The 144,179-nt window shown below is 37.7% G+C and overlaps 1 protein-coding gene across 1 annotated transcript; it reads left to right on the top strand.

Moving 5' to 3' along the window:
* Positions 1-12,928: 12,928 nt before the first annotated feature.
* Positions 12,929-73,644, top strand: HNMT (histamine N-methyltransferase). Its single transcript, XM_053597825.1, has 7 exons — positions 12,929-13,066; positions 13,265-13,411; positions 20,216-20,268; positions 63,013-63,120; positions 64,164-64,294; positions 66,689-66,782; positions 72,826-73,644. Exons 2-7 carry the CDS (start codon positions 13,275-13,277, stop codon positions 73,179-73,181), a joined length of 879 nt encoding a protein of 292 aa, XP_053453800.1. The 5' UTR covers positions 12,929-13,066; positions 13,265-13,274; the 3' UTR covers positions 73,182-73,644.
* The last annotated feature ends 70,535 nt before the right edge of the window (positions 73,645-144,179 follow it).

The raw sequence follows: 144,179 nt of genomic DNA on the forward strand, positions 1-144,179 counted from the left end.
GATGAGTCCAAATGCTCATAAATGAAATTTTTAAAAATTACGGAATACTTAAACAATGGAATAAGTTGCATCAATAAAACAGAATGAACTGTTGATGCACAAAAATATGAGTGGACTTCAAAAATATTTGTCAAGCTAAAGAAGACAGGCACAAGAGTCTGAGATTAGCTTGGGCAATGCAACAGGACTCTGTTTTCTAAAAAAAATCAACAAAATTAGTCAGGCATGGAGGCTGGTGCCTGTAGTCCCAGCTACTAGGGAGGTTGAAGTGGCAGGATTGCTTGAACAGAGGAGTTTGGGGGTGAAATAAGGTAGGCTCTATCCTATGGGATAGAATGAGACATCATCTCTAAAATTAAAAGGAAGACAAGTAAAGGGTATATTTTGCATGGCTCTTTTCTATAAAGTTCAAAAATAGGCAGAACTAACCTGTAGGAATAAAAGTCAAAATTGTGGTTATCTGGAGGGGGGTTGGGAAGAGTATTATTGATATGTAGGTATTAGTTAATATTCTAGGAGGCTGGAAATATTCTGTATCTTAATCTGAGTGATAGTTATGAGAACATATGCATATATAAAACTTCTACCACCTATACACGAGATGTGTGTCCTTTACTATACGTAAATTATGCTTTGATTTTTTTTTTTAAAGTTATCTTTGGGTCTCATGGATCCCTTCCAGTGCTGAGTCATGCACAGACAAGTCTTCCCAGATAGAATGTTCTAGCCCAGCATATAAGCCCAGCATGAACACATGCTTCTTATCAAATATCAGTGAAATTTTCTTACCATTACTTCTCTTTTTATAAAGCTCCTCTTACATAACCTTTCCCTTCACCTGATAGATTGTCCCTTAGGGTAGTCCCTGACGTCTGCATGCTCTGTAACATGGACTTAGGTGGACCTTGCTTGATCGATTGTATTATTTTTTTGTTGTTGTTTTTGATAATTGAGCAGCTCCTATTAGTTTGCCAGGTGATAAATAATAACGACCTTTACGTCTGGAAGCAGATCTAGTACTTTCCAGGTTACTATTGGACTATTAAATTATTGGACTATTAAATTTACTATCCTTAAACATTTCACACAGGCTTCATGTCTTTAGAACATCATTGATTACATTGTTCTATAGCTTTTAACATTATTTGTCTACCCAAACCACCCTCTTCCTTCTCAACCAATTATCCCCAAAATATTTTTTCTTCATCATTTGATTTAGTTTGTCAAATATCAAATGTCTTTGTTTGGTTGTGTATTTTGGAACTTTTTCTTCTGTTTTAAGTTAATTAAAACAAAACCAATATTAACTCCACATTAGTAAAGTGCAATTGAAATAATTATGTCATTAAAAATAATAAGCATACACGAGTGAGAGCAAGATGGTGGCTGAGTAACAGGTTCCTTGCAACTGGGCACCGTGAGTCTGGGGAGACAAGACTCCAGGCATCTCTGGCCGGTGGCATCTGCCTATAATCATCCCTGTGAGGACACAGGGAGTCAGCAAGAGACTTCTGGACCTCAAGAGGAGGAAAAAAACTGTGGAAAACTGGCAAGTGGTTGCGTGTGTTCAATCTGTCTAATCCCGCCGGCAGCTGTAAGTACAGCAGCAGTGAAACTGCAAACTGGAAAGGCCTTACCTGTGAGCTGTTTTGGTATTTTTGGACTTGGCACTCAGTTCAACTACCTTGGAAAGAGCTTGGGTAGGAGTGTGGAGAACTTTGGGCATCGTCTAGGGCCCCAGACTGAGCCCCTGAGACAGATGGAGCTAATAGTGTTTGGCTATGGACCGCAGTGAGCCATTGTGAGAGAACTGCCCCCGGCAAGCTCTGCTCTCAGGGTTGCAGAGCAAGGATCAGGCAGGAGCTGAGCCCTCAATCTAGTGACTGAGCAGCCTAAAGGCTGGAACTGAGCCGCCTTATAGCCTTAATGCTCAGGGGCAGAGGGAGACTGATTTTGGTACACTGGGTAAGTGGATAGCCACTTCAACAGTGATCCCAGCAACAAGCACTTTCCTGGGAAAGCTACTTCTTAGCCAAGTTTAGAAGTTTAAAGTGCCTTTTAAGAGGGCTGAAGAGAGATTTAGGGTCTCCACCCTGTGGGGTTTGAGAAATTAGTGGAGGCCTCCAGTTGTATCAGCATTGTGATTAACATCTCATACCCCAGAAGATCACCTATTGCCCAGACAATACTCAACAAGATATATATACTGCTTTATTTTGGGGAGTTTTTTTGTTTGTATGTTTTTTGGGATTTTGTGTTGTTGTTGTTGTTTTGTTTTTTAATTTCAACTTTTTCCCTATAGATTTTTCTTTTCTTTCTCCATTTTCTAGTTTAAATACAATATCCCATTGCTGCCTTTTTCAATAATTAGAACTTCATTTTTGCTAGTGTTTCTACCCCTATTATTTGGTTTTTCTCCCAATTTTATCCCATAAAGTTTTCTGTTTGCTTGTTTTGGTTTGATTTATAGCATTTTTGTCTTTCTTCTGTACTTGGTGGAAGTGGGGTACTGTGTCCGATCAGGCTAGCAAAGAGCTGCTGACCTCAAGGGAACTACATAAGCCGGCACACCCAGAGGTTGGATTTTTTTAAGGTTGTGTCAAAGTACCCTACTGTTAGTACACCTATATTGCTCTGTCTCCCTCTTTCTGTGCCTCTCAGTTTTGTCAATATTCCCTTTTACCCACCCACTCTCCTTTCTCTATTTTCTTTTCTTTCTTTCTTCCTTTTTCTTTCTTTTATCGCTTCTTGATCTTCAACCTTCTCATTCTTCTGGTCCTGTACCAAAAGGACTCATCAAAACCCTAGTCCATAGGCATGGCAACTTAAAGAGCAAGAGGAAGTGAAAGGAAAATTAGGGCAAGGAAACACATAAAAGAAATCACTCATGAGGAAGAATCAGCAGAAAACTCCTGGCAACATGAAGAACCAGTCCAGAGCAACTCCTCCAAGGGACCATGAGGTAGCTACTGCAGAGGATTCCACCTATAAAGAAATGTTAGTAATGACAGAAAGGGAATTTAGAATACACATGATGAAAACAATGAAGGAAATGATGGAAATAATGAAGGAAACTGCTAATAAAATGGAAAATAACCAAAAGGAAATCCAAAAACAGAATTAAATAAGAGATGAATGATTTGAAGAATATAGAAAAGATATAACAAAGCTGAAGGAACTGAAGTAGTCAATTGGGGAACTTAAAGATGCAATAGAAAGTATCAGCAACAGGATAGACTATGCAGAAGAAAGAATTTCAGAGGTAGAGGACAAAGTTCTTGAGATAACTCAGATAGTTAAAGAGGCAGAAAAGAAGAGAGAGAAAGCAGAACGTTCACTGACAGACTTATGGGAGTTTATAAAGTGTTCCAACATAGGAGTTATAGGAATCCCAGAAGGGGAAGAAGAATGCCCCAGAGAAATGAAAGCCATTCTAGAGAATATTATAAATGAAAATTTCTCAAATATTACCAAAGATTCTGCCACACTCCTTTCAGAGGGCTATCAGACTCCAGGTTGCCTCAACTCTAACTGAACTTCTCCAAGACACATTGTGATGAACCCGTCCAAAATCAAGACAAAAGAAAAGATTCTTCAAGCTGCCATGAGTAAGCACCAGTTGACCTACAGGGGAAAATCCATCAGAGTGACTGCAGACTTTTCTAATGAAACTTTCCAAGCAAGAAGACAATGGTCATCTACCTTTAATCTACTTAAACAGAACAATTTCCAGCCCAGAATTCTATATTCTGGTAAGCTTTAAAATTGGCGGAGAAATCAATTCATTTACAGATATACAAACATTGAGGAAATTCGCCACAACAAGATCAGCTCTACAGGAAATACTTCAAGCGGTTCCACACACTGACATCACAATAGATCAGCAGCAAAGTAAGAACTCACAAATTAAAGGAAAGAACCTAACTACCACACTGATGCAAAAGATAAAACTAAGCAATGGACTCTCACAAAATAAGATGAATAGAATACTACCACACTTATCAATTATCTCAATAAATGTTAATGGCTTGAATTCCCCACTGAAGAGACATACATTGGCTGATTAGATTAAAAAGCATAAGTCATCCGTTTGCTGTCTGCAGGAAACACACCTGGCTTCAAAAGACAAATTAAAACTCCGAGTCAAGGGTTGGAAGACAGTTTTTCAGGCAAATGGATTTCAGAGGAAAACAAGAGTTGCAATCTTATTTTCAGATACATGTGTATTTAAAGCAACTAAAGTCAAAAAAGACAAAGATGATCACTTTATATTGGTCAAGGGAAAAATACAACAAGAAGACATTTCAATTCTAAATATTTATGCACCCAATATAAATGTTCCCAGATTCTTGAAACAGACCTTACTCTGTTAATGAAATTAATGAAACAAGGAGTTGGTTTTTTGAAAAAATAAATAAAATAGATAAACCTCTGGCCAGAATAGCTAGAAAAAGAAAAGTAAAATCTTTAGTAACCTCAATCAGAAATGACAAAGGAGAAATAACAACTGATCCCACAGAGATACAAGAAATCATCTCTGAATACTACCAGAAACTCTATGCCAAGAAATTTGACAATGTGAAGGAAATAGATCAATATTTGGAGTCACACCCTCTCCCTTGACTTAGCCAGGAAGAAATAGAGCTCCTGAACAGACCACTTTCAAGCACTGAGATTAAAGAAACAATAAAAACCTTCCAACAAAAAAATGCCCTGGTCCAGAGGGCTTCATACCAGAATTCTATCAAACCTTCAAGGAAGAGCTTATTTCTGTACTGCAGAAATTATTCCAAAAAATTGAGGAGGAAGGGATCTTCCACAACACGTTGTATGAAGCAATCATCACCCTGATACCAAAACCAGGAAAAGACACAACCAAAAAGGAGAATTTCAGACCAATTTCACTCATAAATTTAGATACAAAAGTTTTCAACAAAATCCTAGCCAATAGATTATAGCTTCTCATCAAAAAAGTCATACATCATGATCAAGTAGGTTTCATCCCAGGGATGCAAGGCTGGTTTAACATGCGCAAGTCCATAAATGTTATCCACCATATTAACAGAGGCATAAATAAAGACCATATGATCCTCTCAATAGATGTAGAAAAATCATTTGATAAAATCCAGCATCCTTTTCTAATTGGAACACTGAAGAGTATAGGCATAGATAACACATTTCTGAAACTGATTGAAGCTATCTATGACAAATCCACAGCTAATATTTTACTGAATGGAGTAAAACTGAAAGCTTTTTCTCTTAGAACTGGAACCAGACAAGGTTTTCTTCTGTCACATTTACTATTCAACATAGTCGTGGAAGTTCTAGCCAATACAATTAGGCAAGACAAGGAAATAAAGGGCATCCAAATGGGAGCAGAGGAGGTTAAACTCTCCCTCTTTGTTGACGACATGATCTTATACTTAGAGAATCCCAAAGACTCAACCACAAGACTTCTGGAAGTTATCAAAAAAATACGGTAATGTCCCAGGATATAAAATTAATGACCACAAGTCAGTAGCCTTTGTATATGCCAATAACAGTCAAGATGAGAAGCTCATTAAGGACACAACTCCCTTCACCATAGTTTCAAAGAAAATGAAATACCTAGGAATATGCCTAACAAAGGAGGTGAAGGACCTCTATAAAGAAAATTATGTAACCTCAGGAAAGGAAATAGCAGAGGATATTAACAAATGGAAGAACATACCATGCTCATGGATGGGAAGAACCAACATTGTTAAAATGTCTATACTTCCCAAACAATCTACCTATTCAATGGCATTCCTATTAAAATACCAACATCATACTTTCAAGATTTGGAAAAAATGACTCTGTGTTTTGTATGGAATGAGAAAAAACCCCATATAGCTAAGGCAGTTCTTAGTAATAAAAATAAAGCTGGAGGCATCACCGTACCAGATTTTAGGCTGTACTACAAAGCCATAGTGGTCAAATTTTGTGCATGGTACTGGCACAAAAATTGAGACATAGACACTTGGAATTGAATAGAAAACCAGGAAATGAAACTAACATCTTACAGCTACCTAATCTTTGATAAACCAAACAAGAACATACCTTGGGGCAACGACTCCCTAGTCAATAAATGGTGTTAGGAGAACTGGATATCCACATGTAAAAGACTAAAACTGGACCCACACCTTTCCCCATTCACAAAAATTGATTCAATATGAATAAAGGACTTAAATTTAAGGCATGAAACAATAAAAATCCTCAAGGAAAGCATAGGAAAAAACACTGGAAGATATTGGCCTAGGGAAAGACTTCATGAAGAAGACTGCCACGGCAATTGCAGCAATAAAAATAAACAAATGGGACTTCATTAAACTGAAAAGTTACTGTACAGCTAAGGAGATAACAACCAAAGCAAATAGACAACCTACACAATGGGAAAGGATATTTGCATATTTTGAATCAGACAAAAGCTTGATAACTAGGATCTATAGAGAACTCAAATTAATCCACATGAAAAAAGCCAACAATTTCATATATCAACCGACAAGAGACATGAATAGAACCTTCTCTAAAGAAGACAGATGAATGGCTAACAAACATAGGAAAAAATGTTCATCATCCCTATCTAGTAAAGAAATGCAAATCAAAACCACCCCGAGATACCATCTAACCCCAATGAGAATGGCCCACATCACAAAATCTCAAAACTGCGGAAGCTGGCGTGGATGTGGAGAGAAGGGAACACTTTTACACTGCTGTGGGACTGCAAACTAGTACAACCTTTTTGGAAGGAAGTATGGAGACATCTCAAAGCACTCAAGCTAGACCTCCCATTTTATCCTGCAATCCCATTACTGGGCATCTACCCAGAAGGAAAAAAATCCTTTTATCATAAGGACACTTGCACTAGACTGTTTATTGCAGTTTAATTTACAATTGACAAAATGTGTAAACAGCCTAAATGCCCACCAACCCAGGAATGGATTAACAAACTGTGGTATAGTTACACCATGGAATACTATTCAGCCATTAAAAAATGGAGACTTTACATCCTTTGTATTAACCTGGAAGGAAGTGGAAGACATTATTCTTAGTAAAGCATCACAAGAATGGAGAAACATGAATCCTATGTACTCAATTTTGATATGAAGACAATTAATGACAATTAAGGTCACTGTGGGGTTGGGGGAAGGGGAGAGCAGAGAGAGAAAGAAGGAGGGAGAGGTGGAGAAAGGAAGAGCAGAGAGAGGGAAGGAGGGAGGGCGTGGGGTCTCATTGTGTGTCACACCTTTTGGGGGCAAGACAGGATTGCAAGAGGGACTTTACCTAACAAATGCAATCAGTGTAACCTGGTTTATTGTACCCTCAATGAATCCCCAACAATAAAAAAAAATAATAATAAACATAATTATTAACTATGTGACCTTAAGCTGCTTACATAGGTAAAATTTGGCTAATATTCTGTATGAGGTCAATGAACTCTAAAGATACAGAACTCTATAAATATCTACATATATGTATCTATATAACTACTTTTAGTTTCACAAGTCTACAAAAATTTATCTTTTTCAAAGATGAAGACATTTAATTAGAACTTCAAGGATCCTTAAAAATCATCAAGCCTACCATTTTTTTTTACATCTTTAAATATGGAAAAAAGAGGAAAATTATTATTATTTGTTTTGAGACAGAGTCTCACTATGTCATCCTCAGTAGGTAGGGTGCTGTGGCATCATAGCTCACAGCAACCTCCAACTCTTGGGCTTACATGATTCTCTTGCCTCAGCTTCCCAAGTAGCTGGGCCTAGAGGTGTCCGCCATAATGCCTGGCTAAAAAAGAGTAAATTTAGGGAAGTTACCTCTTACCTTTACCTAGTAAGAGGCTAAGCTTGTATAGTACTGTGTTTTCTTGCTTCTTGACTTATTTCTACACTTACAAAAAATTTAGCCAAATGTCATATGGAAAGCAAGATTCCTGAGGTCTACCATATTTGCCTGAAATTGCCAGTTTAATCAAGCTCTAAAATTTTCTGTGCTATGATTTCAAACCTACCTTTGAGACCATGGTTGGGTCAACCTGCTGGCTAATTTTCAAATAAACCAGCATATTCGGTGAGGCAATCAATTTGTATAAAATATCTTCTTCCTCTTTTCTTTTTAAGTGAAAAGAAAATGAAACTCTTTGAATGATTTGAGTAAGAAATTTAAAAAATATTGCCATTATCATATGCATAAGTGTTCTGGTATTTAGAAGGTGAGGCATATAACTAAGGACAAGAAGCCAGACAATAAAAACAGTGTTCAGAATACTAAAGACCATGGTGAATGGAGATATCTGAAGAATGCTACAACAAAATGAGCCTTGAAGATTTCACTATTGTTTTTTCTTCTCTTTTGTTCATTTGTTTACTTTTTGGGTTAGTACATGCAGTGCAAGTAGAATAAACAAGGGACAACCTTTGTGTTTTGACCTAGCACAGAGGGTATTCTACTAGCAGATGATTGGAAGAATACAGAATTGCTCCCCTTCTTTGTTCAGTGTTCTCGAAAATAGAAATAATGGTAAATAATACTTACATTGAACAGGTATTGGTGAGAGGTAGTAAGATGGAATTTTTAAAACAATGACCATTGAAATCAAACGTGAATTGGCATCCAGGCTTTTATTTAGTTTTTTTTTTTTAATGAGCTATGTGATTCTGTACAATATATCTTCTCTGAGTCTTACTTGATGATACCAAAAATTTCATCCCCAGGCTCGATGCTTGTAGCTCAGCACTTGTAGCTTACTGGCTACAGCACAGGCCACATACACTGGGGCTGGTGGGTTCAAACCTGGCTGGGCTTGCAGAACAATAATGACAACTACAACCAAAAAATATCTGGGTGTTGTGGCAGGCACCTGTAGTCCCACCTACTTGGGAGGCTGGGGCAAGAGAATCGCTTAAGCCCAAGAGTTTGAGGTTGCTGTGAGCTGTAACATCATAGCACTCTGCCAAGGGCGACATAATGAAACTGTCTCAAAAAAATAAAATTATCCCGAGAGGGTAGAAGTATTAAATGAAATAACATATATAAGGCACTTTGACATAGTAACAGCTTAATAAAAGGTAGGTAAAGCCAGGTATGTTGTCTCACACCTATAATCCTGGTACTTTGGGAGGCTGAGGCAGGGGGGATTGCTAGAGTTTGGTCGTTCAAGACCAGCCTGAGCAAAAGATAGACCCCAGTCTCTAACAAAGAATAGAAAAACCAGTCAGGCATGTGGCAGGCACCTGTAGTCCTAGCTACTCAGGAGCCTGAGGCAAGAGAAACTCTTGAGCCCAAGAGTTTGAGGTTGCTGTGAGCTAGGCTGACCTCACGGCACAGAGTGAGATACTGTCTCAAAAAAAATGTCTCGGTAGCAGGGGATGGAAGCCCATAATAGGTAAGAAAATAAACAGGAATTTTAAATTAGGCAATCATTTAAGGTCTAGAAGAACTATGCCCAGTGTACTGAAAGGATCTGTAAAAGAAATAATGTTGTCATTGCCAGCAACCTTTGAGAAATCAAGGCAAATGATGAATGTCCTAGATTATTGCTTCAATTTTCAAAAAAAAAAAAAAAAAGGAGAAAGAAGGATTCTCAAGATTTAGTAATTTCAATTGGCAAGTTACATGTTTTAATTCCCAGAGAAATTCCAGATGCTTTACGGATTATGAAACAGACATTCTATATGCAACTTTAAAAGGAGGTTGTGATTGCTGATACCAGCATTTAATCAAACAAGTCATTATGAAAGCAACAAGATTTTATCTCTCTCTCTTCTTTTTGTAGAGGAGCTGTAAGACTAAAAGGAGAAGTACCATAGACATAACTTTGGTATATCGGCCTCTCCAGAGGGCATGCAAACCTTTAATATACTGCCTTGCATTATGAATATCTACAGGAAATTACTAAATATAGCACTTTCTAAATTATTTGACCATGACATCCATTATTTTCAGAGCACCTAGTAAAATCTGAAACAACTTTGGTTGGGCAAAACATTAGGAAATACTACTCAAAGTGTAAAGAGTAAAGGTGAAAACAGCCTTTGAAATACTGTGTTCATTTTCAAAGAAATTATTTTTAAAAGAACACAAGCAAACTGAGTTTTTCCAAAGGACGGGGACAATGTAATGAATTATATTAAGCCATATTATCAAGGAAATTATTAGGAGATGTGGAAGAAGTGAGGTTGTCCTCAGAATCAATTTCATGTTTTTCAATGGGTATTATATGGAGAAAGAATTGGACTTGCTCTGTTTAGTGTAATCAGCCAGAAACAGAGTACTAACTCAGAGTCATAGGGAAGCAAATTTTTCCTAATATAAAGATTTTTTGTGAGAGAACCAGTCTTGGGGTTTCACAGCCTGAATTCTGTAACAGCCTTGCTACTTCTTAGCCAGGCATCCTTGAACAAATCACTCAACCTCTCAGAAACTCAGTTTTCTCATCTGTAATATAGGGAAGCTCATGAATGTACTATAAAGAATAAATCCTACTCTTTTGAATTTGAAAAGATCCACGCAATTCCTGGCACATAATAAGTCTTCAGTAAGTGGAATTATTAGTGCTATTAGTGACACATACAGCTGCCCAATAATAACATGGACAGAGAACTTCTCAGGGCAGAGAATCTCAATAGTTCAAGTGCATTCTTAATCATTTAAAAATTTTTGAAAGCCTATTGTGGGCAACACATCAGGGAGAGTAGCAGTGACTCTGTTCCCGTATTTATGTGCTAACAATCACATAAGGAAGAGAAAGGGAAGTAAGGCAAACAGATTAGCTACAGTAACACAAGGTGGAATGCTTGCAAGTGTCAGAAATTAAGAGCACAAGCATTAATTATTTTGAAGAATAGAAGGCTTTGTGAAAATGGGAGCATATGAAGAATGGGAAAACTTTCAGTGGGTGAGGTAAGATGGGAGGCAGCACATTGCAGGAGAAGGTCTATGATGAGGAGAGGCCAAAGGCAGGAAAACATGAGGGTATATGCAGATAAGCAATGCAGTTTGAAGGGACTACAACTACAAGCCTAAAGGAAAACAGAACAGAATTCTAGGTAATTATTGGGGGCCACAGAATGGGTTTACACTTAACTCTGGGGTCAGTGGGTAACATTATGAGTGAGAGGAGTACTTTAAAAAAATGAATTTGGTAGTGGCAAAAAAATTGGTTAGGATCTGCAATTCCTAAAGCAGGGAGCAAGTAAGAAAAATAGTGCAATAGGTGAAAAATGAAGAGAGGGCAGTGCCTGTGGCTCAATGAGTAGGGTGCCAGCCCCATATATGGAGGGTGGCGGGTTTGAACCAGGCTAAACTGCAACAACAAAAAAAGAAAAGAAAAGAAAGAAAGAATCGAGAATCTCAAGTCAGCTGAAAGCTCTGGGAATGCAGAGGAAACCCCCAATGAGTTAGATGAAGAGCAGACTCTAAGAAAAGATCTGGCAACAAGCAAGGAACGCTATGGTCTTAAAAGACTGAATTTCAGTTAAGGAGGTTTTAGCAGGAACATTTTATGGTAAGGTCCAAAGTATTTATATTCAGCATAATAGTACAGAACAGACCCTGCTAAACATTTGTTTAATAGGCGAATTTATGAATGAATAAATGATGAAGAAGAATGGAAGATGGTAACAGAAGAAGTAAAAGGTAAAAGATTGCAAGAGTCAATTTCAGGAAGGGGAAAGCTGGTTGGATAGAGATGGGAGTTTAGAAGTAGCCAAAGAGACCTTATTCCAAGTAGGTCCATGGGCCAGATCCAGCACATCACCTGTTTTTGCACAGCCCATGAGCTGACAATAACTTTTATATTTTTAAATGGTTGAAAATAAACCAAAGAAGAGTAATATTTTGTGCCATGTAAAAATGAAACTCAAATTTCAGTGTTTATAAATAGAGCAACAACTTTTTTTTTGTTGTTTTATTTTTGTAGAAGTGACAGGCTAATGGGTAAATATGAAGGTGTGCCTTTATCCAAATTTACTTTAAGTTCACTTCCTAAATGCTATCTATGTCCTTCTCACTACAGTCCTGTGAAATAAAATTTATTCTTCCCATTTTACTCGTGAATAAATGAAAGATTGTGTTCCAACCAACATCACACAGTCCATCAGGGGTAGAGTGACCCATATTAATCTGCCTTTCCAGGCTTTCCATTTTCCTCTAGGAGAAAAACACTGACTCTGAAAACAGTGAGACCCAGACATGCTCATAAGAAGTTGGGAAGTGTTTTGAATGCTTAGAGGGCAGTTTTGGAACTCAATCAGAAAAAAGGGAACAGTTAAGTAGAGATTTACATGAGTTAAATCGATGAATCCTCAGAAGTCCTCCATGAGAGCGACACTATTAATAACAACCCTGGATTGGATAAAGGATGGCCTTCTTAAAGACCATACCCTAGGAAAAAGCACAGTGGGTAGATACTCTCAAGCTTAGGTCCTCTGGAGGGTAAGACCACTAGGCTTCCAAAGGCTCAGCTAACTAAGGGCAAATAGCTGTGATTCCATGTTCAGGACACTTAGGGAAGGATTCCCATCCATTAGGATTTTACTCTGGTGTCCCTTTCTCACTTCTCTAATCGCCCCCACCTGCCCCCCACCCAGCTTCCAACTTCTCACTAAAAGTTCACATGCTCCTCCTTGATAGCTTATTCAGAAGAGACTTGAGTTACAACAAATCAATCAGCATTTGAAGAAAGGGAGCAGATAAGTTTAAAGTTCAAGTGTTGAGGGATGTAAAAGCACAAAACTCTCCTGTAAAAAGCTCAGCGGCAGGAGTCAGAGAGTTTAGCAGCTGTGGATTCTGAAAGTGGTTTATCCCTTTGCTTGTGACCTTAAACCGCCACTTTCCCACTTGGAACTCACTTTACCTTAAACAGCCACTTTCCCACTTGGAACTGGCTTTGGTAGCTGCCCCACAAAACAGGAAGTGATTTGAATGCAGTTTGTTTTCATGACTTTCTGAACTTAAGGAGTAAAACAAGTTTTAGCAGTGGATCTACTGCCTTGCTTTAGTACCTCCATTTCTTATCAAATAACTGTGTAGGGGTTAAAGTACCAAGGTAAAGTTCTGAACAAATACTGACTTAGTAATCAGCTCTGTGCACCAGTCTTTGGTGCCAGTTAAATTCAAAGCAAGCTTAGCTGCTTTTTTTTTTTTTTAAAATCTTGGATAGAAACTGGTGGGGGTGGGGAGAGAAAGAGGGAACTGGGAAGAGGAGGGGGAAGTTAAGCCTTGCTTCCCTCCCTGTCTTCTTCAGAAAACCAAATATGGCATCTTCCATGAGGAGCTTGTTTTCTGACCACGGCAGATACGTGGAAGCTTTTCGGAGGTTTCTCGACAGTTCCACGGAACACCAGTGCATGCAGGAATTCATGGATAAGAAGCTGCCAGGAATAATAGCAAGGTAACAAAAAGGGACCAGGGACGTTTTTGTCAAAAGGACAAGCCTGAGACTCGCCCTGCGTCAGTGGTAGATGAGCAGGCTGAGCTGGCAGGCTAGGCGTGGGGGATGAGGGTGAGGTACTGATGGCAGCGCCCCCTCAGCCCCTCCTCCTGCCGGTCCTGCCTTTCCCCTGCAGAGCTTTGCTTCTACGTTTGCTCAGATTTGTGCTGTATTTCCTTCCAGCTGCACAGAGATAAGCCTTAACCATTTGAAGGAACAAATCCATGTTCATTTGGGAAAAGATAAGATACTAATCTTTGAACTCAGATTTTTCAGCCCTCTTCCAACTTTTACATCTCAAAAAAGTCCCATAGGGGAGTCTGGTATGCTTTTCATTAGAATCAAACATAAATAATTGGCAAATACTATTTGCCTCTGAGGATTGAGTGAGTGCCTCTCAGTTCTCATAACAGCCATCCGAACTGATTTTCTTTATCCTTTATTACAAGTTATCACTCTCCCCTCCCTCTGCAAAAATTGTCTTTTTTTCAACTTAATATTAGTAGTCTGTCCCTTAGAAAAGAGCATTTTCCCATTATCAGTGAAACTCTAGTTCCTATACTTCTTGCAGACTCCTTTTTTTTTTTGATGATTAATGTGTTCAATTTGTGCCAGTGCTGATAAGCATTATGAGAGTAACAGATTCCACATGTTAAAGATAATCAAATCACCTATCTGGGGGTAAATTGGTGTAACTCATTCTGTTTCAGGAAATAGTGATGGAAAACTGGGGAGAAATAACTGACTGTGGATCCAATTTGAAAGCAACAAAGGAAACTGATACTTTATCTTTTGCTGGAGTTCTCTACTACAGGCCTGAAATTCTTTCACTAGAGCAGTACCATTGCCTGACCAGAGCAGGTGTTGTTAAATGGATATGAAATTTGATTTCCCTTTATATTTTACATGGCTTAGATTTTAAATGTTAGTTTCTAAAAAGGGGGTGGGGGTAATTACACCAGGTGGTCATAAAGTTCATGTGCAATTTATTTACATTATTTAATTATTAATTATTACATTATTTAAATTATGGCCACCATATGCGATATGTAATAGGATAAAGACGCAAAAAATCAAAGCAAATAGTGAACACAGACAACCCCTTATCTAGGAACTAATTTTAGTTTTCTTTTTGGGATCTTTTTGCTTATTTCTAAAATTAAAGGTGATGATTTAATTTCTGAGTTTTATTCCAGTAATAAAAGTGTGTATTTTTATCTGTAGCTTATCCAGATCCTTGGTTTTCTGTAGCCATAGAGTTTGGTTTGAAGAGATACCATGGATGGATATAACATAATGAATGATGGATGGTCCTTCCCTGTCTTCAGAATTTATACAATCTAATCAGAAATACCCAATGCAAAAATATGTGAAAGAGTGAAGAATTTTCAAAGGCATACTAAGATTGCATTGTAATGGTAACATACAGTTAGGAATGAGCAGAATCAAAGTACCGTTTATTAAGAAAGTAATTTTTTCCTAAAGCTGATGTGAGGAAAGAGATTTAGCTGAAGGGCCTTGAAAATGGTTGCTTAATGTTTTCTAGAGTTAGGCAGCACCAAAAAGCCATTCAGATCCTCCTTGGATGTGTGAGGGCAGGGTTTGCCAAGTAGGTGACTCACTGTAGTAATTGAGTTGTTAATTGGGTGTGGACTCATCTTACATAATTTCCCATTTTTGTTAAAGCAAGACATGCTCAAATTTTAAAATGTCTAATTATTCTAAAAAGCCTGTAACTATTAACACCACCACCAAAAACAGTAGTCCCTTGTCCCATCTACTCCATCCCTGATTCATACTCTCCAGAAGCAACAATTTTTAATACTTAGAAATCTTTTAGTTGTTTCTTATAGAACTTTCTTTCATAATTCTTAACAGCATGCTATTCGTCTATTTCTTCATTGTACTATATTATGTCAACACTTTTGCTTAAATAATTTGAGTGTTTATATCATTTTGCCTATGTATATATCGTTTATTATTGAACAATATATTATACTATAATTACATTAATTACACCTCTTTTCATGTATAACTTTTTATTTTCCCTGGAGTTGACTATTGCCTTCTTTCTTTTAGTTTTCTATGTACCTATTACAATATTAATATGTTAATCTCCTCTCATTATAGTCAAACCTATCAAGGAATCTGTTATCTTTTCTGAAACCCTTCGTTCTTTCCACTCTGGGAAGATTTGATTTTGGTTTGCTATATAATTGCTGTACAATTTGTTTCATTTCTGGAAATTCTCTTTCCCTCTCTCTAGTTGTTGATTCCCTGATTCTGGATATCATGCTTTGTTTTTTCTTCTTATTTTCCTCAGTCCTTTTTTTTCCCCCTCCGGTTAATTCTTTGAGGTTTAAAGGTGAATGGAGGCTAATTTTTTTTGAGAGTTTGTATGTTTAAAAATGCCTTTACTCTATGCTTATTCTTGTTAGACAGTTTGGATATAGAGCTATATGCTGAAATGATTTTGTATCACAAATTAAAGGTACTTTCCATGTCTTTTAGCTACTAGTGTTGTTTTAAGAAATCAAGTGCTATTCAAATTTCTTATCTTTGGCATGTGAATTTTACATTGTATTTGCTTTGTTTTGTTTTCATCTCTTATATTCTGAAATTTTAAGACATCAAGTTATGGGGTGAATCTTTTCACCCATTTTTGTGGGTACTTCCTCAACCATTTCCATTGAGATTTAGATCTTTCAGCTCTGGGAAACTTTGATATTATTTTTTCTTCCTGGAACTGGTCAAACACTGGACCTGCTGGATTGATTTCCTAGTTTTCTTTTCTTTTCTTTTTCTCTTCTTCTTTTTTTTTAAGACAGAGTTTCACTTTGTTGCCCTTAGTGTTACCATGGTGTCATAGCTCACAGCAACCTCAAACTCTTGGGCTCAAGTGATTCTCTTGCCTCAGCCTCCCAAGTAGTTGGGACTACAGGCATCTGCCACAACACCTGGCTATTTTTAGAGATGGGGTTTTGCTCCTGTGAACTGAGGTAATCCACCTGCCTCGGCCTCCCAAGTGCTAGGATTACAGGTGTGAGCTATTGCACCCAGCCCCTAGTTTTCTTATATTTCCAGTTCACTACAAGTTTATCTTTTAGCCCATCTATTAATTTTTAGCTATTATATTTTTAATTTCTAAGAATGTTCCTTTTTTATTGTATCATTTTTTCATTTCCAAATATAATACCTTCTCTTACCTATTACAAGATATTCCCCTGTTCTCAGCAAGTGTCCTCTGAGTTCCTTTTTTCTGTTTCTTTTAGCCTTTGTTTCCTCCTGTTACAGGAGGTCCAACTCCCTTGATTAGCCTGGCTGTCCATCCAATCAAATAATCAGGCACTCAAAGGGATGGGTTTGTTGAGTAAATGGCTGACTGTATAAACTTAGCTTTTTCCTTGGAGAGCCTCAGCTGTCAATGTATGTGAGCTTATCGCTAAGACGATTTGTTTCTCCAGAGAGGAATTCTTCAATCCCCTGTGTGGGGATGTACAATGGGGCAAGGGGTGGCAAGGAGGGTTACAGAATATAGCTATAAATAGTAAAGTTCATTATTGTCATTACATGTACATTACATGACCATTTACATGACCATTAAATGACTCTGACCTGGAAAACAATACATTTTTAAAATAATTATTAGTTATCATTATAATATATGAAATGGGGTTAATGATGGTATCTGACTCATAGGGAAGTTATAAAAAATCAGAGTTAATTCATGTAAATCACTTAGCTGTGACTAGAATCGTAATAATTGCTATTATATGTTGAATGCTTGTCACCTGCAGATATATTTCTAAGATTTACATGCATTAACTCATTAAATCCTCAAAACTTCCTCGTGAGTTAGATACAGTTATTCATAATCCTATCAAGTGGAGTGACCCATCCTATATGTGGGTCACTGTGAAAGTTCTGAGACAGACTTTGTTAGGGTCCATTATTTCACTTCCAAGAAACACAGTGGACAGTATCCTTTCTGATCCAGGCATATGAGTTTCAATTTGCCTGGCTTATTGATGTTGCCAGGAGGGCTTCATTTATTGCAATCTACATGGATTTTGTGTTTCTTAATTTTTGTGTATCTCAGAAGTTTCGTAATGACTGACATATTTCACAGAGAGGTTGAATAACTTGTTCAGGGTAACAGGTCAGTAAGCTGGGAGTTCAGCCTGGATCCTCTGCGCCGTAGCAGTGTTCCTATGCCATCCACAGATGTAAGCTTTTTTTTTTTATATGGACTGTCACTTTGTTACCCTTGGCAGAGTGCCATGGAGTCTAGCTCACAGCAACCTCAAACTCTTGGGCTCAAGTGATTCTCTTGTCTCAGCCTCCCGAGTAGCCGGGTGTACAGGAGCCTGCCACAACACTTGGCATTTTTAGAAACAGGGTCTCACTCTTGCTCAGGCTGGTCTCAAAACTGGGAGCTGTCAGGCAATCCACCCCGCTCGACCTCCCAGAGTGCTAGGATTACAGGCATGAGCCACTGCGCCCAGCCACAGATGTAAGCATTTTTAAGGATGAACAAAAGATATAGTTAGGAATGGATGTATTAAGACTCAGAGTTATGAGTTGGAAGACAGCTAGAACTGAGGAAGGCAACTTGCTTCTAGGTGCCCTTGACTCCAGCCTTTCTACCTTCTTTTTTTTTTTTTTTTTTTTTTTTTTTATCGTTGGGGATTCATTGAGGGTACAATAAGCCAGTTACACTGATTACAATTGTTAGGTAAAGTCCCTCTTGCAATCATGTCTTGCCCCCATAAAGTGTGACACACACTAAGGCCCCACCCCCCTCCCTCCATCCCTCTTTCTGCTTCCCCCCCATGACCTTAATTGTCATTAATTGTCCTCATATCAAGATTGAGTACATAGGATTCATGCTTCTCCATTCTTGTGATGCTTTACTAAGAATAATGTCTTCCACTTCCATCCAGGTTAATACGAAGGATATAAAGTCTCCATTTTTTTTAATGGCTGAATAGTATTCCATGGTATACATATACCACAGCTTGTTAATCCATTCCTGGGTTGGTGGGCATTTAGGCTGTTTCCACATTCTACCTTCTTTCATCAACCTTGGTTTGCATCCTGTAACTCCGTGCAGCCTTTTTCATTACAGTTGAAACACAGGCTTGTTGACCATCTCACAATTCAAACAAGCACCGTCCTTTCAGTTCACCTTTTCCCTCTAGCAGTCATCTCTTTTCCTTCTCTTTCTTTCATCCTGTTTCAAATCTCTGGATCTGCTTTCTTTTTTTGAGTCTGCTTTTAATCCCATTGTCATTTGACTGCAGTCCTCAACTTTCTTTTAAAACTACTATTATCAAAGACATTCATATTGCCAAATTCAATGGAGATTTTTCTTTTTTTTATTTTTTAGTAGTATGCTCTGTTGCCTTTGCCATGACTGATGGCTTTCTCAGGCTGTAATTCTCTTAGCAGCCCTCTGAGCTTTGTTGCCTTTCTTTTCTGTCTCCTTTGTGTATTCCTCGTGGTCCAGTGACCTTTAAAAGTTGGCATTACATCATAACCCACTACTCTTCCAACTCTTTGCAATATCTTTCAGTGACAGAATCCACTCTCCTGGTTTTGACCATTACTTTATGATGACGATTCTCCCCAGAGAATACATAGTTGGCCCCAAGAGAATAGATCATCTCTCTTCTAACCAGCTTAAATCTTGCATATCCAAATATCTGCTCAATTCAGATTTATTTGAGGAAAAAAAACCTAACAAAATGTAATCTTGCTTTAAACTATATACTTCAGCTTCCTTTTGGCATCACTCTTTGCCCAGTCATCCACACTGGGCAAATGTGGTAGTCACACACACATACTTTTTTTTTCTGATCCTTTCAGATCAACCTAAAAGAAGGTCCTACTGAGCTATCTCCAAATACATCTATTCCACTCTATTTCTAACACCAGAGCATAATTTGAGGCTTTATTATCTCACATTTCAACTTAAGTGCAAAGTAGTAGTGTCTTATCCATTTTTATAACTTCAATGCTTAGCATAGGCACATAATAAATGTTTAATAAGCATTTCTTCATTAAAAGGAGGTAAAAAGAAGAATAGAGAGAAGGCTGACATCATAGAAATAGTCTAAACCTCCTTAGCCTTTCCCCCACCCACAGTGAATAGCTTATTATATCACCAGACTCAAAGGTCCACTTTTTCTGTTCTTGTTTTCCAAACAAATACCACCTATGAGATGTTCATAGTATTGTCTCTAAGTCTCCCAACTTAAGAATGCTAATGAATAGGGGCAGCGCCTGTGGCTCAGTCGGTAAGGCGCGGGCCCCATATACTGAGGGTGGCAGGTTCAAACCCGGCCCCAGCTGAACTGCAATCAAAAAATAGCTGGGTGTTGTGGTGGGCGCCTGTAGTCCCAGCTACTTGGGAGGCTGAGGCAAGAGAATCGTTTAAGCCCAGGGGTTGGAGGTTGCTGTGAGCTGTGTGATGCCATGGCACTCTACCAAGGGCCATAAAGTGAGACTCTGTCTCTACAAAAAAAAAAAAAAAAAAAAAAAGAATGCTAATGAATGAATCCTTCATTTTTTGTAATATACTCTAAAGATACCAATATAACTACTGATAGGACTAGGATCTTTTATGTTGGTCTAGTTTTTGTTCATTGGATTTTTAGCCTGTTCTTTTCAACTAGACTAGATGATAAGATTTTACAAAGCACTTAACACAGTTTTATTAAACTATGTGTGTTTTTTGTTTGTTTGTTTGTTTGTTTTTTACAGGATTGGAGACACAAAACAAGAAATTAAGATTCTAAGCATAGGTGGAGGTGCAGGTATGAATAACACATTTCAAAAATTTATATTTCATTCCCAACATCATGCTCTGTGAGGGAAATATTGTTCATTCTCTAGGAAAGCTATTTTCCTTTGCTTTTGGAAGAGATCAGCTTATCAAAACTACAAGTACCACTTCAACCAAGGTTAAGGCCCCTATAGATTTATAGGATTTAGGACATTAGCCTTAATTACTATCTGTAATGTGAATAAGGGATGTGATTTTCTTATTCTTTTGATAAATGAAAAAACAAATAGGATAATTTTAAGGATAACTTTTATCCAAAAATGATTTAAATGTCCGCAGAAAAGGAAAATCTCATAAGAAGCTCTTTAAGCTTGTTCCTCTTAAAGTGTGGTCCATAGACTGGTTACTGGTTTGCAAACAGTTGTTGGTCCATATGGAGATTAGAAACATAGACTGAAATGTTAATTGATGGCTGGCTCCCTTCCTTGGGAAAGTCCCACTGTGGGGGAAAAATACTTGCTTAATGACACAGTTAATTCACTCTTACTCTAGTCAACCCATTCTTTCAGAGGAACAGGCCTAACTGGAGTACCTCTGACTGAGTTCCAACACTGCCTTCTACTCATTCAGAACACTCCTAAGTCTCCACTTAGATGGTTTTAATGATCACATTGTGCTCAGAGCCTGTGCTTTTATTGTAGGAGAAAATGAAAGGTCTAGAAAGACAGATGGACGTGGGTGTTATTTCTGACTCTGCTGTGAATGTACTAAGTGACCTTGGCTAAAATACAAGCTGCAGTTTGCTCATCAGTAAAATGGGAACATTAGAAATTCAACTTTATTGGCGATGCCTGTGGCTCAAGGAGTAGGGCGCCAGTCCCATATGCCGGAGGTGGCCGGTTCAAACCCAGCCCTGGACAAAAATCACACAAAAAAAAAAAAAAAGAAAGAAAAAAAAGAAATTCAACTTTATGGATTTTATCTCATATAAGATAGATTACATTTATAAAATATTTAAAACATCATTATTGTTCCTAGAAAGTGAAAACTCTTTCCTTCTGTAAAAATGAAACAAAAGGTTTCATCTCAAGACATTGCCTCATGTCAAACTCTTGAATAATGTTTGTTTTTAAAGTTGCTATTCATCTGGAATTTTGAGTTAATACATTAATATATAAAGTGTGTTAATATATTACTTATATACATATGTCTTTAGTTACTGTTTCCTTTTGTGTGAGTAACAGAGGCTTACTAATGATTAACATTTGGTATCAAGTGGATGTATCACCACTTGTTACTTAATGCTAAGAGGTGATCCCTCGAATCTGTTAAGTGTTCCAGTGCCCCATGAATGAGCTGAATTGTCTTCATTAACACAAAGATAACCAAGAGCCTTCTAATGAAGTGGGATGACTAGTTTTTAATATCATTATCTGTTTATTTTTCATAAAATATACTGTGATATTGTATAATAAGGACTAATCCTTAAAATTCTTTTACTTTCTCATCATTTTTCACCGAGAAAATAAAAACCAACACAGACAAATAATAAGGGGTATTGTCATAAACAATACTATAGAAAGAGTTTAAGCTAAAATATTGGATTATTGATTACAGATACTTTAAGCTCTCCAAATTATAATAGTAGTAAATTGCCCGGATTCATTGTCCTGTTAATTCATTTAACAGAATGTCATTTCCAGTGTGTTTTGCATATGAGTTTCAGGCAACCAACAAGCAATGATGCTATCATTTGATAGTGTCACTTGTGCTTGGACAAGAAGAGAAGCCCTACAAGGAAAAGTAATTAAAAACAATCTCTATCATAACCGAGTTAATTGACCTTTTACTATAAAGTTAATTGAATTTCTAATGCAAATTTATACAGATGCATATAAGCTATCTAGAGGAAGGAACATTTGGCCTGGATGATGATTCCTTACATAAAGGTGCACCCAGAAGCTAATATAGAGAACTTATCAAAATAAAAGGAGAAATACTTGGAATTCTTCTAACTGAGCCCTAACATCATATTAATAACAAGTTCTGCCTTCGGGAGAATATGTGCCCTTTAAGGTCACTATTCATAAGAAATCAATGAGAAACATAAGAACTCTAAGAGAAATTCAAGCTATGGATACTTAGTTTTTACTACCCAAGTAAGTTACATGAAATCAAAAGCAGTGCACTTAAAACTCCCTTGGTAAAGGTGTCCTTGTCATGAAAGAATAGTGCGTTGAGGGGAAAGGACACCATACTTCAGTTAGTCTGAGTGCTCACATAGCCACTGGGAGGTGGTCATCTGGAAGGCTGTCATTGCCTAACCAAACCCCCTGCAGAAGAACAAGACTACATAACCATACAGCAATGGGCTGCTTATCCTCGAGTTACAGCAAGGCCTCCTCACATGCTCTGTGACTCACAGTGTGCCTGAGAGTTTTCCCTTGTTTTGTGGCTATCCTTTCAAATCAGTCATTGAACTCTAATCCTTGGCAAGTGAGGTCATTGGTCCTGTCCAGTCACTTGCACAGGACTCCCATAACACACCTCACAGGGTTCCACTTTGGTCTCAGTTTACCAGCCTGTCGGATTTTACTCCCTAGATCTTCTCTTCTTGGTTGCCAAGATACTTGAAGGTGATTTTCTGCATATCTTTGATTCAAATATTCTCTCTGCATTTGTAATAATGCTAACACTTCTCCCACCACAATCGAAAAATATACCGCAAACAAACAAAACAAATAAAAAGCCTCTTTGCTGCTTTTATACTACTTAATGCTCAAGTTCTTTTGGAGTCTATTTGAGTTTCTTTGTAGGAATCAGCAGGAAGAAGGTGCGTAAACATCCTGTCTGTTGGTCTCTCCTCTTTGGAGTCTGGTGTTTGTGTGGAGAGAGTTTCTATAGTGTAAGAGAGAATGTAAGGTGTTTGAAAAGGTGCTTGGCAGTTTGGTTTGGAAGCCAAGCAATTATTAGGGCTCTGAGCAATTCAAAAGAGAGGAATTTGATGGCACACTCTTTGGGGGTAATCTTTAAGTGATCTATCACATCAATAAAGTACAACTGATTAGCAGCACTGTTATCCAGAGGTTATACATTCTAATGTTAGGAAAATATATGGGGTAAATGTTGTATGAACTCAGTAGACAGAAAGAGAGGAAATCCAGATGAAAACAAATCATGAACAGAAATAGAGACCACAAAGAGCACAAAATGGAAGTATAAATTATGTGTGTACATGCGTGCACATGCATTTGTGTGCTTTAATAAAATACAGTGAGTAGCCAGAATTGCTTTATTCAGGGTCTTGAAGTATTCACATCATGTTAATTCAGCAATGGTTTTTAGATTTTGAGAGTAATTCATTATGCTATAAATCTCATAGAATATACTTGTAGGTCCACCTCCGACGTTGATGCTTCCTAAAATTAAACCACTCAGTGGAACTTCATTATTATTCTGCTTTTAATGAGTATTGTCTTTTAGCTAGATGGTACATGGAAAAAAACGAAAGGCATATTCCTTTGGTAAGAGAGAATGCTATTAATTTACAGTGCATATGTTTATGTCTGGAAAAGTGTTCCAGAAAGTAGAAATGGGAAATGTATTCTCTTTGCTTTGTGTTCTGCTTAAAGGAGAATCATTTTATTTGTCTCACTTTATTTGTTTAGTTATAATGTTGAAATTCCAGAAAGTTTTTTTTTTGCAGTTTTTGGCTGGGGCTGGGTTTGAACCTACCACATCTGGCATATGAGGCTGGTGCCCTTATCCTTTGAGCCACAGGCACCACCCAAAATGCCAGAAGGTTTTATAAAGCTTTGACAGAACCATAACTTAAATAATATTTAATTCGGCTTTCTACTTTATTTTCATTAACCTATTATATACCATCTCAATTGCTATACTATACATAAAATAATCATATATGTGTTTGTAGGTTTTTCTTTTTTTTTTTGAGACAGTCTTACTTTTGTCACCCTCAGTAGAATGCTATGGCATCATAGCTCACAGCAACCTCCCTCTTGCCTCAGCCTCCCAAGTACCTGGGACTACAGGTGCCCACCACCACGCTTGGCTATTTTTAGAGATGAGGTCTTGCTCTGGCTCAGGGTGGTTTTGAACCTGCAAGCTCAGGCAATTCACCTGCCTCGGCCTCCCAGAGTGCTAGGGTTATAGGTATGAGCCACTGCTCCTGGCCTTGTAGGTAATTTTTAAGCCACCTGAGCAACTCACATATAAAATATACGTGTTATTGACTCTCTCATAATATTTTCTTTTTTGGTAATTTTTTTGATGTATGTTGAAAGCAGTTAGACAGTTTTTATTCTGCAACATAAAAGACGTCATGTTCCTACAGAGGCTAAAAAATATAGTAGACTGTTGGTGCAGCTGAAAACTAATACAACCTTTTTGGAAGGAAATATGGAGAATCCTCAAAGAACTCAAATTAGACTTCCCATTTGATCCAGCAATCCCATTACTAGTCAGAAGAAAAAAATATCCTTTTATCATAAGGACATTTGCACTGGATTGTTTATTGTAGCTCAATTTACACTTTACAATTGCAACCTCAATGTCCACCAACCCAGGAATGGATTAACAAGCTGTGGTATACATATACCATGGATTCAGCCATGGTATATTCTTGTTTCTTGGAGAAATAAGAATCCAGGAAGCCAACAGGCAATCTAATACATACCCACATAAGAGAAAAACTCAAATCAATTCAAGGTGGGGGTGGGGGAACAAGGGAGTGGGGAGGGGGAAAAGAGACAAGAGTCGGGGGTTACTGGTGTAGGACACAGCTCTTGGGAGTGGGACACAATTATAAGATGGACTTTACCTAACAAATGCAAACAGTGTAACCTAATTCTTTGTAGCCTCAATGAACCTCAAACAATAAAAACAAAATAGGAGAAAATTTAGAGATCTGCAGTACCCTCACTTTACAAAAGAAAATCTGAGTACCTTTAAGGCAGAAAAAGCCAAGGTCTTTTGACTTTAGTCCTGTCCAGCAAATTGTACTAAACAGACATAGAAGTTAATTATTAACATGGCAAAGGCAAGATTAGGAATTTAGCAATGATCAGCTATTGAAGATCAAACCATATCAGATTATTAATCTTGTCTCTTCTCATAAATTACACGTTACAAAGCAGTTTAATGCTTTGAGCTACATAGACAGCAGTAGAATGAATATAATTAGAGTAGGAACTGGAAGAGCCAGTGTGTCAGGTTTAGAAACCAGGACATGGCAGGAAGGAAAGGTTCATGTTTTCAAATGATGTGAAGTAAGCCAACAGTACAGATTAACAAATTAAGAATATTTGAGAAAATATAAGGAATTTAAAGATTTTGGTTTTTTGCCTGGAAAAAAAAAAGAAAAAAGAATTTGAATGTTCTTATTGCCATTTTCAGATATTTTCTGTTAAACTTACTATAGTATATTTGACTCCAAAAGGCCAATGGTTGAAGCTCTAGAGTGATTTCCTGGCTCAGTGTTAGAACTTCTTAATGATCAAAGCTGTCCAAAAATAGAAAAAAATTTCCATTTCTTGGGAGATAAAGAGTTATCTGTTATTTTAGGATTGTTAGCATAGGCTGGAAAAATACTTCCCAGACACATTCCAGAAGGGACATAGGCACTGATTTCTTAGCTGTTTGGGCCACTAAATGTGCTTTCAGTCCTGAAAGTTTATGGTTGTACGAACAGCCTTCTAGAAAGAGGTAGGGATGTCTCCAGGGTGGTGTGACTGTCTCCATATTGGCTGATATTGAGAGGGTGGAATTCTAATGGGGTTTTTAGACATGTAGACAATTTTTAGAATAGACTGTCATTGCTTATAACTTAAAATGACTAAGAACTAGTTTACTTACCTGCAGCGTGACAGTAGTTACTTTGTTATTGTAATAGAAAGTGGTAGACTCTCATGATATACTAATCTACTAGATTTAGAACTATTTTAGAGAATCATAGTTTGGGGCCTTATATTGTTAAAGGCATTTATGATTACTGATAAAAAAAAAACATCCTTTATATATAATTTTACCAAAATAGTTTACTCCATTGTATTGTATTTAAAACTTTCAGTGAACATAGAAGTATTGTTCAAGACAATATACATTATAGATTTGAGAGAATGGGACATAATGCTATAGTATTAGAGTCACTGTCATTAAAAGCAGAGTAAACAAGATAGTTTTGGCTAATTCTATAAGGCTTGAAACAGAAAAACAAAGGATAATGAGCAGAGAGAAGACAAAACTATTATTTGCAGATTAAATGACTAAATACTTAGAAAAGCAAATAAATTCAGTTATAAAGCCTTGCTAATAAGGCTTTATTCTAATTCTTATTAATAAGAATGTAGCAATGGCCTAATACAGGTGAAATAACTAAAAATCAATATGGTAGGTCCTCCTTCTTTGTGGTTTTTGTTAACATTTGGGTGTTTTCCTTCCCAGTTTTGATTATTTACAATCTACTTGAAAATCAATGATGCATGTTTATCCATAGTATTGCAGAAGGACAAGTTTGTATAATATCTTGCCAGTTCTTGGGCGAGTTTGATGCACAGTGCCTCAATTGGTGAATAGGGTTCCACTTGACATTCGCATTGAAAATGACTTTGCAATGTAACGTACACAATCATGCAACTCTGGTGTGAGGAATCTATTATCACTTTCATTTAGCATGTCACGAGGGTTTGGAGTTACAGGGATTAGGTCCAATCTCCAGGCTCTTCTTTAGCTTTGTCTCTGTTAACAAAAACACATTGAGAGAAAGGATGAAAAAAAGAATTTGGTTACTTTAGTTAATTATTTAATTCAATGTATAAAAAGCTTATTTGAAAAAAAGTTTAAATTCATTGAGAGCAATTCAAAAAGATTTAAAGGCGGATAACACACAATACTGATGAGGTTACAGTGATATGGAAACTTTCATGTACAAAAGGAAAAGATATGAAATACAATTTTCCTGAAAGTAATTTGCTGTATATATCAAGAACAGTTCTGATTTCTGTGTAACACACACTGGCCTAACCCTGCTGGTTGTTAAAATATTGAAATCCTGAGCACGTAGCCCTTCCTCTGTTGGTCCCCCCTCCATGTTCCCACCCCCCGACCCCTCCTCCAGGTGTTGCTTTGGTGCTTCCTTCTGGACACCCCACTCACCACAGCCACCTCCCAAGGCTGCATAAATTGGACTGGTTTTTCCCACTAAGGGGGGCTGCTAAGACTGTCCTGTGCTTTCTGAGCAGCTGCCTCTCTTGTCCTTAGGATTGTTTTATTGCTGTTTCTCATGATAGAACAAGAGTCTCATTCTAACCATTAATTCTAGGTCTGGGACATGAAAAAATTAAGAATTTTACATAAAAGTTCATGCTTCATTTAAGTTCCTCATAATAGTAAAAGAAAACTAATCACACAGAGTTAGCAAGTTATTGTGGCAGCCAGAGGACCCTATAATGGTTGACCACTGAGGGTGACAGTGTGAGAGAAGACTCAGATTTGGTTATCTCGCGTGGAATAACAGATGAGGGCCTGGAGAGGCTAGCAGGTGCTGCCCTCATAAGGCTTCCCAAAGATCCTTTCATTCAGCAAAATCACAAAATGTGTTGAAAAGCTGATAATAGAAATAGGGGAACTAAAACAATGGTTGCCTTAAACAATCATTAGCAGGGAAATAGAAAGGGAAAAAGCAGGGAAAAAATCATGAAGGTTACATCATGTTATTCTAAATTTAAAGAAAAGGTGTAACCTTTAATGTTCTTCACTCACTTCAGTGATTCCCATCTATACCTTGGCATGGTTCAGTCAACAGTAATCCTTAGTTGCAACTCTCCTTCCTTACCCCCTGATGATTTTATGAGTGCTTTGGGGAAGGTGGGGTGGAGAGGCCTGGACTGGTCAAACAGGTTCTCAGGAATGTTAGCCCTGAGCTGTAGGGTGCTAAGCATTTCATTTAAACCACCAAGCTATTATTGGGGTCTGAGGGACCTGGACTTTACCCCATAGCTTCAGCTATAATATATCCTTAGCTAAGACCTACAAGTTATGTATATACTCAAATGTATATGCACACATTACACCATATATTATACCGTGTTATATAATATATATGATATACCATAGATACTATATACGTAATATATAACATAGTATATGATATAGTTAATGCCTACTTAACTATATAAAATATATTTCCATATATTAATGCATACATATAATAGAAATATTTTATATTAATATAAATAATAAAAGGTGAATAATTAAAACAATTATTTTGTATGTTCATTTAAGAGAATATAGTATGACACTGCAAGTAACATGTTCAAAATGAGCTTTGGTATATTCATAGTTTAACTCTCAAGGATCTCACCTGGATAGACTAAAAAGATATTATTCGCTTGAAGAAATTAAAAAAAAAAACACACCAAAATATTAACTCTTACTTTCTCTAGCAGTGAGATATTTACTTTATTTTCTACTTTATATCTTTCTGTGAGGACTAGACCCCTTGGCTTCTATTTTACCTCCTTCAGCTAAATGGCCCTGACAGATGTTTTCCTGACATTTTCCTCAGAAGATTTTGATTCAGCTGCAACAGTACTATCCCCATACAGATATGTAAGCACAATCCTAGCTATGTTGGTGATTCACAAAGCTTTTCTTTAGAGGCCATAGATTTTCCTGCACCTGGGTCCAAGTATATGTTAGCTATGAGGAGGGTGGAGATGAAGTTGATCAAGAGAATGATGATTATCAAGAGAATGCTGAGGTACTTGATGTTTCCCGTTGATTATTTCCTGCTTCTGGCTCCATAAGGACAGCAGGTTCTCAGACTCTTTCTTCATGCTAGGGGATAAATGCCCAATAATTTTGTTCAGCAAGATTTGTGTTTTAACCACTATTAATGCCTCAGGCTAATAGCAGGAAGCTTAGGTGAGAGATTGTAAAGTTATTTGTGAAGGAGAGAGAAAGAGACCTGATATTGATGAAATTACAACCCTGTAATTATCTTTGCCAGTTTAAGTAGTTTCCTTTTGTAACTCCTGTCTGTGCATAACAGTAGCAGGAGAAAACAATTCATTAAGAATAACTGAATATAACTAACTCTAGAAACATTACAATATTGTATGTATAGAATTCATTGCTCTTTCTATGTACAGATAGTCTCCAACTTACAATGGTTTGCCTAATGATTTTTTCAACTTTGCAATAGTCAGATGGTAGAAATTGTACTTTGAATTTTGAATTTGACTTTTGATCTTTTCCTGGCTAGAGGTATTCTTACGAGACTTTCTCCTAGTGCTGTGCAGCCGCAGTGAGCCACTGCTCCCAGTCAGCGTGATCTCCAGAGGAAACAGCTGACCCTCTGCGGGGTGCTATCTTCTTGCCAGCTTTTTTTGGATTCTTTGTTTTGTGTTTTTGCATCGCACCAGTTCTACAAAATGCCCATTTTTGATTTTAAAATGTTCAAGTCACAATAGGCTTATCAGGACGTACCCTTACCATAAATCAAGGACCACTCATATGTGTGCAAATATAATTCAAGTATCTACATAAATTTAAAATTTATAAATCAAAATTAAGGCAAAATTCTGTCTTTTCTGAGTTGTCTGTTGAATACCTCTACACTGCAGTGTTTGGCACCCTTTGAGAGAGTCTAAAATTTTATTTTATAGAATATTTGGGTTATATGACTTTTCTTAGGCTTTTTGCAGTTGCAAAGCCTTTGGGCAGTAGATTTCCTGGGCCAAGGGCCAGAAGACACACTAAAGCAAATGACAATGCCCTTTTGACTCAAAGTTTATATTTATAATTCTCTTCCTGAGACCTGATACCTGTTCTAATATTTTACACTCATACTCCTATACAGACAAATTGCTTCAAAACTGAAGCACCAGGGTGAGGGTAGAGGTACAGAGACAAGAAAAGAAAAAAGAAAGGATCTTGTCAAGAATCTTCTACCTTTCGTGCTGCTGCTCACAATCAGATTGTTCTTGCTCTAGCTGAAAAGCCATAGCTGAAATTATTTTTCAACACCAAGCACGGCATTATCTTGGCAATCTTTCTTCCCAGAATCAATTTTTTTTTTTTGCCTGATATTCTAGTAGAGGCAACAAAGATGATAGTAATCTTAATGCAACATGTAACAGAATAAAATTTTTCCTACTGATAATCTAAAGAATTCACATATGTTTTCACATGACAAGTGAAGCCAGAAGAGGCTGAATTCAAAAGGCAGGAGATATGACCACAGTCTTTAATCCTTCACTTTGCTGAGGTGCAGATTTTGCCATTTGGGGTGGCCCCAGGGTCCTCAAGCTGAGATTTGTGTTTTGTTTTATGTAGAATCCATCAGAAGAACAAGCTGGATGCCATGAATACATGATGAGGGCTCTTTCAAGTTTTGATTTTATTATGGAGCTGCCCATTTAGAAAAGCAAATCTTCATTCCCTTTTTTCCTAGTCTCGCTGGGGCTTTTTAAAAATGTCACCTTTTCCATGAAGTTTACATGACCACTCAACTGAAAACTGCCAAGCCCCCACGCCATGGCTTTCTCTCTTTTTTTGTTGCTTTGGTTTTCTTCTTGGGATTGACTTATCACCATCCACAAAAGTTGGATGTTTTTCCCTGTTTTATTGGATGCTATTTCTCCAGTGATTAGAAATTGGCGCTGAGTAGGTGCTCAAAATATTGGTTTGATTAATGTATAATGTCTTCAATTTATTAAGTACTATGTATCATAAACTGTGGGAGATTATTTTCAGATAATGTCTCTAACCCTGTAACATGGACCATATTCTCTATAATTTAAAGAAGTGAGAGATTAACACATTTGCACAAGATAATTCTGATGTATACTGCATTTGAATTCAGTTTTGTCTCCCTACAGTCTCTTAATTTTTCCTTTCCACCTTTAATTGAATGACCTTGGATTTTAAACAAAAACATAACATTCCTTTGCTATTTTATTAAATGTATCCTTGAAGTATGGAAATGGATGAAAATTGTCTGGAAATTGAGACATCTTTCTTTTTATAATTTTTATAAGTTCTACTATTAGAGATCTTAATTATATGTCCATTAAATATAACCATGATGCATTTAAAATATGGCTTATAGGCCAGCAGGACAGTTTAACCTAAAAAATATCTGGCTTTAAAATTAAGTAAAACACTCAACAGAGCACAGAAAGGACATGTGATAATTCATTCTGTAGTGGTGGCAGATTTGAAGGACAGGGTCATATAAAATATACAGATTTTCAGAGAAGAAGATTTTTAAAAATTCAGTTTTCATTTAACTTCCAAAACCAAAAAGCCAGCATATTCTATGTGGTAGAAAATAACACAGGGGTGAAAGAACAGGAAAAAAAATCCATGATTTAGCCACAAGACCACTTTTGATTAAACTAAAATTCATTAACTTTTGAAGTAATCTGGGGCTAGACAGCTTCCAAAAAGTCACTGATCTATATTCAAGATTTTAGAAAGGAAACCATAGAGAGGCAGTAAAGCATTGTTGAAGGCCTATTATTTCCCAGGCACATTGCTAGGGACTTCACATGTGTCATCACAATTTATTCTCATCGCAGCTCTGTAGTGGCTTCATATAAAAATGAAGGAACTAAGGGTCAGGTATTTTCAGGCACCGATGGCTTGAAATGCATGTTGTCAGGTAAGAGATCTGGAACTAACTGCAGGTCCAGGTCAGATTTTCCTAAAACCCATGGGTTTCCTCTCATACCATAAAAAACCTCAACCATAAATATCATGCAGAACCTGCTTAATTGCTCTTAATAATGTTAGAGGAAATTCTGGAGTTTAAAATAAGTGACCCAGAACAGGAGGTAACAGGTGGAACACAGATAAGCCCAAGGGTTATATTCTCCTGCCCCCCTCCCTGGGCTCTCTCTCCCCCTTCCTCACTGGAGTCAATAACTCTGCCTTTGTACTTTCACTTTTGCCCTACAGAATTCCATCATGATATTGTAATAATTTATTGCACTCAAGTAGTATTAATATCTCCTTCCCATTACCAATTTCTACATTTTTTTTCTCCTTCTTGTATATTTTGTATGATACACAATGTAGCAGAGGAAAAAAAAATTCCCTCAACCCTCATGAGTTCTCAGTTGGGATGGACCTCTTTAACAAGAAGCAGGTAAACAAGAGGAGAAAAGCCATGTTTACGAACATGTGCAATGTTTATCCTTTGGGGGAAACCCTGATGAAAAGTGGCTGGAAACACTGGCTTAGAACTCTGGCTTTTGAAGCACCTTCAACAAAGGACAAATACATTTGTGGGGAAATGACAAAAGAATGTGGTTTAAGGCTTTCAGGGGTGGGAAACCATGGGAAGGTTTCTTTTCTTTAATTATTAAATCATAGCTGTGTATATTAATGCAATCATGGGGCACCATACACTGGTTTTATATACCATTTGACATATTTTCAATTTTCATCATACTGGTTAACATAGCCTTCCTGACATTTTCTTAGTTATTGTGTTAAGACATTTATATTCTACATTTAGTAAGTTTCATATGAACCCTTGTAAGATGAACTGTAGGTGTAATCCCACCAATCACCCTCCCTCCGCATGGGAAGGGTTTTTTTTGCAGATTCCTCTGATACTGTCTCAGGGTCAGTTAGAGTCCAGAGTTTCTCCTTTAAGGGTGAATTTATATCCTGCCTTTGGACAGTAAAGCAGGAGGATAGAGAGAGCTTTTTCTCCATTTGTTGCTGCTTAATTGCCTTTAGATGAAAATTAATTTTCATTTCAAAGCGTATATATTGGAGTGAACTATTCTAGTTTTCTTTGATATATCTAATATTGTTCATTTTCATGCATTGGTCACTGAGTAATATACTCTGAAGATTTGCCTGTCCTGCTGAGTATGTGTCTAATCTGCGGATCCTGGCTATTACAGAATATACTGAGTTGGCTGTTGTATATCTACCATAGTTTTTCTCTCTTCTAGGGTTTGCCTTGAACCCTTTTCAATCTCAAGTAATGATAAATATCATGGTGCAGTATCTCTTTATAGTCCTGTGTGAGAATCTCTTTAGTTTGTGTATTTGCCTAAGTTCAGAACTCTAGAATCACAAGTTATGAACATATTTAATTTGAATAGGTCTTACCATAGTGGATGCTCCAGTCCAGACTCTCAGCCATCTGCATGAAATTTCCTCTATCTGAATATCCCTGATGGCACTTAGGGAGCTATTATAAGTCCAATAAACATAAAGTGCTATTGAATTGTCATTTACTTTTCACCTCTCTGATTGCTATTGAGTTTAAACAATGTCAATGTGCCTGTTAACTTCAAAAAAATTATCTCTATAAGACCAACACTTTGGGCATTTCCTGACATACAATGGATACTTAGTAGACGCATGATTGAAAGAGAAACATTATAGCATGCAAAATTCCTAAACTAGTCTCAGGCTTTGATCAAATAATCTTTAGTACTTTCTTTGGTTATCTCAAAACCTGAATAATAAGTAAATTACATTTTTTGAAGTAATTAATTATGTCAATTAATAATAAATCAGTTGTCCTGATTTATATAGTTGAATATTATTCATAAGTGTGATGTAGGAAAATTCTACACAGATCTATAAAAATGAATTTTAAGAACAGTTACCCTAATTGATACAGAGTGCAAGTAATGTTTTCCCACTTCATAGATGGGGAAATGAGGTCAGGAGAGGTTTAAATATACTATTATACAGAAATCTGGTAGCACTATAAGGAAAAATAGAAAGTATTGGGCCATTTGGCTACAGCTGGCATGACTTCATTATGTTCATTATGTGATTAATAAAAGATTTGATGTCCCAGCAATCATGTCAATGAAGTTCTATCCTTTGTATCACAATAGTGACAAGCAAGGGTTATCATTTTATAATGACCAGTTGAAGATAGAAGAAACATGACATGTGAGACTCTCACCTTCTCACTGTCTGACTAAAATGTACACAGACAAAATATGTGTATTCTAGGGGCAGTGCCATAGGAACAAAAAAAAGCATGGATTAGGAATTTGCAAAACCACCCCAATTCCATCCCTTGACTGCCTTGGGATCTCAGATGGCAAATACATGTGTCCATCAGTAATGCAAGTGTAAGTGTTAAGTTCAATTTAAAGACGCCTAAGAACAGGATTTTACTCAATGTGTCAGCTAAGCTGGCTAGGCGTAGGGTGGTCATGGCAGAGATTTTGCTAGTGATTTCCTTCCAATCTATTTTCATACCCTACCCTTTAAATGTGCTTTTGTTGTTGTTGTTGTCTTAGCAGAGTACCAAGAAAACCTTTTTCCAAGTTGTGAATTCCCTCTTTCCTGCATTCTTTTTTGATTTTCAGTCATCCAAATAACTATTTTCCTAGCATAAGTCTGTCTGGCCATGCGTTCATGCATCCATCTAGCCAGCTGTCTACATACCTAAAAATACAAATGTATTTTTAATCAATAAGAGTTTCATTTTTACTAGCAAATTTACCTAAAAGAGAAAGTCTCCAACTCAGAAGACCAGTTCTTTGAGTTACCAGACAAAGATCATATATGATCACATCTTCGATGTACTAACTAACTATAATGCAGCCACGCCTTATAAAATCAAAACAGCCTGGTACTGGCACAAAAACAGAGAGGTAGATGTATGGAACAGAATAGAGAACCAAGAGATTACCCCAGCTACTTATTATCATTTGATCTTTGATAAGCCTAAACATTCAGTGGGGGAAAGACTCCCTATTTTTCAAATGTTACTGGGTGAATTGGCTGGCAACCTGTAAAAGACCGAAAGTGGACACACACCTTTCACCATTAACAAAAATGGATTCTCACTGGAAAAAAGATTTAAACTTAAGACATGAAAGTGTAAAAATACTAGAGGAGAGTGCAGGGAAAACACTTGAAGAAATCAGCCTGGGAGAATATTTTATGAGGAGGACCACCTGGGCAATTGAAGCAATACCAAAAATACACTACTGGAACCTGATCAAACTAAAAACTTCTGCACAGCCAAGAACACAGTAAGTAAAGCAAGCAGACAGCCCTCAGAATGGGAGAAGATATTTGCAAGTTATGTCTTTGACAAAGGTTTGATAACCAGAATCCACAGAGAACTCAAACATATCAGCAAGAAAAGAACAAGTGTTCCCATCTCATGGTGGTAAAGGGACTTGAAGAGAAACTTCTCTGAAGAAGACAAGTGCATGGCCTATAGTCACATGAAAAAATGCTCATCATCAGCCGGGTGTTGTGGCAGGCACCTGTAGTCCCAGCTACTTGGGAGGCTGAGGCAAGAGAATCTCTTGAGCCCAGGAGTTGGAGGTTGCTGTGAGCTGTGATGCCACAGCACTCTACCAAGGGCGACAGCTTAAGGCTCTGTCTCAAAAAAAAAAAATAAAAAGTAAAAAACAAGGTTATATAAGCAAATGTATTGGAAAATCAGGTTTGGATTATGCCATTTCTAAAATCAACTAATATAGAATCCTCAGTAATATATTTTGAATTGAATTTTGTCTGAGAACTAATTGTTACTTAAATTAACACCTACATCAACCAGAAAAAAAAAAAAATGCTCATCATCCTTAATTGTCAGAGAAGTACAAATCAAAAGCACTTTGAGATACCATCTAACTCCAGCAAGATTAGCTCACATCTTCTATAGCATATCCCAAAGCTATAGATGTGCACTGCTGGTGGGAATGCAAACTAATACGTTCCTATTGGAAAGAAGTTTGGACATTACTTAGGGATCTAAAAATAGACCTGCCATTCAATCCTGCAATTCCTCTACTAGGTATATATACAGAAGACCAAAAATCAGTTTGTAACAAAGACATTTGCACCAGAATATTTATTGCAGCCCAATTCATAATTTCGAAGTCATGGAAGAAGCCCAAGTGCCAATAGACCCACAAATGGATTAATAAATTGTGGTATATGTACCACATATTCCACCATATATGTGGAATATTATGCAGCCTTAAAAAATATGGAGACTTTATCTCTTTTATGTTTACATGGATGGAGCTGGAACATAATCTTCTTAGTAAAGTATCTCAAGAATGGAAGAAAAATTATCAGATGTACTCAGCTCTACTATGAAACCAATATATAATCACCCATACTTCCTTATGAAAGCTATAACCTAACTACAGCTCAAGATGAAGGGGCAAGAGGAGGAGAGGGGAAAGGAGGGTAATTGGTGGGACCATACCTATGGTGTATTTTACAAGGGTACATGTGAAATCTACTAAGTGTGGAGTGTAAATGTCTTAACACAACAATTAAGAAAGTGTGGTGAAGGCTATGTTAACCAGTTTGTTGTAAGCATTTCAAATTATATATAAAACCACCACATTGTAACCTATAAATATATTATTGTACACAGCTATGATTTAATAAAAAATACCATGTACTCCATAAATGCATTATTATACACAGATATGATTTAATAAAAAGTAAAATAATTTAATAAACTTTCACAGAATCATTTTAAATTATAAATCAGAAATAAAAGGGGAATTAAAAGTAACCTGTAATGCCATGACCCTGAGATAACCACTGACTGTAATTTGGTGCATATCTTTCTAAACACTACATAGTAAAATAAAGTGCTCCATAGCCCTTTGGTTTATGCTGACACATACTTGCCTTTGCCTAATTCAGCTCAAATTTCACTCATTGATCCACTGAGAAAATCCATTATATCATTATAGCATGCACAAACTGAAAAATCATTAATTTGCTTCAAGAATAAAAAAGAAAAAGAAAAGTATCATATATTAGAACAGAGTTGTTTCATCATTATTATTTCTCCATTTGTCAAAGGAAATGTTGCAGATTTTGTTCCTTTGGGGAAAATATTTAATATGTCACTTCTTAATAAGATTTTAGTTAACCCAAACAGCTGTTTGTGCGGACCTCCAGAAGAGCTGACCTGTGATGTGCGATTGGCACACTCCCGGACCTCTGGAAGAGCTGTGCCATGACCTGCGATCGGCGCCCTCCAGGACCCTGGTAAGAGCAGCGCCAGGACCATCATGGACCTCTGGAAGAGCTGTCCAATGTCCTGCTATCGACACTCTCCTAGACCTCCATAAGAGCTGCACCTGCCCAGACCCCAGAAAGAGCTGCACCAGGACCTACTATCCCACCCACTGGGCCTCCCCACGCCCTGAACAGGAACTCTGGGAGCCACACAACCCGCATCCTCCCTCCTGTACCCTCCCTGATACCACACTGGCCCGTTCATCTGGCCAGCGACTCTAAGAGCCGCATGCCCTCCAGAGCCCTCCCTCCCTCTGCACGGAGCCCATCTCCTAGCCAGAGACTGCTAGAGCTTTGAACCCTCTGTGCCAAAGTCACTGGCACCAGGCACTCCCAGAACCATGTGCACCACACACTGCCCTGTTGCTGGATCCAGGGGTGTCACACTCTGGAGCTCCTCCCACAATCAGAACTCCCTGGCTAGGGCAGCCCCAGAAGAGCTACACAGGGTCACTCCCTACAAAGATCCAGCAACAATAGAGTGATTCCCCCTGGGGTCTAATCTCAGAGAGACACCACCCTAACTCTGACAACAGCCAGAGACAACAGTCAAAAAAAATCATGAGACAAAATCAAAGGAAAAACTCTGGCAATATGAATAACCAGAGTAGATCAACTCCCTCAAGGAACAATGGGGCAGACACACCACAAGATCCCATGCACAAATAGCTAAGATGTCAGAAATCGAATTCAGAATCTGGATACCAAATAAGATCGAATTAGAATTCCAAGCAGTAACCCAAAAGATGTCTCAAGAATTCAACGAATTCAAAGACCAAATGAACAAAGATTTTGACACATTGAGGCAAGAAGTTGCAGCCCTCAAAGATCTGACAAACAGAGTAGAATCCCTTGGTAACAGAATGGAGCAAGTAGAAGAAAGGACTTCTGACATTGAAGACAGAGCTTTCGAATCCTCCCAAACTCTCAGAGAGGAAGAGAAATTGAGGGCAAAAACAGATCACTTTCTCAGAGAGCTCTGGGATAATTAGAAGAAAACCAATATTCATCTTATAGGGATCCCTGAAAGTGATGAAATGGCTTCACAAGGCACAGAGTCTCTTCTCCATGAGATTATGAAAGAGAAATTTCCAGATATGCCAAGAGATTCTGAATTTCAGATAGATGACAGGTTCAGAACTCCAGCATGACTCAACCCAAATAAGACATCCCCCAGACACATCATAATCAATTTCACTAAAGTTAATATGAAGAAGAAAATTCTGAAAGCAGCCAGATGAAAGAAAACCATTACCTACAAGGGGAAGAATATTAGAATAACTGCAGATCTCTCTGCTGAAACCTTTTAAGCTAGAAAAGGATGGTCATTGACTTTTAATCTCCTAAAACAAAATAACTTTCAACCCAGGATCCTGTACCCAACTAAACTGAGTTTCACTTATGATGGAGAAATTAAATACTTTAATGACATTCACATGTTGATGAAATTTGCCACAACTAAACCAGCTCTCCAGGATATTATCAGACCTATCCTCCATAAAGACCAGCATAATCCTCCACCACAAAAGTAAACCCACCCAGAAACTTTTGATCAAATGCCAACATCTACAGTCGCGAAAGGATTAAAAATGTACACCAGACTTTCAAAAGACTTATCAATATTCTCAATTAATGTGAGTGGTTTAAATTGTCCTCTAAAGAGGCACAGGTTGGCTGACTGGATACAAAAACTCAAGCCAGGGGTCTGTTGCATACAAGAATCTCATCTTACATTAAAAGACAAATATAGACTCAAGGTTAAGGATGGTCATCTATACTCCAGGCAAATGGAAAGCAGAAAAAAGCAGGCATTGCAATCCTATTTGCAGATGCAACAGGCTTTAAACCAACCAAAATAAGGAAGGATAGGATGGACACTTCATATTTGTTAAAGGTAATATTCAATATGGTGATATTTCAATTATTAATATTTATGCACCCAACCAAAATGCACCTCAATGTTTAAGAGAAACTCTAACAGACATGAGCAACTTGATTTCCTCCAGTTCCATAGTAGTTGAAGAATTTAACACCCCTTTAGCAGTGTTGGATAGATCCTTCAAAAAAAAGCTAAGCAAAGAAATCTTAGATTTAAACATAACCAGTTAACATCTGGACTTAACAGACATCTACAGAACATTTCACCCCCCAAAAACTGAATACACATTCTTCTCATCAGCCCATAGAACATACTCCAAATTGACCACATCCTGGGCCACAAATCTAACCTCAGCAAACATAAAAAAAAAAAATAGAAATTATTCCTTGCATCTTCTTACCACCATGGAATAAAAGATGAACTCAATAGCAACAGGAATCTGCATATACATACAAGAACATGGAAGCTAAATAACCTTATGCTGAAGGATAGATGGGTTATAGAAGAGATTAAGAAGGAAATCACCCAATTTCTGGAACAAAACAACAATGAAAACATGAATTATCAGAACCTCTGGGATACTGCAAAGGCAGTCCTGAGAGGGAAATTTATAGCACTGGAAGCTTTCCTTAAGAAAACAAAAAGAGAGGAAATTAATAACTTAATGGGACATCTCAAACAACTGGAGAAGGAAGAACATTCCAACCCCAAACCCAGCAGAAGAAAAGAAATAACCAAAATCAGAGCAGAATTAAATGAAATTGAAAACAAAAGAATTATACAACAGATCAATAAATCCAAAAGTTGGTTTTCTGAAAAGATAAAATAGATAAACTTTTGGCCAACCTAACTAGGAAAAAAAGAGAAAAAATATCTAATTTCATCAATCAGAAATGGTAAAGATGAAATAACAACAGACCCCACAGAAATTCAAAAAAACTTTAACAAATACTACAAGAAACTCTACTCTCAGAAATATGAAAATCTGAAAGAAATCAACCAATACTTGGAAGTACGCCACCTAGCAAGACTTAGCCAGAATGAATTGGAAATATTGAACAGGCCTATCTCAAGTTCTGAAATAGCATCAACTATACAAAATCTCCCTGAAAAGAAAAGCCCAGGACCAGGTGGTTTTACATCAGAATTCTACCAAACCTTTAAAGAAGAACTAGTACCTATATTACTAAACTTCTTCCAAAATATAGAAAAAGAAGGAATACTACCCAACACATTCTATGAAGCAAACATCACCTTGATCCCTAAACCAGGGAAAGACCCAACAAGAAAAGAAAATTATAGACCAATATCACTAATGAATAGTGATGCAAAAATACTCAATAAAATCCTAACAAACAGAATCCAACAACACATCAAAAAAATTATATACCATGACCAAGTGGGATTTATCCCAGGGTCTGAGGGCTGGTTCAATATACGTCAATCTATAAATGTAATTCATCACATAAAGAAACTAAAAAATAAAGACCATATGATTCTTTCAATTGATGCAGAAAAAGCTTTTGATAATATCCAGCATCCCTTCATGATCAGAACAATTAAGAAAATTGGTATAGAAGGGACATTTCTTAAACTGATAGAGGCCATCTACAGCAAACCCACAGCCAATATCGCATTGAATGGAGTTAAATTGAAATCATTTCCACTTAGATCAAGAACCAGGCAAGGTTGCCCATTGTCTCCATTGCTCTATAACATTGTAATGGAAGTTTAAGCCATTGCAATAAGGGAACAAAAGGCAATCAAGTGTATCCACATAGGGTAAGAAGAGATCAAACTTTCACTCTTAGCAGATGACATGATCATATACCTGGAATACACTAGGGATCTACTAGAAAACTTTTAGAAGTGAACAAGGAATACAGCAATGTCTCAGGCTACAAAATCAACACCCATATATCTGTAGGCTTTATATATACCAACAATAGCCAAGCGGAAAAAAGTCAAGGACTCTATTCCTTTCACAGAAGTGCCAAAGATGAAATATTTGGGAGTTTATCTAACAAAGGATGTGAAAGATGTCTATAAAGCGAACTATGAAACTTTAAGAAAAGTAATAGCTGAAGATGTTAACAAATGGAAAAACATACTATGCTCATGGCTGGGAAGAATTAACATCGTTAAAATGTCTATACTACGCAAAGCAATATATAATTTTAATGCAATTCCTATTAAAGCTCCATTGTCATATTTTAAAGATCTTGAAAAAATAATACTTCGTTTTATATGGAATCAGAAAAAAACTCGAATGGCCAAGACATTACTCAGAAATAAAATCACAGCAGGAGGAATCACGCTACCAGACCTGACACTGTACTACAAATTGATAGTGATCAAAACAGCATTGTACTGGCACAAAAACAGAGAAGTAGAATAGGGAACCAAGAAATGAATCCAGCTACTTACCATTATTTGATCTTTGACAAGCCAATTAAAAACATTCAGTGGGGAAAAGATTCCCTATTTAACAAATGGTGCTGGGTAAACTGGCGGGCGATCTGTAAAAGACTGAAACTGAACCCACACCTTTCACCATTAACTAAGATAGACTCTCACTGGATAAAAGATTTAAACTTAAGACATGAAACTATAAGAACACTTGAAGAAAGTGCATGGAAAACTCTTGAAGGAATCAGCCTGGGTGAATATTTTATGAGGAGGACTCCCCAGGCAACTGAAGTAGTATCAAATACCACTGGGACCTGATCAAACTAAAAAGCTTCTGCACAGCCAAGAACATAGTAAGTAAAGCAAGCAGATAGCCCTCAGAATGGGAGAAAATATTTGCAGGTTATACCTCAGATAAAGGTTTAATAACCAGAATCCACAGAGAACTCAAATGTATTAGCAAGAAAAGAATATGTGATCCCATCTCAGGGTGGGCAAATGACTTGAAGAGAAACTTCTCTAAAGAAGACAGACGCACGATTTACAGACACATGAAAAAAAGCTCATCATCCTTAATTAACAGAGGAAGGCAAATCAAAACTACTTTCACATATCACCTAACCCCAGTAAGAGTAGCCCACATAACAAAATCCTAAAACCAGAGATGTTGGCATGGATGTGGAGAAAAGGGCACACTTCTACATTGCTGGTGATAATGCACACTAATACGTTCCTTTTGGAAGGATGTTTGTAGAATGCTTAGAGATCTAAAAATAGACCTGCCATTCGATCCTATCATTCCTTTACTAGGTATGTACCCAGAAGATCAAAAATCACAATATAACAAAGACATCTGTACCAGAATGTTTATTGCAGCCCAATTCATAATTGCTAAGTCATGGAAGAAGCCCAAGTGCCCATTGACCAACAAATGGACTAGCAAATTGTGGTACATGTATACTATGGACTATTATGCATCCTTAAAGAAAGATGGAGACTTTACCTCTTTCATGCTTACATGGATAGAGCTGGAACATATTCTTCCTAGCAAAGTATCTCAAGAATGGAAGAAAAAGTATCCAATGTACTCAGCCCTACTATGAAGCTAATTTATAGCTTTCATATGAAGGCTGTAACCCAACTATAGCCAAGAATATGCAGAAAGGGCCAAGGGAGGGAAGGGAGAGGGGAAGTCAGGGTGGAGGGAGGATAATGGGTGGAGCCACACCTACTGTTGCATCTTAGAATGGGTACAGACGAAACTTACTAAATGCAGAATACAAATGTCTACATACAATAACTAAGAAAATGCCATGAAGGCTACGTTGAACAATTTGATGAGAATATTTCAGATTGTATATGAAACCAGCACATTGTACCCCTTGATTGCACAAATGTACACAGCTATAATTTAAAAAAGACAACTGTAAAATTCTTAGTTTAGTTTAGTAGCAAGATGCATAGTTTTAAATTTGTTAAATGTTTCCTAAAGTCTCATTTTTTGCTTAATGATGTCTGAGCAATTGATTTTTAAATAGAAAAGGAAACATTAGAAATTTAAAATGGTTGAAACATGTTTTAGTGCATGTTTTATTTTTCCTATTGTGATGTTTCAGAGGTTAAAGGCTCGGGAAATAGAGGCTGAATATGTCTTTGTGATAAGGTGAGAACCAAGTCTTACATAATGCTAGTTACTGATCCCTTTGGCTCTAAAGTAATGTTTTTCAAGTGTGTTACGAAGAAAGTGTAGTGTAATGAGTTTATTCTCAATAGTGGAAATGTTTTCAGTTACCTTATTATTTGCCAGAATGTTAATAAATAGAATTCTTTCCTTGTGAATGACAAAACAAACAAAAAAAGAATTGATAAACCTATGTTGACACAATGTAATTACCCAAAGTACATAGTTTACTTTAGGTTTCACTCTTGGTGTTGTATAATTTATGTGTTTGCACACATGTGTAAAGACATATCCATTATTATGGTATCACACAGAGAGGTTTCACTGTCCTCAAATCCTCTGTGTCCTGCCTGTTTGCTCCCCCACCCCCCAACTCCTGGCAACCACTGATCTTTTTACTGTCTCCACAGTTTTGTCTTTTCCAAGCATGTCATATAGTTAGAATTATACTGTATGTAGCTTTTTCAGATTAGATTCTTTCACTTAGTAATATGAGATCAGACAGTTAAACCATTGAATTAATTTTAGAAAAAGTGCTATGCACCTCATTGCTGAATATCAGTCACATTTGAAGTACTCCCTGTGGGAAACCATGCACTGATGGAGCAGTGCCTACTCCACCCTTCAAAGCACTTTTTCTAGGATGAGTTTGTAAACCTAATTGTCTGACATATACCAACAGCTCTTATGACCGTTCCAGAGAAAGAGTTCCCAAATTGCTTTGAAGGGTAGACTAGGTGCTGGCATTGGTGCATAGCTTTCCAAGGAGAGTACTTCAAAGGTGACCATAATGCTATTCATGGCACTTTTTCTAGGATGAGTTTGCAAACTTAATTATCCAACTTTGTATACATTTATATTTCCTCCATGATTTTTCATGGCTTGAGAGCTTAGTTCTTTTTAGCACTGAATAATCCATTTTCTGGATTTACCACAGTTTGTTGTTACTTATCTCTTCACCTACTGAAGGACACCTTGGTTGCTCCCACATCTTGGCAATTATGAACAAAGCTAATAAATATCCATGTATAGATTTTTGTGTGGAGATAAGTTTTCTTCTCCTTTGGGTAGATACCAAGAAGCTTGACAGCTGGATCACATGGTGAGAGGATGCTTAGTTTTGTAAGAAACTGCCATTCTGTCCTTCACAGTGGACTGAACATTTAGAATTCTCATCAGAAATGAATGAGAATTCTTTTTGCTCTACATCAGGCGTCCTCAAACTGCGGCCTGCGGGCCACATGAAGTGGTGTGAATTGTATTTGTTCCCGTTTTGTTTCTTACTTCAAAATAAGATATATGCAGTGTGCATAGGAATTTGTTCATAGTTTTTTCTTTTTTTTTTTAAACTATAGTCCGGCCCTCCAAGGGTCTGAGGGACAAAGAATTGACCCCCTTTTTAAAAGTTTGAGGACGCCTGCTCTACATTTTCATTAGAATTCCATATTGTCAAAGTTCTGGGTTTCGGCATTCTAGGTATGTAGTGCCTTCTCATTTTAGTTTGCATTTCCTTGACATCAGATGATGTGGATCATCTTTTCAGCTTTTATTTGCCATACATGTATATTTTTTGGTGAGATGTTAAGGTCTCTGGCCCATTTTAAAATCTGGTGGTTTGTTTTCTTTTCTTTCTTTCTTTTTTCTTTTCTTTTCTTTTTTTTTTTTTGCGTTTTTTGGCCGGGGGCTGGGTTTGAACCTGCCACCTTTGGCATATGGGGCCGGTGTCCTACCCCTTTGAGCCACAGGCACTACCCAGTTTGTTTTCTTAATGTTGGATTTTAAAGATTCTTCTGTATACTTTGAATAACAGTTTTTTCTCAGATTTTCCCCCCACAACTATTTCCTTTGATAATATCTTCTCATTCTCCTCACATTCTCTTTTGCAGAGCAGGTTTTAATTTTAATGAAGTCCAGCTCATCATTTCTTTCTTTTATGGATCATGCTTTTGGTGTTGTGCTTAAATGGCATCACTACAGCCAAGGGCATCTAGATTTGCTCCTATGTTATGCTCTTAAAGTTTTATAGTTTTGTGGGTTTTTTTTTTGAGACAGAGTTTCACTCTGTCGTCCTGGGTAGAGTGCCATGGCATCATATCTCACAGCAATCTCAACCTCCTGGACTCAAGTGATCCTCTTGCCTCAACCTCCTGGGTAGCTGGGACTGTACTCACCTGTCACAATTTGTGGCTAGTTTTTCTATTTTTGGTAGAGACAGGGCCTTACTCTTCCTCAGGCTGGTCTTGAACTCCTGAGCTAAGACAATCCACCCACCTCAGCTGTGCAGAGTGGTAGGATTACAGGCATGAGCCACAGTACCTGGCGAGTTTTGTGCTTTTTAATTAGGTCTGTGATTTATTTTGAGTTAATTTTTGTGAAAGGTATAATACTTGTGTCTAGATTCAGTTTTTTGCGGGTGGATGTCTAGTTGTTCTAGCATGCTGAAAAGATTACCTTTAGTCCATTGTCTTGCCTTTGCTTCTTTTTTTTTATTTTTTTTTTATTAAATCATAACTGTATACAATGATATGATTATGGGGCATCATACACTCACTTCATAAGCCATTTGACACATTTTTATCACAGTGGTTAACATAGCCTTTCCGGCGTTATCTCAGTTACTGTGCCAAAACATTTACATTCTACATTTACCAAGTTTCGCAAATACCCCTGTAATATGCACCACAGGTGTGATCCCTCCGATTCCCCTCCCTCTACCCACCCCCCCCTTTCCCACTTCCCCCTATTGTTAAGTTGTAGCTGGGTTATAGCTTTCATGTGAGAGTCCCAAATTAGTTTCATAGTAGGGCTGTGTACATTGGGTATTTTTTCTTCCATTCTTGGGATACTTTACTAAGAAGAATATGTTCCAGCTCCATCCATGTAAACATGAAAGAGGTAAAGTCTCCATCTTTCTTTAAGGCTGCATAGTATTCCATGGTATACATATACCACAATTTATTAATCCATTCGTGGATCGATGGGCACTTGGGCTTTTTCCATGACTTAGCTATTATGAATTGGGCTGCAATAAACATTCTGGTACAAATATCTTTGTTATGTTGTGATTTTTGGTCTTCTGGGTATATGCCCAGCAGAGGGATTACAGGATTGAATGGCAGATCTATTTTTAGATCTCTGAGTGTTCTCCATATATCTTTCCAAAAGGAATGTATTAATTTGCATTCCCACCAGCAGTGCAGAAGTGTTCCCTTTTCTCCGCATCCACGCCAACATCTCTGGTCTTGAGATTTTGTGATATAGGCTAGTCTCATTGGAGTTAGATGATATCTCAAAGTAGTTTTGATTTGCATTTCTCTGATGATTAAAGATGATGAGCATTTTTTCATATGTCTGAAGGCCGTGCGCCTGTCTTCTTCAGAGAAGTTTCTCTTCAAATCCCTTGCCCAGCCTGCGATGGGATCCCTTGTTTTTTTCTTGCTGATGCGTTTGAGTTCTCTGTGGATTCTGGTTATTAAACCTTTGTCAGAGATATACCCTGCAAATATCTTCTCCCATTCTGAGGGCTGTCTGCTTACTTTGCTTACTGTGTTCTTAGCTGTGCAGAAGCTTTTTAGTTTGATCAAGTCCCAGTAGTGTATTTTTGAAGCTGCTTCAATTGCCCGGGGGGTTCTCCTCATGAAATACTCACCCAGACCAATTTCTTCAAGGGTTTTCCCTGCATTCTCCTCTAGTATTTTTATAGTTTCATGTCTTAAGTTTAAATCTTTAATCTAATGAGAGTCTATCTTAGTTAATGGTGAAAGGTGTGGGTCCAATTTCAGTCTTCTACAGGTTGCCAGCCAGTTCACCCAGCACCATTTGTTAAATAGGGAATCTTTTCCCCACTGAATGTTTTTAATTGGCTTGTCAAAAATCAAATAGCGGTAAGTAGCTGGATTCATCTCTTGGTTCTCTATTCTGTTCCAGATATCTACTTCTCTGTTTTTGTGCCAATACCATGCTGTTTTGATCACTATTGATTTGTAGTAAAGTCTGAGGTCTGGTAGTGTGATTCCTCCTGTTTTGTTTTTATTTCTGAGTAATGTCTTGGCTATTCGAGGTTTTTTTCTGATTCCATATAAAACGAAGTAATGTTTTTTCAAGATCTTTAAAATATGACAGTGGAGCTTTAATAGGGAGTGCGTTGAAATTATATATTGCTTTGGGTAGTATGGACATTTTGATAATGTTGATTCTTCCTAGCCATGAGCATGGTATGTTTTTCCATTTGTTAACATTTTCAGCTATTTCTTTTCTTAGAGTTTCATAGTTCTCTTTATAGAGATCTTTCACGTCTTTTGTTAGGTAAATTCCCAAATATTTCATCTTCTTTGGCACTACTGTGAATGGGATAGAGTCCTTAACTGCTTTTTCAATTTGACTGTTGTTGGTGTATATAAAGGCTACGGATTTATGAATGTTGATTTTGTAACCTGAGACGCTGCTGTATTCCTTGATCACTTCTAGGAGTTTTGTAGTAGAGTCCCTAGTGTTTTCCAGATACACAATCATATCATCTGCGAAGAGCGAGAGTTTGATCTCTTCTGACCCTATATGGATACCCTTGATGGCCTTTTCTTCCCTAATTGCGGTGGCTAAAACTTCCATTACAATGTTGAAAAGCAATGGAGACAATGGGCAGCCTTGTCTGGTTCCTGATCTGAGTGGAAATGATTCCAATTTAACTCCATTCAGTATGATATTGGCTGTGGGTTTGCTGTAGATAGCCTCTATCAGTTTAAGAAAAGTCCCTTCTAGACCAATTTTCTTGAGTGTTCTGATCATGAAGGGATGCTGGATATTATCAAAAGCTTTTTCTGCATCAATTGAGAGAATCATATGGTCTTTGTTTTTTAATTTGTTTATGTGCTGAATTACATTTATAGATTTACGTATATTGAACCAGCCTTGAGACCCTGGGATAAAACCAACTTGGTCATGATGTATAATTTGTTTGATGTGTTGCTGGATTCTGTTTGTTAGGATCTTGTTGAATATTTTTGCATCTATATTCATTAGTGATATTGGTCTATAATTTTCTTTTCTTGTTGGGTCTTTTCCTGGTTTGGGGATCAGGGTGATGTTTGCTTCATAGAACGTGTTGGGTAGTCTTCCTTCTTTTTCTACATTTTGGAACAGGTTGAGTAATATAGGTACTAATTCCTCTTTAAAGGTTTGGTAGAATTCTGACGTGAAACCATCTGGTCCCAGGCTTTTCTTTTTAGGGAGGTTTTGTATAGTTGATGCTATTTCTGAACTTGATATGGGTCTGTTCAACATTTCCACTTGATTCTGGTTAAGTCTTGGAAGGTGGCGTGCTTCCAAGTATCGGTCTATTTCCTTCAGATTTTCATATTTCTGAGAATAAAGTTTCTTGTAATATTCATTAAGGATTTTTTGGATTTCTGATGAGTCTGTGGTTATTTCGTCTTTGTAGTTTCTGATTGATGATATTAGAGATTTTACTCTTTTTTTCCTGATTAGGTTGGCCAGAGGTTTATCTATTTTATTGACCTTTTCAAAAAACCAGCTTTTTGATTTATTGATCTGTTGTATTATTCTTTTGTTTTCAATTTCATTTAATTCTGCTCTAATTTTGGTTATTTCTTTTCTTCTACTGGGTTTGGGGTTGGAATGTTCTTCCTTTTCCAGTTGCGTGAGATGTCCCATTAAGTTGTTAACTTCCTCTCTTTCCGTTCTCTTGAGGAAGGCTTGCAGTGCTATAAATTTCCCTCTTAGAACTGCCTTTGCAGTGTCCCAGAGGTTCTGATAGCTTGTGTCTTCATTGTCATTTTGTTCCAAAAAATTGGTGATTTCTTTCTTAATCTCATCTCTGACCCAGCTATCATTCAGCATAAGGTTATTTAACTTCCATGTTTTTGTATGGGTATGCAGATTCCTGTTGTTACTCAATTCAAGTTTTATTCCATGATGGTCCGATAAGATGCATGGAATAATTTCTATTCCTTTAAATTTACTGAGGTTAGACTTGTGACCTAAAATGTGATCAATTTTGGAGTAAGTTCCGTGGGCTGATGAGAAGTATGTGTATTCAGTTTTGTTGGGATGAAATGTTCTGTAGATGTCTGCTAAATCTAAATATTGGATGGTTAGGTTTAAATCTAAGGTTTCTTTGCTCAGCTTCTTTCTGGAGGATCGATCCAACACTGCCAAGGGAGTGTTGAAATCTCCAACGATTATGGAGCTGGAGGAAATCAAGTTGCTCATGTCTGTTAGAGTTTCTCTTATAAATTGAGGTGCATTCTGGTTGGGTGCATAGATATTAATAATTGAGATCTCGTCATATTGAGTATTACCCTTAACAAATATGAAGTGACCATTCTTGTCCTTCCTTACTTTTGATGGTTTAAAGCCTACTGTATCTGCAAATAAAATTGCAACACCTGCTTTTTTCTGATTACCATTTGCCTGAAATATGGATGACCATCCTTTCACCCTGAGTCTGTATTTGTCTTTTAAGTTGAGATGTGACTCTTGTATGCAACAAATATCTGGCTTGAGTTTTTGTATCCAGTCAGCTAACCTATGCCTCTTTAGAGGACAGTTTAAGCCATTCACATTGATGGAGAGTATTGATAAGTCTGGTGGAATTTTGGGTATCGAGTTTTTCAAAGGTCCAGTGGACATTTTTAATCCTTTCGCCAGTGTGGAAGTTGGAGTTTGATCCAAAGTTTCTGAGTGAGTTTACTTTTGTGGTATAGGATTGGGTTGGTCATTGTGGAGGATAGGTCTGAGAACATCCTGAAGAGCTGGTTTACTTATGGCAAATTTTTTCAACATATGAATGTCATTGAAGTATTTAATTTCTCCATCATAGATGAAACTCAGTTTAGCTGGATACAAGATCCTGGGTTGAAAGTTTTTTTGCTTTAGGAGATTAAAAGTTGATGACCAGCCTCTTCTTGCTTGAAAAGTTTCAGCAGAGAGATCTGCAGTTATTCTAATATTCTTACCTTTGTACGTTATAGTTTTCTTTCGCCGGGATGCTTTGAGAATCTTCTCTTTCATGTTAACTTTAGTGAAGCTAATTATGATATGTCTGGGAGATGGCTTATTGGGGTTGAATCGTGCTGGGGTTCTGAAGCTGTCTGCTATCTGAATTTCAGATTCTCTAGGCATGTCTGGAAAATTTTCTTTCATAATTTCATGTAGAAGGGCCTCTGTGCCCTTGGCAGCCACTTCATCGTTCTCCGAAATTCCTATAACCCTTATGTTGTGTTTTTTCGAATTATCTGAGAGTTCTCTGAGTGAGTGATCCGTTTTTGCTCTCCATTTCTCTTCCTCTTTGAGAGATTGGGAGCGTTCGAAGACTTTATCTTCAATGTCAGAAATCCTTTCTTCTGCTTGCTCCATTCTGTTACTGAGGGATTCTACTGTATTTTTCATATCTTTGAGGACTGTAAGTTCTTGTTTCAGTGTGTCTAAGTCTTTGGTGGTTTTGTCTTTAAATTCGTTAAATTCTTGAGACAATTTTTGAATTTCTCCTCGAATTCCTAATTCCATTTTATTAATCTTGTCTGCAAACCAAATTCTGAATTCGACTTCTGACATCTCAGCCAGTTGTTTATGAATGGGATCTTCAATCACATCTGCCGTATCTTTTCTTGGGGGGGTTGATCTATTCTGGTTATTCATGTTACCAGAGTTTTTCCGCTGATTCCGCCCCATGGTTTACTCCCTTTGGTTTTTCCCCTGGGGTTTTATCGAGGGCCCGTACAGTGTTGTGGCCTGAGAAACTGGGGCCCTGTCTGGTGTGGTGGAGCAAAGTGGTTCTGTCTTGTTTTCAGCTGGTTTCTGTTTGATCCTATTGCAACTTCTACTCTGGCTTGAAGTCTCAGCTGTGTGGAAAAATCAGCAATTAAGTCACCCCGCCTGCCCACCTCTGGCCCCAGTTGGAAAAGGAGAATCAAACCTTCCTACAATCGCACACCCAGGGCACCGCCTGAAAAGTCCTCAGTCTATTAGCCCAGTTCAAAAGGTCTGAATCAACTGTCTCAATCGGCACTTGTCTCGGGTGGAAGGGTTCAAGAGGTCTCTGGGAACTGGATCACAGGGGCCTGGTGACTCCTCTGACACAGCTCACCCCAGTGCAGCGTGGAGTCAGGAGGAGCCACCCAGCAAACAGAGCTGTCTGGGAAGGTTGACGTCTCCTTCCCCACTTTGCCCCTCCGTCGGACCCAGTCACTGGTATCTCTGCAGATGGCTAACCCAGTTGCCTGCAGTGAACAGACACTCCAGATGTTTGCACCTGTCTGAATCGCAAGGAAGTCTGCCAGGCCCCCGCAGACTGCCGCTATCTAGCAGGAGGAGATGGGGCCTGACATCTTTGAGTGTTTGATGCAGGTGATGGGAAGGAAGTGTTCACTCAGGCTTAGCCCCGTCCCTGATGGATGCTGCTAACAGAACAGAACAGAACAGACAACTTTGTGAGGTTCTGTCTCTGTTCCTGTCGTCGCCTACAGAAGACGGGCTGTTTTGAGTTCAAACGTCTTTGCTGTTGGAGAATTGCGTCTGAACACCTCTCTGGGTCGGCCCCGCCCTGGAAGCTTCCCGGGTTTGTGAGCTGAGTGGCCGGTGGCCTCCTCCAGTTGCCCAGGGAGACAGGGGGTGTGGTCTCAGAATATCCAGAAGTGAGCGTTCTGCCGTTAAAGAAAAAACGGCTGTTGATCTACCTCCAGGGAACTGCTGCTCTGGTGTGGGCACTCAGGCGACCCTTTTCTCCTCTGTCCCGCGCCCCAGAGTCAGCACTGAGCGGCCGCAGTTTGTGCTGGGTCCACACCCCTTAAGAGATCCCCCAAGAATCAGAACTCTTGGGGGATGGGCCCCCAGACCCCGATTGGGAGTGGGGCGGGGGGAAGCTAGAGTTTCATTCAGTTTCACGCAATACTACGGTCCGGGGAGGGCTCCTGCACTGCACCGCAGGGAAGTGCCGCCAAGGCTTGATTTCCCCTCAGCAGAGTGCCCTCTCCTCGCTCATGTATCCCAGAGTCAGCGCTGACCTGACGCAGCTCAGGCACCGTGCACTTCCCTCGAGAAATCACCCAAGGAGCTGAACTCCTGGGGGATAGGCCCTCAGACCCCGAGTGAGAGTAGGGGTTCTCAGCTCTCAGCGGGGAGGCCAGAGTCTTATTCAGTCTTGGGCCCCATATGCCCGGGGAGGGTTGGTGCACTGCACCGCAGGGAAGTGCCGCGAGGCGTGACTCCCCCTCAGCCCGGTGCCCTCTCCTCAGTCGCGCGCCTCAGAGTCAATGCTGACCAGTCGCAACTCGGGGACTGTCCACTCCCCTTGAGAAATCACCCAAGGATCCGAAGTCCTGGGGGACAGGCCTCCAGACCTCTGTGGGCGGGAGGGGAGCGCCGTGTATTCAGGGTTGCCGGCAAAGGATTCCCAAAGTTTTATTCAGCCCTATGTCCGGCAGGAGAACGCCATGGCACCCCAGTAGGGGAGGTAGGTCCAGTTTTTAGAAGGTCTCTCCCGTGGAGTGTAGTGGGAGGGCCTTTAATTTCTGCCCGTTTGTTCAATTGTGGGGCTCATGAGCCGGTCTCATGGGGGAGGGGGACTCCCGTCCGCTTGGTGGTGGATTTTGTACCTTTTGTTTGCGTCCTTGTGATCACAACTTGCCTCAGCGGTGTTGATGTGCGTTCTTCAGCCTTCTCTCTTGGTGAGGCTCAAGTCCACCAGGATACTTACTAAATTCCTGTCCCTTAACTCTCCTTCTGGACGGGAGCCTTTGTTGAAAGCTGGCTTCAGTCCGCCATCTTGTCTCTATCCCCCCCGTTCCCTTTGCTTCTTCATCAAAGATCAGTTGACTATTTTTATGTAGGTCTGGTTCTGGGCTCTCTGTTCTGTTCCACTGATCTGTTTGTCTATTCTTTTGTCAATACCAGAGGTTTTGATTAATATGGAGGCTGCCAAAAAAATGTATACACATTTTAAGAAAGGAAAAACTGCATTAAATCTATAATAATCAAGTCATGTTTGACTACTGCAATTATAAAAGATGCTCACTGTGACTTGTATTCATTTTTTGCTATTGGTATATATTGAGTATTGTAACTTTAAAATAGTTTTTCCTTTCTGAAAATGTGCATGCTTTTTTAGCACCCTTTGTGTGTATATGTTAGTATGTATGTGTATATATGTACGTGTGAATTATAATACCAAAAGAAATACTAGTGTCTGTAATAAAAAAAATAGCACAGAAAATAAACACCTTATGAGTATGGTGATGTCATTCATTATCCAGCCTAGGATACTTGAGAGTAAGAGTTGAAGAAAATAGGCAAAAGAATTAAAATTCTTACAATTTTTGAAAAATTGATGTATTGGACAAGCTTATTATATTGGTCAATTTATGAAACAGTTCTTGTTAAAAAAATAGCTTCAAAAATAAAATTCTAATAGAATTTTATTCAAAATGAACAATTTAAGACCCCAATCCAAAACAGTTAGGACGCTAGGATGATGGGAATAAAATGGAACTGTTCCAGGTACACAGGAAGTATGGTCACTCTACTTGTGAAGTCAGAAATAGATTTTATGTTCTGAGTCTTGAGGAATTGTTTCATCATCTTATCTTTTAAAATTTCATTTATTGGGCAAAGGCCTTGCTTTGCCCAATATTCTAAGGACTTTGAACTGTTAGTAGCATACGTGAGCTGATACTCTAGAGCAGTGGTTCTCAACATTCCTAATGCAGCGACCCTTTAATACAGTTCTTCATGTTGTGGTGACCCCCAACCATTAAATTATTTTTGTTGCTACTTCATAACCGTAATTTTGCTACTGTTATGATGTAATGTAAATATCTGGTATGCAGGATGGTCTTAGGTGACCCCTGTGAAAGGGTCATTCAACCCCCAAAGGGGTCACAACCCACAGATTGAGAACTGCTGCTCTAGAGGTTGTTACACAGACACATCATTTCTAAAGGTCATTTGTAATTCTAGCATTGTGTGCTCTGTCACTACCCCAGAAGGAGAGACTGCCTGACTCTAAACACACTCCAGAGCATGCTACCCTGTTTAAGGTGTGCTCCCAAAGATGCGCTAGGTCTTATTTTCAGGGGATGTCTTATCTTTCCTGTAAATAGGTCTTATTTTGGGGGGATGTCTTATTTTCGGGAGAACAGGGTAGGTGCATTCTGCCATTTGGGCTGATCTGAGATGTCTGGGTCCATCTTTAGAGAAGGAGATCTCATAAAAACCTTGAGGGAAAAAATTACATTTCTGTTAACTCTTTCAAAATTTTGAATTCAAGATCTTCAAAGTTGATGATTTCTTTTAATATAAAATATATGGTTAAGCTGATATGAGGCAAAAACAGAAACTGTTGGCCTCTGGTTCCCTGGGCAAACTGGAATCTGTATTTCCCATTAGTTCACAACTATTCTTGTCAGCCCTCTCCCTTAGTCATTTTTTATTTCTTCAAGTAATTGCTATACAGAAGAATAAAAGATGTTTCATGTCATTTTAGTATTTGATATCTTCATATTTCTTAATATGAAGTAGAAGAATAACTCCTTTAGATATACACAGATGTGCCTTAAACTTTAGGCATATTAATATCCCCTGATTTTCAAAATACCCAAATCACCTTATCCAGTTGGAAGAATATTGTGGAGCTTGCTGTCAGGATTAAGTGAGATATTCCAGGTCAAGTACATAGCACAGATATTAAATAATAGGTGGTCAATGAGTGGCAGCTATAGTTAATAGGGGGAAGAATAAAAGATTTCATGTAGGTGGGGCTGGCTTTGGAGAAAATTGTCACGTGAGCTCCTCTCACTTCTTCATACACATCACATCCACCATATTTTATTGCCAGTACTCTGGACTTTTATATGCCCTTTGCCTGCCCTTTATTCCTAGTCTAGCACCTTCAGTGCCTGGTTTATCTTAATCTCTTTTCTTCCACAACCCCCAGTCTTAAAACTTATGCTTTTGCTGCATGCTGTGTGTAACTCCGGAAAAGTTCTTATGTCATTTATGCCAAATGCTTAACATCATTTTCCCAGGCTAATCTAGCCATGAGGCATTTCCATTTTAATGAACATCAGCATCATAACCTAACCTACATAATAAAAGTACAAAACTTGAGTTGGAGGCATTAGCAATAGGGAAAGGACAGATAGAGAGACAGAGGACTCAACAATAGTAATAAAAATGAGGAGCTGCTAACTTTCACTGAGTGTCAACTCTACTTTACACTGTGCATCATATGCATTACCTCGTTTAATCCTGACAACTAATAAATTAGCTACTATTATTATTATTTATTTCTGGCAAGGAAAATGAAGCTTGGAGAGGTAAAATAAATTGCCCCAAATCATATATACATAGTAAACAGAGAAGACAGGTTTAGAGCTCAAGTCCACCTAACTTCACCATCATGTCTCTTATGCTATCACTTACAGGCTGAATTTCTGTCAAGGCAGGGATATACTTGTTTTTCTTATCATCATTTCCTAGAGCCTAGTACAGTGAATGGCAAATGGGAAGTAGTGAATTAAAAGTTGGTGAATGAATAAGTATCTACTCAACCCTCAATATCTTCTCCATTTACCTCGCCGGGATCACCTCATGCTTGGAGGCCTTGCTTTGCCCAATATTCTAAGAACTTCGAACTGTTAGTAGTTTCAGGTATACTTTTCTACTCCTTGACCTAGTGTCTCTGTCATCCTGTTTCCTCTACCTGCAATCCCTCACTTCCCCCAAATCTCTGAGCTAACTCTTACCCTGAGAGAGACAGCGCTCAAGTGTGCTCTTACTCCATGAAGCTCTGCATAAACCTGCATAACTCTTCTGCCAGTTTCTCCCTCAGTGTCCCCTTCTCTCTTTCCACCTTGGCCTGACCCAGCTAGGATTATTTCTGTGTCTCTTCCTCTAGACAGTGATGCTCTTTTTTTTTTTTTTCTTAAATAATAGCTGTGTACATTAATGTAATCATGGGGTACAATGTGCTGGCTATACAAATTGAAATATTTTCATCCAACTAGTTAACATAGCATTTTCTTAGTTATTGTACTAAGACATTTATATTCTACACTTAGTCAATTTCCTATGTACCCTTGTAAGATGCACCGTAGATGTGGTTCCACCAGTTACCCTCCCTCTACCCATCATCCCCTTGCCCTCCCATCCCTCTCCCTGTTCCTTCTTCTTGGGCCATAATTGGGTTATACTTTTCATATGAAAGCTGAGTACACTGGATACTTTTTCCTCTGTTCTTGAGATACGTTGCTAAGAAGAATATGTTCCAGCTCCATCCATATAAACAAGAAAGAGGCAAAGTCACCATCTTTCTTTAAGGCTGCATAATATTCCATGGTGTACATATACTACAATTTATTAATCCATTCATGGGTCAGTGGGCACTTGGGCTTCTTCCATGACTTAGCAATTATGAATTGGGCTGCAATAAACATTCTGGTACAAATATCTTTGTTATAATGTGAATTTTGGTCTTCCAGATATATACCTAGTAGAGGAACTATTGGATCGAATGGCAGGTCTTAGATAGTGGTGCTCTTGAGAGAAGATGTGTGATTTATTTTCCCCTTTATTTGTACCTTTTTCATCTCACATTTTTCTTTTTTTGTGAGGGATTCTTCTTGCCCAGCCTAGTTTATCAGTTCTTAGGTGTTTTTTTTTTTATATTTAGATATCTTTGATATTAAGTTATGTCCTCCAGTTGTTAAAATCTTAAAATTACAGTTGATAGTGTTTTTTTTCTGATTTAGTGAAACAAAAATAAAGGTTTCTTACTTCCTAAAATCAATGGCATCTTTTTTTTTAAATTTTTTTAATTATTGTTAAATCATAGCTGTGTACATTAGTGCAATCAAGAGGTACGATGTGCTGGTTTCATATACAATCTGAAATATTCTCATCAAACTGTTCAACATAGCCTTCATGGCATTTTCTTAGTTATTTAATGTAGACATTTGTATTCTGCATTTAGTAAGTTTTGCCTATACCCATTCAAAGATGCACCGTAGGTGTGGCCTCACCCATTACCCTCCCTCCACTCCAACCTCACCCCTCCCTTCCCCTCCCTTGGCCCTTTCCCCATATTCTTGTGTTATAGTTGGGTTATAGCCTTCATATGAAAGCTATAAATTAGCTTCATAGTAGGGCTGAGTATATTAGAACTTTTTCTTCCATTCTTGAGATACTTTGCTAAGAAGAATATGTTCCAGCTCCATCTATGTAAACATGAGAGAGGTAAAGTCTCCATCTTTCTTTAAGGATGCATAATAGTCCATGGTGTACATTCACCACAATTTGCTAGTCCATTTGTGGGTCAATGGGCACTTGGGCTTCTTCCATGACTTAGCAATTATGAATTGGGCTGCAATAAACATTCTGGTACAGATGTCTTTGTTATATTGTGATTTTTGATCTTCTGGGTACATACCTAGTAAAGGAATGATAGGATCGAATGGCAGGTCTATTTTTAGATCTCTAAGTATTCTACAAACATCCTTCCAAAAGGAACGTATTAGTGTGCATTATCACCAGCAGTGTAGAAGTGTGCCCTTTTCTCCACATCCATGCCAACATCTCTGGTTAGGATTTTGTTATGTGGGCTACTCTTACTGGGGTTAGGTGATATCTCAAAGTAGTTTTGATTTGCATTTCTCTGATGATTAAGGATGATGAGCTTTTTTTCATGTGTCTGTAGATCATGCATCTGTCTTCTTTAGAGAAGTTTCTCTTCAAGTCATTTGCCCACCCTGAGATGGGATCACTTGTTCTTTTCTTGTTAATAAGTTTGAATTCTCTGTGGATTCTGGTTATTAAATGTATATTGGAGGTATAACCTGCAAATATTTTCTCCCATTCTGAGGGCTGTCTGCTTGCTTTACTTACTATGTTCTTGGCTGTGCAGAAGCTTTTTACTTTGATCAGGTCCCGTTAATGTACTTTTGATACTGCTTCAATTGCCTGGGGAGTCCTCCTCATAAAATATTTACCCAGACCGATTCTTTCAAGAGTTTCCCCTGCACTTTTCTTCAAGTGTTTTTATAGTTTCATGTCTTAAGTTTAAACCTTTTATCCAGTGAGAGTTTTAGTTAATGGTGAAAGGTGTGGGTCCAGTTTCAGTCTTCTACAGGTTGCCTGCCAGTTCACCCAGCACCATTTGTTAAATAGGGAATCTTTTCCCCACTGAATGTTTTTAGGTTTGTCAAAGATCAAATAACGGTAAGTAGCTGGGTTCATCTCTTGGTTCTCTATTCTGTTCCAGACATCTACTTCTCCGTTTTTGTGCCAGTACCATGCTGTTTTGATCATTATTGATTTATAGTACAGTCTCAGGTCTAGTAGCATAATTCCTCCTGCTTTGTTTTTATTTCTGAGTAATGTTTTTGGCTATTTGAGTTTTTTTCTGATTCCATATAAAATGAAGTATTATTTTTTCAAGATGTTTAAAATATGAGAATAGAGCTTTAATAGGGATTGCATTAAAATTATATATTTCTATGTGTAATATAGATATTTTAACAATGTTGATTCTTCCCAGCCATAAGCATATTATGTTTTTCCATTTGTTAACATCTTCGGCTATTTCTTTTCTTAAAGTTTCATAGTTCTCTTTATAGAGATCTTGCACATCCTTTGTTAGGTAAAGTCCCAAATATTTCATATTCTTTGGCATTACTGTGAAATGAATAGAGTTTTTGACCATTTTTTGCGCTTGGCTTTTGTTGGTATATATAAAGGCTACAGATTTATGGGTGTTGATTTTGTAGCCTGAGACATTGCTGTATTTCTCGATCACTTCTAAAAGTTTGGTAGTCAAATTCCTGGTGTTTTCCACATATATGATCATATCATCTGCGAAGAGTGAAAGTTTGATCTCTTCTGACCCTATATGGATACCCTTGATCACCTTTTCTTCCCTAATTGCAATGGTTAAAACTTCCATTACAATGGTAAAGAGCAATAGAGACAATGGGCAAACTTTTCTGGTTCCTGATCTGAGTGGAAATGATTTCAATTTAACTCCATTCAATACGATATTGGCTGTGGGTTTGTTGTAGATGGCCTCTATCAGTTTAAGAAATGTCCCTTCTATACCAATTTCCCTTAGTGTTCTGATCATGAAGGGATGCTGGATATTATCAAAAGCTTTTTCTGCATCATTGAGAGAATCATCTGGTCTTTATTTTTTAGTTTTTTTTTTTTTTTTTTTTTTTTTTATGTGCTGAATTACATTTATAAATTGACATATATTGAACCAGCCTTGAGACCCTGGGATAAATCCCACTTGGTCATGGTATATAATTTTTTTTGATGTATTGTTGGATTCTGTTTGTTACGATCTTACTGAGTATTTTTGCATCAACATTCATTAGTGATATTGGTCTACAATTTTCTTTACTTGTTGGGTCTTTTGCTGGTTTAGGGATCAGAGTGATGTTTGCTTTGTAGAATGTGTTGGGTAGTATTCCTTCTTTTTCTATATTTTGGAAGAGGTTTAGTAATATAGGTACTAGTTCTTCTTTAAAGGTTTGGTAGAATTGTGATGTAAAACCATCTGGTCCTGGGCTCCTGGGCTTTTCTTTTGAGGGAGATTTTGTATAGTTGATGCTAATTCAGAACTTGATATAGGCCTGTTTAAAATTTCCACTTCATTCTGGCTAAGTCTTGCTAGGTGGCATACTTCCATGTATTGGTTGATTTCTTTCAGATTTTCATATTTCTGTGAGTAGAGTTGCTTGTAGTATTCGTTAAGGATTTTTTGAGTTTCTGAGGGGTCTGTTGTTATTTCATCTTTACCATTTCTGATTGATGAAATTAGAGATTTTACTCTTTTTTGCCTGGTTAGGTTGGCCTGGTTTATCTATTGTATTGATCTTTTCAAAAAACCAACTTTTCGATTTATTAATCTGTTGTATAATTCTTTTGTTTTCAATTTCATTTAATTCTGTTCTAATTTTGGTTATTTCTTTTCTTCTGCTGGATTTGGGGTTGGAATGTTCTTCCTTCTCCAGTTGCTTGAGATGTCCCATTAAGTTGTTAACTTCTTCTCTTTCCATTTTCTTGAGGAAGGCTTGTAGTGTTATCAATTTCCCTCTCAGGACTGCCTTTGCAGTATTCCAGAGGTTCTGATAATTCGTGTCTTCATTTTTGTTTTGTTCCAGAAATTGGTGATTTCCTTCTTAATCTCATCTATTACCCATGTATCTTTCAGCATAAGGTTGTTTAGCTTCCATGTTTTTGTATGGGTATGCAGATTCCTGTTGTTATTGAGTTTAACTTTTATTCCATGATGGTCTGAGAAGATGCAAGGAATAATTTCTATTTTTAAAAATTTACTGAGGTTAGATTTGTGGCCTAGGATGTGGTTGATTTTGGAGTATGTTCCATGGGCTGATGAGAAGATGTGTATTCATTTTTATTCGGATGAAATATTCTGTAGATATCTGTTAAATCCAGATGTTGAATGGTTAAGTTTAAAAAACTTAACAAATGCGAAGTGTCCATCCTTGTCCTTCCTTATTTTGGTTGGTTTAAAGCCTATTGTATCTACGAATAGGATTGCAATGCCTGCTTTTTTCTGCTTTCCATTTGCCTGGAATATAGATGACCATCCCTTCACCTTGAGTCTATGTTTATCTTTTAAGGTAAGATGAAATTCTTGTATGCAGCAGATATGTGGCTTGAGTTTTTGTATCCAGTCAGCCAACCTGTGCCTCTTTAGAGAACAATTTAAACTATTCACATTAATTGAGAATATTGATAACCCTTTCGAGAGTCCGGTGGACATTTTTAATCCTTTTGTGATTGTGGAAGTTGGAATTTGATCAAAAGTTTCTGAGTGGGTTTACTTTTGTGGTGAAGGATTACGCTGGTCTTTATGGAGGAAAGGTCTGAAAATATTCTGGAGAGCTGGTTTAGTTATGGCAAACTTGTTCAACATCTGAATGTCATTAAAGTATTTAATTTCTCCATCATAAATAAAACTCAGTTTAGCTTGGTTCAGGATCCTTGGTTGAAAATTATTTTGTTTTAGGAGATTAAAATTCGATGACCATTCTCTTCTAGCTAGAAAGTTTTCAGCAGAGAGATCTGCAGTTATTCTAATATTCTTCCCCTTTGTAGGTTATGATTTTCTTTCATCTGGCTGCTTTCAGAATTTTCTTCTTCATATTAACTTTAGTGAAATTGATTATGATGTGTCTGGGGGATGTTTTATTTGGGTTGAGTCATGCTGGAGTTCTGAAACTGTCTGCTATCTGAATTTCAGAATCTCTTGGCATGTCTGGAAAGTTCTCTTTCATAATCTCATGAAAAAGAGACTCTGTGCCTTGTGAAGCCATTTCATCTCTTTCAGGGATCCTTATAAGACGAATATTAGTTTTCTTTTAATTATCCCAGAGCTCTCTTAGAGAGTGATCTGTTTTTGCTCTCAATTTCTCTTCCTCTCTGAGAGTTTAGGAACGTTGGAAAGCTTTGTCTTCAATGTCAGAAATCTTTTCTTCTGCTTGTTCCATTCTGTTGATGAGGGATTCTACTGTTTGTCAGATCTTTGAGGGCTGCAACTTCTTGCCTCAATGTGTCAAAATCTTTGTTCATTTGGTCTTTGAATTCATTGAATTCTTGAGTCATCTTTTGGGTTATGCTTGGAATTCTAATTCGATCTTATTTGGTATCCAGATTCTGAATTCGATTTCTGATATCTCAGCTATTTGTTTGTGTATGGGTTCTTGTGGTGTGTCTGCCCCATTGTTCCTTTGTGGAGTTGTTCTACTCTGATTATTCATATTGCCAGAGTTTTTCCATTGATTTTGCCTTATGATTGTTTTTCACTGTTGCCTCCAGCCATCCTCAGAGTTGGGGAGGTGTCTCTTCAAGATTAGATCACAGGGGGATCACTCTATTGTTGCTGGATCTTTGTAGGGAGTGACCCTGTGTAGCTCCTCTGGGGCTGCCCCAGCTAGAGAGTTCTAGTTGTGGGAGCAGCTCCAGGGTGTGACACACCCAGATTTAGCAACGGGGCGGGGGTGGTACACACAGTTCTGGAAGTGCATGGTGCCCTGTGACTTTGGCACAGAGAGCCCAAAGCTCCAGCAGTCTCTGGCCAGGAGAAGGGCTCTGACAAAGGCAGGGAGGGCTCTGGAGGGTCCACGGCTACCAGAGTCCCTGGCAAGATGAGTGCACCACTGTGGAGGCAGGGAGGGTACTGTAGGTAGGACGTGGGGTATGCAGCTCCCAGAGTTCCTGGTCAGGGTGGGTAGAGGTCCAGAGGTGCGGGGTGTGGTATATGAGACCGCTTTAATGGAGGCCCGTGCAGATGCAGGGTGTGGTGTATGAGGCCGTGCAGCTGCCGTTGGAGATCCATCCCTGTTCCTCCTTGCCTCAGAAGCTGCCGCAGCTTGCCATCTCATCCGGTTTCCCCAGTGGCATCTTTTATTTAATGAAATATGATGGTAGATACTAAATAAAGATTAAATGTATTAATGGATGAATGAATGGCACTCATTAACGTCCTTAAATCACATTACTATTTGTGCTTAAAAACTAGCTGTTCTGCATCACAGAACAGGGAGACAGGTCATGACAGGGAGACAGTTGAACATTATTTTTCATTTATGCCATGCTTTCCTAGTAAAGGTAAGGCAGGTAATGAATCAGCACAAATTGTCCTTAATTATTTCTTGCTGGAATGGTGTGACCTATTCCATACGTTTATCTTCCAGGTGAAATTGATCTCCAAATTCTCTCCAAAGTCCAGGCTCAATACCCAGGAGTTCTTATCAACAATGAAGTTGTTGAGCCAAGTGCTGAACAAATTGCCAAATACAAAGGTACCTATGACTCATGGTTCTACACATCAAATTCTATACAAAATGACTTATCGGTGTAGAAGATTCTTTTGAATGGTTAATAATATAGTTAATGTAGTATGCTCTTTGCAAGCTTATTGGAAGAAAAACCTAATTATTTCTTGGCAGTCATGACTAAATATCTCCAAAAGTGAATAATGAATAATCAGACTCCTTTTTTCAATTGACTCTTCATCCATTCTACAGTTGTCACTGACTGTGGTTTTGGTGTTTATTCTTAGGGACATATGCACTGATTTTGAAAAATTTAAACAAAGTACTGGAAGAGCTTATATTCAGTGGATTACAGTACGAGTCAGCAAACTGTCTCTGAAAAGGGCCAAATAGTACATTTTTAGACTTAGAAGCCTGCATAGTCTCTGTCACAACTAATTGACTCTTCTTTGTGGCCCAAAGTTATCCATAGACAATATGTAAACTAATTAGCTGGGTATGTTTAAATAAAACTTTACTTATAAACACTGACATTTGAATTGTCTATTATTTTTCCATATGAAATATTCTCCTTTTGATTCTTTTCAACCATTTAAAAATGTAATGACATGATGCATGAATGACATGTTGTTTCAAAGTCAAGAAGTAGAATAATATATGCTTTCAGCTTGTGGTCCATACAGAAATAGGTGGCAGGCAAGATACAGCCCAAGGCTGTGGTTTTCTTATTCTTGAATTACATAAGTACACATATATCACCTATTTTATATTCACTTTCCATTATAAAACTCACCAGTTGATTCTCCATTAATACTAAGACATTATAATCTATGTCTTCCCAGTTTTCTTATAATTATTTTTTATTGACTCTTCCTTTCACCTCTAATTTCACTTAATTCTAGCAAAAAAAGAGGGATGTATTCTCTGATCTCCCAGAGGTACATAAAAAAAGAAAAATTGCTTTATATCTGTTATGTATATAACATTGATTGCACTAAAATTCTAAATGGAAGTGGGTTTCATATTTGCAATTAAGATTGATAGTTTGCTACCTCTTCTCTGTATGTTAGAGCTCGTATCCAAGACATCAAACCTCGAAAACATAAAGTTTGCTTGGCATAATGAGACATCATCAGAATACCAAAATAGAGTAATAGAGAAAAAAGAGCTTCAGAAGTGGGACTTTATTCATATGATTCAGGTAAGAAATATTTGTTACGATATCCACTCAGAAAGGAGATTCTTCAAGAATATGTATGAAGAATTCTTGCTATTTTAAAATTAAAAGAAAAATTAAAATCTTCTAATTTCTAATTTTATAAGTGACCATGATCTGTTCAAATAGAGGATAAAGATGTTGATAGTATTAAGCCAGTTTTCTTTACTCAAAATACTTTCCTAGTTATCAAATTTTAAAAATGTCAGCTTAATTCATTTTTTTTTTAGCATTGAAAGTTTGTATATAGATTTGAGGATGATAGTGTGGTAACAGATCCTACATGTTTCTCCTGTAGCTCTAATGGACCAGTTGGAGCAATGTCCTATAGTTTTTCTGAAAGATGTAGTTGGATGGATATACCTCCCAGAGAGTTTCTCAGTTCTCTCATGTTTGCCTGTAGGTGGCCTGGGTAGTGGACATATGGCCAAAAGGGCAGGTTAGATGATGCCCAGATCAATAAAATTTTCCTTCCTTGGTCCGGAGCCAACAAGCTAACTCATGCATATCTTAGAGGGGTGGTGACTGTTGAGCAGATGGCCTGGGCTGGATTTTCAGGGTCACATATTTCTGAATAGCAAGCATAAATACTGTGATGTGTATTGACTTTAGAAGTTAGCTACCAGCAAGAGATGTATATATTTTGAAAATGCCACTTGATTAACAATACAACACATTTTTCTTCCCATAGTTCACAAACATAGTCACTTCAAAAGAATAAACTTGCAGGAAATCAAAGGAAGAAATGAATCCATGTTGACATGTTGATATATCCAGGCAATTCCCTCTCTGCTCCCTTAGCTGACATCTTTTGCCTAGCAGGGAGGACTTCACATTGCCCAGCAACCCAGGATGTTTCTCTAGTAGATTTGCTTTCTTCCTTACTTCCTCATGTAACTATTTCATAATTCTCCTCTCTTCTTAGTCCTCCTGCAATGTGTCCCCAACCACTCATTTTGAACAAATGACTCCACTTTATACTGTCATGAGAAGAAAGAAACCATCACATGGAAACTCAGCCTTTCATCTCCTAAACTTACAAACAGCTGCATTTGCGTTCATCATTTCCTTCTTCCATGGCTTTACAAAACTTCCTCTGATCAAAGTCACTCCCTCCCTTAACTCCTTGGATCCCACTGTCCTGTTTTAAATGTGGTTTCAGGGATCAGCTCCTTTCCTCTCAAAACTTCCATGTTTGTTCATTTTACAACTCTATTTCTTTTGGCATCATTCTCTTAGTTCCCTCTCCCTCTCTGTCTGTCCCCCTTTTTTTCTGTTCAGTGTCTGTTTTTTCATTGCCCCTAATAGTTCTAATGCTCTCATGATGTTTTTTCAACTTAATAGTTACTATCAACCTGGAAAATGTCACTTTCTCATGGAGAGAAATTTAGGTTATCTGCAATGGCCACTTCCTCATTTTCAGTCAAGTTATATCATAGATTGTTAACTATCTTATGGAAAAGCTGTATTTGGTTACCTGTCTGTGGTCCTTGTGATAGACAGGGGAGAGTGTGGCCCCTGAAGCACCAACAGCCACGTGCAGGTCTATTATATGTCATTTATTCATGTGAAAGAGGCATCGTTTAAAATATTTTTCCTTTATGCAATGAATTCTTTTATAAGCATGCTACAATGAATTTTGCATTCTTGTCCAAGAGAGATGAAGATGAGATATAAGAAATGTCTCTGGGGGTGGAGGTCAGAGATACAACCCATTAGGGAAAATTTCACATGGCCTGTGCAAAATTCCAAGCTTTATGTGTTAGGTGGAAAGGCTTGCACTTCACTAGGGAGTGGTCTAGAATTATTAAAATTAAATGGGCTGACCCCTAACCCTGTGACCAAGTGCTTAACCTCATGCTTTATCTAATCCTATTTCTTAGAGAATGTCTCAATCTCAGAGTCTGTCACATTTTTCTATAATTTTCAAAAAGCATCTGTGAGCATATGGAGAAGCCAGTGCAAAGGGCTTAATTTTAAAGCAACGTTCCATGAAATAGGGTTTGTTTTTATGGTGCTGGAACCATTTTCTCCCAGAAGAACTGCAATTCACAAATTATAGGCTAGGCATAGGATCAATGTCCTCCTGTGGGTTGGTGACTAAGTGTCTGCAGCTATAAATGTCTGTGTTATAGGAGCTAGAAAGAGTAGATTTTAAACCATTTGATTCTAGTTGAGCAAATACTATAGTTTTCCCTTTCTGAAAATATTTTCTCACATTATTTTTCTATCTCTTGAAACCTTCAAATTTTAAATTTCTTAAGTGTTTTGTTGGGTAAAAATCTGCTCAGCTAGAAAATCAAACTTTCTAGTATTTCATCCAAACAGTAAAGACTTCAACATAGAAAGTGTCTTGTTTTTCCTTTTCCTCCTTTTTAGATGCTGTATTATGTAAAAGACATCCCAGCTACCTTGAAATTCTTCCATAGTCTCTTAGGTGCCAGTGCTAAGATTCTTATTATTCTTGTGTCAGGTAAGTTATTTTAATTCATTCTAAATTTTAAAATAGCAATAGTGTACATGTGCATAGATTTATGTGTTTAAAGGAAATTGGTATGTTTGGTGTTCATTATGCAATTCTTGCCATTGCTTCTGATCATAGTCAATTATTTTTCATAGCATTGGGAACTTTCAATTTAGGAGATGTAGTGGAATTAAACATCTATTTATTTCTTTCTCTTGAAAAATATGTCTTTGTCTTCTATATATAAGTTCCTTTTATATAATTTAGAGTAAGTGTAACTGATAAAACTTTTTGAACGAGACTAAAAGTAGTTAATATTTATATGTACCTACTTTATGTCCCTTGAGTGTCTCTTTTCCCTCTGTGATGTTTATTAGTAAGTAAATATAGGTTTAAATATTTTAGATCCCATCATATTTGATTAATATGCATGCCTAGAGCCATTATCAACTTCCTTCATTGTAGTTTTTCTCAAATACCTATCAAGAAGAGTTCACTTTTTTGTTTTATGGTATTGTTTTATTTTCCAAAGGAAGCATTTGATTAGGTCATGTTGCTTCCAGGGATCTCGTGAGGACCATACAGAGGACACAAATAGACATATCTAGAAAATGAAACATCGACATTGTTGAGGTCAGCATGTATTACTTCTTCAATTAAGCAGTCCTTATGGACTGGCCACCAGTGCTAAATGGATTGATTCTAAATACACAATAGTCTTTGTCATCCCAAGTTTACACCAGAGCACAATCTCAAAAACCAGATGTCATAAAATTTGTTTGTTCTTAAACACAAGGAATAGCTTTAATGATGGCAAACATAGTTGTTGACTATAATCCTGTGTTTGGCAATAAAGAGCTCCTGTGCACACCTTTTCCTCATGGGAACATTTTAATATAGTATTTTTATCTCCAGTTAGTTACAAATAATCATGTGTGTTGGAGTGGTCAGGCATCCCATTTTTAGAAGGGCTTGTAGAAACTAGACCCTTTGTGCTAACCGCTCTCTGAGCTACTTGGGTAAAGCAGCATGCTACATTAGAATTTCAAAGTGAACTTAGTTATCAAAATCATTGGTGGCTTATTTTTGATCTGCATCAATAGTACAAAAAGTATCGTAGACAGAAATTCATCTAGAATTCAAATATATGTGATTTTAGAATACGTTTCATCTCAACAGAAGATCCACTGTTTTATTTATGTTTGGCTTATTCTAAAATATTTTCAGAAGTTAAATATTTGAGTGACAGAAGGCAGCTTTCTATGGAACTCTATCTACCAATAGAAAAAGCCTATGGTTTAGAAGTGTCATTTGGAGTCTACATGCAACTGAGAATTGACCAGGTGCCCTTATGGATATAGCATTCTACTGGCTGCATCATGAATGTGTTAATTTAATCCATGGTTTATTGACATCAGGAAATGTGAAAACCAAAATAGACCCAGTGAAATGTATAATGATACCTGGAGCAAGAATGCTGAGGTACTTATAGCTGCGTGAACTTGATCTCTGCATGCCAGTTTATTCAAGGGCTATTTCTGAATAATCATAGTACATTATATTACATGTATTGTGTATGTGGCTTATAAATATCATCTATATATCTTCATGGGGAAAAATTAAAAGAAGGAGGGCAAAGAATCAAAATGTAATTTAATTCATGTATTTGATAGTGGAAATATTTTATTCACTTCCAGGATAAGCCGTTCATAATTCTTTATTATTGTTTATAGTACAGGAGATGGCTGTTCCAAAGAGGAAAACATTGGTAATAGACACTGTTCCTAGATATAAGAATGCAAGAAATAACAGTTGTCTATTTATTAAGGGGACCTGACACCTTCTTTCTTTACCATATATACTTCTTAGATGAGGTTTGCACACCACATCCATTTACTTCTAAAAGAAGAACTACTTAGCAAAAGGAGAAAATAGGTTTAGTTATTTTATCATGGATTTTCCCTTCTCCCTCTCCTGAGGCTAAAAAAATGACTTTTGCCTGTATTTATCAGAAGTATTACAGAGATTAATTTTAAATGAAACACCTTTCCCAATATAGTTTACTTTGCAATTGAAGATTCTACCTGAAAAGAGAAATAGAATAGTCAAATAATCTTGATCACTGTTGTCAATTTAGTTGAACTGGAAAGTGTGCAGGTTCCCCCTGTCTTATGGGCTCTCACAACTGTTAAAAATCTAGATTATAAGAACCATCATCCCAAGTAACTTGCCTAGTCCATCTCCCTCCCACACTTTACTCCTAAAGACTCCTGGGGGTCATGCTTACATGCTTCTGATGGGTGCTGGCCACTGCTGGCTCCAGATTTCTGCTCCCAGTTCAACTTCCTCCAGATCTTGCATGTGTTGCAGTTGCCTTTTCTCATCCTGTTCCCTGTGGCCCCAAGCACGGACATAGCTCTACCTTCTTCATTCTGCAAAGTATCATTCGTTGCCTTTGGGAGATGTTAGGACCTAAGGGGAGAAAAAAAGACCAAAGGGCAAAATTCAGCATTAAAGTCATACATCCACCTTCTTTCCCACCTTTCTCTTGCTCAGCCTAGCCCACTTCTCTTAGAGCTACTCTCACAACTTCTCTCAGACCTCAGTGCTGGATGCCAGCTCCTCACTTGCCTGCTCTAGCCCTGTTCTAGAGCAGTTAAAATCTCTTTCACTCTATCCCTGTCACCTGGGTAAACAAACCTATGTATCCATGAACATGTCTTAACAAATTTCCCTGAGATGCATTCTGTTGCCTTCCAGTGTGTAAGACTAGTTTTTCCTTTAAAAAAAAAAAAAAGTAATAATTGCTTTGTTGTAATAATATACCCAGTAAAAATATGTGGGTCAGCCTTTAGAAAAATAGACCAAACCTAGCTTCCAAAGTTGGAAACAAATTTAAGCATAAGAAATTTCCAGTAGGAATTTTTGTATCAATATTAGCAAACGTGTAGGAATGAGCCACATTATTACTAGTCATCATTGTCATTTTCCAGATATTTGCAAAGATTTTGACACATAGACAATAAACAATACATGTGCTTTATGAACTGAATACTTGTTTATTATTTCTACCTTCTGACATTAAAAGTATAATTAGCTCTGAATATCCATCAAAAAAAGAGAAATGGCACCCAGTCATAGCACTGACACCAGCAAATTTTCTGCAATTGTGTTTGGTTCTTTTTTCTATGCCAAGTTAGAAATAATAATAATGATAACAAAACCTCTCTTCAACCACAAAAATGCGTATTTTCTTATAAAATCTAGTTTGCAAGCTGACTTTTATTTGAGAAGACAATCTGCTATCTTTGAAATGAAAGATTCTTTAATACATACTCAAAAACCTTACTTTTAAAATTGAACTGAGGTTTTATTTATTTATTTATTTTTGCTTCATTCCAATTTTACTTTCTCCTAAAGCATATCCTATAGTTACTCCTTCCTTTTCTGAAATACTAATATATCATCAATTATCCTAGGCTATTTACTACTTACCATTTCCTCTCTTGGTAATCTCTTATGTTGAGTTAAATCTCAGAACTTTAGCTTAAACTATAGTTGAGAACCAAGGGTCTTTAAACACTCTATAATTACATGCAAACTGTGCGCATGTGTATCATTCATGTATTTTTCTGGAGAGTTAATTACTTTCATTTGATCATCAAAGTGACCTGGGAACCCAAAAAACCTCAAGACATTGACATCTTCACTTTTAATTCTGAAAATACATAGAAAAATATAGGTTCTGCTTTAAATTGCTTTGGCCAAGTCCAGTGTAATTTCCTATCGCTTCGGCAATGTTTACTATGTGTCTGTCATTGCCCTAAGTGCTTTTGCTTTATCAGTTAATTCTTACAGCAATTTTATGAATATATTATCATTCCTGTTTTACGGAATGATACGGAATGAGACACGGGTTTGTAAAGCTAATTAGAGAGAAAGACAGGCTTCATACTTTGTTAGTCGGGTTTCCAAGACCCATGCTCTCAATTACTGCCCCATGCTGACTGTATAGAACAAGCATTAGAAGGTCCGTACATCAAAGCTCATTATTATTATTACATAGATTTCTCAACGGCAGGTTTGATTTTTCAGTCTCAGGATTATAACCAATGGAAATAAACTAGCAAACAAAATCATTTATTTTATAAGTACTAATTACACATCTGCCCTGTGCTTACCATTGTGCAATAATTCACTTAAATCATCTAATTTCATGCTTGCTGTTGCATGCAAGGTAAGTATGATATTCCCATTTTACAGGTGAGAAAACTGAAGTTATGAGAGGCTAAATAATAAAGCTTATTTCACACACACATGATCTTAGCCAAAAGGCCGAGAAGTGATAATAAAGCTTATTTCATTTATAAAGTGCCAGAAGAGTTCTACCCATCTCTCTCTCTCTCATGTACTAGTGCATCTCTTAGCTTCTCTGATGGGCTACATTTCCAATTAAGTGCTACAGACATTGCTAAAATGTCTTCTAAACTTGGGGACAAAATTTAGAGAACTCAACATAGTTATCAATAGTCCAAGGCAGCATCTGGTTAGTGATATGTGGGCCTAAGAGCCTACCCCATCCTTGGTATGACAACATCACAATTTATATACTCCTCTCTTTCTTTCTTTTCGATTTCCATTTTTACTTGTACAGCCTCCCTCTCCAGTTTAATGTGTTCAGTACTCTGCAGAGCAAATTATGGCCACCTGTATAAAAATAAAAATAGAACTAACATGCTATTTAAAGATAGAAAGAATTGCAAACAACTAACTCCTTCATATCATCATCTGAATCTTTAACAATATCTCAAATTTACAATCCCAAACCTAAAGACCTTGGGAGATATTTAAAATTTCCCTCATTCTTCTCATATCCAAGAATGGCAATTCTGTCTTTTCAGGTTCTGAGGCAAAAATCACTAGGGTCTTTACTGACTCTTTTCTCTTGTCCACATCCCATAATTATGATTGGTAAGCCCTGTTGGATCTAGGCTCTATAAAAACTCCAAGTACTTGTGTTCACTGGTCTGAAATAACCCACTCATACCCCAGGTGATTGAAGGAAGTTTCACACTTTTCTCCCTACACCTACCATCATGCCCTCGTCATCTAATCTCATCTGTATGGCTAGGGTGGTTTTACTAAAACATAAGTTAAGTCACTCTAATGTTGTGCTATCCAGTATGGAAGCCACATTTGGGTATTGAATTTGGACTTTTAATTAATCAAAATGAAATGAAACTTAAAATTCACTTTCTCAATAACACTAGTAAATGTTCCAAGTGCTCCATAGCCACGAGGGTGACTGGCCATCATATGGGACAATACAGATTTAAAACGTCCTCATTGGCCCACAAAGCTCTATTAGAAGCGTTATGGTGGTTTTCCATCTTGCCTCTCTACCACCCCATAATCTGACACCTTGTCAACTGCCCCACCACCTATCCAAGCTCATCTCTTTGATCTCTGCCCCTTCCTTACTCACCTACAATCTCAGCAGCCTCACATGCCTAGAATGCTCCTGCTTCAGGCCCTTTGCTGGTGTTCTTATCTCCCCCTGAAGTCATTGTCCCTCTGATATCTACATGGTTCACTGTCAGTCATTGCTCAAAAGTCACATTATTGGAGAGACCTTCTATGACCACCATAGCTAAAATAGCCCATTCAATTCTTTTTTTTTTTTTTTTTTGCAGTTTTTGGCTGGAGCTGTGTTTGAACCTGCCACTTCCAGCATATGGGGCCAGTGCCCCTTCCCTTTGAGCCACAGGTGCTGCCCACCCATTCAAGTATTTAAACCTCCTTATCTGGAGGCTTAAGTTAAATTAACCTTAACTCAGGTTAATTTTTAATTTAGCACTTATCATCATCTAATATATATTTACTTATTTATTTAATTTTCTCTCTCCCTCCATACTCCTTGAATTTTGAGTTCCACAAAGGGAAAGAATATCATTTTGTTCATTTCTTTATTGAAATCATCTAGTGTATTGCCTGGCAGAAGGTCAGTGAAAGAAAAAATACATGAAAGTATGAACTTTGCTCTGTTGCACAGGAACCAGTGGCTGGAACAAGCTGTGGGGAAAGTATGGATCCCGCCTTCCCCACAATGACCTCTGCCTGTACGTCACATCGTCACACCTCACTCAGACGCTGTGCAACCTGGGATTGAAGTATGAATGCTATGACCTTCTGTCAACCATGGACATATCTGACTGTTTTGTTGATGGCAATGAAAATGGAGACCTGCTTATGGATTTTTTGACTGAAACTTGCCACTTCAGCACAACAGCACCACCTGATCTCAAAACAGAAATTCTGAAAGATCTACAAGAGCCCGAATTTAGTGTAAAGAAAGAGGGGAAGATTCTTTTTAATAATACTCTGAGTTTCATAGTGGTGGAGGCATAACTATCAATCATTTAAGAGTATCTTCGAAAATTAAATGTTGAACAATGTTGATCATTCATTTTCACATTAAAATTAAAAATACATCTCAATGCAGATAAAGCATAATTTCTTATATATGAAATCTAGAAAATTGCAAGACATTCTGGATTTCCATGTAGAATGTATGGGAATATGGGATACTGACAATTTTATCTTGTCCCTTCTCCAAGTAGAGAGATCACACATAGGCTAAATACCACATAAGTTGGAAAAATGAGAAAACTGAATTTCACTGACATATTAATAATAAAAGCCTTACATTTGCTGACTGCCTGGAATTTTCTAGAATATTAATAAAATATTACACTATGGATTCCTTAAATATCATTAAAGTACATATTTATTGATACTTTGATCAGTAAAAAGTATGTTCATTGATTTCATTGATTTTTTCCCCTTTTGTGAATAAATATTTGTCCTTGAACATTTGTCTATTGCATTTTTTATCTTATTTGTATCAATTATTAAGAGTAAACATCTTTAGGCTGGAAAGAAAGGAAGATGGCCAACTAGAGGCAGCATTCACCAGAGACTCCTGTCCAGCGGGAGAGATGCTAGACAGAAGGGGACTTAGAGAAGCCAAAAGTGGGGAGCTGGGCTAATAAAGAAGATAGACAAATGCACATCATCTCTGCTGAGGAAAGCTGTGACTCTAAGAAAGAGGATCTAAGAAAACATATTACAGGTACAAAGTCCATTGCCAAGAGGACAAGAGATGGTTCCCCTAAACAGGAGGCTCTCTGTGGTCTCTCTGTAAGCCAGCAGGGAAAAAAAGACCTCTCATTTTATCCCACAGAAAACAGCTGATAAACACCCGGTCTCCTTCCCCAGGGAGGTCCCACTTGTGAGCCTGGGCATTATCCTGCCTGGTAAAAATTGAACAAATATTTTCCCCACAATTCTGGACTCCCAGCTCACCCTTCCCCCATCACCTGGTGGTTTGAAGTTCTTCCCCCTGCAGAGCCCAAAGTGGCAATTCCTTGAGAGGTCTGAGAATTTTGTGGGCCACTGGACAGCAGCTCAGAAACAGTGATTTGACTGGCAACTGAGGGACACAGGAAGAGACGGATGCACAGGAGAGAGACATGCCATGTACAGTGTGTAGAGGGGAATCTTTTTAGACTCAGTGGCTCACTGAGGGGTCTAGGCTGCATCCCCTTGGGTTTGAGGGATGGATCTACCTGTAGGTTTTTACTATTGGGTTGTTGGAGACCCTTTGAACTCTCCCTTTTGAGCAGTGATCGTATTGCCCAGGACAATCTAGTTAGAACTCTTGACCTGGGCTGTCCACCTGGGGACCCTCTGAGGGTGAGCAGAAGTTAATTTGTAGTGGGAAAGGATTGACTGTCCTCCTGCAGCTGGTGGGGTGTTGGGATGCCATAGTTCCTTGTATTTCTCCCCAGCTGAGATTTCAGCCTAATACTACAACTCCTTATGATTGGGTAGAGTCTGGCTGATTTCAAGACAGAGCTAGCTTGCACTATCTCACAAAGCAGGTCTGGCTGCAGCTCTGAAAGTTACCTTTGTAAGGTTGTAGGGGAAAAGCGACAATCACAGCTCCAACTCATTGGTAAAGGACTAGTTAACTCTACTTCCTGGGGTCCCCAATCTAATCTCACCCTACTAGTTTTAATTACCAAATTGGAGAAAATACTCATGGGAGGAACCAGCAGAAGAACTCTAGCAACATAAATAATCAGAATAGATCAAATCCCCAAGTAACGACAAAGGAGATATAACAGAAGAGCCATTCATAGTCAAATGGCTGAATTGTCAGGAACAGAATTCAGAATATGAATGGCAAATAAGATAAATAGAATAGAGGAAAAGATGGAACTGGAAATCCAAAGAGTAGCTCAAAAGTTGTTTCAAGACATTAATGAATTCAAAGACAAAGTCACCAAAGATATGGTTATAATGAGAAAAGATATAGCAGAGCTCAAGGAAGTTAAAAAGTTATTTGAGGGTGTTTGCAATACAGTAATAGAGTTTAGCAGGCAGAAGAAAGGATCTCAGAAATTGAAGACAAGGCTTTTGAGCAATCCCAAGCATTCAAAGAGGCAGAAAAATGGAAAACAATAACAGAACATTCCCTGAGAGGGTGTGGGATCATTCCAAAAAATCAAACATCCAACTTATAGGAATTCCTGCAGGAGAAGAGGATGGTACTAAGGCACAGATACTCTACTCCAAGATATTATGGAGAAGAATTTCCCAAGTATTGCAAGAGACATAGGAATTCAGATAGTAGACAGTTTCAGAATTCCAGCAAAACTCAATCCAAATAAAGCATCTCCTAGACACATTGTAATTAACTTTGCTGAAGTTAATACAAGGAGAAAATCTTACAAGCAGGCAGATGTAAGAAAAGTATTACCTGCAAAGAGAGAAATATTAGAATGATTCAAATCTTTAAGCCAAAACTTTTCAAGCCAGAAGAAGATGGTCATCAACCTTCAATCTTAAAAACAACAACAGCAGTAGGGTGGCACCTGTGGCTCAAGGAGTAGGGTGCCGGTCCCATATGCCAGAGGTGGCGGGTTCAAACCCAGCCCTGGCCAAAAACCAAAAAAAAAAAAAAAAAAAACAACAACAGCACCAATTTTCAGCCCAGGATCTTGTATCTGGATAAACTGACTTTCATTTGTGATGGAGGAATCAAACGCTTTACTGACATAAACATGTTGAGGAAATTTGTCATAACTAAATCAACTCTCCAGGAAATACTCAGATTCATTTTCCATAATGACCAGGACAATGGTCTACCACCAAAGTAAACTTACCCAGAATTTATAAAACAAACAAACTAACTAACTAACTAACTTCCACAATGATGAAAGGATTAAAAATGTGCACTGGACCTTTGAAAAACATGATGGCCAAAATACTACCATACCTATCAGTTCTCTCAATTAATGTGGATGGCTTAAATTGTCCTCTAAAGAGACATAGGTTGGCTGACTGGATACAAAAATTTAGGCCAGGTATCTGTTGCCTATAAGAGACACATCTCACCTCAAAGGATAAAAAACACTCAGGGTGAAGAAGATGGACATCTATAATATAGGCAAATGCAAATCAGAAAAGAGCAAGGGTTGCAATTTTATTTGCAGATACGATAGAAATTAAACTATAAAGATAAGACAAGAATGGACACTATATGTTTGTCAAGGGAAACACTCAACATGAAGACATTTTAATAATTAACATTTATATGCCCTACCTGAATTCTCCTCAATTTATAAAGCAAACCCTAACAGATATGAACAATTTGATATCTTCTTGTACTATAGCATTTGGAGATGTTTTACACCTTTGACAGGTTAGAGTAGATCCTCCAAGAAGAAAATAAAAAAAAACCTCCCCCCCCCAAAAAAATGAACTTATACTTGACCCTAGAACAAATGGACTTAACAAACATCTACAGAACATTCCATTCTAATAAAATGGAATACACAATCTTCTTGACATCCATGGATCATCCTCCAAAATTGATCATATCTTAGGACACAAGTCTAACCTCAACAAATTTAAAAGAATAGAAATTATTCCTTGTATCTTCTTGGACCTTCATAGAATAAATGTTGAACTCAATAGCAATGGAAATCATGCTCAAACAAAGTCATGGAAATTAAACCTTATGCTGAATGATAGCTGGGTCAAAGATGAAATTAAGAAGAAAATCATTAAATTTTGGAACAAAATGATAATGAAGACACAAATTATCAAAACCTATGTGATACTGCAAAGATAGTCCTAAGAGAGAAATTTATAGTGTTAAAAGCCTCCATTAAGAAAAAAGGAAAATAGAAAATCAACAACCTCATCTCAAGAAACTGCAAAAGGAAGAACAATCCAACCCCAAATCCAGTGGAAGAAAAGAAATAACCGAAACTAGAGCAGAATTAAATGAAATAAAAAACAAAAGAATCATCTAGAAGATCACAAAACAAAAAGTTGGTTCTTAGTTAATGGTGAAAGGTGTGGGTCCAATTTCAGTCTTCTGCAGGTTGCCAGCCAGTTCACCCAGCACCATTTGTTAAATAGGGAATCTTTTCCCCACTGAATGTTTTTAATTGGCTTGTCAAAAATCAAATAGCGGTAAGTAGCTGGATTCATCTCTTGGTTCTCTATTCTATTCCAGATATCTACTTCTCTGTTTTTGTGCCAATACCATGCTGTTTTGATCACTATCGATTTGTAGTAAAGTCTGAGGTCTGGTAGTGTGATTCCTGCTGTTTTGTTTTTATTTCTGAGTAATGTCTTGGCTATTCGAGGTTTTTTCTGATTCCATATAAAACGAAGTAATGTTTTTTCAAGATCTTTAAAATATGACAGTGGAGCTTTAATAGGGAGTGCGTTGAAATTATATATTGCTTTGGGTAGTATGGACATTTTGATAATGTTGATTCTTCCTAGCCATGAGCATGGTATGTTTTTCCATTTGTTAACATTTTCAGCTATTTCTTTTCTTAGAGTTTCATAGTTCTCTTTATAGAGATCTTTCACGTCTTTTGTTAGGTAAATTCCCAAATATTTCATCTTCTTTGGCACTACTGTGAATGGGATAGAGTCCTTAACTGCTTTTTCAATTTGACTGTTGTTGGTGTATATAAAGGCTACGGATTTATGAATGTTGATTTTGTAACCTGAGACGCTGCTGTATTCCTTGATCACTTCTAGGAGTTTTGTAGTAGAGTCCCTAGTGTTTTCCAGATACACAATCATATCATCTGCGAAGAGCGAGAGTTTGATCTCTTCTGACCCTATATGGATACCCTTGATCGCCTTTTCTTCCCTAATTGCGGTGGCTAAAACTTCCATTACAATGTTGAAAAGCAATGGAGACAATGGGCAGCCTTGTCTGGTTCCTGATCTGAGTGGAAATGATTCCAATTTAACTCCATTCAATATGATATTGGCTGTGGGTTTGCTGTAGATAGCCTCTATCAGTTTAAGAAAAGTCCCTTCTAGACCAATTTTCTTGAGTGTTCTGATCATGAAGGGATGCTGGATATTATCAAAAGCTTTTTCTGCATCAATTGAGAGAATCATATGGTCTTTGTTTTTTAATTTGTTTATGTGCTGAATTACATTTATAGATTTACGTATATTGAACCAGCCTTGAGACCCTGGGATAAAACCAACTTGGTCATGATGTATAATTTGTTTGATGTGTTGCTGGATTCTGTTTGTTAGGATCTTGTTGAATATTTTTGCATCTATATTCATTAGTGATATTGGTCTATAATTTTCTTTTCTTGTTGGGTCTTTTCCTGGTTTGGGGATCAGGGTGATATTTGCTTCATAGAACGTGTTGGGTAGTCTTCCTTCTTTTTCTACATTTTGGAACAGGTTGAGTAATATAGGTACTAATTCCTCTTTAAAGGTTTGGTAGAATTCTGACGTGAAACCATCTGGTCCCGGGCGCACGGCCTTCAGACATATGAAAAAATGCTCATCATCTTTAATCATCAGAGAAATGCAAATCAAAACTACTTTGAGATATCATCTAACTCCAATGAGACTAGCCTATATCACAAAATCTCAAGACCAGAGATGTTGGCGTGGATGTGGAGAAAAGGGAACACTTCTGCACTGCTGGTGGGAATGCAAATTAATACATTCCTTTTGGAAAGAGATATGGAGAACACTCAGAGATCTAAAAATAGATCTGCCATTCAATCCTGTAATTCCTCTGCTGGGCATATACCCAGAAGACCAAAAATCACAACATAACAAAGATATTTGTACCAGAATGTTTATTGCAGCCCAATTCATAATTGCTAAGTCATGGAAAAAGCCGAAGTGCCCATCGATCCACGAATGGATTAATAAATTGTGGTATATGTATACCATGGAATACTATGCAGCCTTAAAGAAAGATGGAGACTTTACCTCTTTCATGTTTACATGGATGGAGCTGGAACATATTCTTCTTAGTAAAGTATCCCAAGAATGGAAGAAAAAATACCCAATGTACACAGCCCTACTATGAAACTAATTTGGAACTCTCACATGAAAGCTATAACCCAGCTACAACTTAACAATAGGGGGAAGTGGGAAAGGGGGGGGTGGGTAGAGGGAGGGGAATCGGTGGGATCACACCTGTGGTGCATATTACAGGGGTATTTGCGAAACTTGGTAAATGTAGAATATAAATGTTTTGGCACAGTAACTGAGATAACGCCGGAAAGGCTATGTTAACCACTGTGATAAAAATGTGTCAAATGGTTTATGAAGTGAGTGTATGATGCCCCATAATCATATCATTGTATACAGTTATGATTTAATAAAAAAAAATTAAAAAAAAAAAAAAAGTTGGTTCTTTTTTTTTTTTTTTTAATTAAATCATGGCTATGTACATTAATGCAGTCACAGGGTACAATGTGCTGGTTTTATATACAATTTGAAATATTTTCATCACACTGGTTAACATAGGCTTCATGGCATTTTCTTAGTTATTGTGCTAAGATATTTATATTCTACATTTAGTAAATTTCACATGTACCCTTGTAAGATGCACTGTAAGTGTGTAAGGGTAATACCCTACCAATTACCCTCCCACCACCCATCCTCCCATCTTTATGGTTTAATATAGCTTTCATATGAAAGCTATAAATTAGTTTCACACTTTAACAAAGATATTTGTACCAGAATGTTTATTGCAGCCCAATTCATAATTGCTAAGTCATGGAAGAAGCCCAAGTGCTCATTGACCCACAAATGGATCAATAAATTGTGATATATGTACACCTTGGAATATTATGCAGCCTTAAGGAAAGATGGAGACTTTACCTCTTTTATGTTTACATGGATGGAGCTGGAACATATTCTTCTTAGCAAAGTATCTCAAGAATGGAAGAGTATCCAATGTACTCAGCCCTACTATAAAAAGTTGGTTCTTTGAAATGAATAATAAAATTGATAAACCTTTGGCCCACCTAACCAGAAACAGAAAAGTAAAATCTCTAAAATTATCTATCAGAAACCATAAAGGAGAAATAACAACTGACACCTCAGAAATTAAAAAAAATCCTCAATGATTCCTACAACAAAACTCTGTTCTCGGAAATATGAAAATCTTAAGGAAACGGACCAATACCTGGAAGCAAGCCATCCTCCTAGACTCAACCAGAAAGAATTAGAAATTTTGAATAGACCTATATCAATCACTGAAATAGCATCAACTATACTAAATCTCCCAAAAAAGAAAAGTCTGGGATCAGATGACTTCACATCAGAATTCTCCCAAATTCTGTAATATAGAATATCCCAATCTATATTACATAACATTTTCCAAAACATAGAAAAAGAAGAAATCCTCACCAACACATTCTATGAAGCAAATATTATTTGGATCCCCAATCCAGGAGAGGACTCAACAAAGAAAGAAAACTATAGACCAATATCATTAATGGATATCGATGTAAAAATATTCAATAAGATCCTAGCAAACAGAATTCAATGACACACCAAAAAAATTATACACCACAATCAAGTTGTTTTATCCCAGGGTTATAAGGTTGGTTCAACATATATAAATTTATAAATACAATACACGACATGATAGACCATATGGTTCTATCAATTAATGCATAAAAAGTTTTTGATAATATCCAGCATCCTTTCATGATTAGAATACTTGAGAAAATAGACTTAGATGAGACTTTTTTAAACTGATAGGGGCAATCTACAACAAACCCACAGCCAATATCATATTGAATGGAGTAAAGTTGAAAACATTTCCACTCAGATCAAGAACCAGGCAAGGTTGCCCATTGCCACCACTGCTCTTTAACATAGTCGTGGAAGTCCTAGCCATGACAATCTGGCAAGAGAAGGGGGTCAAGGATATTCAAATGTGGTTGGAAGAGATCTAACACTCACTCTTCATGGATGACATGATCTTATACCTGGAAACCCCCCAGGGACTCAACTACAATGCTCTTAGAAGAGATCAAGCAATTCAGCAGTGTCTCAGGATACAAAATCAATACCTAGAAATCAGTAACTTTTATATATACACCAGGAATAGTCAGCTGAATATATAGTCAAAGACTCTATTTCTTTTACAGTAGCAGCAATGAAAATGAAATACATGGAAATTTATCTAACAAAGGATGTGAAAGATATCTATAATGAGAATTATGAAACCCTGAGAAAAGAAATAGCTGAAGATGTTAACTAATGGAAAACATTCCATGCTCAAGGCTGGGAAGAATCAACATTGTTAAAATGTGCATATTACCCAAAGCAATCTACAGATTTAATGCAATCTCTATCAAAGCACCAATGTCATACTTTAAAGAACTTGAAAAACTTGTACTTTATTTAATATGGAATCTGAAAAATCCTCAAATAGCCAATGCATTACTTAGAAATGAAAACAAATCAAGAGGCATCACGTTACCAGACTTCAGGTTATACTACTAATCTATAGTGATCAAAACAGCATGATACTGGCACAAAAATAGAGATGTAGATATATGTTAGAGAAGAGCGAACCTAGAGAGGAACCCAGACACATACCATCATTTGATCTCTGATAAGCCTAACACACGTTGGGGAAAAGAGTCCCTATTTAACAAATGGTGCTGGAAGAACTGGCTAGCAACCTGCTGAAAACTGAAACTGGGCCCTCACCTTTTACTACTGAAAAAAATTGATTCTCACTGGATAAAAGATTTAAATACTTTAAAAGATTTAAATAGTAAAAGTGAGTGCAGGGAAAACACTTATAGATATTGGCCTGAGAAAATATTTTATGAGGAGGAATGCCCTGGCAATTAAAGCAACATCAAAAATATATTACTGGGATCTGATCAAGCTAAAAAGCTTCTTCACAGCTAAGGGCACTGCAAGTAAAGCAAACAGACAACCTTCAGAATGGAAGAATATTTTTTCAGGTTGTATTTCCAACATAGATCTGATAACTAGAATCTACAGAGAGCTCAAATTAATCAATAAGAAAAGAACAAACAACCCCATTTCTTTGTGGGCAAGAGACTTGACCAGAAACTTTTCTAATGATGACAGGTGAATGGCCAACAAACACATGTAAAAATGCTCATCATCTTTTATCATCAGAGAAATGCAAATCAAAACCACTTTGAGATGTAATCTAACTCCAGTGAGATTAGCCCACATTGCAAAATCCCCAAACACCAGATGTTGGCATGGATGTGGAGAAAAGGGAACACTTCTGTTTTAATGGTGGGAATCAGCCTTTTTGGAAAGAAGTATGGAGAATTCCCAAGGAACTAAAACCTACCATTTGATCCTACAATTTCAGTACCAGGTTATCTACCCAGATGAACAAAAATCATTTTACAACAAAGATATTTGCACCAGAATGTTTATTGCAACCCAATTCATAATTGCTGAGTTGTGGAAGCAGCCCAAATGTCCATCAACCATGAATGGATTAACAAACTGTGGTATATGTATACCATGGAATACTATGGAGCCATAAAAAGTTGGAGACTTTACATCTTTTATTGTTTACCTGGATGGATCTAGAACATATTCTTCTTGTGTAAAGTATCTCAAGAATGGGGGGGAAAGTCCATTGTACTTAATACTTTTATGAAACCAATATATAATCACACATACATAAGAATGATAAAACACAAATATAGTCCAGAATGAAGAAAGGGAGAAGAGGGGGAGGGAAGTGGAGGGGTGAAGATGAGTGGAGGGAGGATATTTGGTGGGATCTCACCTAGTGTGCACAATGCTAGGTTACATTTCAAAACAACTGAGAGTATATTATAAATGTGTTACCACAAAAAACAAGTAAGTGAGGTGATTGTTATATTAATCAATTTGATTTAAGAATTCCACATTTTATATTAAATCATCACATTGTACCCCATAAATGTATAGTTATGATTTAATAAAAATTGAGTAAAAAAGGAGTAAACATCTTTAGAATATTGTAAAATTAACTCTGTCATTTGCAGTTATTTCTTTCCATTTTGTTTTCTCTTGTAATTTTATTTTAATTTAATTTTATTATTTATTTACTTATTTTTATTTCAAACTATTAAGGGAATACAAATGTTTTTGTTACTTTCACTTAAGTCAGAGCTATAAATGTGCTCATCACTAGATTAGATTTTATTGTACCCTTTAGGTGGGTTTTTGACCCTTCCCTACACCCTCTCCCCACTGCTTGATTTCCAATAACTTTTATTTCCTTCTTTGCACTTATATGTCCATCACGTGGTTCCAATATATTACAGCAGTGTTTTTCAACATTTTTTTTTTAATCTCAAAGCACACTTGAACCTGTAGGTAAACTTAATTAATAATCTTTAAAATTTTTTGTGGCACATGTAAGATCCTCTCATGGCACATTGGTTGAAAATCACTGTATTAGAGACTACATATGTTGTTTGTTGTTCCATTCTTAAGATATTTTGCTTAGGATAATGATTTTCAAATCCTTCTAAATTTTTGTAAAAGGCATTAATTCACCCATGAGTAGTACTCCATGGTATACATATACCACATTTTGTTAATTTACTCATGAATTGAAATGACTTTTTTCATTTGGGTTAATAATCGTTAGTGGGGTTGCTGGATCAAGTGGTAGATTTACTTTTAGTTCTTTAAGAAATTTCCACGCTGTTTTCCATAGGGTTCATGTCAATATTCAGCCCCCCTCAACCCCTCAAAAAAAAAATGTAGTCTCAGTAACAGTGTGTACGTATTCCTTCCTCTCTGCATCCGCACCAGTATCTATTGTCTTTGGACTTTTTTTATTTTTTTAAGCCATTCTAACAGTACTAAGATTATATCTCAATATGGTTTTAATTTGCATTTTTCTGATTATTAGTGATGTTGAGAATTTTTTTTATATGTTTCTTGGCCATTATTCTTTTGTAAAACTTCTTTTCATGTATGTCTTTTACCTGCTTTTTAATGTTTTTTTTTTTTTTTTTATTGGGGATTTGCTGGAGTCCTTTGTAGATTCTGGATATTAGCCCTTTATTGGATGTGTAAAGTATGAATATTTTCTTCCAATCTGTAGGTTATGTATTTCCTCTGTTGATTATTTCCTTAGCTGTCTAGAAGTTTGTAATTTAATCAATCCCATTTATTTATTTTTATTTTTACTATAATTGCTATTGAGGTCTTACCAGTCATACATTCTTTGCCTAAACCAATATCTAGAAAAGTTTTTCCTACATTTTCTTCTAGAATCTGTATGGTTTCATGCTTCACATTTAAATCTTTTATCATCTTGAATTAGTTTTTTATTTATTTTTATTTATTTATTTATTTATTTGGCTAGGGCTGGGTTTGAACCCACCACCTCTGGTATATGGGGCCAGGACCCTACTCCTTTGAGCCAGAGGCAGCCGCCTTTGAATTAGTTTTTTTAAGTGGTGGGAGATAGGGGTTCTGTTTCATTCTTCTGCATGTGGCTATCCCATTTTCCTGGTACCATTTATTGAATAGGGCTTCTGGTTTTCAGTATATATTTATGCCTGCTTTGTCAAAGATCCATTGGCTGGTCTTTTATGTCCAGGTTCTCTATTTTGTTTCATTGGTTTTCTATTTTTGTATCAATATCATGCTGTTTTGATTACTATAGCCTTGTATAGTTTGAAGTCTGGAAATGTGATACTTCCAGCTCCTCCCCCCCCCACCTCTTAGGATTGATTTGGCTATTTGTGCATTATGACTTAAGAGTAGAATTGTTTTTTTCCAGATCTGTGAAATATTCCATTGATATTTTGATGAGAATTGCCTTGAATCTATAAATCACTTTGGGTAGTATGGACATTTTAACAATATTGATTCTACTGATGCATGAGCATGATATATTTCCCCAATTGTTTGTGTCATTTGTGATTTCTTGTTTCACTGTTTCATATTTCTCCTTGTAGAGATCTTTCACATACTTTGTCAAGTATATTCCTAAGTATTTTATTTTATTTTGTAGCTATTGTGAATTGTATTGAGTCTTTGATTTGACTCTCAGCTTGGCTGTTATTAGTACATATTAAAGAAATGCTACTGATTTTAGTACATTGATTTTGTAACCTGAGACGTTGCTGAATTTATTTATTAACTTCAGGTGTCTTTTGATGAAGTCTTTAGAGCTATCTAGGATATCTGGTCATATCTTTACCAAAAAATGATAATTTGACCTTCTCTTTCCCAATTTGGATACCCTTGTATTTATTTTTTGTGCCTGATTGCTCTGGCTAGGACTTCCAGCACTATGTTAGATAGAAGTGGTTAACAGTGGGCACCCTTATCTTGTTCTAGTTCTTGTTCTTAGGGGGAATACTTTCAACTTTTCCTCATCAATATAGTGTTGGCCTTGGGTTTGTCATATATGACTTTTACAATTTTGAGAAATGTTCCTTCTATGCCTGGTTTGTTGAGGTTTTTTATCATGAAACGGGTGTGGATTGTGTTCGTTACTTTTTCTACATCTACTGAGATGATCATATGGGCTTTGTTTTTACTTTTGTTTATGTAGTAAATCATGTTTATTGATTTACATGCATTGAACCATTTTACTATCTGTGATGGAGTCTGCTTAGTCATGGTGATTATTTCTTTGATGTGCTGGTGAATTCAGTTTGCTAGACCTTTATTGAGGTTTTTTGCATCTACATTTGTATAGGGTATAGGTCTGCAGTTTTCTTTTTTGCTTGTGTCCTTTTCTGGCTTTGATACCAAGGTGATACTGATTTGGTAGAATGAGTTAGGGAGGATTTCTTCCTTTTCTTTTTCTTTTTTTTTTATAGTTTTTTTTTTTTTTTTTATTGTTGGGGATTCATTGAGGGTACAATAAGCCAGGTTACATTGATTGCAATTGTTAGGTAAAGTCCCTCTTGCAATCATGTCTTGCCCCCATAAAGTGTGACACACACCAAGGCCCCACCCCCATCCCTCCATCCCTCTTTCTGCTCCCCCCCATAACCATAATTGTCATTAATTGTCCTCATATCAAAATTGAGTACATAGGATTCATGTTTCTCCATTCTTGTGATGCTTTACTAAGAATAATGTCTTCCACTTCCATCCAGGTTAATACGAAGGATGTAAAGTCTCCATTTTTTTTAATGGCTGAAGAGTATTCCATGGTATACATATACCACAGCTTGTTAATCCATTCCTGGGTTGGTGGGCATTTAGGCTGTTTCCACATTTTGGTGATTGTAAATTGAGCTGCAATAAACAGTCTAGTACAAGTGTCCTTATGATAAAAGGATTTTTTTCCTTCTGGGTAGATGCCCAGTAATGGGATTGCAGGATCAAATGGGAGGTCTAGCTTGAATGCTTTGAGGTTTCTCCATACTTCCTTCCAGAAAGGTTGTACTAGTTTGCAGTCTCACCAGCAGTGTAAAAGTGTTCCCTTCTCTCCACATCCACGCCAGCATCTGCAGTTTTGAGATTTTGTGATGGCCATTCTCACTGGAGTTAGATGATATCTCAGGGTTGTTTTGATTTGCATTTCTCTAATATATAGAGATGATGAACATTTTTTCATGTGTTTGTTAGCCATTCATCTGTCATCTTTAGAGAAAGTTCTATTCATGTCACTTGCCCATTGATATATGGGAGTGTTGGCTTTTTTGATGTGGATTAATTTGAGTTCTCTATAGATCCTAGTTATCAAGCTTTTGTCTGATTGAAAATATGCAAATATCCTTTCCCATTGTGTAGGTTGTCTCTTTGCTTTGGTTATTGTCTCCTTAGCTGTACAGAAGCTTTTCAGTTTAATGAAGTCCCATTTGTTTATTTTTGTTGTTGTTGCAATTGCCATGGCTGTCTTCTTCGTGAAGTCTTTCCCCAGGCCAATATCTTCCAGTGTTTTTCCTATGCTTTCTTTGAGGATTTTTATTGTTTCATGCCTTAAATTTAAGTCCTTTATCCATCTTGAATCAATTTTTGTGAGTGGGGAAAGGTGTGGGTCCAGTTTCAGTCTTTTACATGTAGACATCCAGTTCTCCCACCACCATTTATTGAATAGGGAGTCTTTCCCCCAAGGTATGTTCTTGTTTGCTTTATCAAAGATTAGATGGTTGTAAGATGTTAGTTTCATTTCTTGGTTTTCAATTCGATTCCAAGTGTCTATGTCTCTATTTTTGTGCCAGTACCATGCTGTCTTGACCACTATGGCTTTGTAGTACAGACTAAAATCTGGTATGTTGATGCCCCCAGCTTTATTTTTGTTACTAAGAACTGCCTTAGCTATACAGGGTTTTTTCCAGTTCCATACAAAACGCAGAATAATTTTTTCCAAATCTTGAAAGTACGATGTTGATCTTTTGATAGGAATGGCATTGAATAGGTAGATTGCTTTGGGAAGTATAGACATTTTAACAATGTTGATTCTTCCTGTCCATGAGCATGGTATGTTCTTCCATTTGTTAATATCCTCTGCTATTTCCTTTCTGTGGATTTCATAGTTTTCTTTATAGAGGTCCTTCACCTCCTTTGTTAGGTATATTCCTAGGTATTTCATTTTCTTTGAAACTATGGTGAAGGGAGTTGTGTCCTTAATTAGCTTCTCATCTTGACTGTTATTGGTGTATACAAAGGCTACTGACTTGTGGACATTGATTTTATATCCTGAAACATTACTGTATTTTTTGATGACTTCTAGGAGTCTTGTGGTTGAGTCTTTGGGGTTCTCTAAGTATAAGATCATGTCATCAGCAAGGAGGGAGCATTTGACCTCCTCTGTTCCCATTTGTATTCCCTTTATTTCCTTGTCTTGCCTAATTGTATTGGCTAGAACTTCCAGCACTATGTTGAATAGTAAAGGTGACAGAGGACAACCTTGTCTGGTTCCAGTTCTAAGAGGAAAAGCTTTGACTTTTACTCTATTCAGTAAAATATTGGCTGTGGGTTTGTCATAGATAGCTTCAATCAGTTTTAGAAATGTGCCACCTATGCCTATACTCTTCAGAGTTCTAATTAGAAAAGGATGCTGGATTTTATCAAATGCTTTTTCTGCATCTATTGAGAGGATCATGTGATCTTTATTTTTGCCTCTGTTAATATGGTGGATAACGTTTATGGACTTGCGTATGTTAAACCAGCCTTGCATCCCTGGGATGAAGCCTACTTGATCATTATGAATGAGTTTTTTGATGATAAGCTATAATCTATTGGCTAGGTTTTTGTTGAGAATTTTTGCATCTATAATCATGAGTGAGATTGGTCTGAAATTCTCCTTTTTGTTTGGGTCTTTTCCTGGTTTTGGTATCAGGGTGATGTTTGCTTCATAGAATGTGTTGGGGAAGATTCCTTCTTCCTCAATTTTTTGGAATAATTTCTGCAGTACAGGAATAAGCTCTTCCTTGAAGGTTTGATAGATTTCTGGACTGAAGCCATCTGGACCAGGGCGTTTTTTGGTTGGAAGATTTTTTATTGTTTCTTTGATCTCAGTGCTTGAAATTGGTCTGTTCAGGAGCTCTATTTCTTCCTGGCTGAGTCTAGGGAGAGAGTGTGATTCCAAATATTGATCCATTTCCTTCACATTGTCAAATTTCTGGGCATAGAGTTTCTGGTAGTATTCAGAGATGATCTCTTGTATCTCTGTGGGATCAGTTGTTATTTCCCCTTTATCATTTCTGATTGAGGTTACTAGAGATTTTACTTTTCAATTCTTCATTAGTCTGGCCATTGGTTTATCTATTTTATTTATTTTTTCAAAAAACCAACCTCTTGTTTCATTAATTTTCTGAATGATTCTTTTGTTTTCAATTACATTGATCTCTGATTTGATTTTCGATATTTCTTTTCTTCTACTGAGTTTAGGCTTAGATTGTTCTTCTTTTTCCAATTTCATAAGATCTCTTGTGAGATTGTTGATGCACTCTCTTTCTGTTTTTCGAATGTAGGCATCTAAAGCGATGAATTTTCCTTTCAAAACTGCCTTTGCAGTATCCCACAGGTTTTGGTAGCTTGTGTCTTCATTGTTGTTATGCTCAAGGAAGTTAATGATTTCCTGTTTTATTTCTTCCTGCACCCATCTGTTATTCAACAGAAGATTGTTTAATTTCCATTCCTTTGGGTGGGGTCAAGCATTTTTGTTAGAGTTGAGTTCCACCTTTAGTGCCTTAGGGTCTGAGAAGATACAAGGTAAAATTTCAATTCTTTTGATTCTGTTGATATTTGTTTTGTGTCCCAGGATATGATCAATTTTGGAGAATGTTCCATGGGGTGATGAGAAGAATGTATATTCTTTATCTTTGGGGTGGAGTGTTCTATATGCGTCTATCAAGCACAGTTGTTCTAGGGTCTCATTTAACTCTCTGATATCTTTGTTTAATTTCTGTTTAGCGGATCTGTCCAGCTCTGTAAGAGGAGTGTTAAAGTCTCCTGTGATTATGGTATTATCAGATATCATATTGCTCAGACTGAGTAAGGTCTGTTTCAAGAATCTGGGACCATTTAAATTGGGTGCATAAATATTTAGAATTGAAATATCTTCTTGTTGTATTTTTCCCTTGACCAATATAAAGTGACCATCTTTGTCTTTTTTGACTTTAGTTGCTTTAAATCCACATGTATCTGAAAATAAGATTGCAACTCCTCTTTTCTTCTGAATGCCATTTGCCTGAAAAATTGTCTTCCAACCCTTGACTCGGAGCTTTTATTTGTCTTTTGAAGCCAGGTGTGTTTCTTGCAGACAGCAAATAGATGGCTTGTGTTTTTTAATCCAGTCAACCAATCTATGTCTCTTCAGTGCTGAATTCAAGCCATTAACATTTATTGAGATAATTGATAAGTGTGGTAGTATTCTACTCGTCTTATTTGGTGAGAGTCCATTATTTAGTTTTATCTTTTGCATCAGTGTGGAGGTTAGGTTCTGTCCTTTAATTTCTGAGTTCTTACTTTGTTGCTGATCCATTGTGGTGGTCAGTGTGCAGAACAGGTTGAAGTATTTCCTGTAGAGCTGGTCTTGTTGTGGCGAATTTCCTCAATGTTTGTATATCCGTAAAGGATTTGATTTCTCCGTCAATTTTGAAGCTTAGCTTAGCAGGGTACAGAATTCTGGGCTGGAAATTGTTCTGTTTAAGTAGATTAAAGGTAGATGACCATTGTCTTCTTGCTTGGAAAGTTTCATTAGAGAAGTGTGCGGTCACTCTGATGGATTTACCCCTGTAGGTCAACTGGCACTTACTCCTGGCAGCTTGAGGAATCTTTTCTTCTGTCTTGACTTTGGACAGGTTCATCACAATGTGTCTTAGAGAAGCTCGGTTAGAGTTGAGGCGACCTGGGGTCTGATATCCCTCTGAAAGCAGTGTGTCAGAATCTTTGGTGATATTTGGGTAATTTTCTTTTATAATATTCTCTAGTATGGCTTCCATTCCTCTGGGGCATTCTTTTTCCCCTTCTGGAATTCCTATAACTCGTATGTTGGAATGTTTCATAAAGTCCCATAATTCTGACAGTGAATGATCTGCTTTCTCTCTCTTCTTTTCTGCCTCTTTTACTATCTGAGTTATCTCAAGAATTTTGTCTTCTACCTCTGAAATTCTTTCTTCTGCATGGTCTAACCTGTTGCTGATACTTTCCATTGCATCTTTAATTTCCCTAATTGACTGTTTCAGTTCCTTCACCTCTGTTATATCCTTTTTATATTCTTCATATCGTTCATCTCTTATTTGATTCTGTTTTTGGATTTCCTTTTGGTTATTTTCCACTTTATTAGCAGTTTCCTTCATTGTTTCCATGATTTCTTTCATTGTTTTCAACATGTGTATTCTAAATTCCCTTTCTGTCATTCCTAACGTTTCTTTATAGGTGGAATCCTCTGCAGTATCTACCTCATGGTCCCTTGGTGTGGTTGTTCTGGACTGGTTCTTCATGTTGCCTGGAGTTTTCTGCTGATTCTTCCTCATGTGTGATTTCTTTTATCTGTTTCCTTGCCCTAATTTTCCTTTCACTTCCTCTTGCTCTTTAAGTTCTCGTGCCTGTGGAAGCTGCGTGCGGCTTTAGACGGATTGAACACACGCGACCACTTTCTGGTTTTCCACTGTTTTAGTCCTCCTCTTGGGGTCCAGAAGTCTCTCACTGACTCCCTGTATCCTCGCAGGGTTGATGATAGGCAGATCCCACCAGCCAGAGATGCCTGGAGTCCTATCTCCCCAGACTCACGGTGCCCTGATGCAAGGAATCTGTTACTCGGCTGCCATCTTGCTCCGCGTCCCGATTTCTTCCTTTTCATTGCTATGGAATAATCTCTGCAGTGTGGTTACCAGTTCTTTTTTATAGGTCCAGTAAAATTTGCCTCTGAATATATCTAGTCCAGAGTTTTTTTTTTTTTTTTTTTTTCCTTCAGTTTTTGGCCAGGGCCAGGTTTGAACCTACCACCTCTGATATATGCGGCTGGCACCCTACTCCTTGAGCCACAGGCATTGCTCCAGAGTATTTTTTTTTTTATGTTGAAAGACTTTTTATTACTGATTCAATCCACTGCTCATTATTGTTCTGTCCAGGAGATCTATTTCTTCCTGATTGTGTCTTGGAAAGTTATGTTTCCAAAAATTTGTCCATTCCCTCTGTATCTTCTAGTTTATGTCCATAACCATTCTCATAGTATTCACAGATAATGTTTTGTATTTCTGTGCTGTAAGTTGTAATATCTTTTCTTTTTTTATTTTTGATTGCTTTTACTTGGGTCATTTATCTTCTATTCCTGGTTAATGTAAGAAGAGTTCTAGAAATTTTGTTTATCTTTTCAAGAACCAACTTTTTGTTTCACTGACCTTTCTTTTTTTTTTTTTTTTTGCAGTTTTTGGCTGGGGCTGGGTTTGAACCCATCACCTCCTGCATGTGGGGCCAGCGCCCTACTCAGTTGAGCCACAGGCACTGCCCTGCCCTTTCGTATTTTTTGTTTGTGTACCACTTCATTTAGCTCTGCTCTACATTTGTTATTTATATTCTTCTTTTTGCTTTTGGTTTGATTTGGTGTACCTTTTCCAGTTCCTCGAGGTGTGATATTAGGTGGTTAATTTGTGACATATGATGTTTTGATATGGGTATTTAAGGCTATAAATTTTTCCGATAGGAATGCCATTGCTGAATTTCATAGATTTTGATAGCTGTGTTCCATTTGTTGTTCAGTTCAAGGAATATTTTGATTTTCATATTTATTTCATTATTGAACAAATAATCATTCAGCTGTGGATTATTTAATTTCTATGACCTTGTGTAGAATTAAGTGTTACTTTTGTAATTGATTTCTAGTTTTATCCCACTATGGTCTGTGAAGCTACATGATATAATTTCAGGTTTTTGAAGTTTATTGAGGCATATTTTCTGACCTAAGATATAATCAGTCTTGGAAAATGTCTCATCTGCTTAAGAGAAGACTGTATATTCAGTGGTTTGGGGGTAGACTGTTTTGTAAATGTTTATTATGCCTATTTATTTTAGGGTTCCTTCTAAGTGCAGTGTTTCTTTATTATTTTCTGCCTTCATGATTTGTCTAACTCTGACAGTGGCGTTTTGAAGTTCCTGGAAATTATGATGCTGCTCTTTATTTCCTTGCTTAGCTAAAGTAGAATTTGTTTCATGTATTGGCAGCTTCTCTGTTAGGTGCATATATATTTGGGTTTGTTACGTCTTCTTATTTTTTTTTTTATTTAAAATTAATATGCAGGAACAAATTTTTAGGTTACATTGTTCTCATTCCCAAGGTAAAGTTCAAGCTGTAGGAGAGCCCCTCTGACCCTAGGGGGAGGGAGGGAGGCATGCTAAATACCCTTGCATTGTGCACATTAGGTGAGATCCCACCCAATTCCATCTCTCCTCCCGCCTTTCACCCTCTCCTCTCCTCCCCTCTCCTCCCTCTCCCCTCTACCTGGCTAGACTATATTTATGTTTTATCATTCATGAGTGTATAAGTGTTTGTATATTGGTTTCACAATAGTATTGAGTATATTGGAGACTTTTTTCCATTCTTGAGATTCTTTGAAAGAAGAATGTGTTTCAGCTCCATCCAGGTATTGAACTGCTTCATTTACCATTATATAATGACCATTTTTATCTTTCTTTGTCATTATTGATTTAAAGTTAGTTTTGTCTGATATGAGAATGGCTACACCTGCTCTCTTTTGGTTTCCATTTGCATGGAATATTTTCCATCTTTTCACATTAAGCCTCTGTGTGTCTTTGTGATTCAGAGGTGTCTCCTGGAGACAGCAAATAGTTGGGTTGTATTTTTTTGTCCATTTGGCCACCATATGTCTTTGGAATGGCACTTTTAAACCATTAATATTAAGAGATAGAGTTGATATGGGATGCTATTTTGTTCATCAAGTTAGGTGGTACCATATTGCTTTGTTTTTCCTTTTGTGCTTCTGTGTTATAGGAATTGTTAACTTCAGGAGTTTGGGGTGATTTTATACTGGTGGGTATTGTGCTGATTTATGTACAGTGTAATTCTGAATATTTACTATAGAGTAGGTCTGGTCATGACAAATTCTCTGCATGTTTGCTTGTCTAAAAAAGATTAATTTCTCCATAAATTGTGAAACTTAGTTTTGCAGGACACAAAATTCTAGCTTGGCAATAATTGTTTTCTTTGTTAAGATGGAAAATGGGATGCTACTCCCTTTTAGCTTATAAGATTTCCACTGAGAAGTTAGCTATTAGCCTATGGGTTTTCCTTTGTAGTTTAGTCGTTGCTTATATCTAGTTGCTTGTAGAATTTTTTCCTTCATTTTAATTTTGGCCAGCTCGATTATTATGTGTCTTGGAAATATCCTGTTTGCTATGGGTCTTCTCAGTGGTGAAATTAGGGAAGTTTTCTTAATAATTCCTTTGAATACGTTTTTACATGCTTTTAGCTCTTCCTTCTTCTTCAGGGATACCTATAATTTATATACGTTACTTTGCTTCACATAGTCCCATATGTCTCTCACTGATTGCTCAGTTTTTAAATTCTCTTCTCTATCTTTAAATGACTAGATTAGCTCAAGAGCCTTCTCTTCAACCTCTGAGGTTCTTTTTTTTCTATTTGGTTTAGTCTGTTGCTGAAGTTTTGAAATTTCCTAAATGACATTCTTTCATTTATTTAAGTTCTATATCCTTCCTTATATTGTTTAGCTCTTCAGTAACTTTTTAATTAATTTTTTGAACAATTTTTGGGGGCTCTTTTTATTGATTTTCAATTTTCTCCTTAATCCATTCATCTCATTTGCCATCCATATTTTGAATCTTATTTATGTCATTTGGCAATTTCCTTGTGGTTGGAGTTCACTATAATAGCTCCATTGTGATCCCTTGGGGATATAAAACTATTTTGTTTTTCATTGCCAGATTCTTTTTCTGGTTTCTTCTCATCTGAAAACTTTTTTTGGGCTCAGGGCTAACAGGTTTTCAGGGCGCCTGTTCTTTGCTGAGAACTCTCTTGCTTGGAAGAAAGGGAGGTTCCTAAATGTGGCTGCAGAAGGTCATATGCACTGGAAGCTGGTAATGCAGCTGTTCTGCTTTGTCCTGTTCACCTGTTAATCCTCACTGTCTAAAGCCTGTGCTGAATGAACTTTGTGCTGGGTATGGAGTTGTTTACTAGATAGCTGTAGTAAATTCAAGTCAGGAGCTAGACAAGACACAGCATGGAAGCTGGCATTGTGGGGGTTGCTCTGTCTGTGGTTTCCTTGCAGAGGAGACAGTGGAAGCTGGGTAAGGCTATGTAGGCAGTGGTTATGGATTCCTATGCTGTGGGCATTTGCTAAACCATGTTCTGTTGTACTGGCACCTTCTGGTGGAGCACTGGACTTTAGAGTGGACCCTGTGTGGCATTGGTGGAGATTCTAGGATGGGGTCTTGGGATCTAGGTACAGTGCTGGAATCTTGGGGCATTGTCCTGGGTTTGGTGGAGTTCTGGAGCTACAGTGTATTGCCTTGGGCTCCAGTGTGACAGCCTCAGAGTCAGGACTCCAGAAGAGCCAGAAGCAGAGCTTCTGAGCAGGCCCCTCAAAGCCAGAACCAGGGTAATGCAGGCAGTCAACTGATTTGACCTTGAGGGCAGGGGCAGGGCCAGAAGGCAGTTTGCTGTTGCTCATGCTCGGGGATCATGCTAATGCCAAGTCATGCAGGCAGAGGTAGGTTCTAGTGGTCCAGGGACCATAGAGTTCTTTCCATTTCCTCCAGGACCTGCTGAAGCAATTGCCTGGAGCCTCCCACTTTGGTGTGTGCAGTGCCCCAGGCTCAGATCCCACTGCACTGTAGAGGCGTCGTCCTTGGCCTCCAGTCACAGGTTATGGCTCAGAGCACCCTCCAGTTAGCTTTCCCCACCCCCAGGTCTGGTGGGAGCAATGCAACAACCACTGCCTCAATGCTAAGTCCTATATTGACCTTGTGTTGTGTGCCCAAGAGCACAGGATGGCTTTAGCTTTAGTAACCTGGGACTGGCTGCTTCCCAGTCCCCACTGCATTTGTTGTCTGGGTTGTCCAGTGCAATAACTCTGTGGAGACTCCAGGCAGGTCCTCCATTGGTCCAGGCAGAAGCTTGTGGCAGTGGAGGGATCCCTCTTATAATTCAGCCACATTGCCTGCTGGGTGAGCATAATATCCCAGTGTCCTATGCTCCTTGTCTTCCCTCTGATCACTCTTATCTTGTCCAGTGTATTGCCATCACCTTCTTTCTCACACTGAGTGTCCCATGTTGCTTATGTGTGATTTCACAATGTTCATTCTAAGAAGAGCTATCTGTAGGTAGGCATTTGCCGGTAAATTACATTTCTTCTTTAAGAGGGGGGCACTTGCATCCTGTTTCTAATCTGCCATCTTTCCTCTCTTCCTCTTGAAATTTTGAATGTGATTTAAGAGTGCTTTGTTTGTCTTTTTGATACACAGAAGTTTTTCTATTTTATTCAACAAAATTTGTTTTTTTATTTTTTAACAATTTTTATTTATTTATTTTTATTTCATATTAATACAAGAGTACAAACAATTAGGTTACATTGTTTGCATGTGTTAGGTAAAGTCCAAGTTGTAGTTTAGCCCTTCACCCCATTACTAGGTATCCACCCAGAAGAAACAAATAATTTTACCATAAGGACGTTTGTACTAGAATGTTTTTCACAGCTCAGTTCATAATTGCCAAGATGTGGAACCAACCCAAGTACCCATCAACCCCTGAATGCTTTATTTTCTTTTTTAATTTATGGGTTTCTAATATTTCAACAGACCTTCTAAAACTAAGTGTTTAAAAATACTAATATGTTTAATTATAACAATTTTATAGTTTCACTTTGAAAAAATGAAATTATCTATACGTTTGAAATATATACATGTATATGTAAAGAGTGCGATTGAGAACACTCTGCTTTCCCCCAAGATAATAGTTAATTTTATATAAACAAAATTTACTATAAAACGAAAAGGTGCATTCACTTGAAACATATCATTTACTAAGTTTCTAGAGAAACTTGAATGCATTTTCATACTTTATCATCCCTTATGTCATATTAACATCATTTCTAAGATCTAGACTCATCTTTGGACAGTAGTATTTTAGGAGGATTTTGAAAAATTATTTGATGTGTCATATTTTATGCTTAATAACAAGCCTACTATTTCATTCTTTGAAAAACAGTGCACCTGTTTAGATAATTAAATATTACTTAATAAGTGAATTGTTTAATTTTTAAAATTATTATTATTATTATTTTGCAGTTTTGGGCCAGGGCTGGGCTTGAACCCACAACCTCTGGTGCCCTACTCCTTTGAGCTACAGGCACCCCCAATAAGTGAATTTTTTGAGTAAGTAAATTACCATTTCCTGTCAGAATTAGAAAAAAAGGCCAGGTCTTACTGCACATTTTATTAACCCTTTCTCTAGGCAGGAAGCCATCAACCCAGTGTGATGTTCACTCCTTCACACATAGGACTCCCTCTAAAACTGCTGTACACACTCTAAAACACTGGTTCTCAACCTTCCTAATGCCACGACCCTTTAATACAGTTCCTGTGGGTCGCGACTCACAGGTTGAGAACTGCTGCTGCTCTAAAATGTTAATGCTCCTTCCTAATCCTCTAGCCCTTCCCATGGAGTAAGGACAGTGGCATAGACAGCCTATTTACACTAACAAATTACCAAGCTTTGTTGTTCATAATAAGTAAAACTGTCTTGCATTGCTCTCTCTTCTTGGACAGCTTCATCAATGTTTTTGAATTATAAGTTCCAACAAATGAAATGACAGTTCTCTAATCAGATTCCTGCATGTAATACTGAACCATTCATCATACTAATATGTAGTACTACTGACAAGGAAAATCTGTGGGGCACGTGTGATTGATGGGTATGAGGCCATGGTGACCTTGAACAACTTCACCAGAAGGATGGAAATCAAGACTCTATATAGCAAATTATAGCCAATTGTAAAACACACATATTTAAAAATATTTAAAAATAAACAAAAATAGAATGAACATGCTATTTAAAGACAGAAAGAATTATAGTTCCTAGCTTAGCAATTAGTAAATATGACCATTTTCTTATCCATATAAAGCCCTTAATATAAAATACAAAAATAAATGAATAAATTTTCACCCTTAAATTATTATAAGGGGAACACATTAGCTTTTTTAGAGAGAAAAATCTCCACAAATACCTACTAGTTAGTGGTGGGAAGCTGAATGGGTTCAAGAAACTACTGGCTTCTTCCGGCACTGCATAGTATTACAAAAGATTTGGCAAAGAAACATATTTACTTTTCAAGTTAGTTCTTGTGGTTCACAAAAACAGGAATTTGGAATGTTGTTTTCTGAATTATTATGCATCCCTTAGTGTTTAATGTGGTGCTTTAAATGTGGTACATGATAAGTGAATAGTGATGAATGAATGTTTTTTCTTTCTCAAGCATCTATCTTAAACCTGTATGTTGATTTTATTATAAACAGCTCAAGAAATTCAATAAAATTGTGTGTTGTCCTTAGTATCAGCATAAACCTTAACTTATTCAAGATTCTTTCTGACACATTTTCAAATTTATTGTTGAGGAATATTGCTAAAATCCAAAGAGAAAGGAAGCATAATATGGAGGACAGGATTTAGGGGCCTTGATATTTGATTATTATAAAAATAGGTGACTCCCTTAATTAAAAGTCCTGGTAGGCCATAAAAATTAAGTAATTTCTAATACACTTCCATAAAAAGAGATCCAAAGGTCACACAGAATGTTAGGTCTTGATCTGTGAACTTGCACAGGTCTAAATGTATATTTAATGTATTTCAAGGATTCATTTAATAAGAATGGCCAAAACATAATTTTTTTTTACTTTTTATTTTTATTTATTTATTTTTTATTATTAAATCATAGCTGTGTACATTAATGCGATCATGGGGCAATATACACTGGTTTTATAGACCATTTGACACATTTTCATCACATTGGTTAACATAGCCTTCCTGGCATTTTCATAGTTATTGTGTTAAGACATTTATATTGTACATTTACTAAGTTTTGCATGTACCCTTGTAAGATGCACCACAGGTGGAATCCCACCAGTCACTCTCCCTCTGCCAATCCTCCCCCCTCCCTCAACTCCCTCTCTCCCTTCCCCATATTCATAGGTTATAACTGGGTTATAGCTTTCATGTGAAAGCCATAATTAGTTTCATAGTAGGGCTGAGTACATTGGATACTTTTTCTTCCATTCTTGAGATACTTTACTAAGAAGAATATGTTCCAGCTCCATCCATGTAAACATGAAAGAGGTAAAGTCTCCATCTTTCTTTAAGGCTGCATAATATTCCATGGTGTACATATACCACAATTTATTAATCCATTCATGGGTCGATGGGCACTTGGCTTTTTCCATGACTTAGTAATTATGAATTGGGCTGCAATAAACATTCTGGTACAAATATTTTTGTTATAATGTGATTTTTGTTGAGTATATACTGAGTATATACCTAGTAGAGGAATTATAGGATTGAATGGCAGATCTATTTTTAGATCTCTAAGTGTTCTCCAAACATCTTTCCAAAAGGAATGTATTAATTTGCATTCCCACCAGCAGTGTAGAAGTGTTCCCTTTTCTCCACATCCACACTAACATCTCTAGTATTGGGATTTTGTGATATGGACTAATCTTACTGGAGTTAGATGATATCACAAAGTAGTTTTTATTTGCATTTCTCTGATGATTGAAGATGATGAGCATTTTTCATATGTCTGTAGGCCATGTGCCAATCTTCTTCAGAGAAGTTTCTCTTCAAGTCCCTTGCCCAGCCTGCTGTGGGATCACTTGTTCTTTTCTTGCTTATATGTTTGAGTTCTCTGTGGATTCTGGTTATTAAACCTTTGTCAGAGACATAACCTGCAAATATTTTCTCCCATTCTGAGGGCTGTCTGCTTGCTTTTCTTACTGTGTTTTTGGCTGTGCAGAAGCTTTTTCATTTGATCAGGTCCCAGTAGTGTATTTTTGAAGCTGCTTCAATTGCACAGGAGGGTCCTCCTCATAAAATACTCGTCCAGACCAATTTCTTCAAGAGATTTCCCTAAACTCTCTCTTAGTATTTTTATAATTTCATGTCTTAAGTTTAAATGTTTAATACAGTGAGAGTCTATCTTAGTTAATGGTGAAAGCTGTGGGTCGAGTTTCAGTTTTCTACAGGTTGCAAGCCAGTACACCCAGCACCATTTGTTAAATAGAAAATCTTTTCCCCACTGAATGTTTTTAATTGGCTTGTCAAAGATAAAATAACGATAATAGCCGGGCATTGTGGTGGGCGCCTGTAGTCCCAGCTGCTCGGGAGGCTGAGGCAAGAGAATCACGTAAGCCCAAGAGTTAGAGGTTGCTGTGAGCCGTGTGACGCCACGGCACTCTACCGAGGGCGGTACAGTGAGACTCTGTCTCTACAAAAAAAAAAAAAAAGATAAACTAACGATAAGTAGCTGGATTCATCTCTTGGTTCTCTATTCTGTTTCAGTCACCTACTTCTCTGTTTTTGTGCCAGTACCATGCTTTTTGATATTAGAATGGGTACAGGTGAAACTTACTAAATGCAGAATACAAATGCCTACATACAGTAACTAAGAAAATGCCATGAAGGCTACGTTGAACAGTTTGATGAGAATATTTCAGATTGTATATGAAACCAGCACATTGTAACCCTTGATTGCACTAATGTACACAGCTATGATTTAACAATAAAAAAATAAAATAAATAAAAATTAAAAAAAAAAGATCTTCAAAGTATGACAGTGGAGCTTTAATAGGGATTGCATTAAAATTGTATATTGTTTTGGGTAGTATGGACATTTTAACAATGTTGATTCTTCCCAGCCATGAGCATGGTATGTTTTTCCATTTGTTAACATTTTCAGCTATTTCTTTTCTTAGCGTTCCCTAGTTGTTTTTATAGAGATCTCTCACGTCCTTTGTTATATAAACTCCCAAATATTTCATCTTCTTCGGCACTACTGTGAATGGAATAGAGTCCTTAACTGTTTTTTCAGCTTGACTAATGTTGGCATATATAAAGGCTACCAATTTATGAATGTTGATTTTGTAACCTGAGACTCTGCTGCATTCCTTGATCACTTCTAAGAGTTTTGTAGTAGAATCCCTAGTGTTTTCCAGATATACAATCATATCATCTGTGAAGAGCGAAAATTTGGTCTCTTCTGACCCTATATAGGGAAACCCTTGATCGCCTTTTCTTCCCTAATTGCAATGGCTAAAACTTCCATTACAATGTTAAAGAGCAGTGGAGACAATGAGCAACCTTGTCTGGTTCCTGATCTGAGTGGAAGTGATTTCAGTTTAACTCCATTCAATACGATATTGGCTGTGGGTTTGCTGTGGATGGCCTCTATCAGTTAAAGAAATGTCCCTTCTATACCAATTTTCTTAAGTGTTCTGATCATGAAAGAATCCTGGATATTATCAAAAGCTTTTCTGCATCAATTGAGAGAATCATCTGGTCTTTGTTTTTTAATTGTTTGTGTGCTGAATTATACTTATAGATTTACATATATTGAACCAGCCTTGAGACCCTGCAATAAAACCGACTTGGTCATGATGTATAATTTGTTTGATGTGTTCCTGGATCTGTTTGTTAGGATCTTGTTGAATATTTTTGCATCTAGATTCATTAGTGATATTGGTCTATAATTTTTTCTTTCTTGTTGGGTCTTTTCCTGGTTTGGGGATTAGGGTGTTGTTTGCTTCACAGAACGTGTTGACCAGTCTTCCTTCTTTTTCTACATTTTAGAACAGGTTGAATAATATAGGTAATAGTTCCTTTTTAAAAGTTTGGTAGAATTCTGACGTGAAGCCATCTGGTCCCGGGCTTTTCTTTCTAGGGAGATTTTGTATGGTTGATGCTATTTCAGAATGTGATATGGGCCTGTTCAACATTTTCACTTGATTCTGGCTAAGTCTTGGAAGATGATGTGCTTCCAAGTATTGGTCAATTTTCTTCAGATTTTCATATTTCTGAGAATAAAGTTTCTTATATTTATTAAGGATTTTTTGAATTTCTGAGGAGTCTGTTGTTATTTCATCTGTGTCATTTCTGATTGATGAAATTAGAGATATTACTTTTTTTCCTGGTTAGGTTAGCCAGAGGTTTATCTATTTTATTGACATTTTCAAAAACTAACTTTTTGATTTGTTGATCCGTATATATAGATTGTATATTTGTATAATTCTTTTGTTTTTAATTTCTTTTAATTCTGCTCTAATTTTTGTTATTTGTTTTCTTCTACTGGGTTTGGGATTGGACTGTTCTTCTTTTTCCAGTTGCTTGAGATGTCCCATTAAGTTGGTAAATTCCTCTCTTTTTATTCTCTTGGGAGGCTTTCAGTGCTATAAATTTCCCTGTCAGGACTGCCTTTGCAGTATCCCAGAGGTTCTGATAATTCGTGTCTTCATTGTCGTTTTGTTCAAATTTGGCAATGGCCTTCTTAATCTCATCTCTGACCTAGCTATCCTTCAGCATAAGGTTATTTAACTTCCATGTTTTTGTATAAGTATGCTGATTCCTGTGGTTACTGAGTTCAACTTTTATTCCATGGTGATCCAAGAAGATGCAAGGAATAATTTCTATTCCTTTAAATTTACTGAAGATAGACTTGTGACCTAAGATGTGTTCGATTTGGGAGTATGTTCCATGAGCTGATGAGAAGTATGTGTCTTCAGTTTCATTGGGATGAAATGTTCTGTAGATGTCTGCTAAATCCAAATGTTGGATGGTTAGATTTAAATCCAAAATTTCTTTGCTCAGCTTCTTTTTTTTTTAATTTGTTTATTTATTTATTTTTTATTGTTAAATCATAGCTATGTACATTAGTGCTATCAAGGGGTACAAGGTGCTGGTTTCATATAAAATCTGAAATATTCTCATCAAACTGTTCAACATAGCCTTCATGGAATATTTTAATTTATTGTATGTAGACAATTGTATTCTGCCTTTAGTAAATTTTGCCTGTACCCATTCTAAGATGCACCATAGGTGTGGCCCCACCCATTACCCTCCCTCCACACTAACCTCCCCCCTCCCTTCCCCTTTGTTAGCCCTTTCCCAATAGTCTTGTGCTATAGTTGGGTTATAGCCTTTATGTGAAAGCTATAATGTAGCTTCAAAGTAGGGCTGAGTATATTGGGTACTTTTTCTTCCATTCTTGAGATACTTTGCTAAGAAAAATATGTTCCAGCTCCATCCATGTAAACATGAAACAGGTAAAGTCTCCATGTTTCTTTAAGGCTGCAAAATAGTCCATGGTATACATGTACCACAATTTGCTAGTCCATTCATGGGTCAATGGGCACTTGGGCTTCTTCCATGACTTAGCAATTATGAATTGGGCTGCAATAAACATTCTGGTACAGATGTCTTTGTAATATTGTGATTTTTGGTCTTCTGGGTATAAACCTAGTAAAGGAATGATAGGATCGAATGGCAGGTCTATTTTTAGGTCTCTAAGTATTCTCCAAACATGCCTCCGGAAGGAACCTATTAGTGTGCATTCCCACCAGCAGTGTAGAAGTGTGCCCTTTCCTCCACATCCACGCCAACATCTCTGTTTTGGGATTTTGTTATGTGGGCTACTGTTACTGGGGTTAGGTGATATCTCAAAGTAGTTTTGATTTTCATTTCTCTGATGATTGAGGATGAGGCATGATCAGAACACTTAAGAAAATTGGTATAGAAAGGACATTTCTTAAACTAATAGTGGCCATCTACAGCAAACCCACAGCCAGTATCGTATTGAATGGAGTTAAATTGAAATCATTTCCACTTAGATCAGGAACCAGGCAAGGTTTCCCATTGTCTCCATTGCTCTTTAACATTGCAATGAAAGTTTTACCTATTGCAATTAGGGAAGAAAAGGCGATCAAGTGTATCCTCATAGGGTCAGTAGAGATCAAACTTTCACTCTTTGCAGATGATATGATTGTATATCTGGAAAACAGTAGGGTTTCTACTACAAAACTTTTAGAAGTGATCAAGGAATACAGCAATATCTCAGGCTACAAAATCAACACCCATAAATCTGTAGCCTTTATATATACCAACAATAACCAAGCTAAAAACACAGTCCAGGACTCTATTCCTTTCACAGTAGTGCCAAAGAAGATGAAATATTTGTGAGTATACCTAAAAAAGGACATGAAAGATCTCTACAAAGAGAACTATGGAACTCTGAGAAAAGAAATAGCTGAAAATGTTAACAAACAGAAAAACATACCATGCTCATGGCTAGGAAGACTCAACAATGTTAAAATGTCCATACTACCCAAAGCAATATATAATTTTAATGCAATTCTTATTAAAGCTCCATTGTAATATTTTAAATATCTTGAAAAAATAATACTCGTGTTACGTGGAAACAGAAGAAAACCTTGAATAGCCAATACATTACTCAGCAATATAAACAAAGCAGGAGGAATGATGCTACCAGACCTGAGATAGTACTATAAATCGATAGTGATCAAAAGAGCATGGTACTGGCACAAAAACAGAGAAGTAGATGTCTGGAACAGAATAGAGAACCAAGATATGAATCCAGATACTTTCTGTTATTTGATCTTTGGCAAGCCAATTAAAAACATTCAGTGGGGAAAAGATTCCCTATTTAACAAATGGTACCGAGTGAACTGGCTGGGAACTTTTAGAAAATTGAAACTGGACCTACACTTTTCACCATTAACTAAGATAGACTCTCACTGGATAAAAGATTTAAACTTAAGACATTAAACTATAAAAATACTTGAAAAAAGTACAGGGAAAACTCTTCAAGGAATCGGCATGGGTGAATATTTTTTGAGAAGGATTCCCCAGGCAATTGAAGCAGTATCAAAAATATGCTACTGGGACATGATCAAACTAAAAAGCTTCTGCATAGCCAAGAACATAGTAAATAAAGCAAGCAGACAGCCCTCAGAATGGGAGAAAATATTTGCAGGTTATACCTCCAATAAAGGTCTAATAACCAGAATCCACAGATAATTCTAATGCATTAGCAATATAAGAATATGTGATCCCACCTCAGTGTGGGCTTGAGGAGAAACTTCTCTAAAGGAGACAGATGTACGATCAACAAACACATGGAAAAAAAATGCTCAGCTTCTTATTGGAGGATCTATCCAACATTGCCAAAGGCGTGTTGAAATCTCAGACTATTATGGAGCTGGAAGAAATCAAGTTGCTCATGTCTGTTAAAGTTTCTCTTATAAATTTAGGTGCATTCTGGTTGGGTGCATAGATATTAATAATTGAAATCTCACCATATTGAGTATTACCCTTAACAAATATGAAGTGACCATTCTTATCCTTCCTTACTTTTGTTGGTTTAAAGCCTATTGTGTCTGCAAATAGAATTGCAACTGCTCTTTTCTCATTACTATTTGCCTGAAATATGGACGACCATCCTTTCACCCTGAATCTATATTTATCTTTTCAGGTAAGATGTGACTCTTGTATGCAGCAAATATCTGGCCTGAGTTTTTGTATCCAGTCAGTGAACCTGTGCCTCTTTAGAGGACAGTTTAAGCCTTTCACATCAATGGAGAATATTTATATGTGTGGCAAAATTTTGGATATCGAGTTTTTTGAAAGTCCAGTGGACATTTTTAATCCTTTTGCCACTGTGGAAGTTGGAGTTTGATCAAAATTTCTGAGTGAGTTTACTTTTGTGGTAGAGGATTGGGCTGGTCATTATGGAGGATAGGTCTGAGAATATCCTGAAGAGCTGGTTTGGTTATGGCAAATTTCTTCAACATATGAATGTTATTAAAGTATTTAATTTCTGCATAATAAATGAAACTCAGTTGAGCTGCATACAGGATCAGGGGTTGAAAGTTATTTTGCTTTAGGAGATTAAAAGTAGATGACCACTCTCTTCTGGCTTGAAAATTTTCAGCAGAGAGATCTGCAGTCTTTCTAATATTCTTCCCTTTGTGGGTAATGGATTTCGTATGTCTGGCTGCTTTCAGAATTTTCTCCTTCATATTAACTTTAGTGAAGTTAATTATGATATGCCTGGGGATGTCTTATTTGGATTGAGTTGTGCTTAGGTTCTGAAACTGTCGCTATCTGAATTTCAGAATCTCTTGTCATGTCTGGAAAATTCTTTCATAATTTCATGGAGAAGGGCCTCTGTGCCTTGTGAAGCCACTTCATCACTTTCAGGGATTCCAACAAGACAGATATTAGCCTTCTTTGAATAATTCCAGAGATCTCTGAGAGAATGATCCTTTTTTGATCTCTATTTCTCTTTCTCTTTGAGAGTTTGGGAGCATTCAAAAGCTTTGTCTTCAATGTCAGAAATCCTTTAATCTGCTTGCTCCACTCTGTTACTCATGGATTCCACTGTATTTTTCAGATCTTTGAGGGCTGCAAATTCTTGCTTCAGTGCGTCAAAATCTTTGGTGGTTTTATCTTTAAATTCGTTAAATTCTTGAGACAACTTTTGAATTTTTCGTCGAATTTATAATTACGAATTTTGAATTTCTCCTTTTATTCCTAATTAAAAATTTTCCTCCATTCTATTAATCTCATTTGCAATCCAAATTCTGAATTCAATTTCTGATATCTCAGCCATCTGTTTATGAATGGGATCTTCAGTTACATCTGCCATATCTTTCCTTGGGAGGGTTGATTTATTCTGGTTATTCATATTACCAGAGTTTTTCTGCTGATTTTGCCTCGTGATTATTTTCAGCATTTGATTTTTCTCCTGCAGCTTATCGAGGACCCATACAGTGCTACAGCCTGAGAAACTGGGGACCTTTTTGGTGTGGTGGGGCTAAGTGGTTCTGTCTTGTTTTCAGCTGGTCTTTCTCTGACTCTAGTAATACAGTTACTCTGGGTTGAAGTCTCAGCCAGTGAAGTCTCCTCCAGTGGGAGGACCTTTGGAGAAATACTCACAATGAAGTCACTCCTCCCCCCAAAGGCAACAATTGGAAAAGGAATATCAAACCTTCCTACACACACACCTAGGCCACCACTTGAATAGTCCTTGGGCAATTGGCTCAGTTCAAAAGGTCCAAATCAATTGTCTCAGTCAGCACCTGTCTCAGGTGGGAGAGTTTATAAGGTCTCTGACAACTGCATCGCAGGGGTCTGGTGACAACTCAGATATGACTTGCTCCAGTGCTCCATGAAGTCAGGAGGAACCCCCAGCAAATAGATTAGTTGATGCCTCCTTCTCCACCTTGCACCTCTGTCACACCCAGTACTGATGGCCCTGCAGGGCTGTGACCCAGTTGCCTCCAGTGAGCATATACTCCAGGGTTCACCTGCCTGAATCACAAGGAAGTCTAAATCTGCTCAGCCTGGCCACTATCCAGCATGGGAAGGTGAGGCGTGACAACCTCGGGTGCTTGATGTAGGCTGGTGGGTGTTCACTCAGTTCCAGCCCCAGCCCTGATTGATGTTACTGACAGAACATAACAACTTTGTGGGAATTTGTTTCTGTCCCTGGTAAATTCCCCTGCAGAAGAGAAGCTGTTTTGGGTTTCTAGAACCTGCACCTCAGGTCCTGTATTTGCTCCTGCATGTTTGTATTCTGTTAGCTGTCAATTGTAGCCTCTTGCCTTCCTTTGTCTATAGGCTGACAATCCCCTGAGGGCCAGGTGCATCTGAGGCTCAGTAAAGCAGTCCTGTGGGTCAGCCCGCCCTAGGAATTTCTCGGCTCTGCGTGCGCTTTTCCTACTCCCCATGATCCACCCAGGCCAGTGCTGCCTCAGGCAAATGCTTTACTCCCGAGGCCTGCATTTCTATCTCATATCTGTTCTGCAGTGGTTGCCACCTGAGAAAATGCCCAGCCTCCTCTGCTTGCCCAGAGAGATAGGGGGTGTGTCTTTGGAATATCCTGCAGTGAGCACTATTGTTGCCAAAACGGCTGCTGCTCTGTGCCTCGGGGCTCTGGCAGCATGGTTCCCTCTCAGCCAACGGTCCTCACCTCACTCCCATGCTGCAGAATCAGCCCTGACCAGCTGCAGTCTAGGCCATGTCCATACCCCTCGAGAAATCACCCAAGAATCTGGACTCCTGAGGGAGTGAGAGGAAGTGAGACCTCAGAGTGAGAGTGGAGGGGAGTGCTGGGAGCTCAGAATTGCAGGTAGAGAATATATGCAGTTTTATACAGTTTTATGCCTGGCAGGAGAACGCCGTGGCACCCTGTAGGGGAGGTAGGTCCAGTTTTTGCAGGGTCTCTCTTGTAGAGTGTAGTGGGAGGAACTTTGAAATCTGCTCATTTGTTTGTGGGGCACTCCTACCCATTCTCATGGGGGAGGGGACTCCCGTCCACTTGGTGATGGATTTTGTATTTTTTGTTTGTATCCCTTGAGGTTGAAGCTCACCTCAGCAGGGTTGATGTGTGTTCTTCAACCTTCTCTTTTGGTGCAGCTCTAATCCACCAGGTTACTTGCCAAATTTCTGTCCTTTAACTCTCCTTCTGGATGGGAGCCTCTGTGGAAAGCTGGCTTCAGTCAGCCATCTTGTCTCTGCCCCCCCAAAAACATAATATTTTATCATTTTTAAATCATATTTATATGTGTTTACCTCATCAAAATGTTCTTTTTTTCCTTCCTTTTTTCTTTTTCTTTTTTTAAGACAGACTCTTACTCTGTTGCTCAAGCTAGAGTGTTGTGACATCAGCCTACTCAGCCTAATTCACAACAACCTCAAACTCCTGGGTTTAAGCAATCCTCTTGCCTGAGCCTCCCAAGTAGCTGGGACTACAAGTGCCTGCCATGATTCCAACTAATTCTTTTATTTTTAGTAGAGGCCGGGTCTTGTTCTTGCTAAAGATGGTCTCAAACTCTTGAATTCAAGCAATCCACCCATCTCGGCCTCCCAGCATGCTGGGATTACAGGTGTGAGCCACTATGCCCAACCAGGAAGGTTATTTCTAAGAGAATAAGGACTTCCTGTGAAGTTCCACAATTCAATGAATAGATAAAAATAGCCTATGCAGAAGGAGCTGTAGAGGCAGATGTTCTGGGTTCAAATCCCGGTTGTGTTAATTACTCACAGAGTGACCTTGAACAACTTATTTTGTCTCTATTTTCACATTTATTCATGTGGAATAAATAAAATCATATTATATACCTCAGAAGATGGTTATAAAAATTACTGGAGGTAAGTTTCATAAATATGGTCAGAGAGTAGAAGACTCATCAGAAATACTAAACAATATTAAGTACAATCATTTGTTGCTCTTAGAAATTCAATGTATGAATGCAGAATAAATAACTTTAAGATTAAAGAATATGATGACTAAGGCCAGAGAGCTTGCAGGAGCCAACCCAGTTTCTGACTGTGAGAGTCTTAGCCAAAGATAGATGGCCTCTATGTCTATCATAGCTAAGCTGGTGTTCCACAAGGCTCAAGGTGCCAGTAGGGCTGGGCCACTCAAACCTCATCTTAAAATAGTCACAAACCAATGGATAGACATGTGAAAACAAATCCTCCCTGTGCCCGTCCGCATTAGAGTGTGATGGTAGGCTCTGCCTCCTTTCCCCTCTGATGCTGTAAGTGCCTGTGCTTAGTGCCATGTGAAGTGGTCCCATCTTAACTCTGATTAGACTCAAGAATGGGCAGCTGACACAAGGATGGAAACCCATAGGTCAGCCAGAATTTGATTGGAGTAGTCTTTCTTAAAAAATAGAAAATGAATGCAGTAAGTTTTTCTTAGAATTTGGAATTAAAAATCAAGGACAGTTGGCCATTTGTTCATTTGTTTATGAAATATACATTCAACTAATTTGTTGAATACTTAAGTATGAGGCATTATTCTAATCTAGGCAGATAAGGCATTGCAATCACAATAACAAAGTTCCCGACCTCACTGACCCAAATTGAGATAGACAAAAAATAAATATATGTCAGTTAATCATAGGCAGGATTCAGAAAATAATGTATATAAGGGGAAGAGGACCAGGGGCATAATATTATGTGGAGTGGTCAGACAAGGCCTCTTTAAAAGGCTGAAATTTGAATTGAGATTTAAATGCCATGAAGGAGCATGCAAAGAGCTGAGAGAAGAACATTTGAAGAGGGAAGGGCAAATAAAGAGCCTCAGATGTGGAAATAAGCTTGACACATCAGAAGGATGGTAAGGAGGCTGTGTGGCCTTCCATAGCACCTAGCCACCTGAGGGAAAGGTTATAACATAGATTTAAGTTCAGAGGGGCCCATGGGGCCATGTCAGGGAGGACCTCACTGGGATGCCACGATGTGCAGGAGAAGCATGGAGCAGACTTGCAAAGAATGAGAGGTGAGAAATTCCAGGGGTAGAGGTCCACAGAGCCTCTGAAGGGAAGGTGAGTTTGGCTGTATCCTTTCACTTTCTAATGTCTATCCTAAAAGCAAATACATTTTTACTGTGGCTGTCCTTGTGGATGTCTGGTTCTTGCTTCCCATATGTTCTACTTAGAACCATATGTAAAATCTCATTTGATTCATACCTAACAAGTTAGTTGTTATTATCCTATTTTGCAGTCAAGGAAATTGAGATACTATTATAACAATTTAAATAACTTAGCATAGCTTTCAAAGCAAGTTGATAATGGGAAGCAAGTTAGGTCCCATACCTACTGATCTATATCTATTGGGCTAATTAAACTGATTGTCTACCTTTATCTTTGATACAGAGTAAGGCTTCATAAAACTAAATGGCCATTACCCTCTAACTATCCATACGTAAACTGAAAAGGATCTGATTACAGCAGGTAAGAAGACACAATGAGAGGACGGAAGAGTAGTATGAAAAAAAGTCATTCCTTTGCATAATGAAACAGTACTCTTTCTAAACACTGCACTCCACTAATAATTTTGTTTAAAGGTCACAAATGCCTGTTCTTTCAACCCATTGCCTTGACTTTCTCCTGTATTGCTCTGGCTCTGGCTCTTCTCCTACAAGGTCCCAGACATCACCAATTTTATGTTTAAATTATCTGTCATTCACACCACAGCTGCCCCATGATTCATACACTGTGCAGTACACTTCCATAGTACATGATCAACTAATGCAGGGTAGTTAAAGCTATGGATCATGTAATCCATTTCTCAATGTGATATACACTATAAAAAGGTACCTGCAGTAAAAGAGGGCTTGATTTAAGAAGTTTCCTGGGCAATGACAGTCACAGTTTCTGAATGTGCCCAAAATTCATTAGGGCTCTAAGTCAGATTGCTGTAATCTCTGCAGGAATGGATTAATAAATATAGTGACGCACCATTCTGGAGGCAGTAGTGACACATGTGGGTTCTCTGTATAGGCAGGGCCTCACCATGATCATATTCTTCTCTTGAAGAATTATCTATATTTCCTGATTCATCTTAATGTTACTTGAAGGACTTTGCAAACAACCTGCCTAGGGTAGGAAATGTTGAAATAAATCACAGGCCATCATGTGCAGTCTAAGCTTGGTGAGTTCTCCAAAGGCATTTGATACAGAAAATACAGGAAAATGTCAGGGCCTCTATTTACGTCCTAAAGCTAACTAATTTCATGCTAATTTCATTTCTATACCATGGTTCTTTTCTCTGCATGTGTTGATGCATGGGTTTCATGAGTTAATTATCTAGCTTTCAATGCAGCCAGACTGGACATAAATCCCAGGATTTCATAAAAGAGGCAGTTTTTTTTTTCATGCTACTTATTATCAGCACAAGCACATTGCAGCCTTAGCTTAGCAATTATCAAGACATTGCTGCCATTCTGCAAGTTTTCTAAGAGGCTTCATCTACCTCACAATAGCTTTTAATGGGAGGTACATTACACTTCTTGTGGTTTATTTTTATTTTTATTTTTTTTTCTCCAGTACTGATTGGGAAAAGCATTTGAACTTCTTTCTTATTATACAAAGAAAATGGGCCAAGCAAATTAGCCAGAGGTTACTGCTATAGGAAAAGCTTCATGGAATGGATTTGTTTGGGCAACTCATGGATTTCCTGTCTATGAACTCCAGGAATGGTGGAGCAAAAGCTAGCTCCTTGACTTAGCTACTTCCTTCTGTTTCCTTTTCAATTCTCTAATTTATAGATTTCTGGTTTGAAATAGAGTTAATCATGGAGGAAGAGTCCTTTGCTAAATAAAGCAGACCACTGAAAGTTTTAAAGCATATGCATAAGTAATAGTTAATATTTATTGAGGGTTTATGGCACATAGGGCTCTGTGATAACTGTTTGTATGCATTATGTCATCTAGTCCTCATAAAAATTTATGAGTGAGTTAGTTACGATTTTTATTCTAATTTCATGAGAAAGGAGACTGAGACTTAAATTGCTTAAATAATGTCCTCCATATTCTCACATCTGCTGGAACCAGAATTCCAGTTCACACAAATTCACCCCAGAGACCATATTGATAATCAACACATCTTATTGCCTTTCATGTTGACTGTCACTGATTCTCTGCTTCTTTCTCTTCTCTTCAAGTATCATGGAAGGATTATCTCTCAGCTTCTAAATTTTCATTATATTTCCTAGGAACTGATCTCACCTGGAGACTCTGGTCTGAAGATAGCCCTTGTTTTAATTGATCAACTTTGACTCAACCACGTATTACCTTCACAAGCAGCAGTTCCTGTGGGACTGTGACCTGGGGAGGACAATACCAGTGGATTTATCTATTGTTTGTACCTTGTGTAAACATATCCTCAGTTATTGAGTATCCATAACAAGTGACTGTTCTGTGGCAAATGATAAGCCCTGTGTAGCTCTGGCTGGACAGAGAACTGTAAGATAAGGTGGTAGAGATTGCTGCTGCTTCAGGCTAGCCATTATCGCCTCCTTCTATGAGAATAGGATACCTAATTTTTAAGTAGGTACCTGGCTGTCTAGAGAAAAACTACAATTCTCATACTCCCTTGGAGTTAAACATAGCCACATGACTAAATGTTAAGTAATGAATTGTGAGAAGTAATGCAATTTGTGGAACATGCTGAAAGAGATAGATTCTTGTCTTCCATTTTTTCTCCTTTGGGATGGTTGGAATGCAAATGTGGTAGTGAGTTATCTCAGACCAAGCAGACAAGGGCAGCAAGACCTGGAAAACACAGAGAAACATGGTAGAAGAAGCCACCTGCCAGGACCTAATGGAACAGAGTTGCCATATTCAGGATGGACCACCTACCTTCCAACTTATTACATGAGACAGATGCCCTAACTATCACAGGTAGGTTAATCTGACCCACGTGTTTCTTGTCCTTTTCAGATTTTTTTCCTAATCTATGAAGGAGGCCAAAAGGAACATTATGAATATGTTAAGAAAAACTTTGGAAAATACAACACAGGTTGTGTCAAGAGTAGGAAAGTGACTGATTACTTTTTGAGGAATGATTTCTCCCCAAAAGGGCAAAAATATCAAGATAAGTAGTTGCACACATTTTATTAATCACCTAAATCTTAGATGTTTGATCTGAATGATGTCAAACTTAGAAGATGACTTAGTCATTTCATCATGATATTTAGTTATATTTCAATGAAATAAGAGACATGAACATTAACATATTCTATAGACGGTATCCCATGTACTTCTTTTAAAATTTCAGTGAGATGAAAAGTCACTGGGGAAGATTTTAGTTATACAAATTTCTTGGTTCCATTTCAAATCTAAACCAGATATGCAGCCCAGGAATCTATATCTATGAATTGATAGATTATTCTCTGGCTCACAAGAGCCTCCAAACCTATGATATATGGAAGCTTATAAGGATTATTACAATAACATTCAATAGTAATAATTATAGAAACATTAAAGTCTTCAGTGACCCATATATACCAGTATTTGTCTAAAAGCTGCAAATAAGGGGGGATGGAGACAAAATGGCTGACTGAACCCAGATTTCCACAGAGGCTCCTGTCCAGAAGGAGAGTTAAAGGACAGAAATTTAGCAAGTAACCTTGGGGATTAGAGCTGCTCCAAGAGAGAAGGCTGAAGAACACACATCAACACTGCTGAGGCAAGCTGCAAGCCCAAGGATTCAAACAAAAGGTACAAAATCCATCACCAAGTGGACTAGAGTCTCCTCCCCAAGAGAACAGCTCAGAGTACCCCATAAACAAATGAGCAGAGTTCAAAAGTCCTCCCATTATACTCCATGGGAGAGACGCTCTAAAAACTGGACCTGCTAACTCTACTAGGGTGCCATGGTGCTCTCCTGCCAGGCATAAAACTGTGTAAAACAGTATATATTCTCTACCTGCAATTCTGAGCTCCCAGCACTCCCCTCCACTCCAACTCTGAGGTCTGGAGGCCTGTCTGGAGGAGTCTAGATTATTGGGTGATTTCTTGAGGGGTGTGGAAAATGCCTAGACAGCTGCTGGGCAGTGCTTATTCTGCAGCATGGGAGTGAGGAGAGGATGGTCGGCTGAGAGGGAACTACGCTGGAGTGGCGGTACCCTGAGGCGCAGAGCAGCAGTCATTATTGGCAACAATAGGGCTCACCTCTGAACATTCTGGAGTCACACCGCTTGTCTCTCTGGGCAACCAGAGGAGGCGGGGCATCTTCTCAGGTGGCAACCACTGGTGGAACAGATCTGGGTTGGAAATGCAAACTCCGTGAGTAAGGGGTTTGCCTGAGGCATTACAAGCCTGGGTGGAGTGCAGGGACTAGAAAATGCATGCACAGTGCCCGCTGACTCCCAGGGTGAGGCTGACCCAGAGGACTGCTTTATTAAGCCTATGATGCACCCACCCCCCAGGGGATCATCAGCCTAGACAAAGGAGGGAAGGAGGCTAGAACTGAGCTAACCATGCTGTGACTACAAACCTGCAGCAGCAAAGACAGGGTCTGAGGCGCAGGTTCTATGAATTCAACACAGCTTCTCTTCACAGGGGAATTTAGCCGGGACAGAAACACGTTCTGCAAAGTTGTTCTGTTTGGTCAGTAACATCATTCGGGGCGGGGCTGGAACTGAGTGAACACCCCCAGCCTCCATCAAGAACCCAAGGTTGTCAGGCCTCACCTCCCCCTGCTGGATAGAGGCTGACAGCAATGGCCTGGCTGAGGAGATATAGATTTCCTTGTGATTCAGGCAGGAACCACCTGGAGTATCTGCTCATTGGAGGAGACTGGGTCACAGCCCTGCGGGGTTATCAGTGACTGGGTGTGACAGGGGTGCAAGTTGGGGAAAGAGGCATCAACCTTCCCAGACTAATCTGTTTGCTGTGTGGGTTCATCTGACCTCACGGAGCTCTGGAGCAAGTCATATTTGAGTTGTCAGCAGACACCTGTGATCTAGATGCCAGAGACCTTTTAAACTCTCCCACCTGGGATAGGTGCTGACTGAGACAATTGATTTGGACCTTTTGAACTGAGCCAATTGCCCGAGGACTATCCAAGTGGTGCCATGGGTGTGTGGTTGTAGCAAGGTTTGATATTCCTTTTCCAAATGATGCCTGTGGGGGGTGGGGTGACTTAATTGCTAGTATTTCTCCACAGCTGAGACTTCAACCCAGAGTAACTGTTTCACTAGGGTCAGACAGAGACCAGCTGAAAATAAGACAGAGCCACTTAGCCCCACCACACCAAACAGGTCCCCAGTTTCTCAGGCCATAGCACTGGATGGGTCCTTGGCAAAGCTCTAGGGGAAAAGGCAAATAGTGTAAAATAATCATGGGGAGGAATCAGTGGGAAAACTCTGGTAACATGAATAACCAGAATAGATCAACCTGCCCAAGTAAAGATATGGCAGATATAACTGAAGATACCATTCATAAACAGATGGCCAAGATGTCAGAAATCTAATTCAGAATTTGGATTGCAAACATAAATAGAATGGAGGAAAATTTGGAATTAGAAATTCGAGGAGCAATTCACAAGTTGGAATTAGAAATTTGAGGACAAATTCAAAAGTTGTCTCAAGAATTCAACGAATTTAAAGACAAAACCACCAAAGATTTTGACACATTGATGCAAGAATTTGCAATCCTCAAAGATCTCAAAAATACAGTAGAATCCCTCAGTAACAGAGTGGAAGCAGAAGAAAGGATTTCTGACATTGAAGACAAAGCTTTTGAATGCTTTCAAACTCTCAAGGAGGAAGAGAAATGAAGAGCAAAAATGGATCATTCTCTCAGAGAGCTCTGGGATAATTTGAAGAAGGCTAATATCCACCTCATTGGAATCCCTGAAAGATGAGGTGGCTTTGCAAGGCACAGAGGCCCTTCTCCATGAAATTATGAAAGATAATTTTTAAGAAATGCCAAGAGATTCTGAAATTCAGATAGCAGGCAGTTTCAGAACCCCAGCAAAACTCAACCCAAATAAGACATCCCCCAGGAAAATCATAATTAACCTCATTAAAGTTAATATGAAGGAGAAAATTCTGAAAGCAGCCAGACGTAAGAAAACCATTACCTCCAAAGGGAAGAAAATTAGAATGACTGCAGATCTCTCTGCTGAAACTTCTCAAGCCAGAATAGGGTGGTCATCAACTTTTAATCTCCTAAAACAAAATAACTTTCAATCCAGGATCCTGTATCCAGCTAAACTGAGTTTCATTTGTGATGGAGAAATTAAATACTTTAATGACATTCTCATGTTGAAAAATTTGCCATAACCAAACCAGCTCTTCAGGATATTCTCAGACCTATCCTCCATAATGACCGGCCCAATCCTATAATACAAAAGTAAACTCCCTCAGAAATTTTTGATCAAACTCCAACTTCCACAGGGGCAAAAGGATTAAAAATGTCCACTGGACTTTTTAAAAACTCAATACCCAAAATTTTACCAGACTTATCTATATTCTCCATTAATGTGAATGGCTTAAAATATTCTCTGAAAAGGCACAGGTTGGCTGACTGGATACATAAACTCAGGCCAGATATTTTCTGTGTACAGGAATCACATCATACTTTAAAAGATAAATATGGACTCAGGGTGAAAGGATGGTCGTCCATATTTCAGGTAAATGGTAATCAGAAAAAAGCAGGTGTTGCAATTCTATTTGCAGATACAATAGGCTTTAAACCAACAAAAGTAAGGAAGGATAAGAATGGTCACATCATAGTTGTTAAGGGTAATATTCAATATTATGAGATTTTAATTATTAATATTTATGCACCCAACCAGAATGTGCCTCAATTTATAAGAGAAACTCTAACACACATGAGCAACTTGATTTCCCCCAGCTCCATAATAGTCGGAGATTTCAACACTCCTTTGGCAGTGTTGGATAGATCCTCCAATAAGAATCTGAGCAAAGAAATTTTAGATTTAAACCTAACCATCCAACATTTGGATTTAGCAGACATCTACATAACATTTCATCCCAACAAAACTGACTGCACATATTTCTCATCAGCCCATGGAACATACTCCAAAATCGATCACATCTTAGGTCACAAGTAAAACCTCAGTAAATTTAAAGGAATAGAAATTATTCCTTGCATCTTCTCGGAGCAGCATGGAATAAAAGTTGAACTCAGTAACAACAGGAATCCGCATACTCGTACAAAAACATGGAAGTCAAATAACCTTAAGCTGAATGATAGCTGGGTCAGAGATGAGATTAAGAAGGAGATTGCCAAATTTTTGCAATAGAATGGCAATGAAGACATGAATTATCAGAACCTCTGGGATACTGCAAAAGCAGTCCTGAGAGGGAAATTTATAGCACTGCAAGCCTTACTCAAGAGAATGGAAGGAGAGGAATTTACCAACTTAATAGGACATCTCAAGCAACTGGAAGAGTAAGACCATTCCAACCGCAAACCCAGTAGAAGAAAAGAAATAACCAAAATTAGAGCAGAATTAAATGAAATTGAAAACAAAAGAATTGTACAACAGATCAATAAATCAAAAAGTTGGTTTTTTTGGAAAGGTCAATAAAATAGATAAACCTTTGGCTAACCTAACCAAGAAAAAGAGAGGAATATCTCTAATTTCATCAATCAGAAAGGATAAAGAAGAAATAACAACTGACTACTCAGAAATTAAAAAAATCCTTAATGAATATGACAAGAAACTTAATTCCCAGAAATATGAAAATCTGAAGGAAATTGACCAATACTTAGAATCACGTCACCTTCTAAGACTTAGCCAGAATCAAGTGGAAATGTTGAACAGGCCTATATCAAGTTCTGAAGTAGCATCAACCATACAAAATCTCCCTAAAAAGAAAAGTCCAGGAAGATGGCTTCATGTCAGAATTCTACCAAACCTTTAAAGAGGAACTAGTACCTGTAATACTCAACCTGTTCCAAAATATAGAAAAAGAAGAAAGACTACCCAACATGTTCTATGAAGCAAACATCACTCTGATCCCCAAACCAGGAAAAGACCCAACAAGAAAAGAAAATTATAGACCAATATCAGTAATGAATATAGATGCTAAAATATTCAACAAGATCCTAACAAACAGAATCCAGCAACACATCAAATAAATTATACATCATGACCAAGTCGGTTTTATCCCAGGTTCCCAAGGCTGTTTCAATATCTGTAAATCTATAAGTATAATTCAGCACATAAACAAATTAAAAACCAAAGACCATATGATTCTCTCAATTGATGCAGAAAAAGCTTTTGATAATATCCAGCATCCCTTCATGATCAGAACACTTAAGAAAATTGGTATAGAAGGGACATTTCTTTAACTGATAGAGGCCGTCAACAGCAAACCCACAGTCAACGTCGTACTGAATGGAGTAAAATTGAAATCACTTCTGCTATGATTAGGAACCAGACAAAGTTGCTCATTGTCTCCACTGGTCTTTAACATTGTAATGGAAGTTTTAGCTATCATAATTAGGGAAGAAAAGGCGATCAAGGGTATTCATATAGGGTCAGAAGAGATCAAACTTTCATTCTTCACAGATGATATGATTATATATCTGGAAAACCAGGTATTCTACTACAAAACTCTTAGAAGTGATTAAGGAATACAGCAGCGTCTTAGGTTACAAAATCAACATTCATAAATTGGTAGGCTTTATATATACAAATAATAGTCAAGCTGAAAAAACAGTTAAGGACTCTATTCAATTCACAGTAGTGCCAAAGAAGATGAAATATTTGGGAGTTCATCTAACAAAGAACGTGAAAGATCTCTATAAAGAGAACTGTGAAACTCTAAGAAAAGAAATAGCTGAAAATGTTTACAAATGGAAAATCATACCATACTCATGGCTGCGAAGAATCAACATTGTTAAAATGTCCATGCTACCCAAAGCAATATACAATTTTAATGCAATCCCTCCTAAAGCTTCACTGTCATACTTTAAAGATCTTGTGAAAATAATAGTTCATTTTATATGGAATCAGAAAAAACCTCGAATAGCTAAGACATTATTCATAAATAAAAACAAAACAGGAGAAATCACTCTACTGGACCTCAGACTACACTATAAATTGATAGTGATCAAAACAGCATGGTACTGGCACAAAAACAGAGATTTAGATGTATGGAACAGAAAAGAGAACCAAGAGATGAACCCAGGTACTTACCATTATTTAATCTTTGACAAGCCAATTAAAAACATTCAGTGGGGTAAAGATTCCCTATTTAACAAATCATGCTGTGTGAACTGGCTGGCGACCTGTAGAATACTGAAACTTGAGCTGCACCTTTCACCATTAACTAAGATAGACTCTCACTGGATTAAAGATTAAAACTTAAGACATGAAACTATGAAAAATACTAGAAGAGAGTGCAGGGAAAACTCTTGAAGAAATCAGTCTGGGTGAGTATTTTAATGAGGAGGACCTCCCGGGCAATTGAAGCAGCTTCAAAAATACACTACTGGAACCTGATTAAATTAAAAAGCTTCTGCATGGCCAACAACACGGTAAGTAAAGCAAGCCGACAGCCCTCAGAATAGGAGAAGATATTTGTAGGTTATGTCTCCAACAAAGGTTTAATAACCAGAATCCACAGAGAACTCAAACGTATAAGCAAGGAACAAGTGATCCCATCACAGGCTGCGCAAAGGACTTGAAGAGAAACTTCTCTGAAGAAGACAGGTGCACGGCCTACAGACATATGAAAAAATGCTCATCATCCTTAATCATCAGAGAAAGGCAAATCAAAACTACTTTGAGATATCATCTAACTTCAGTAAGATTAGCCCATATCACAAAATCCCAAGACCAGAGATGTTGGCGTGGTTGTGGAGAAAAGGGAACACTTCTACACTGCTGGTGGGAATGCAAATTAATACATTCCTTTTGGAAAGATGTTTGCAGAGCACTTAGAGATCTAAAAATAGACCTGCCATTCAATCCTATAATTCCTCTACTAGGTATATACCCAGAAGACCAAAAATCACATTATAGCAGAGATATTTGTACCAGAATGTTTATTGCAGCCCAATCCATAATTGCTAAATCATGGAAAAAAGCCCAAGTGCCCATTGATCCACGAATGGATTTATAAATTGTGGTATATGTACACCATGGAATATTATGGAGCCTTAAAGAAAGATGGAGACTTTACCTCTTTCATGTTTACATGGATGGAGCTGGAACATATTCTTCTTAGTAAAGTATCTCAAGAATGGAAGAAAAAGTATCCAATGTACTCAGCCATACTATGAAACTAATTCATGGCTTTCATATTATAACCCAGTTATAACCTAAGAATATGGGGAAGAGGGAGAGGGAGGGGAAGGAGGGAGGGAGGTTGGGTGCAGGGAGGGTGATTGGTGAGATTACACCTACGGTTCATCTTACAAGGGTACATGTGAAACTCAGTAATTGTAGAACATAAATGTCTTAACACAATAACTAAGAAAAATCCAGGAAGCTATGTTAACCAGTGTGATGAAAACATTTCGAATGATGTATAAAACCAGTGTATGTTGCCCCATGTTCGCATTAATGTACACAGCTATGATTTTCTAATAATAAAAAATAATAAAAGCTGCAAATATCAACAATAATAATAATTTCATCTACAATGAATTGAACACTTAATTGTGCAGGATTATTTAAACATTATTTTATTTAATTTTCACAATAAAAATTTAATATTAATTGTTGTCATTTTTCAGGGGAAGACTTGAAGTTTGGTAGATTAGATAGACTTGCACAGTCTATGTACTAAGAAGTGGTAGAGCTGGGTCTCTTCTGGATATCTCTCCCCTCAAAGTCTAAGTGTTCAACTCTTAGAGAGGAAGGTTTCATTGATTCTTAGAGCCACCATCACTTAGAGAGAAAAACCATGGTTCAAAGGCTATTAAAGTGAGAACAGTAGTAAGTTTATCAGTGTGTGCAAGATATTGTATAGGACCTATGAAAAGATGTGAATCGAGGGATTAGAAAAAATGGAAGAATGTAAAAGCATATTTGCTGAGTTTCAAGACCAAGCTTTGTATAAACATCTTATCTATCTTTCTTTCTCTCTCTCTCTCCCTTATACACACACACACACACTCTTTATAGATGAAAAATGCTCTCAATGGGCTTCCAACATTGTAACTGCTCTATTTTCAACATTTAAATTCACAATGATTTAACTCAGAATCTTTTTGTTAATTGTTTCATTTTTGTAGTTTAATTTTATTGAATGTTTTTGTTTGCATTTGGATAAATTGTGGTTAGTATTTTTCAATGTTGTCAGTTTTTATGTGTGTGTGTGTGTGTGTGTGTGTGTGTGTGTCTGGGTATGTATGCCTCCCCACACATATAAATTTTTTAGATATGTGCTTCCATATTTATATCATAGGTGGTGATCTCTATAGTGAGAGGAAGCATGATGTGGATTACAAATTCATCATAATTCAACACAAATACATGTGGATTTTCTTAATTTAAAATAATACTTATGCAAGACACCAGGATATATCAAATTTAAAGGGAATTTTTAATTACAGAAGGAAGTTAAATGATGAAACTAACATATATGATGTTATATTTAACTTAAAGATATCCATATATCTCATGCTTTTGTTTTACATTTGGAGTTTTAAAACAATAGTACTACTCAATAGATGAAAAAGTCTTCATTTTCAATAAAAATAAAAATTCTAGAATTAAATAGATTAATATCTAATTTTATACCTTCATTTATATCATGTGCGAAATTATCTTAAATATTTGTAATGGATGAAGTGGCTTTCTACCAAATTGTCCCTTTTCATAGTAGAAAATATTAACATAAATTGTAGCATAAATCATTGTTTCATGGAATACCAGAAGGCACATATAAAAACCCATATCTTTACTACACATATTTCCCATTAACCATAATCTATTAGTAATTGAAGTTCATTACAAATTCTTGTAGACTTTATTGCTATCATGCTGCATGACATACTGAACCTGGCTTGCATAACAAGAAGTCCTTGCTGGGAAATATCCTATTAACAATGACAGTGCATTTGTCATTATGATAATAAACCCAAGAGCTGCCTGTAGACTATAAATTATCAAGGCACCATTCCTGCTGCCCAGGCTTGAAGGTTTGTCAGGGCTTCCATTTTAAACCCTTGATTTTCGGGGAGTTGTAACTCAACTATCAGAATCTGCAGTGAGCCACAACTTTATATCCAAGGACTTAGCTCAAAACTTTCTGGAAACAATTCCTAAATATGATTTACCTTTTCCAGTACAGAGGTCTGCTTGCTTGAGCACAATTATTGTAAGAGATGTGTGAAACATAATAATTTCCAGCCAAGAAAAATATGTTTAGGTCTGGCCCAGAATACTGATTGATATTTAAAATCGGAGTTTATAACAGTCCCATTTTTGTGCCTTAAAAGGACATTATTTATTTTTTAGAAGAGTGACAACTAAACACAAATGTCAGGTGTTCGTGGCAACTACCTATACCAGGTGATTTTTCTTTTTTGTGCAAGAGCCTCTACTTTGATTCCAATCAGATAAATAATTTGAAAAATAGATGAATTTACATGGACCAGTGAGAAAACCTTTCTGTGAAGGGAGAGGAGCATCAGAGAAGCAGACATAAATTTGAAACAGAAATAGTTGTGACTGTGTAAATAGATATGCCTTTGGCTTGGAGGCGAGCTTTACCAGTCTGTGACATTTCTCAGCCAAGGAGCTGGAAGCTGACAGAACTGTAAGCACTTTCTGCATTGCATGAAGAACTGATTCCACAACCTGCAGTCTTTCTTACTTACTTCAAATTGACATTGTGAACAATTACAGTTACCTGGAAAATCTCCACAGTTCCCAAATTAAGGGCAGGCACTTCTATGGATATGCTGACAGTCACCAAAACTGTCAAGTCTCAAGGCTTTGTAGAGGGTGATGGATTGATAGGGGCTAACCTTGTTTGGACACCTGTTGCATGCAAGAGTAGGTGCTGGATACAGTGGGAAAGGTAAAACTGAAGGAAAAGGTTCTGTCAGAGAGGTTGCTGACTCCTCAGAGAGACTGACAAAGTAAGAAAACAAATATAATACAAGACAGAATGGCATGTAAATGCAAAATTGAGAAACTACTTGAGGGAATGTAAAGGAATTAACTCTTACTAGGAGATTAAAGAAACAGATTTCACTGGTAGGACACATTTGAGCAGGATCTTCAAGAATTCCATTTTCTTATTTTTTTTGAGACAGTCTCACTTTGTTATCTGGAATAGACTGACTCACAGCTCACAGCAACCTCACACTCTTGGGCTCAAGCGATCCTCTTGCCTCAGCTTCCCAGTAGCTGGGACTACAGGCACTGGCCACAACACCATGATATTTTTAGAGATGGGGTTTCTCTCTTGCTCAGGCAATCCACCTGCCTCAGCCTCCCAGAGTGCTAGGATTACAGGTATAAGCCACTGGTGCCCAGCCTAGAATTCCATTTTTTGCTAGCTGTGGTGGCTCATTCACTCTGGGAGGTCAAAATGGGAGGATCACTTAAGCTCAGGAGTTCAAGACCAGCCTGGGCAAGAGTGAGACCCCATTCCTACTAAAAATAGAAACATTATTCAGGCATGGTTGAGGTGCCTGTAGTCCTAGCTACTTGGGAGGCTGAGGCAGGAGGATCGCTTGAGCCCAGGACTTTGAGGTTGCTCTGAGTTGGGCTAATGCCACAGCACTCTAGCCTAGCCAACAGAGTGAGAATCTGTCTCAGAAGAAAAGAAAGAAAAAAAAAAAAGGAAAGGAAAAAGAAAAAAAGAATTCCACCTTTTCAGATACCTCCACCTCCTACCCTCTCCCCTTAACTCACAAAACAATGCCCTTTCTTGATGCATGAAAACATAGAGAATAATAGATTCCTGTTACAGGAATGATGAACAGCTTGGTGAAGAAGACTAATTTATACTTCCCCAACTTCTAAACAATAACAAATATAAAATCATGCTCACAAAGTATCCATTGCTTAGAGAGATTGAGAGCAACCAAAGCAAGGCTGGAAAGAATAAATCTATGCCCATTTCATGGAAATTTTAATATTTGGGTCCCTCTAGCTTACTTCCAACAGGGCTTTCAGTTTTACTCAGTCATTAAGTAAGAGAAAACAGAGCATGTGTGCCCTTCTATGGAATTTATTTCCAAATGTATTTAAAGAAAAAATTTAACGTTCAGGCAAATTCTTTGCATAACAAATTTACTGGGCGGGACTAGATGCAAAATCCTAAATCTGTGTCCAGATGCTATGCTAAATAATAAAATGAAATATGTTTCATTACATTCCTGCAAATCATGAAGTAAGTTTTAATGCTTCATTTTACAGAAGAAGGAACTGATATTGGGGCAAGTTGTAGAATCTAAGACAGGTTAAGACTTACCTAATTTTAAACTGCTATTCCATGTACCATGGTTGTTCAGACTCAGACCTAATGACTGCCTAGGCTTCACTATGATCTCCAGCCTCTACTGTTTGTTGTCTTTTAGTTAATTTCAAAGACAGTTTCTATACTCTAAAATTTAGTTAATATCAACAATTATTTATGCATCATTTTTTTCCTTTTTTCTTTTTTCGGCCCAAATAATTTTACTGATGCTCTTCAGAGATATAACATTCTGTTTTAATTTTATTCTGAGGAGCTATTTCAAAATGCAATGACTTCCTGCTTAAATAAAAGCAACAAAAAGGTAAAATCTTATTTTCTCATAAAGATTATTGGTTCTATCAAAATTATATAATCTTATTTTTTATTTATTTAGAACCAAATCTATGATTCAAGATCCATTTTTTATTTCATATTAGTTCTGGTTTCTAGAACAATCATGCAGATAGTTTTCTTACATCCAGATAAAAGTTCTGCTGCCTTAACTTCAAATTTCCCAATGCGTTTGGACTATTTTCTTCCCCTCATAGTACTGTTGTATTTGTGACGGATATCTATCTGTTCATTCTCTTGCTCACTTTTCAGACTTCTTCCCAGGGCTCTGATAAGTCACAATTTTTTTCTCATGAAGTTTTATCTCCTTTCAGAGTAGTAAATATGACTTGCAGAGTCCACAGAACACAACAGTATTCTCAGCAAATGGAGTAAGGTCATTTTGATTCTAAATGTTTGCCCAGGCAATAGTTTGTCATTTGGAACCAACTTGAAAGCTGACAGAAGCGTGCCAAGCCATATGCTCATCCTCTTTCTCAGACTCAAGAATTTAAAACAATTATTACCAATCATAAACTTTTCTTTGAGAGCATTTACCAATTATTGCACATGTTATTTCATTTATCAACTTAAACATTTCACTAAAATAAAAGGAAGTAATTCAGGAGAAAGTAAAAACCTACCATGTATCTAATCCAATGATATAACCAAAGTTTTTTTTTTCTCACGGGGAACCAAAGTACAAGAACATCAAATACTTTGATATAAAGCAAATAACCTCATTAAGTAGTGTTTTCCTCTCCCTGCCCTGTTCAGGCTCTTATGTCTCTATGAGCACAAGATGTTTTGAATTCAGCATAGGAAGGAGGATGATGGAAAAAGCATGAATGTTAGATGTAAGAGGGAATTGTTGCTTGTTGTTGGGGTTAGGGGAGGTATATGGCCAACTCCATGCCAAATATGTGAGGTAACACAAAAAAATCTGTTTAAATTTGGAGATCTGATAGTAAAGTATATCTGGGTCTTCAATCCTGGGTGAAGCCCAGAGAGATAGTGAACCTCAGAAGAAATCTTTCTGTAATCATGGCAGCTGCTGCAGAATAAAACTGTCATTTTTGACATAGCATGATCAAACCTGTAAGAGCAGGGGGGTGACAGAGGACACCATATGCCAAAGTGTGTGTTCCTCTAAGCTCTAGAATAACTGAACACACATCCTAAAGATTCCTGTCTACCATGCCCACTGCCACCCAAATGGGTGCTGTGTAAGGGCCAAAAGATGGCTACTGGTCTTCAATGGGTCTCATGTTTATCATGAAGAGAGGGCTACATAGGTAAAGACACCTCTCTATACCTGCCCACACTTTGAAGTGCTCTGCCTTCCCTCTCACCGTGCTATCAGTGCTTCTAGCACACAGCACCAACTCCTCTGGTCTTCCAAAAGACATCATAGCAGCAGTTATCCCCTTTTCTTTCTGAAATGTAATTTTCCTCTCTCTGTTGGATTTTTCTCACAATGTAAAAAATTGTTTCTTCTATTTGTCTAACTTAAAAAATTCTTCTTAACTCTACTTCCTAGCTACCATGTATTTCTGTCTTTCCTTTTATACAACCTCTCATGAAAAGTGTTTTCTATACTCACCGATGCCCATTTCTCCTCCTTTTATTGTCTCTCGAGCCCACTGAATGTTTTCTCCATACCACTCGTCAGCGTCACCAGTGACCTCAGATCCCATGGCAAGTGCTCACCTGATTCCTTCCATCCATTAGCTGTACTTCACACATTCTGTCTTGAGACACATTTTTCACTTGACTTTCAGGTCATCCCATTCATGTTTTGCCTCACACCTCATTTGCCACTATTTCTAAGGTTTCTTGAGGAGTTTCTCCTCACATCCATGACTTCTTAACATGGGAGTGCCAAGAACTTCATTTTTGCCCTTTTATTTTCCTATCTATGCTCACTTTGATTCCTTGGGCTTTAGATACTGCTTAAGTACTCTTTATATACTGGAAACCCTAGGATCTTTCTCTCTCTTTCTGAATTCTGGATTCATAAAAGTAACTGCCTACATTGCATCCCCTATTAATATTTTATGGGATTATCTACTTTTGTATGTCTAAATATTAAGCTCCTATTCTTTCTAGTCCCAACCCCAGCCAATCTCTTTCATTTCATTTCTGCTCCATTTCAATTAATAATAATGCCATCCATCCAGTAGCTCTGATCAGAAATCTTGAATTCCTCCCGAATCCTCTTGATTTTTCACTCCCCACCCCAAAATGATGCTAATCCCTTTCTATCTCTGCCTGAATGCTCTTTCCCTAGAAGACCCAGGGCTAGCTCTTCACCTTCAGATTTTTAAATGCCAAGCCAAGTGAGACCTTCCTTTACCTTCCAATTTTAAATTCCCAACCTTTGTCTTCACTTTCCTGCATTATTTTTCTCTCTGGCATTTATCACCATATTAACGTACATGTTACTTATTTATTTTGTTTACTGTCTGTCTCCCCTTCTCTCCATCTCCATTTTGTACCCTCTTTGAAGATAGGGTATTTTTTTAAATTGTTCACTTCTCTATCTTTAGAATCTAAAATAACACAGCATATAGTAGGCATTCACAAACTATTATAGGGTGAGTTAGGAATACCCCTTCAAGTCATTTATTTATTTATTTATTTATTTATTTATTTATTTTTCAGCTTTTTTTTTTTCTTTTATTGTTGGGGATTCATTGAGGGTACAATAAGCCAGGTTACACTAATTGCAATTGTTAGGTAAAGTCCCTCTTGCAATCATGTCTAGCCCCCATAAAGTGTGACACACACCAAGGCCCCACCCACCTCCCTCCATCCCTCTTTCTGCTTTACCCCCCCATAACCTTAATTGTCATTAATTGTCCTCATATCAAAATTGAGTACATAGGATTCCTGCTTCTCCATTCTTGTGATGCTTTACTAAGAATAATGTCTTCCACTTCCATCCAGGTTAATACGAAGGATGTAAAGTCTCCATTTTTTTTTAATGGCTAAATAGTATTCCATGGTATACATATACCACAGCTTGTTAATCCATTCCTGGGTTGGTGGGCATTTAGGCTGTTTCCACATTTTGGCGATTGTAAACTGAGCTGCAATAAACAGTCTAGTACAAGTGTCCTTACGATAAAAGGATTTTTTTCCTTCTGGGGTAGATGCCCAGTAATGGGATTGCAGGATCAAATGGGAGGTCTAGCTTGAGTGCTTTGAGGTTTCTCCATACTTCCTTCCAAAAAGGTTGTACTAGTTTGCAGTCTCACCAGCAGTGTAAAAGTGTTCCCTTCTCTCCACATACACGCCAGCATCTGCAGTTTTTTTTTTTTTTTTTTTATCTTTGGGGATTCATTGAGGGTACAATAAGCCAGGTTACACTGATTGCAATTGTTAGGTTTCTCTAATATATAGAGATGATGAACATTTTTTCATGTGTTTGTTAGCCATTCATCTGTCATCTTTAGAGAAGGTTCTATTCATGTCTCTTGCCCATTGAAATATGGTATTGTTGAATTTTTCATGTGGATTAATTTGAGTTCTCTATAGATCCTAGTTATCAAGCTTTTGTCTAATTGAAAATATGCAAATATCCTTTCCCATTGTGTAGGTTGTCTCTTTGCTTTGGTTATTGTCTCCTTAGCTGTACAGAAGCTTTTCAGTTTAATGAAGTTCCATTTGTTTATTTTTGTTGTTGTTGCAATTGCCATGGCAGTCTTCTTCATGAAATCTTTCCCCAGGCCAATATCTTCCAGTGTTTTTCCTATGCTTTCTTTGAGGATTTTTATTGTTTCATGCCTTAAATTTAAGTCCTTTATCCATCTTGAATCAATTTTTGTGAGTGGGGAAAGGTGTGGGTCTAGTTTCAGTCTTTTACATGTAGACATCCAGTTCTCCCAACATCATTTATTGAATAGGGAGTCTTTCCCCCAAGGTATGTTCTTATTTGGTTTATCAAAGATTAGGGGGTTGTAAGATGTTAGTTTCATTTCTTGGTTTTCAATTAGATTCCAAGTGTCTATGTCTCTGTTTTTGTGCCAGTATCATGCTGTCTTGACCACTATGGCTTTGTAGTACAGACTAAAATCTGGTATGCTGATGCCCCCAGCTTTATTTTTGTTACTAAGAACTGCCTTAGCTATATGGGGTTCTTTCTGGTTCCATACAAAACGCAGAATAATTTTTTCCAAATCTTGAAAGTACGATGTTGATATTTTGATAGGAATGGCATTGAATAGGTAGATTGCTTTGGGAAGCATAGATATTTTAACAATGTTGATTCTTCCAAGCCATGAGCATGGTATATTCTTCCATTTGTTAAAATCCTCTGCTATTTCCTTTCTGAGGATTTCATAGTTTTCTTTATAGAGGTCCTTCACCTCCTTTGTTAGGTATATTCCTAGGTATTTCATTTTCTTTGAGACTATGGTGAAGGGAGTTGTGTCCTTAATTAGCTTCTCATCTTGACTGTTATTGGTGTACACAAAGGCTACTGACTTGTGGACATTGATTTTATATCCTGAAACATTACTGTATTTTTTGATGACTTCTAGGAGTCTTGTGGTTGAGTCTTTGGGGTTCTCTAAGTATAAGATCATGTCATCAGCAAAGAGGGAGAGTTTGACCTCTTCTGTTCCCATTTGGATTCCCTTGATTTCCTTGTCTTGCCTAATTGTTTTGACTAGAACTTCCAGCACTACGTTGAATAGTAAAGGTGACAGAGGACAACCTTGTCTGGTTCCAGTTCTAAGAGGAAAAGCTTTCAGTTTTACTCCATTCAGTAAAATATTGGCTGTGGGTTTGTCATAGATAGCTTCAATCAGTTTTAGAAATGTGCCACCTATGCCTATACTCTTCAGTGTTCTAATTAGAAAAGGATGCTGAATTTTATCAAATGCTTTTTCTGCATCTATTGAGAGGATCATGTGATCTTTATTTTTGCCTCTGTTAATATGGTGGATAATGTTTATGGACTTGCATATGTTAAACCAGCCTTGCATCCCTGTGATGAAGCCTACTTGATCATGATGAATGACTTTTTTGATGATAAGCTGTAATCTATTGGCTAGGATTTTGTTGAGAATTTTTGCATCTATATTCATGAGTGAGACTGGTTTGAAATTCTCCTTTTTGTTTGGGTCTTTTCCTGGTTTTGGTATCAGGGTGATGTTTGCTTCATAGAATGTGTTGGGGAAGATTCCTTCTTCCTCAATTTTTTGGAATAATTTCTGCAGTACGGGAATAAGCTCTTCCTTGCAGGTATGATAGAATTCTGGTGTGAAGCCATCTGGACCAGGGCAATTTTTGGTTGGAAGCTTTTTTATTGTTTCTTTGATCTCGGTGCTTGAAATTGGCCTATTAAGGAGCTCTATTTCTTCCTGGCTAAGTCTAGGGAGAGGGTGTGATTCCAAATATTTATCCATTTCTTTCACATTGTCAAATTTCTGGGCATAGAGTTTCTGGTAGTATTCAGAGATGATCTCTTGTATCTCTGTGGGATCAGTTGTTATTTCCCCTTTATCATTTCTGATTGAGGTTACTAGAGATTTTACTTTTCGATTCCTCGTTAGTCTGGCCAATGGTTTATCTATTTTATTTATTTTTTTAAAAAACCAACTCCTTGTTTCATTAATTTTCTGAATGATTCTTTTGTTTTCAATTTCATTGATCTCTGATTTGATTTTGGATATTTCTTTTCTTCTACTGAGTTTAGGCTTAGATTGTTCTTCTTTTTCCAATTCTATAAGATCTCTTGTGAGATTGTTGATGCACTCTCTTTCTGTTTTTCGAATGTAGGCATCTAAAGCAATGAATTCTCCTCTCAAAACTGCTTTTGCAGTATCCCACAGGTTTTGGTAGCTTGTGTCTTCATTGTTGTTATGTTCAAGGAAGTTAATGATTTCCTGTTTCATTTCTTCCTGCACCCATCTGTTATTCAACAGAAGATTGTTTAATTTCCATGTCTTCAGCATTTTTGTTAGAGTTGAGTTCCACCTTTAGTGCCTTATGGTCTGAGAAGATACAAGGTAAAATTTCAATTCTTTTGATTCTGTTGATATTTGTTTTGTGTCCCAGGATATGATCAATTTTGGAGAATGTTCCATGGGGTGATGAGAAGAATGTATATTCTTTATCTTTGGGGTGGAGTGTTCTATATGCATCTATCAAGCACAGTTGTTCTAGGGTCTCATTTAAATCTCTGATATCTTTGTTTAATTTCTGTTTAGCGGATCTGTCCAGCTCTGTAAGAGGAGTGTTAAAGTCCTCTGTTATTATGGTATTATCAGATATCATATTGCTCAGACTGAGTAAGGTCTGTTTCAAGAATCTGGGAGCATTTAAATTGGGTGCATAGATATTTAGAATTGAAATGTCTTCTTGTTGTAGTTTTCCCTTGACCAATATAAAGTGACCATCTTTGTCTTTTTTGACTTTAGTTGCTTTAAATCCACATGTATCTGAAAATAAGATTGCAACTCCTCTTTTCTTCTGAATGCCATTTGCCTGAAAAATTGTCTTCCAACCCTTGACTCGGAGCTTTTATTTGTCTTTTGAAGCCAGGTGTGTTTCTTGCAGACAGCAAATAGATGGCTTGTGTTTTTTAATCCAGTCAACCAATCTATGTCTCTTCAGTGGGGAATTCAAGCCATTAACATTTATTGAGATAATTGATAATTTGTTAGTATTCTATTCGTCTTATTTGGTGAGAGTCCATTATTTAGTTTTATCTTTTGTATCAGTGTGGAGGTTAGGTTCTGTCCTTTAATTTCTGAGTTCTTACTTTGCTGCTGATGCATTGTGGTGGTCAGTGTGCAGAACAGGTTGAAGTATTTCCTGTAGAGCTGGTCTTGTTGTGGCGAATTTCCTCAATGTTTCTATATCTGTAAATGATTTGATTTCTGTGTCAATTTTTAAGCTTAGCTTATCAGGGTACAGAATTCTAGGCTGGAAATTGTTCTGTTTAAGTAGATTAAATGTGGATGACCATTGTCTTCTTGCTTGGAAAGTTTCATTAGAGAAGTCTGCGGTCACTCTGATGGATTTGCCCCTGTAGGTCAACTGGCACTTACTCCTGGCAGCTTGCAGAATCTTTTCTTTTGTCTTGACTTTGGACAGGTTCATCACAAATTGTCTTGGAGAAGCTCGGTTAGAGTTGAGGCTACCTGGGGTCCGATATGCCTCTGAAAGCAGTGTGTCAGATTTTTTGGTGATATTTGGGAAATTTTCTTTTATAATATTCTCTAGTATGGCTTCCATTCCTCTGGGGCATTCTTCTTCCCCTTCTGGAATTCCTATATCTCGTATGTTGGAACGCTTCATAAAGTCCCATAATTCTGACAGTGAACGTTCTGCTTTCTCTCTCTTCTTTTCTGCCTCTTTTACTATCTGAGTTATCTCAAGAGCGTTGTCTTCTACCTCTGAAATTCTTTCTTCTGCATGGTCTAACCTGTTGCTGATACTTTCCATTGCATCTTTAAGTTCCCTAATTGACTGTTTCAGTTCCTTCAGCTCTGTTATATCCTTTTTATATTCTTCATATAGTTCATCTCTTATTTGATTCTGTTTTTGGATTTCCTTTTGATTATTCTCCACTTTATTAGCAGTTTCCTTCATTATTTCCATCATTTCTTTCATTGTTTTCAACATGTGTATTCTAAATTCCCTTTCTGTCATTCCTAACATTTCTTCATAGGTGGAATCATCTGCAGTAGCTACCTCATGGTCCCTTGGTGGGGTTGTTCTGGACTGGTTCTTCATGTTGCCTGGAGTTTTCTGCTGATTCTTCCTCATGAGTGGTTTCTTTTATCTGTTTCCTTGCCCTAATTTTCCTTTCACTTCCTCTTGCTCTTTAAGTTCTTGTGCCTGTGGAAGTTGCGGGCGGGTTTAGACTGATTGAACACACACGACCACTTTCTGGTTTTCCACTGTTTTTGTCCTCCTCTTGGGGTCCAGAAGTCTCTCGCTGACTCCCTGTATCCTCGCAGGGTTGATGATAGGCAGATCCCACCAGCCAGAGATGCCTGGAGTTCTATCTCCCCAGACTCACGGTGCCCAGATGCAAGAAAGCTGTTACTCGGCTGACATCTTGCTCCGCCTCCCTATTTTGTTTTATTTATTTATTTATTTATTTTTTACAATTCAGGACTGTCAAATTTTTATTCTACCAAATAAGAACTTAAAAAAAATTACCACCATCACATTATCTTGTTAAAGACATTTACCACCCCAAAAGGCATCATCTCAGAATAATAGTTCTTTAAATGTAATTTCGTTTAACGTTAGAAAAAAATCACGATACTTTTCTTAATTGTGTAACTGTCTGAAGCCTGAAAACGACTTAGGCTGGCATTTGGAAGCCATTCTCTAGCACTTCTGGTCTCCACCACCTGTTGGGCACTGAATTACATGCTGCCTTGGGGCACATTTTACATTGTTGACTCTTTATTTAACTTCTTGTGCACATATGTCATTTCCTCAAACAGAAGGCAAGCTGCACCCCCAGCTCTCCACCAGGCCAGGCACAGAGAAGATGTTCAATAAATATTTGTTGAATGAATGAATCAGCCTTCCCTAAGGTAGTGGGAACCAATAAATTTCCTCTTAATGGGGGTTAAGTGCTCCATCCTGGGGCAATTCCTTTCAACAGACTTCTTTAAAAAGAGTTAACCAGTACAAATTGCTTTGCTTTTGAGTGAAACCTGAAAATTAAAAAAAAAAATCTGATATAAAGGGCGGCACCTGTGGCTCAGTCGGTAGGGCGCCGGCCCCATATACGGAGGGTGGCGGGTTCAAACCCGGCCCCGGTCAAACTGCAACCAAAAAATAGCTGGGCGTTGTGGCGGGCGCCTGTAGTCCCAGCTACTCGGGAGGCTGAGGCAAGAGAATCGCTTAAGCCCAGGAGTTGGAGGTTGCTGTGAGCTGTGTGAGGCCACGGCACTCTACGGAGGGCCATAAAGTGAGACTCTGTCTCTACAAAAAAAAAAAAAAAAAAAAAAAATCTGATATAAAAAGTAAATAGCTTTTTCCTCAAGGCAGTAGCAAGCCCCAGCAAGGAGAATCAAGACACAAACACACCTTTTGTAGCCTGTCAGTTAATGGATGCCAGTAATTCGGGGCTTTGTTGGGAGGCATGCACACAGTTCCTGCTTCTGACTTGACTTGATGGGGTGGTTGGCTCTCACCCATGTGCCTAAACCCTCCGTAATACCCGTGTTGTTTCTTTCCCTCCACCTGGGTAACTTGGGATGAAACGGGAAAAAGCTTAACATCTTCCCGGCCAAGGCTTGGTTTTAAATGCTGGAGTTGATATAGAACCATTCAGAAAAGTATCTTTTGGATTTAAAGCATTGTTTTCACTTGGCATCCAGGGTTATCTTCCAAAAATATAAAGGAGGTAAGGCCACAACTTTGCTTAAAACACCCATTGACTTTCAACTCACTTCTGTTCAACAGCTGTTGATTGAAGACCTGGGATGTGCCAGACCCTGTTCTAGATGTTAGGGATGTTTCAGTAAACAAAACAGAGGGAAATTCTTGCTTTCCTGAAGCTTAGGCACTGAAGTTTGCATCCCTATCACCTGTCCTGAGTATCAAAAGTTCTCATGTCTGCTCCCCAAGTGTCAAAAGCCCTTTCCTTTCCTGCTGAGCAGGAAATAGTCCTCAAAAGGAATTAGTAGGTCTGTATTCTTGCACTAGAGGAAACCTGTGGATGTGTTAACAACTTGGCTCTGCCGCTTTCAGCTAGTAAGTACTAATCTCCTTCTTTCCTGCAATGTAGCATTTTAGGAGGCAGCAGCATCTTTTCCACAATAGCACTCATTCTTCCACATAGCATAGCCTTGAGTTTATGCTCATCTCTGCCCACACCGCTGTTCTACAATCAGCCTCCATCAGTCAGGGCCCAGTGAGGAACACAGAAACCACTCTGAATATTTAAGACAAACACAGGCAATTGATTCCAAAGTTATATCGAATACAGAGAGGATGCTGTGTAATTAACCAGCACAGAGCAAGGCAGCCCAGGGATGAGCTACAGTGGGAAGCTCCTAAAATTGATGGAACAGAGAGGAGTGTTGTTATTGGAGCTCTGGGCTGATGGTCATCTGGTGAAAGAGGGAGCCAAGATAGGCCATGGCAGGGTCTGCTGGAGACACAGAGGAGAAATAGCTGCAGCTGGGAATCCCATCCTAGGCATAGAAGTGGGAGTTTCTCTCTTCTTCCTGAGGACCTTCGATCTTCCAAACTCAGCCATAAGACTATGCCTGTGGGCATAGCCTGGGACCCTAGAGAACTCAGCTGATGGGGATCAGGCTTTCCCCTGCCCTGCCTCCCACCCTTTGTGGTATAAAGCATAGCAGGGGAGAGCAGAGAAATAAACTTGAGGGCAGAGAAATAAATCTGAGGGCACACAGGATGGGATTCCAGTCATTTCTGGAAGTCAGAGGTTATTGCCCCAGAAAACCTGGAAATGTCTTAAGAACTTTTCAGGGTATGAAGTATAGCCTCAAGCTTGAGGCTACTTATGTTCCCACAGGGCCATCAGGGAGAGGTCTGGCCTGGGTATGGGAACCAGAACTCAGTTCCCAGCCCCTTTCTAGTATTTTTCAGTGTTCTCAGCTGATAGCAAACTTCCTTCTTATTACAGGGGCACTAATTTTCAAGAATTCAGAAAATCCCCAAAGGACTATTAAGTGTCATTCTAATCATATTGTGATAGCTAAAATTACTTAAGTTAGGTCCCAAATAGAGAAGTACATTTGGGACCCTCTCTTTTACCAGAAGTTAAATGACAGAAAGGAACTGAAAACTGAACAGAAACCGGTGACTTTCTGGAGGGAATTGTTCATGTCTTTTAAAATTGACCTGAAAAAAAGCAGCATGTGGGTCTATGCCATCCCACATAGTAAATTATTCCAGAGCTACTCTTCATTTAATTAATTTTCAGTGTGACAGAGGGGCAGGGGCAGGGATGTGAGCTAAAGGAATCATAGACGCCAACCATGCCCATCTTGTCCAGTGCAGATTTTCCAGTGGAACGAAAGAGCTTTAAATAGTGTAAGTCAAAGAAATTAAAAGTGTAGATGTTTCACTGAATTGAAATTGTAATATCTGAGAGCAACTAAGGAAGCTCTGGGATTATCCAGTGTAGAGGATAATGAGTCCAGAGATCAAGGTTAATAGAAAATAGTTTTATTCTCTCATACCCCAAACCCTGCTCATTCAATAATCAGGTTTTCAGAGAACAAATAACATCGCAGATTGTTGTTAGTGCTGTGAATGAGCTAAGGTCAGGAGAGGCCTCTCTCAGATAACTGTGCTTGAACCTGAGACCTGTGTATGGACCAAAGCCTTGGCCCCCTAAAGGTTCACTGAAAAATCACTGACATGAGGCAGATTGATTAGCAAGAGAAGAAGTGTACACATTTACTTAATGCATTTACACGGGAGCCTTCAGAATGAAGACCTACAGTTATAGGGAAATTTGTCCTTTTTTTATGCTTAGGTTCAATGAAGTATAGATAGCTGTGTGGAAATCTTATGAGACAGATATGACCTAGTGTACACAGACTGAGAGGGGAAACCCAGTAAGTCTTGTCTATCTAGATTCTTCTTGGCCTTTCTGAGCTGCATTCCTTCCTTCTGGGTGTGGGGCAGGGCCCTCTCTGGAATGCAGTCTTATGACCTAGAGTCAAACAAGGTGGGTCAGATCATTTCTTTATGGCCAGTTTTTACACAGAGTAACTTTAGGTTTTATGATTGACTTTCAGGAAAAGGGAGCTTGTTTTTATGATTTGCCTTGGGGAAAGGGGACTCTAGTTTCTGTTGCTAGCCCAGAGAAGAATGGGGCTAAGAAGCAGGAGCACAGGAGAAGCTCAGAAAACAAAAACAAAAAAAAAATAAAACCCAAACCTTCTGATTCTAAAGCCTTCATCTGAGTTTTCTAAGCCCCATAACCTGAGTGATAAGAGCAATCCAGACAAACACAGGTAACAGCAACAACATTTTCTCCAGTGGAAACAGCAGGAGTGAGACCATACAGAAGAAGCTGTTAATAATTTAGAAATGGACCAAAGGACAGCATAAGAGGCATAGTGCTGCAGAGAGAAAGAGATTCGGATGGTGTTGGCATCAGAGGCAGGGGTCTGATTCTGCAGTGCCTTTTAAGTCATGGCCTTGAGTTTGAAATTCATTACAAAGGCAATCTGTAAATTATTAAAATTTATACCAAGATAAAAGATAATGGATTCTTATGACAAAGCCCAACACCTCTCAATTCTCATTTGATCTTCTCAGCAATGCTTTGAGTTAGGTGATATTAACAAATCTTAAGGCAATCAGAATTATGTTTTAAAAAGAAATAAATCTGGCCTTTCTGAGGACAATGAATTGCTGGGGAGGAAGGTGGCCATGGGACACCTGTTGGAAGCATATTGCTAGTTTACGGAAGACATGATGATGATAGCTTGGTTTAGGTTGTTGAGAGAGAAGATGGAGAGGTGCAGGTGGATGTCAGGTGGAATTGTTGGGTAGGACTTTGATCTTGTTTTGCGGGGCTAATCAATAATCTACAGTGGATGTTCTTACCCCCTCTACTGGCAGATTTGCCCATTTCCCAGCTGCTGTGAGTGTCAGATGCTAATTGTTTACAGCTGGAATGGTTTCTAGAGCATTTCATCACTGAGACAGTAACTCCATGTTCAGGAAATATGTCCTCCAATCTCCACTCCCAAGGAAGCCGGAAACCTGACATATAGTAACCTCCTTGCCTCAAGGTGGGACTCACCTAGTCCACAGTTTTCATTCCACAGCTCCCTTAGTGGATCAGGTGGAAACTAGTCTCATTTAGCTCTTTCCCTCCCAGGCCTCTCCTGTTCTTCTGCACTCCCTTTCTGAGCGTGCTCATCAAATAAATCACTTGAATATCACTAAATCAATATCAATATTAGTATAAGTCACTTGAGAATCTTTGTCTGAGGCTCTGCTTTTAGGTAACCCAATTTTAAAGAGAATGTAGTTTTGATTGTGTTACTTTTGACATGACTATGAGGCATCCAGGTGGTGATGTTAAATAGGCAAGTTGATATATGACTCAGAGAGAATGGAGCATTTGGGCATTAGTAGCATATGAATGGTATAGCCAGAGGAATGGGTGGAAACTCCAAGGAAATAATGAGGTAAGAATATTTGGGACTAAGCCCTGAGATCTAAGACATCCAGAGGTAGAAGTTAAAGAGTGAGCAAAAGAGACAGTATGGTGTCTTAGAATGTGAAGAAATTCTGTCTTTATGCCTAGATTTTGAGGTTATAATGGGTTCTCCTAAATGAAAATATATGAAGTATTAGACTCCCGAATGACCACGGATTATCTCCATTAGTATACAACATGGAGAAAATTCAGGAAATGTGATTTTCTGTTAAAGAATATTTTAATCATTGATACCTGCAATCTGATCCTTTTCGAGTCTTTATAATGCTAGGTGAGGTTATTTCATCTTAACTGCATAATTAACTCATGTCATCAAGGAAGCTTTTTTCATCTGAATTAAGTCCCCAGTCCCTAGAAAATGAGAATTTTCCTCATTTACTGAAGTCTTCCAATTACTTTCTAAGTTGAATTAGTAGTGCACTAAACTTTTATTTCCAGAGAAATGAGTTCAAGTAGAGGTTATCCATGCAAATGAGTTGAATGATCTCAAACTAGAATTTCAGTGTGTCAGAAAGTTCTATCTATATTGGTTTGTTTTTAAATGAATGAAAGATAAAAATATGAATCTTATGTATCTATTTAAGTGAGATTTGAAAATCACTTTCTTTCAAATCTCCAGCATCCATCAAGGTATCTATCAAGGAGTAAAGTTCACGACACTACTGAGAATCCCAGCATGAGGATGCAAAAAGCCAAAGGTGTAGAATGGGTATCAAAGATCACCTGAGTTAGAGACACCACGGATGGGCAATCTGTAAACTATTAAAGTTTACAAGATACAAGATAATGGGTTCTTATTATGACAAAGCCCAACACATCTCAGTTCTCATTTAATCTTCTCAGCAATGTTTTGAGTTAGGTGATATTTTCTTCAACTTATTCATGGTACAAATAATCAAAAAGGATGAGCAAGTGAGGAAATTTATCCTGTAAAAGTTGCCCAGTGTACCAGTGTGGTAGGTTAAATGGTGGTCCTCAAGAAGGTAGGTCCATCTCTGGAACCTGTGAATGTGCCCTTATTTGGAAAAAGCATCCCAGAAGATGTAAGTAAGTCAAGGATCTCCAGATAATATCAGCCTGGATTACCGGGATGTGCCTTAAATCCAATGACAAGTGTTCTTGTAACAGGCAAAACAGAAGAAAAAGAACAGAAAGACATGAAGACAGAGACAGAGATTAGTTATGTAGCCACAGCCAAGAAATGCACAGAGCCACTGGAAGCTGGAAGAAGCAAGAAAGGATTCCCCACCAGAGCCTTCAGAGTGAGCACAGACCTGCCAACGTCTTGATTTCAGAACCCTGCCCTCCAGAACTGTGAGAGAATTCTTTGGTTGCAGTAAGCACCAAATTTGTGGTAATTCGTCAGAGCTGCCACAAAATCCTAATGCAAGTAACAGCATTTAAATGATCCAATGACTATAACACAAATAATAGTAAAAGATAGAACACATACTCCATGTGAAAGGTTGTTGAACAACTACTCACATTTTATTAGCACTATCTGCCCAGAATTAGATATTTTAGGTATTTCAAACTTATACAGGGTATATATATTTTATGAAATATTTGCTAAATATTCTTTTCATATTGGCCACCTTTTTGTAAAAATTTGTAAAGAAGATTTTGAAAATAATAGTGAATTTAGCTACACTTTCCCATTTTCTCTATAAATGGCCACTTTAGGGTAATGTTTGGGACACCTGGAGAAGCATAAAAGAAACAGGACTGTCCACACGTGACAGCTTATAATACTAGGGCTCAAAAGGTTAAGCTGTTTTCCGTAAGACCACTACCAGGAAGTAAGAGAGTGGGGATTTGTGTTCAAGCCTGTCTAACTTCAAAATCCTTTGTTCTTTCTAATATGTCCTTTGGCTTCTTCCACATGGGGACCATTTATTTTAGACCATTTCAAAATTATGGTGAGCTGGTGTATCTAGAGAAAATCTAAAAAAAATGTTGGCTTCCAGAGACTTAGTAACATTAAAGGCACTGTAGTCTTCATCTTTCTGTTTTAAAATATTTCTTCTGAAATCTTCATTCTCTTCCTAGAAAAAGATTACAAATTAGCTATTGGTGAGTTAGGCTTTGGGTCCTCTTTTGCTTAATATCTTCAAAAGGATTTTTAATAAGGTGAAAACAATTCATGAGACTGACAGGTCAGAAGTAATTATCAAAAACATAGGCAGAAATTATTTTTATTGAATTACGAATAATGAGTATAATCTGTTAGACTAAGTTGGGCAAAGTCTGACCTAAACTCTTGGTGCATTTTGGGGAGCACAGCAAAGATTTCCATGGTTATCATGGTCAGAAGCATGTTATTCCTTGTATGATAAATTATACCAAAAAAAAAAAAAAACCCTTTGAAATAAATTTAAGGAAAATAAAATCATAGTGTGACCATCTCTCCAAAGTTCTTCCTAAATTGCTAATGCACTTCTGGTTCTTCTTCAAAGTGAATAAACTGCTGAGACTGTGAACATTTGTTATTGTCATAGCAGAAGGTAAACCATTTTCATAAATATGCAAATATCTCTTTCTGGGCTCCTGTAAGACTTGCAGCAGCTCTACTGCAGCGTATGTCTATTTCACGTCTGATGATATTTAAAAAGGGGAGAAAGTGCAGAGCATGCAGTTCAGAATTATTTCTGCCCGGAAAAGCTAGCAATCAGAGCCCGGAGATGCAGGCCAGACTAAGGTAATGGACAGTGCCAAGATAACTTGCTTAATTGGATCTTCTTCCAAGCCTAAGGATGTTGTAAGGTAATGGGCTTGGTTTCTGTAGCAAACAAAAATAGTCTCACAAGGATAATTTTTTAATGATTCCGCTGCTGAAGTACTCAGAGGTTTGTATTCTTTAGAAGAATCGTACTATGTAGATCTAAGACAAGAGTCTTTCATCATTACTGCATTGCATTTGTCTATTTTTCACAGTATTAGAGCTTTTCTCCCCACCATTCTGTGAGCTTAGGAAAGTCAGGTACCAATCAGCCTCATAATGTCTCCAGACCAAGCCACACTATAGAAGTAAAAGGGGCTCTCCTTAAGTGTGGGTTAAATGAATGAATGAATGAATAAGAGGGAGAGATAGATATAATGAAAAACTAGACTAGAATTAATTCCTTTCTTCACCATTCACCAGCTACTCATTTTTGGACAAATGAATATCTTTGTGCTTCACGTTCCTCATCTATAATAATGTCTGTAAATCAGCAGGCGCTGGGCCTGGTTTATATTAGGCATTGGTTTCATGGCAGTCTACTGAAACAGTTACTACTATCTTAAGATGATGAGCTTCATGACTGACTTTGGAAGAGTAGGTCTAGCAAGAAATTTATTCTACATTTACTTATTTTTTTGCTGAAAAGACATTTTTGAGCACCTATGGTATGATAGCTGCTGCATCTAGCTCTTGAGATACACAGGTACAGTACCTACTCTCACGGCCTATTGGAGAGATATACTCTGATCCTGACAATAAGAAGTATAAAATATTATCTATTATTATAAAATAATTAGTATTAAAATGTGATAAATGTTATTCCAAAATCATCATAAGAATCAATGATAATATATAAAGAATAATTTCAAGGAATACAGGGAGACTGGAATAGTTTTATTAGGAAGGGCTAGTTAAGCTTATAGAATAATAAAGGAGGAATTTTTGGAAATTGGCTGAGTTGAAGGTCAGGGGTAATGACTGACCATTGCAAAGACACAGAGGCAGTTCCCAGTTCCTATGGTGGCTGTAAAATCAACTTTTCCCCAAGTATTTCCCCAACAGATGCTTTCCTTTCTTTTGAACATTGCCTTGTCCCCTGAAAACCTTCCTGGGAAGTTAGAACTTCAAGTCTTTGAAGCTTCAGTATGCACAGGTGTAGCAGATCTGTAGAAGAGACCAAGTTCCCCCAGGCACAGGTGGGTGAACACAGGGCAAGAAAAGTAAGTCTCCATAACATGCCCCATTTTCCATAAATTCATCACGAAGTATCCTACTAAATTTGCAAATTTAGAGCAATTCATGTTTGAAGGGAATATAAATAGGTTCCTACGCTATTTCCAGACATCAAGGGTTTAGGTCTTGAGCTCTTTAAAGAACTGCTGCCTGGTCACTTCTTCACCTGTGTTTGGATTTGGAGGGAGCTAGGACAGAACCCGAGACTTCCCAGTGCTGATCTCTGTACTGTACACTCCACACTCTTTTTTTCCCCTTCTGATTCTATGAACAGATAAAAGGCCCCTTTTGTGTAGATTAGTGAACAATAAAACAAAGCTTCAGAGATTATAGAAAATTTGAGCATAAATGATGGAGGGAAAAATGTCTTAATGTGATAAGCATTCAACAGTTTGAAAGGCATTGATCTAGAAAAGTGGTTCTCAAATGTCAGCTGGTGTCAGAGTCACCTGAAGGATTTATTAAAACACAGATTACTAGTTCTACTCCAAGAATTTCTGATTCAGTCAACCTGGGATGTGGCTGAAGAATATGTGATTCTAACAAGTTCCAAATGATGCTGGTGCTATTGGTCTGGTAATCACACTTTGACAATCAGTGACCTAGTGAATTATGACAAAGAGAAAACAACACTGGCTTGGGAGGTTGGAGGTAGCAGTCCTAGATTTTAGGCCTAAACATGTCACTAATAAGTGGTAAGAATTTTTAACAAAATCCCTCTTCTTCTCTCAGCTTCAGATTGTACAAGTATAGAATTGGTGAGGATGGAAGTTTTACTTCTACTGGTGTTTATAATAGAAAACTGGCTATGATTGCCTTAAAAACATAATGGAATGTGATTGGTTCATGAGATAGAAATGTCCACATGTCCACATTTGATTTCATAAGTGTCTGGGCTCAGTTATGAAACCCTGTCCTTAGGTTTCTATACCTTTCCATCCATGAGTTTGGCTCCATCCTCAGGCAAGCTCCCACCTCATTGATGCCAAGAGGCCTACTAATAATACCATTAGTAATATATTTGATTCACTCAACAATTTTAGGAAGTTATCTCTTTCTTAATAGTTATAGAAAAAAGTACCAGAGCTGGAAATCATTTCTTGGAGTGGGTCTTATGACCCATTTGGGACTGTATAGCACAGACCAGAGGCATGTGCAAACTCATGCGACTAAAAAATAAAGTGTAGGGTAAACACCTCACAGGTCATGCTGATTCAACCAAGTTACACAGAGATGTTGCTAACAGAGGAAAGGGGAATGGACAGGTAAAGTCTAACACAGGGTTGGATGAATCAGATCAATGTGCCTCACATTTTTAAAACTATAGACCAGCAATCAAGAAGATTCTATAAAATTTTCTTTAAAGGGGTTCATGCTTTGAAAATCATTGGAAGTTCTTTTTTCTTTCCTCTTTTGTAATAAAAAATTATGTAGCTGTTTTTGTAAGCTATTCAAATATACCCCCTCCCTAAGATGTGAGCACCTGGTTGGGACCAGGAAGATGTTGCCTGTGAGGGACCAAGGATTTTAAGCTCATCAGACCTGAGTTGGAATTCCAGCAATATCACTGATATTTTGGGTAACCCCGAGCAAGCTGCCTTCTCCTTTCAGTTTCAGCGGAATGGGATATCAATACTTATTTTCCAAGGTGATGGTGGGAATCAAATTAGTTGATGTCTAGAAAGCATCTGTCCCAGTAAAGAGACTCAACAGATGGAGACTATTTTTATTATTATTGCCAAACTGGGTTAGGTCCATTTGTGAGAATGGTCTTGATCCCATGTAGAGACTGAGAGTTATTTCAGTCCATGGGTATTCAGACCCAGAGAGCCAATTTGCATAAAGTCACCAATTTGGCAAACTAAGGTTTGTTTTCTCCTCTTTCAAACTCACAGTGAGTTATGACATGTTTTTACTAAGGAGTCTGGAGCATAACTGGAAGCTTATAAAATAAGGTAGACAGTAGCCTGAGTAAGGAGAACACAAAAACTAGAGAGAAAACAAAGAGAACCTGGAATCAGTGGGAAACTTCATTTATTTAATTAGCATATTTAAGTGAAGCTTAGAAGCTGCTCTTTCCCTGAAACATTGGATTTTATTAAAAGCTGTTTAGAGCTCATAACAATTCTGCTGATTTTCTCAAAACACGTTGTCCTTAGACTGGTGCTAAACTGTGCATATGAAATGAGCCCAGCTTAATGTTGTGTTAAAAGAATTTGGTCTCCGGAGCTGTCTCCCTTCTTAATAATATGTACTCATACTCAATCTATTTAGTTTTCATTTAACTTGCCCCATGCAGGCAATGAATCCAGTTTAATTAAATGTGCC

This window comes from Nycticebus coucang, chromosome 7, assembly GCF_027406575.1.
Source record: "Nycticebus coucang isolate mNycCou1 chromosome 7, mNycCou1.pri, whole genome shotgun sequence".
Lineage (NCBI taxonomy): Eukaryota > Metazoa > Chordata > Mammalia > Primates > Lorisidae > Nycticebus > Nycticebus coucang.

Bases quoted from the DNA above. Each gene is read 5' to 3' on its own strand.
- HNMT (XM_053597825.1), top strand. From the start codon at position 13,275: ATGGCATCTTCCATGAGGAGCTTGTTTTCTGACCACGGCAGATACGTG. The intron at 20,269-63,012 runs GTATGAATAACA...TTTATCTTCCAG, and splicing joins AAGCATAGGTGGAGGTGCAG to GTGAAATTGATCTCCAAATT. The intron at 66,783-72,825 runs GTAAGTTATTTT...TCTGTTGCACAG, and splicing joins TCTTATTATTCTTGTGTCAG to GAACCAGTGGCTGGAACAAG.